Source organism: Talpa europaea, assembly GCF_964194135.1.
Source record: "Talpa europaea genome assembly, chromosome: 4".
NCBI classification, from domain to species: Eukaryota; Metazoa; Chordata; class Mammalia; order Eulipotyphla; family Talpidae; genus Talpa; species Talpa europaea.
In genome coordinates, this window is record NC_140070.1 from 102,092,745 (window position 1) to 102,222,651 (window position 129,907).

Sequence of the window (129,907 nt, forward strand, 5' to 3'; positions counted from 1 at the left end):
GAATGGTAGAAAATATTTACACAATATATACATGACAAGGGATTAATGTCCAAGATTTAAAAGCTCATACAATTCAACAATAAAAAAATTAACAACCCAATTAATAAGTAGGCAGCAAATAGGACAGTTCACCAAAAAGTTTATCCAGATGAGCAAAAGACTATGAAAAAATGTTTATCCTTGCTTCTAATAAAAGAGATGCTAGTTAAAGCCACGAGATTGTATCTCATGCCCATGAGAACGGCATATATAAAAAGACCTCCAACAAGTGCTGGAGAGGAACCAGAGAAAAGGTACTGTTAGTGAGGGATGTAAACTGGTACAACTACTACGACAAGCAATATGGATTTACCTTAAAAACTAAAAATGGAAATACTATACAACTCAGCAATGCCACTCTTGGGCAAATTGCAAAGATATGAAATCATCAACACAAAAACCCATACATTCCACAATTTCATAGCAGCATTATTTACAATAGCTAGGACACAGAAGTAGCCTAAATGCCTAAATATCCATTAACTGATGAGTGGATCAAGAAGATGTGGTATATCCATACCATGTAGTATATATGGTCATATGACAGAATGAAATAGAGCCACTCTCAACAATATGGAGGGAATCTGAGAGAATTGTGTGCAGCAAAGTAAGTCAGATTGATAAAAGCAAATACTCGACGTGTAAGTGGCATGCAATTCAATAATATAAAGCACTCTCAAAAACCAGTGGACATTAATACACATCATTAGTGCTCTGAGGTTAAGAGGGAGGAGGGAAGAAAAGGGACAAGGAATATAAGGGGGACATGGATGTCGAAAAATTTATATATATATAAATAACACACACATATATACATATATAAATGAAAATCATGCAAAACTTTCCTTCTAACTATAATGGAATAAAACTAGAGACCAGAAGAAAAACTGAAAAATTTATAGAATTTGGAAATTAAAAGAGCACACTCTTAAGTGACCAATATATCAAAGGGAAAGTCAGACAGGAAATTCAAAATAATTTGAGACAAATGAAAAGAAAAAGTTAAAAATATGGATTGCACAAAAGAGAAAACCCAGAAAAAAAATCTATAGCATTGTAAATGCCTACATTAAAAGGAGGATCTCAGTGCAATAATCTAAATGTACACCTCATTCACTTGTGGAAAGCAAGTTAAACATAAAGCAGACAGAAGATAATAGAGATTTGAGAGCAGATAAAAACAGACTAGAAAAACGATCAGTAAAACCAAAAGTTGGTTGTTCAGCAAATTGACAAACCCTTACCTGGACTAAAAAAATAGGAGAGAAAACACACAGAGACACATCCATAAATAAAAGTGGGATATTATTATCAACCTTATAGAAATAAAAAGATTACAAGAGAATACTAAGAACAATTGTATGCCACCATTACATAACCTGGATTAAATGGACAAAGTCCTAGATCAAAACAGACTCCAAACCAAAGGGAAAATCAGCAAATAACTATAAAAAATAAAAACATTGCGTCAGTACTCAAAAACCTCCCAACAAAGTCCAGGATGGTGAAAGTGACCAAATATTTAAAGAAGAAATTCCAGTCATTTCAAACGCTTCAAAAAAAAACAACAACAACAACAAAAAAAAAAAACTGTCGTAGTAACATTTCCTAATCCATTTTATGACATAAGCATTACCCCTATTTTGAAGCTAAACAAAGAATACCACAAGAAAATTACAGTCCAACAGGCCTTATGAACATACATGCAAAAATTCTCAATACTATCAAACAAAATTCAATAGCATATTAACAGATTGCATACCAATACCTAATAGAATCTATCCCAGAGATGCAGTGATGGTTCAACATCAGAAAATGAAATATAAAAACCACATTAATAAAATGAAAGGAAAAAATATGATGATCTCAACTGACATAGAAAAAGCATTTGTAAATGCTCTTTTATGATAAAAAGCACTTAGAAAACTAGGAAGAGAAGGGAACTTCCTTGACCTGATAAAGGTATTCATGAAAAACCCATGAACAGCATCCCAATCATCAGTAAAATAGTGAAGGGCCTCCCCTGGTGGCGCAGCAGTTGAGCTCTGGGCTGCGAAGCTGCCCTCAGCCTCTGCAGTGCCGGTTCGATCACCAGCGAGGGTCCCACAGGGCGCACATACCTCTCCTGCCGTGCCCGCTGCTCCTCTCAGCCGCGTATTTCATCAGTCTGCCTGTTCTGTTCCCCGCTCTGGCTCTGGTGAATTTTCTCACCCTCCCATGCTTCTGATCGTACCTAGTGCTTGTATGGATAAATAAATCTTAAAAAAAAAAAAAAAAAAGTAAAAGAGTGAAAACTTTCTTCCTTAAGATTTAGAACAGAGCAAGGATGCCCGTTTTCACCATTTCTTTCGTGTTTTCACCATGTCTATCTCATAATAGAAGTTCTAGCCAGAGAAATTTGGCAAAAAAAAAAAAAAAAAAAGACAACCAAATTCCCATATTGGAAAAATTAAAACTATCACTATTAACAGATGTCATGATAATGTATATGTGTGTATACATGTTTTTTATATATATATATATATATATATAATCCCATAGAATCACAAAGAACAACCAGAGCTAATAAATGCAGCAAATTACAGGGTTTGTGATAAACCTGCAGAAACCACTTGTGTTTCTATAAACCAATGAAATTTTTGTAAAATAATTTTAAATGTCATTTACAAGTATCTGAAAGAATAAAGTACCTAGTAATAAATTTAACTAAATAGGTATAACATTGTACACAGTATATACAAAACATTGCTAAGAGAAATTAAAGATGACCTACATGAATGAAAAGACATGTTCATGGATTGAAAGGCTTAATATTTGTTGTTTCCTGCTTTTTTAATATGTGCATTCTCACTGGTGTAAGGTGGTATCTCATTGTGGTTTTGATTTGAATTTCCCTGATTATAAGGGATGTTGAACACAGAAAAAAAATAATTCAAAAAGATACCTGCACCCCTATGTTTATTGCAGCACTGTTTACAGTAGGTAAGACATGGAAACAACCCAAATGCCCAAAAATAGATGACTGGATCAAGAGATGTGGCATATATACACCATGGAATACTATTCAGCAATCAAAAAAGACAAACTCATGTCATTCACAGCAACATGGACAGAGCAAGAAGGGATCACGTTCAGTGAAATAAGCCAGAAGAAAAAAGAAAAATATCGAATGGTTTCACTAATAGGCGGAATATAGGGGAACCAAATAAGGAATCGGGAAAAAAATAACAATAAAATAAAACTAGCAGGCAACTATAAATAAGAGACATTCTTTGAGGCAGATGGAGGAAAAGGGATCAAAACGGGAGAGAAGAGCACAGGGGACTATGGTAAAGGTTAACGGGTGAACTGGTGGTGGGAATTTTACAGGAAATGCACGATGATGTAAAAGATATAAATAAATTATGAAAATTAAAAAAAAGAAAGGCTTAATATTGTTTAAATAGCAGTATGATCCAAAACAATCTAATAAAGTCATGCAGTCCCCATCAAAATACCAATGCTCTTTTTACACAGAATGGAACACCTCCTTAAATTCATGTGGAAATGTCAAAACGTGAATAGCCTAAATAATATTGAAATTTAAAGAAGTTGGAAGACTCACACTTTCTAATTTCAAAACTTACTGATTTGGACACGTCACTTCCCTCTCCAACCCTCAGTTTCTCAACTACAAAATGAGTAACTTACATGAGTCCTTATGACCCCAATATACCATTGTTTAGACTTACATAAATGTTACTGCCCCAAACAGTATACAGTATGTATTCAATTCATGTTTTCTGTTGGTGTACTTGCAACTCTTAAAGCAAGACTGTCTTGTGTCTAATTGGTTTGTTATCAAATCTCTATTTTCACATCAGCCTTCGTATCTGAAAGATCTCCATTGTTATTGGTGAAATAACCCTCTTTCTGCCAATACATTTGGTCATATTCAGCTCAGCCACATTTAACATTTATAGACGCAAAAAGAATTAAAGAAAAAATGGGTATATGGGACGGATATAGGAATGTGTTTTTATTATACAGGCTACAGGTAGAGATTAGAATGCCAACTTCTTGAAGTCAAAAGAATAGACCAGGGCTCTGCACTTAATACTACTAAATATGCACTAGAATAGCTAAAGTTAAAATTATTGACACAATTAGGTGATGATGGGGTAGCAGAGATCAACTGGAACTCATACTCTGCTGGTGAAAATGCAAAATGTTACTTATTCTAAAGAATGAAATCTGATCTCCATTCAAATATACATATATATATATATAGTTTTTGGCAGCATTAATTTTAATAGCCAAAAATTAGAAACAACCCAAGTGTCCTTCAGATGGTGAATGGTTTAATGAACTGTACATCATACCATGGCATACTATTTAGCGTCAAAAAAGCAATTATGTATGATTAGTGGCATTTCATCAACGATAGACCACATATACAATGGTCCTGCCAAAAGGCTACACAATAGAGTCAGAGCCTCAGTATGTAGCAGGCGATAGCATCTAGGTCTATGTAATTACACTCTATGACATTCACACAATGACAAAAATCACCTGACAATGCATTTCTCAAACTGATCCCCATCAGTAACAATGCCTGACCATATTGATATATAACTTGTATGGATCTCAAGAGAGCTGTGCTGAGGTGGGGGATGTGGGGAAACTGACCTTAAAAATTAATCCGTTTATATTGCAACTTTGAAATAACAAAATTTTGGAGATGTAAATCTGATTAGTGTTTGTCAAAATATGGAACATGTAAGGGGAAGGCAAGGAGTAATATGGTTGAAAAGAGTGATGCTGGAGATACTTGTGGTGATGTAACAGTTCTGCATCTTGATTGCAGTGGTAGTTACCCACACCTCATATATGACAAATTACACAGATCTATATGTACATACACACAAAAGCAAATAAGTCTATCTAAAACTGATAAAATCTGACAAAGCTCTGAATTATACAAATGTCATCTTCTTGGTTTTGACTTTGAATTATAGTTGTAGTTATGCAAGATTTTTCTGGTGGGGAAAGTGGGTGAAAAATACATGAGCTCTGTATACATTTTTAAAATAATGTAACTTAATTTTTTAATGTTTTAGAGCAAGTTTAGGTTTACAGCAAAATTGAGTGGAAAATATAGAGGCTGTATTCCCTCTGGCCCCACACATGCATAGTGTCCCCCACTATTAACAGTCTCCATCAGACTAGTGTACTTGTTATAATTGATGAAACTATATTAAGACATCATTATCAGGCCTCCCCGGTGGCGCAGCGGTTGAGCGCTGGGTTGCGAAGCTGCCTGCAGCCTCTGCAGCGCCGGTTCAATCCCAGCTGCTCCCCAGCCACCGGAGGAGGGTCCCGCATGGCGTGCAGACCTCTCCTGCCGCCTGCTGCTCCCCTCAGCAGTGTACTTCGGTCCTTCTGCCTGCTCTGCTCCCCGCTGTGGCTCTGGTGCTCTCACCCTCCCGCACTTCTGACTGTACCCAGTGCTTGTATAAATAAATAAATAAATCTTAAAAAAAAAAAAAAAGATCATTATCACCCACAATCCATAGTTTATAGGAGGATTCATACTTGGTGTTTTGACATGTATCCACCATTTTAGTTTAATACAGTATAATACAAAACAGTTTTACTGCACTAAAAAAATCTTTGTCAACTTATTCTTCACTCCCTCCCCCTTAATCCCAGCAACCACTAAATTTTTGTTATTTCCATAGTTTGCCTTTTCCAGAATGTCAAATAGTTGGAATTATTTAGTATATTGCCTTATTTAGTATATAGTATATGACTTTTCTTTTTGACCATAAAATATGGATATTTTATCCCAGCTCTGTGAAACATAAAAAGGGAGATGGGTATGATACATCCCTTCCACAAACCATTCTAATTTAGCTGACATTAATTCGGGAAAGCTAAAGCAAATATATGGGTTTAAATGTGTATATATACACATACATATTTTTTCATATTTTAGTTTTACCAGTATGTGTTTACTCTTCTTTTAATAAACACCCTTAAAAGTCATCAGATGAATCCTACTCTACCTCTACTCTACCTCTGCCCTCCCCAGTCATTTAATATTGTTTGAACCATGTTCACAGTTTATGTTTTAATAACTCATGTGGTTGGTCTATACATTAGAAGAGGTAAGGGGAAAACTGGGTTTAAGTTATATGTGTCAGTTACCATTATTGTAACTGTATTATAATCATTATTTGCAACTTTATACATCTTGTAGCTATGCAGACCATTTCAGCTTAGTGTTGTACATATCTACATCTTCTGCCTTGGACTGCCAGAGATCCATGAGTTTGGGATGAGGCATAAACTGTGTTGCATCTGAGGTGGATTCTGATTTGGTCTTTGTTTCAGAGCTGAGTTCCATTGGCCAAGGGCCCTGAGTGTTTCAGGGCATGAGTTGTTTTGCAGGTATTTCTAGTTCAGCAAAGCTTCCTAGTTTTTTTATTTCTTTATGTTCAAGAAGTGACTCTTCTGTGTTATTTTTTATCCACAATTGTTTAACTTCATAAATTTGCTGACTTGTAGCATATGCCTTTTTCCCAGTTACCTTTGTGATAATTACTGACTGAACTGGGTAACAAACAAAAGTGGCCAGTCTAAGAGGATAAGCAGTTTTCTTAAACCTGGAAAGTTTTCTCACTGAAAGATTTATAAAAAGATACAAACTGTCAGCTGTAAGATGAAGACTTGAGGCGCTTGTTGTGTAAAACATGACTATAGTTAACAACAACTGTAATAAAATATAAATTGCTAGAGTAGAACTTAATGCTCTTATAAAAAGATGGGTGTGTTAATTAACTAGATGTTGGAAATCCTTTCACAGAATGTATGTATAGCAAATCACAATATCTACTTTAAATATCTTACAATTATATATATGGATTATACCTCAGTGAAACTTCCATGAATACTATTTATGTAACATTACACAATTTCCTGAAGCCCTTTTTTTGAACTTGAGTTTCCTTGTCTGTAAAAATCAAGCCAATAAAGCACCTACTTTACAGGGTTGTTGCAAATAAATGAGTAATGCATATAAAATGCCTGGCATTAAGTATTCAATAAGTTAATTTTCATCTTTTAAAAAAGAGTAAAACACTAGTGCATTTAAAAGCTGAAACCTAATTCTCATCCTTGTACTTGTTGCAAGGGAATCCAGGAAATGAACAATTTTAAGTTCTCAAACTCTGCAATACAGAAAGGCTATGTATAACATAATAAAGCTAAACTCACAAGCTCTAAAAGAACACTTTGTCTCAGACAAAAGCAGATTCAATACTCAGGAATAAGTGTGACAATTTTTGCCCAGAGTTTACCGCATACCAGCAAGTGTTCTGGCATCTGACACCTATTATCACAAAATATACTATTAAGTAGATAATTTACAGAAGAGGAAACTAAAGCATTAAAACTTCAGTAATTTGTACAAGTAAATGGTAGAACTGGGATTTGAGCCCAGTCTGGCTGCAGAGTTAATAATCTTAAGAACCACTCTCAACTGCACATTAAGATGCTTCCATTCTGTATTTTAAACTTTATGCACTTGAAGTACTCCTAAAACTTATGTAAATAGATGCATAGTTAAATTATCCAAAAGAAAGTTCAACACCATTCATCTATTTCATATTGTCATTAAGTGGTAGAATACAAACTGTTAACTAGTAAAATTTAAAAAATGAATTTTAATATCTTATAAAATTTTTGGCTAACTACTGAAACTGTGACTCTTAAAATAGCAAGGACTTGGCTATCTTCATTTGGTTTGAGCAAAAAGAAATGCTTATTTTTCTTCCTTTATTCTACATTCTTGAATTCACTTATATTAAGATTCAATTGTGATATTTATGCTGCCGTCTTCCTCTTGGTACAGATCATGTAAATGGACACTGCACAAGTCCAACTTCTCAGAGTTGCAGTTCTGGAAAACGTCTTTCTAGTGCTGATGTTTCAAAAGTAAATCGCTGGGGTCCTGGAAGACCACCGTTTCGAAAAGCACAGTCAGCTGCTTGCATGGAAATTTCATTACCAGTTACAACAGAAGGTAGGTTAAAAATACCAATTTTTGTGGATGCAATTAAAACTTGAACAGGGTAACAAGGATAGAGGTCACATGTAAAAGATATAAAAATTCCAGTCAACTCTAGCCAATGAGTAACTGAGGACCTGGTAGGGCTGTTGCCATTACTCAAATTTCATTCATCATCACACCATCTGCTTCATCTCTGAGACCTAAATGTTCTTCTTATTGGTAGGTTCCCACTTCCTCTATAAAAAGGGAGACGTATGCCTTATTCTGTTCTCTACACTCCCAGCAACAGTTTCTTTCCATCTCAGTGGTAAATCCCTTAACATGTCCCTCTGTACATAATTGTTTAATATCTTGCAACTCTATTTCCTGTCAAGTGAAAGTGACCAAGGAAAAGACAAAATATTAAAATATAAAATTCATAACCTTCATCTTCATGCTTTTAAAGAGGAAGGATTATTTGCTTATTTAGGAAAAAGTATGGGTACAAGGAGTAAAACACAAGAGGTAGATGGTCAAAAATTTTTACAAAAGAAATCTTGTAATTTTGCCAATTGGGGAGAGAAATAGGAAGAAATAATCTTAGGAAGATTTGCTATAGTGTCTGTGCTATTAACACTCCTCAAAAAAATGATAGTAATTATCTAAATTATTCTTCAGAAAATGTTTTTCAATAAAATTTGTTTAGTCTGTTTCTTTAATATTATGACATACTATATCTGGTCCATTGACATAAAATGTTACCTCTCCGAGGTGTCTATGAGTCACCTTTGAATGTTGATAAACCATAAATAGAAACATTTTGGTAAATTAATAACTAGGAATGTTTTAACAAAAGCAAAATGTAAAGGTTAAAAGAAGCAGAGCTCAATCATTGGATTGAGAGTTGGTAATTTTGAGTTTTAAACATTTCTGCCTCTAACCTGTCCTGGATTCTAGGAAAACTATTTTAATATATATCAGTCACCAGATCTGTAAAATGCATAGATGATATCCAAGCTCCCTGCCATCTCAAAATTCTGTAGCAATTATTTTTATAAACTTGCTAAGGGATAGAAAGGAAGAAAATGAGGAATACTATATTTCATTTCAATACTATATTTCACCCCAGAAAAAGGATCATCTGAGGAAATTAGCCTCTTTATACAAAAATAGTCACACTTGTACTTATCAAAAGGAAAAGAAGACTAAGAGGAATATGAGGAACTCATGCTCTAGAGTGGCTGATTTTTAAGAATACAACTTTCTTAATATTGTTTAACTGAAGTGGTGAGTTTATACTTGGAGTATACACACGTTCCAGTATTGATGAGTAGGAGAACCTAAAACTACCCTGTTTCCTTTAAGTGGGCTGAAACTCTCTAGCAAGATTACCACTGCTACTAGGATGGCATCTTGTACAACTTCTTATTTGTCCTCTGGCAAAATTAGGACTGGATTAGAATTAAAAATAGGCAGCTTGAAATTAATTCAGGAAGATAACACTTGTTCTTTGGCCTTGGCAAATAGCTCAATTTTTATAACTATAATTACTCCAGATATAGTTAAACCAAAAATTGTGTTAGGGAAATGTATTTGCCACAAAACATGTTACTCTTCCGGTAAGCAGACACAATGTTGTCATTAAGTGGGAATTGCTAAGAAATCTCCTTTCAACAATAGAGAGATGGGAGCCAGGCACAATTAACCTTCACTATTTAGGCTAAAAAAAATTTTTTTCAGATTAGAGATTTCCATTTAACTTGAAAGGTAAGGTAGAGAAAAAATGATGAACTGGAACTCTGGAAACTCCAGTTCTGGTCCATCTCTGCCTAAATTTATGATTTATACTTTTGGACTTCAGTCTTTCCAACTTCAAAATAAGCTGGTAACTGGATCAGCTGCTTTCCAGATCAGTTAATAAAGAGCAAATTCACCTTATCCACAAAATTTTAGTTTTCATATGTTAAATCTGATTTTACTTTTTCTGGAAACACACTAACATGTCATTTTTGTTTTTTAAATTTCCATAGAAAGCCGAGAAAATTCTTATAATCGCTCTAGAAGTTCTAGCATCTCCAGTATTGACAAAGATTCTAAAGAAGCAATTACAGCACTATACTTCATGGAGTCCTTTTCTCGAAAAAATGATTCCACCATCACTCCTTGTTTGTTTGTTGGAACTAGTCTGGGAATGGTGTTAATCCTCTCCCTAAATCTACCTTCAGCAGATGAACAAAGATTTACAGAGCCAGTCATGGTATTGCCAAGTGGTAAGAGTTTTTATTCCCTCATTGCTACTTTTTCAAATTAGACATTAATTTGCAAGGTCTATAAACATTCAGAACAAAGATTATAAATATTGTGTTTAGAACTACCAAGAAGTAAGTCATTTGCTATATTACAACTTATATTTCCTTCAGTATGAAATAATCATCTCTGTGTAACTATTGACCTTCCAACCTAAACACGACATTGGAAAATAAGTGTGTGTTAAGCACTGAGGAAAACCTTAATGCAAAAGTTAATTTTTTTAGAAATAAATTGAAGCATTTCTCCAATGTTCCTTGCTGCATCAGAGCCTCTAAGTACTTATACATCATCTTTAAGGAACTCAGAATGATTAAACAAAGTGGTCTTACTTGAAGTAGCATCACCAGATTGAGTTAGAGCCAGATTGGTGAGATCATAATGAGTTATTAAGTGTTAATGCATTCATTATTTAACTCAGTAAGTTGTTATAGGTCTTAGATGCCTAATATGTGCCAGGCACTCCAAACAAGTTTAAAGGGAAAGTAAAACTTCTGTACACACAGGTTTACAACCATAAGTCAAAGACAACTTTCTAATAAGAGATATTCCAATAAATGTGGTTTTCTGTGTTACAAGCACAGCAAAAAGTAGTCTCTGGAACTAATTTAACAGACCTCTCAATATTTCTGGAAAGTTCTTTGTCATCCTTAGCAAGAAGACTTAGACCAAAAAATGATGGCAAGATTAAAAATAAGTACAGATTTAACTTAACGTTTTGGTAACTGATTTGTAAATATTTGCAAAGTTTTTCTTTTCATTTAAAGAGATATAACAAGAAGTTTCCACATTATTTTCTCATTCTTTTAAGACTTTAGTTAATATCAATCTCAATTCACCTACTATAACAAATGTACCATACTAATGTAAGATGTTGATACTAGATGAAAGCATAAAAGGGGCATTGGAAACTGTTTAATTTTCTGTAAATCTACAATTGTTCTTTAAAAAATGTAACCCCATATTTGAAATTTTAAAAAAGGAAGTATTAATTAAAAGAGATACTCATAAAAGACAAAACTATGAGGCTGGATGCAGATCTGTTTTATAGTTGACCATAATTTAGGACAGTAAAAAAAAAAAAAAAAAAAAAAGGACGATATTGTTTTGTCAGTTCCTCCACCATGGCTAACTCCCAGATTCCCAACTTTTATCCTCTTTCCAATATTTAGTATCTATCCCATATCAGCTCTACTGCTCTGCCCTATTTCTCAGTTATAGAAGACATGAAAACAAGTTTGGTATTGGAGGTGTTTCCCTCTTTCATTTTCGGTGCTGAGGTGGGTAATAGGCTCTAAGGTTCTAAATGCATTTTTTTTCCCTATAAGACTTTGTAAAGTAGCATTTTAGCGGTTGGTCAAGGAAAATACATCCAAGCCTAGTAATTTCCTTAAAGTTGAGTACAATTCATTTTGAAATTTATTCGTCCCTTCAGTCAACAAACATTCACTATATCCACACTACTGAATTAGGCACTGTGAATACAATGGTGATCCTTGTGCTGGGATATTTGTAGGGAAGAACAAAAGTAAGCCAAAAATTACAATAAGGAAAATAAAGACTACTGTGACAGCATGGGAGGATGATTTGGGAAGAATGCTCTAAGAAAGGAGTTATCTGAAGTGGGAGTGCATAGTCCTGCTGCCTTGCAGTTAAGAAAGTGCAGCTAGAGCCTAGAGACAGAATGGTGCTAGATGTGTGGCAAGGAAAAGTGGGCAGGGAGACTAGAGGGCTTTATAAATCATGTTAGGGAGTTGGAAAAGATATCCTATGTTAGTGGATATTTTTTCAGCACAAAAACAATATGTATGCAAACAACAGTATGCAATATGCTTCCCCCCCCACCCACAACAGTTCTTAAAATTTTGATTTTATATTGAAAAAAAGAAAAAAAAGAAAAAAAATCAAGAGCCTCCCTGGTGGCACAAGGGATTAAAACGCAACCTATGAAGCTGTCTGCAGCCTCTGCAGCAGGAGTTTAATCCCCAGCCAGCCAGGGGAACAACCCACAAGGAGTAGCAGACCTCTCCTGACTCGTCCACTGCTCCCCTCAGCAGTGTACTTGGGTCAGTCTGCTGTTCTGCTCCCCACTCTGTCTCTGGTGAATCCTCTCAACCCCCACACCTCTGGCCTGTACCCCAGCTCTTGTATGCATAAATAATCTTAAAAAAAAATCAAAAACAGAGGAAGGAGAATGAAAATTCTGCTTGACAATTCCCCATTTCTGTTAATAGTACAGTGATACTATCTAAACAACTTCTATCACTTCAGTCAAATAAAGACAAATGTAAAAACTAACCCTTGAAAGCTGACTACAGAACTGAAACTTCCAGAGAGGGAGAGGTTGGGGCAGGGGTGAGAACAAAGAGGAAATGGAGAACAATGACAGGTAGTATAATTGCCATTGGCAGTTTGGTAAAGGGTGCAACTCTGGTGGTGATACTGAGGGCAGGGGGTATCCTATACTTCCAAAATACTAACGATAATGTGAGCCAATGCTACCTCAATAAAAAATAAAAGAAAATGTTAATCTCACCAGATTTATATTTACTATATTCTTCGGAATAGCTTTCTAAGCACACAGAACTAAAGACTTTTAGAAAGCCATGACTTGTCCAAATCCCTGCTGCATGTCTATTGTCAAAAAAAAAATCACTATGTATTTACATGTATATATAAATATGAAAAGTAATATAAAAATTGTAAAGAATACTTCAAATAAAAAAGGATATAAAGAAAATGTACAGAAAATTGTGAGGGAGAACTACATGGAAAAATTCAAGACTATGTAAGGAAAGATTTTAAAATGTTCCTTTATATTCACAAGGGTATACAAATTTACAAAGAAAGTAGTTAGTAGGAATCAAAAAATAAACTGAAGATTAAAAAACCCAGTTCTTTTCTGACTTTCTACTCACTGCCTCCATACTGGTATTACTCTAGTATTATTTTCATCACCTAATTTCCATGCCCCATATTCTCTGATATCTTTCAAGCTGTTACTTAATAAATAAATGATCTCTCCAAGGTCAGTCCTTCTCTACCATGTTATTTTCTGCTACTTTTCAGCACCAGCTCCCAGGTCCAGCCAGTCTTATTTCCTCACTTCTCTTTTCTCACTTTCTCATTTGTCAATTAGGTATCACTGGTAAATATAATACAAATTTTTGTTTGTTACTAAATTTAGGAAAACAAGTACCAAGTTTCTTGTGTGAACTGTAAGACTGGGAGAATCTATGGACAAGCTTTTGGTTCCATGCAGTTCAAATTTCCTATCTTGTGTGTTCCACATCATCTACATATTTCTAATGTTGGAACATTATAAGATGACCTCCAGCCCTGCATTTTCATGAGTTCCATCAGGGTCATAGGAATTTTCCAAAGAGCTATTTGTGTACCTGCAAAGCTTGCAATAACCTAGACATGGTGGTGACTAAGAACCACCTATTTATAGATCTCATTAAACCCAAACTAAATGATCCCCATCTCAATTTCCCTTGTCCAGAATTTTTTTCTGTCCAATACAATGTCACCTAGCTGGAGAAAAATTAAAGTGAAAAAGGAAAGCAGTTTTAACTGTAGTTAAAATATTTTAGTTTCACAGATTTAATAAAAAAGCATGAACATATGAACACATTATATGTGAGCTTGGCGTCAATGCCAGTAGTGAAGGCCCTGAAGTTTAAGCTTCATTAGCTTCACAAGAAATCTGTTTCTGCCTCCAGAATGGTGCTGGGCACACCTAAATGACTATGTGTAAGATAGGAAGAAGGCAAATGCAGATTAATAAATTTAGGGAGAGTCAACATGAGAAACGTCCACACAGTTTATACTAATGAAACCTTGGGAAATGAAAAGGAAGTAAAAAGCTATCATCTCCACATTAATTCCATTAAATATTATCAATACCATCAACCACTAACCTGCCAACAAGGTGCTATATTTCTCAACCTAAACAAAGAACAAGTACAGTTGTTTGCAAGGTCTCATTAGCCCAATTGTCTACACTTGGGGCTTGTAGCTTTAAAGCATTGGAGGTAGTAGTAAGTGTGTATGATTTCTGAGTTAAAGTCTGGCAGGGAAAAATTTTAAATGTTAACAGGTAAAGACTATGGAAATGGGTTTATCACATATTCTCTACAGATTTTGCTGCCATTATATATTAAAAATATTTTAATTTACTAATTCAGTTTATTATGTAAACAGACATTTTTATTTTCATATTTTTATGTTCTCAACATTAAATCAGTGCAAAAGTATCCCAAAGATGATCTTCTCCCCTTTATTTACTATTCTTTTTCTTCCAGTATTGTGTTGTCTTTTACATGCTGACAGAAATATCTCCTAGAAATACATCCTCCACTCTAGAATTTTCCAAACCCACTCAGAAGTCACTTATTTGCTACATCCAACCCCTTTCAAGTCCAACTCACTGATAAATAATTTATGCAAATCTGAAAATAGGTTAATATACTGCCACATATTAGTTCACAGATATAATATGAAACTAGTTAGCAGGCTTGCTCTGGCGATCAATCATTTAGTTAAAATGAGAATACAAGTTGTACTCAAATCTCAACCTTGAAGAGAAACTGTTGTATTAAAATATTACAATATAAGATCTATACATTTCAAACATTGTGAGATTCATGCATTACATCTCTTACAAACTGCTATTAAAAATACAAGTAAGAATATAGTTCAAAAAAATCAACATACTCAAAATCAGAAATAAAAGACATTACAACTGATACCACAGAAATAAAAAATATTTTCAAACTGCCATAATACACCAACAAACTGGACAATCAAGAAGGAATAAATTCCTAGAACATACAACCTACCCAGATTGAATCATGAATAGAAGTCTGAAAAGAACTATAGCTAATGAGATTTAATTGGTAATTAAAAACTTTTCAACAAAAAAAAAAAAAGCACATCTGTCTTTTTTAAGGAAACTTTTCACACTAGTTTACCTTGGTTGTCTCGACAACAAATTCTAACCAATGATACAGACATTTAAAGTGCAATGAATCACTGAACTTTAGAGTAGGAAGTCACCTGGAAATTATCCATTCTACCACTCACTCATAATTACCTGGAGGCTTTGTTACAACAGATTATTGGGCCCATTCCCTGGGTAGCGGCTGAGGATTCACTCCCAGGTGATACTGATCTACCCAGTGCAACTTTACTTGCCAGAATGGAAAAAGCCTAAAATCTTCATACCTAGTGGGTAAAATTCAGTCCTTCTTTCTGTATATATCTACTTTCACACAATTGGCACACTCACACTTCTGATACCAAATGTGTGTGCAGATTTTCCACACAACAAGCAATTCTCTGCAACTCCAGCTGAATGTCCTTGCAAGTTAACTGTTCTCTAACTGTGTACTGGGACAGAGCATCAGAACCCACAGCTTAAAGGTTCAGTCCCACAAAACAAACACAAACACACACACACACCCCCCTCAGAGGCCAACTGAAAGTCAACTTTGTTACCAGTACATTTCACCAATTAGTTATAAATCTACTGTTCCCACAACTCCTCCTTAGGTTCAATTTGCTAGAGCAGTGCATAGAACTCAAGAAAATGGTTTACTTACAGTTTAGCAGCTCATTACAATGGATACAGATGAATATCCAGATGGAAGAGATGCGAAGGGCAGAGTCCATGTCCTCTCCAGGCACTCCAGTGTCCCAACAGCTCCACCTGTCCACCGACCAGGAAGCCCTCCAACACCCTCCTTTTGGGGTTTTTAATGGAGGCGTCATTACATATGCATCATGCTTAATTGGTCATTGGCTGTAGAGCTCAATCTCCAGCCCACATCACCCCACCCCCTCTCTGGAAGTTGGGCCTGAAAGTTACTCCTTTAAACTCGTTGGTTCCCATGGCAACCAGTCCATCCTCAGGTGATGCCCATAGTTACCTCATTAACATAACTAAAGACACCTAAGAACCTCTCCTCAGGAAAGAAATGCAAAGGGCTCTGTGCCAGAAATGGAGATAAAGACCAAATATAATGTTTATTATAAATCAGAGTATCACACCTGTTTATTCTGGTTAAATTTAATTCCAGTTTATTTCTATACCTGTGTAACTGAATTTGAATGGAAAAAAATACATGATTGCACTAAATAGACTCACTTTAAAATAAATCATCAAAAACCTCAAAAGGGGTCCTGTGCTGCTGGGTAGTTATACTTTATTTCCCTATTCCTCTTTCCCACCCCCTTGAACAATTGCATGTTCTCTCCACTCTCCTCAACCTCCAATGCTTTTTCTGCTGTTTTCAATCTCAGCTAATGACTGTATCTTTTCACTGAGAAAACTGAAACAAATTTCAACAGCTGCACCACATCTACCAACCTATCAGCCTCTGCCTCCATGGCGTCTACATTTCTCCCATGATTATGACTAAACTGTGTAAGCGTCTAACTTGACCAAATTCTCTACTTGTGTACTATATTCTACCCTCTTTCACCTACTCAAGAAAGTCAATCGAGCAATTTTTCCTATTTCTTTTAGATAACTAAGTTATTATATTTATATACTATATATAATTAGATAAATATTTTTATTATATGAGCATACAAACATGGTGCTATTTATCCAAATAAGAGAAAATCCCTCTTTTTGTTCAATAATTGTCCATTGCACTTTTTTCTTTAATACAAAATTGCTTGAAACATTTGTTATATACTCACTATTTCCAATTTTATTCTTTCATTCTCTCTTGAGCCCATTCTAATCATGCTATCTCCCACACAAATCAACAAAAAGGATCACCACAGACCTCACTGCTAAATCCAGGGGTCAATTCTCACACCGCCACATCTTACTTGACAGGTCAGCAACATGTTTTACAGTTTGCCATTGTCCCTACCTTAAAATGCTTCACTTGGCTTCCAGAACACTTAATTTATCTGGTTTTCTTCCTACCATTCTGCCCATTCCTTTTTGATCCTCTTTACCGTTTCCTCCTTATTTTGTTGCACTTCAAACAGCAAAATGTCCCAAGACTGACTCCTTGAGCCTTTTCTGTTTTCTATTCATATTCAAGCCCTAAGTGAAATCAGCAAGGCTTATGACCTAAATGCCACTTATAATCTGAGGATCTATATCTGTATCCATGGTCTTTTCTTATCCCCAAATTGCTGACATAGATATCCAGTTCTTTGACATCCAGTGAATGTCTTATAAGCATCTCAAAGGTACTAAGTTCAAATCTGAGTGCTTATTAAATTCCTTTCCTTTTTCCCATAGTCTTTGCCACATCAACTAATGGAAATTTCATCCTTCCAGTTTCTCAGGTCAAAAATATAGGAATCAACCATGACTATCATGTTCCTTTTACATTCTAAGTTTAACTTATCAGCAAATTTTGTTTACTTGGTCTTTATGATATACGCAGATTCTGACCATTTCTTACCACCTCTGCTCTTAGAACCTGGTTGGAACAAGCCTGTATTCAATTCTAATCTGGATTATTGCACGAACCTCTTTACTATTCTCCTTTTTCACAACCTTGACCCCCTTTAGGGTGTGCCTTGCAAGAAAAGTGATCCTGTTAAATGCAATTATGTTATATTATAATATAATTGGTTGCCTAGGGGATATGTCTTAGCGCAATGGCGAGTTCGACCCAAGGCCCGGGAGCTAATCCACATATGGCACAGCAGACCTCTCCTGTCTTGCCTGCTGCTCCCCTCAGCTGTGTATTTCAGTAGATCTGCCTGATCTGCTCCCCACTGTCTCTGGTGAATCCTCTCACATACCCCCCACCTCTGGCCTACACCCCAATTCTTCTATGCAAAAATAAATTTTAAATTTTTCTTTAAATTATATTAAGTCAAGATCTGTAAAGAGTTTGAGATTTTGCTCTACTTGCAATCTAATAAAGTTAGGTTGCCATTTTCATGGATTTTCATGGAGGACATGAGCCTTCTGAATCAGAGATGAAGGATAATTTTCTAACCAGAATATCAGTATGTAGTGCTGGTTTCCTGAGCCCTAATTCTCACAGTATGATTCCAAAGAGGCCACCCCTCTAGGCTGCCATAACAAAATATCACAGGCTCAATGTCAGAAATTTATTTTCTCACACTTCTGGAGACTAGAAATTCCACATCAATGTGCCAGCAGGGTTGGGATCTGGTGGTAACTCCCTTCTTGAGTTTAGGCAGTTACCTTCTCACTGTATATTTACATGGCCTTCTTCTGGGGGTTGGAGGTGGGGGAGTTTCCCTCTGGTGTCCCTTTTTATAAGAACACTAATTCTATCAAATCAGGGCCCAACTTTACAATCTCATTTAAAGTTAATCACTTCCTTAGAGGCCCATCTCTAAGTATATCTACACTGGTGGAGGACGGGTGTGGGGTAAGGGCTTCAACTTAGCAAGAGAGGCACAACCATTTATTCTTAAGCTAACACCTCTATTTAAAATTTACACCTTTTTACAAGTGTTTCTATCCCTACCCCCCTTTCTGCTTTATATTTTCCTTAGTAATTATTACTGCCTAATATCTCCTATGTTTTACTTATTTATTATATGTATTGTCTAGATCTAACATAGAAAGTTCTATACAGGCAGGGATCTTTGTCTCCTTTATTTACTGTTATATCACCTGTGCTTGAAACAGAGACCAGAACACACTTAAAGCCCTCAATAAACATTTCTTGATTGAATGAATGAAGGTTGTAGTGGGGATGGCTGGTGATTTGGAAAGCTACAGTAAGGTATGTTTACAGCCAGTAAGACCTCTTTTAAGAGAAAAGACCTAGTTACTTGTGTGGTCAATTTTTTACTATATGTAGATTTTATTATCTATATAAGCCCTTAAATTTAAGTTTTTCTTTTTGTAAGTTGGGAAACACTATAGAAAGACAAAGATCAATAATACATTGTTGGGGAAAGTTAAACCCTGTGTAAGCCTAGTGAGCAGAATGTAATAAAAGCATTTTTTACTATAAAATAGAAAATAAAACAGCTATTTTGGTTAGCACAGCTGAGAAACTATTTTGGCTAACGTAGCTGACAGTATATGAGTAAAAGTAAGATAAAGATATAAGTAAAGTGGTTTCCAAAAGGGAGAATTCTTACCCTTTAAACCCACCTTAGACTATCTCTAAATTGAGGATGCTAAGATATTTATAATCAGAATGTCTTCCCATGGTAGGTAGTAATGCGAGTGCGGTTATATAAAATGAAATAGATGAATTGTAATTAAATTATTCATAGCTTTGGGCATTAATTTTTCTTCATGGCAGGTTGGGAGAGCTGTACTTTTAAATCTGTACCCTCAGAACAAAGTAGGACTTTTTAGTTTTTTTGGTAGGCCTTTTTAGTTTTATAAGCTTAGTTTTAAAGTTGATTTAATAACACAGAGATATTAAATCCTCAAATTGTGTTATTTTCAATTTGAAAATTTTAAGTATTTTAATTTCTAAATAGAGTAACTTTCTAAATGGTATGCATTTTAATACATCACCCTTCCCTTTTCAAGTTTCTGACACATGTACACTCTTGAGGCATATCAATCCAGGTTAAGCCCCTCACATCCCCTCTGTGGTATCAAAGGACAAAGGGGAAACAAAGACTGAATGGGGCATTCTTAGGAGGGAATCTGGAAATGTGCAAAGATAAATCAATCCTTAAATTGTATAGTCCTTCTAAATTTTATAGTCCTCTAGGACTGGTAAAAATCATCCAAAGGTAATAATCTGGCATGGATATTCAGCCTTGGAGAAGTCAGGTGAGTAAACTTTTCTTATAAAGATGAATTATCTAGCTAACAGCCAAAGATAGTTTTCTTTCATACAATCAGAATTTCTAGCATGATGCTAGATGTTGAAATTTTATGGAGTGAATTTTATTCACAGTTTTTATTGAGTGTTCAATTTCAGAAGAAGAAAAACACTTTCTAGTGACAGAATCTACGAAATAAGTGAAGTCCAATGATATAATGATTTTCAGTTGAAGTTATTTCAATAACAAAAATTTTAAGTTTTCTTAAATTTGCTTTTTAAAAAAGAATTTTAAGGGAACTGCATAGTGTAGTAAAAGAATACTGGAGTTAGGAGTCAGAAAACCTGAGCTCTAGTCCAGCCTCACTTGCTATGTGACTTAGTATATGTTTCATTGTCTTTCTGGGCTTCCATTTTATCATTAATATAATAAGAGGATTGGTGTCTTAGGCTCCTTTAGGCCTAACACTATGATTCCAAGTTATTACAATTGAAGAGCTCACAAATCTATTGATTTATATTTATGATAGTAACATTATGACTATAAATTATCATAATATAAAACATGTATTGTTTATGGTTGAATAACAGCTGTTTTAGAAAGAGTCTCACATGCCAGTGACATGAAATTGTTTTTATAGGTACATTCCTCTCATTGAAAGGAGCTGTGCTAACATTCTCCTGCATGGACCGAACTGGCGGATTAATGCAACCGCCATATGAAGTTTGGAGGGATCCAAACAACATAGATGAAAATGAAAAACCTGGGAAACGGAAACTAGTCATGAACTGCCCCTCTCCAGCCCAAGAAATAGGAGATCATCAGTATACAATAATCTGCTCAGAAAAACAAGCCAAAGTCTTCTCACTGCCTTCTCAGACTTGCCTTTATGTTCATAACATCACTGAGACATCTTTTATACTGCAAGCAGATGTGGTGGTCATGTGTAACAGTGCCTGCTTGGCATGCTTTTGTGCCAATGGGCACATCATGATAATGAGGTACTTGCCTTCTTTATAAGTTATCTGATAATACCAACAGTGCCAGCAAGGTACAGTTCTGAAAAGCACATGTGTAATGTGCAAAATGTTATCAAGAGCAACCTAAGATCATTGTTTTATAGTTTGTGGTGTTTTTATTGTTCAGCAATTTGAGGATGCTTTGGGTTTTTTTCTTTTATTATTGCTAAAAATGTTTTGCATTGTAAATTAAATATTTTTAATTGACATCAAGGAATCTAAGGAAAGAGAAATTTTCTAGTCACTTATATTCATCCAACATACACTTATTGATCATATATTATTTCCCAGATGCATTGCTAGACCCTGGAAATATATAAATGAGTAACCTATAAAGAAATGAACAGCTACATTGACTGTGTCCATATAAGAATTCTACATACAGAGTTTTATCCTTATAGCTTCTCTGGGACATAGGAAAATAAAGTATTATTTGCATTCTTTAATTCTATATATTAATAAATTAAAGTTTAAATTTTCCTGAGGTTGCAAGTCCAGGAAAAACTGAGGCCAGCACTGAATAGTGTACTGGAAGTCATCAGATATTTTCTTTTACAGTATTCTTGAGATATAATTAACATATAGCAGTGTCCAAGTCGAAGATGTATAATATGACAATTTGATATATGTATATATTACAAAATGATTACCACATAAGGTTAATTAACACAAACATCACTCACATAGTTACTATTTTTTGTGTGCTATGTGAGAATTGTTAATATCTACTCCCCTAGCACCTTTCAGGCATACAGTGATGTATCGTTAACTCTAGCCACCACACTGTACATTACAACTCAGAACATATTCATCTTATAAGTGGAAGTCTGTACCTTTTGACAAACCTAATAATAAGGTATCAGCTGAGAGATATCATTATGCTCTTAGTGAGTTTCAATAAAATTTGTGAAACACAAAAATAATTACCTAACAATTTTATAAATTCAACAAACTTTTATAGTATACGTGAGTCACTGTTATTTACTTTAAAACCTCACCTAATTCCAAAAATCACTGAGACAGTTAAGTATCATCCTGGGAGATAAGACAAATATGCAAGTTCTACAGTACACAGAACATGTACATTCCAACAGAGGATGTGTAGGGTTGAATCATCTAGTCACAAACTAAGTCCCCAGAGTTGAAAATTATGAGATAGTTGAATCTATAACTGAAATTTGAGGTGCTTATAAGCCATCTGCAGAAGTTTAGCAGGGAATTTCAGGTCTAAAAAAATATGGGAGGCAGATCCAGCTTTGGAAGTCATTTATGTAAATACATTAGTGAAATTTGTGGCAGTAATTGAGATCATCAAGACACACTGAAAATTTGCAAAATCAGGGTAAGTAATCATTTTCAAGCTAAAATCTGAATTGTGGCATTAAAAATGTAATGTCCTTAAAAGAAAAAATTTGAGTGAGTAAATTCAAGTTTAGGGAAGAATGATACACATGCACACATGAAAATACACTCTCTTTTCCCCTCAAAAATAAGGCATGTCTAGGAGTTAATTCATCATTTTCAAGCAAGACTGGAATGACGATCAGTACTCTCTCAAAATCCTATACTTTTTTTCATAGTAAGCCTTTGAAATCTAGTATATGATTTACACTTACAGAACATCTTAATTCAGACAAGCCACATGCCAGCTGCTCAGTAGTCACATGTGACTAGTGGTTACCCTTTTAGACAGCACAGTGCTAGAATCTCATGAAAAGCTTATTCCAGTAGCACAGGTTTTAGGTCCTATTTTATATGGTTAGGTTCTAGAGCTTTGATTGTTAGTTACAAACTCTTTTATAAGAAAAATCTGCCTATGTTTTCAAGGTGCTGGTTTAATGGTCTGGGATAATTTAAAATTGTTGTGCACACTAGAATCAGGCAAAGTCTTTCAAAGCATGAGATTTAATTAAAAGTTTATTTTTCTTCTTTTGGCTAAATGAGAGGTGTGATTTAAAAGCATTATGAGTGGTTTTCTTCAGTGGTTTGTAAAACTGGCTCTACTAACAGTATCCAAAGGAACATTCTGATAAATACTTAAGCAAAATCATTAGCTACAACATCAGAATAAGCATATAGCTAGAAATGGAGTGGTTTGCTCCCCATCCCTTTACTCCCTCTTTACACATAAAATAAAAATTACCTCTGACTGAAGGCATCTGCACTAAAGGCATAATTATGAAGTAAATACTTCACATTTACTTACTGAGAATAAGTTATAAATTATAGATCAGAATTTGCCCATCTGTGTGAATGCCACAGGGACGTGGACCCACTCCACAATCCATCAATGCATAATCTCCTCAGACTTGGGAGTTTGTCCTTAAAAAGAGATAATAGACCAGCATGCAGTCAAACCATGGTGTTCAACCACAACCACAGACAATAACCATATTTTAGGAACCTGTGAAATGCTACAGAAAGTATCCTGAGATTGCTGGCCTTGCATTTAATTCATCCTTCAGGGATATATGCTAAGTATATATAATGAAAAAGATAGAATTGTGCCTGATTGTATATATGATTGTGTGTGCAAGTCTAGTGCCACTCAGACTTCAAGAGGATTGGGAAAAAAACACATAAAATAGTGGCACAAAAATTAATGGTTTTTGTAAGGATTTATACTTTTTTACAGGGAAATTAAAATTTTATGCAGAGAAATTAAAATGTTCTAACAAGTTGAATATGGAATGTGAATTTGCTTTTTTCCATTCAGCCTTCCTAGTCTTCGCCCAATGTTGGATGTTAATTATTTGCCACTGACAGACATGAGGATAGCACGGACATTTTGCTTTACCAATGAAGGACAGGCATTATACCTCGTCTCTCCTACTGAAATTCAACGGTTAACATATAGCCAAGAGATGTGTGATAATCTACAGGTAGGTCAGGCACATTAATGAATAAACATTGGACATGGCTGTGAAAAGAAAGAGAATTAGCAAGATGTCTAAAAGCTACAATATGATTGGATCAGATAATAAATATGACTTCCTTAGAATATGTTTTGAATATGTCCATCAAGTGACCCTGGCAAGCCCCTCTAGTGTGGTTCTAGGTAAAAGCTCTTATTATTACTCAACAGGAAAAAATAGAGTTATGAAGATCATGCATATTAATGCTTAACTTTTGTTATTTATTTGTTATTGTTTTAGTTTTTTATTTTTTTGCCTATGGAGAATTCTCTGCAAGATTATAAACTCTCCCTTCAAGGGGGGGAATATGTTATATACACACAAAAACTCAGGGAGTTCATGTACTTTTGTAAAGAAACCCTAATTTTGATTACGATCCATACAAAATAAATACATATCCTGCAGTTAAAATTGGGCATTTGTCTTTGATCACAGCAGGAAGCAGAGTTTAGTAACAGAGTAAATATAAAACCATATCTAAACTTAGTTAAGTAAAAATGATGACAAAATTTTAAAAGAACATCTTACAGATTTAATAAGTTCAACCCATTCATTTTAGAAGAAAATTAAAACCAATGCATTATAGTAATAGTTTAAGAGTAAAAGCTCTGAGCTATTTAAGTTGTATTTTGTCCTTGTATGACTTTGCTAAAGCTACCTGTATGTTCTATCTTGAAACATTGTTGTGAGAATTAAGAACTCATGTAAAGTACTGAGCAGAGTGACTGGGACATAGGCAGGTTTTTAAATAAATAATAAATGCTATTATTATTACTCAACAAACACATATTGAGCTTTACTATTATGCTGGTAATTGTCCAAGCTCTAGGAATACAATTATAAACAAGAAAGTCCCTACCTGCTAGTGTGGAAAGAGATAAGTAAATAGAAAACACAATACTCTGTGGAAAATGCTAGTATACAAGGTTGTACCAGTGCTGGGGAGACTGTTAGGGGGCTGATGGACCAGAAGGAAGGAGTTGTTAGAGAAGGATTGGAAGAGTGAGTAGGAGTTAGCCATTTGAAAGGATGTCTGGAGGTGGAAAGGTAATAATATTCTCAACAGAAGTAGCAGCAGGCAAGAGTCAAGGGGTCCAGGAAGTTGCCATCAAAGTACAAAGTTAGGAAGTGCAAAGAATGGAGAATGTTGCTGGAGAATCAGTAAAGAACAGATCTTCAAGAAATTTATAACTGCCTTAAGGAAACTGGCATTTATTCAAAGGACAGTGAAATCATTGAAGAGGTTTAGCAAATTTGTTTAAAGCAAATTAAAGCAAAATAAAAGCATCTGGTTATAGTATGTTGACTGGTTTCGAGGAATTAAGATTGAAGGTAGGAAGAACAATCGTGTTTTTTAAATAAGTAAGACCAAAAATAACAATGGCTTAAAGTAAAGCAGTCAACAGTGAGGATGGAGAAAGTTGGCTTAATAGATAAATTAGTTATAATCAGTTGGGTTAGAGGGTTAGTTAATGTAGGAGTGAGGGAAAGGAAGAAATTAATAATTATTCCCAGGTTTCTCTCTTTAAGAACTAAGTAGTGGGTGCTGCCATTTCCAAAAAAACAGAATTCAGGGGGAAAAGAACAGGTCTGGAGAGTAGAGGGGAGAGGGGAAATGAAAACGAAAACGAAATCATGCTGCACCGTCATGACAATGTTATTAGGTGACAGATCTCCTTGCTTTTGTTGATGTTCCAATAAGCCTCAAACTTTGGTCTGTTTTGGAAAAACCCGGAGAGCGAGTTAAAATTCTCAATAACCAAAGCGTCTCTAAGTAGATTCTGATTTATTATGTGTGCAAGAAAGCCTGAGCATCATATTTCTAACAGGCTCTTTCTTCACTCCTTTTAAAGTACATCAAACATTGAGAACACTGCATCTCACCATGAGATCTGCCTATTTTGACTCATTTAAATTATCTTTGGCCGTTTCATAATTTTGTACTTGATAAAAAATTGATCCATGTGCAGCTCAGGAAAGGGAATGAGGATAAGAAAGAGGCTATGATAACTGAAAAAGAATCAGAAGTCTAGATTGTAGCCAATGATCAGGTGGAAATTAATCCTAGGGTGAGTCTATTAGCTTCCCAAGCTTTCTAATTACACAGGGGAGAGGAAAAGATAGAAAAACAAAAATTTTATATCAGTTACTGGAGAAGGTAAGGAAACAGAGAAAAAGAAAATGCCAGAGGTAAGAATTGGGAACAAAGGAAAAATCACTGGAAAAATCACTGGGAGCATATTGTCTTTTCAGATATGCTCTTAACATAACCACAGTATTATCTTTTTATCTGTTTACTTTTAGTGGTGCTAATGCTTTCTTGTTTGAATTTGGAACAGGACATGCTAGGAGATTTGTTTACGCCCATAGAGACTCCAGAAGCTCAAAACAGGGGCTTTCTCAAGGGACTGTTCGGTGGAAGTGGACAAACATTTGACAGGGAAGAGCTCTGTAAGTAAATTCCTGATTATAAAACTGGATCACAAAATAGAAAACACCTCTCTCTTAACTTAATGTAATATGTGATATCAATTTCAACTTCTCCATTAGGTTTTTTTCCCTTCTATAGCATAAAAATCATTTTTGTTAACCAAATATAAAATTGGTCACTTCATATTAGGAAACAATTTAACAAAAATACTGCATGTTATTCATACAAATAAGGAGTAAGCTAATTAATGTATCATTTGCATATACATTACAGTTACAAGTCAGCATGAAGACATTCAGTTACTGAAATTGGGGGGAAATATTTTTTAATCAGCTTGCCTTTAATCATTGAGAAATATTCTTTATTCAGGATGTGAGGCTTATTCATGCTACAGAATAAATTACTTCAAAAATATTCCTGTGACACTTTGATGAACAATAATCAAAAAGCCGTAGAAAGATACTAGGGAATATTTTCAGAGCAAAGAATACATTTTCCAGAATAGCTCATTGCTGTTTGGTCTTGCAGATCAATACTCCTTTTTTCTTGAAATTTTAACTATGCAAAATATCTAGATGCCTCCATACAATGGAAATGTTTGACCATAAAAAGGAATGAAGTTTGATACGTGCTACAGCATGCATGAATCTTGAAAATATCATGCTAAGTTAAAGGAGTCCAAAAGGTCACACATTATATGATTCCATTTACATGAAATGTCCCAAATATGCAAATCCATAAAGACAAATTAGATTAGCAGTTACCAGGATGGAGGCAATAAGGGGTGATTACTAGTAAGTATGGCATTTCTTTTTGGGGTATGAATATGGTCAAAAATTAGTGCTGATAGTTTCTCAACTTGCGAATATGCTAAAAACTACTGAATTGAACTAAACAGTTTAAAAGGGTGCATTCTATAATGTCTGAATTATATATTAATAAGGCTCCTATATTTAAAAAAGTAGATTTCATTCCTAATTTTATATCCATGGGAATACTCACTAAATTTCTACCAAGAAAGCTGTTTGTTCAATAAAAAGAAATCTACTTCATTGAAATGAAATGAAACTGAGCTTTGTAAATTTTTTGGTCTTTTTTACACATTGACAAAATTTCAACATGTGTAAATTAATGTCAATCATGCATATACTCCATTCTCTAATTACAGAGAAAGAGAGACAGAGAAAGAATTTAAAAATAACAACTGAGGCCTACAAGGTTGATAGCAAGAGGCACAGAAAAAGTTGAAGATTTGGGCAGAAATTTAAACAATGAAGCCTGAGATTGGAACAGAAAATAATAGGGCTAAATATGAGGTTACATATATTGTGAGTGTCCCAATTCAACATCAAGAGATGTAATTATGCCATATTGTATGAACACACACACACAAGCCTATGGCAAGAATAGCTCTCAAAGTCTCTTTCTTAGGCATTTCTCTTGGGTGATAGCTAACATCTCCAAATACATTATCTATGACAGGATGTAATGTCTCCCTTAATGAGAAGTATCACAGAAATATCTAATGTAAGTACTTCGTTTTGGTGATAAACTTGAGTATAATTATTTGAATTACTGACAACATGTTTTAAATTGCTGTGGTTTCAACTCAGTTGGAGAAGCTTCTGCAGGAAAAGCATCCCGCAGCCTCGCACAGCACATTCCGGGCCCGGGGGGCATAGAAGGGATGAAAGGAGCCGCTGGCGGGGTCATGGGAGAGCTGACCCGGGCGCGAATCGCACTTGATGAGAGAGGACAGAGGCTGGGAGAACTGGAAGAGAAAACTGCAGGCATGATGACCAGTGCAGAGGCATTTTCCAAACATGCACATGAGGTAAACTGCCTAAGTAACAGGCCTCTTCGGATAGCAAGAATTTTAAACATGTAGGTCCCACACAAGTAATTTTAAGCTTATACTGAAAGGAATACAGTGTGAGAGCCACAGGAAACTGGATCTCATTTTAAGTATTATAATCTCCCAATATGGTGGAGATAAAAGGTAATACTTCTTTATTTTAGGTGGTAATTTCAAAGAAAATTAGCCATTGTTCTGATACTTGGAGTTTATATTATACATCAGCTCCTAGAAAGATACTTACATAGATTACATCATCCCAAGAAGGCTTGAGGGGCAATAGAGGCTAGGACCTACTACATATGCCTTTTTGTCTCAATCATTAAAAAATTTTAAAGCTTGATTTAAAAAAAAATATATATGCACTTTACTCACAAAAGAAAGTTTTGTAAGTTTTGAGACTGAATTGGCTCACTATGAGCTTGCTTTGATTAGCACTTTTAAAGATTTTTTTTAAAACATGGTGATTTTTTTTTTCTTTGCAGTTAATGCTGAAATATAAGGATAAGAAATGGTACCAATTCTAAAGCTGTAAAGAAGCTGTGACTGCTTTATGAAACATTATTCAGGGAAACCAAATTTATTCCCAGCATCACTTTTCAACTGTTAGAAGCCAGTTTCTTCTACAAAATGTTCCATTACAGTTCATCTGAAGATATCATAAGGGAGATTTATCAGAGACACTGTACAACCCAAAGGCTGGGACCCTGGTTAAAAACCCACGAAATGGTTGAATTTGCCTCTTCCCGTGTGGAATGGAGCTATCATCTTGGCATGTCATTTGCTAAGGATTTACACTTAGGAACTTCGGGGAGTCCTTCTGATTTGAAAAAATCCTGTATAAACAAAAGCATTAATGCACATAATGAAAAAAAAAAACCTTTGCATGATAAATTAACATCTTAAGAGGAAAAGAAAACAAGCATGTTGTGACAGAAGAGAAAAAGATTTATGGTAAACTATTTTTATAAATTGGGCCACACCTGACAATCTAAAAAATCTGCATTAGAAGCTATCAGTGCATTTCAAGTATATTTGCCATACCCAACTGAAAGAGAAAACTAAACAAAGCCAGAGTTTTCTTCTCATCTATGACTCATTATACTAGGACTTTATTGAATTCTTATGGCAAGAGTCCAATTAACATTCCTTTCTCTCCATAATATGTACATCATTCACAATTCTCAGTCATAATCAAGCATTGCCAGTACAGTAAATTATTTCTAATGCAATTATTTCCATTTTTTAAGACCTTTAGAACAGGTCGCTACTTTTAGCCACAACCATGCAGGATTGGGTCATCTCAAAGCGTTTGTTTCAGCCTTGCTTGTATTCTGCAGGGGAGTTGAAGATAGGCTTGGGGAGACTAACTATAGGAACCATGCAGTTAGCTTTGAGAGCTGATTTCACACACTCTGGTTTCAGTTTCTAAAGTGATATATTTTTAATGCTCCATTTGTATCCTTATCTGCCAATTACACAGTATATTACTGTTCGAACCCAGTGGGGTCTTCAATGCAAAGGTGCTCTTGCAGCCTGACACTCACAGACCAAACTGGTCATTCTCTTTAATATGATTCAGTAAAACCTCAGTTAACATTTTGGGAAAGGAATTCTGATTTATTACATTTCTTATTACAAGGGCTTTCATTAGGAAATACTTTGGTTCAATACTTATTATTGAAAATCTTTATAAAACATAATGGTATTTTGCTATCTTAGCCACAGCCATCATTAGACAACAGAAAAACAGTTTAATGATACAAAATCAATCATTTTATCACTCATTAGTTTTAATAATATATACCACAGGATTATAACAATAGATAACCAAACACCTATTCCTTCTTAAAAATTTCCTTTAAAATGGAGTAAAGAGTATCTTTAACATGGTAAAAAGTATCTATCATAACTCTACGGAGAACAGCCAGAGGCAAAATAAAATAGACACCTGCTATCATTATTTAATGTGATTCTGGAAGTCAATTCAAAGGAATGAATATATAGATTCCATGACCCATCCTTAATAAGTTGTTCCTTCAAAAAGCATCTTTTAAAAATGAATGAATTTGGTTATTGAATTTTGATTAATCGTGATCTTATTAGAGTCAAATGTGTTTCTTAAGAATTCACCATTTCCCTGAAGCCCAGGTTATTTTAACAGCCAAAAATAGTATTTGCTTATTTTTTTAAGATTTTTTTTTATTTTTAGTGAATTTTATGAAGTGGCACTTCCTTTACAATATTCTTGGTAATTTTGATAAAAGATGTTGGAAAGAGCCATAAAATATCTACCAGGATAGCATTTTCTGTGTCCTTGAAATCTCATTTGTTAAAAAAAAAACAAAAAACCTCTCCATGAATCTTCCCAGAGTCCTGTGAACAGCCTTAGGATCTCAGAAGATGACTTAGAAATATAAACATGACACATAAAATTATAAAGTATCCATAAGACTATTAAAGAAACTTGACATGAGGATTTAAAAAATGTTAGTAGCCAAATTGCAGTGCACTGTTTATACCATCAACGAGGACCCTATTTTCTGATTTTCTGAAAAAAAATTTGTCCATTTTTCTATATTTAAAAATAACTAAAGACTAAAATATTCATTTATTTTATGAATAATGGAATTCAACAAGTATCTCTGAAGTCCCCGCTAAGATTTTATTTACTTGCTACATCAGGGTTTCTCAATAGTGGGACTATTAATAGAAACTTCTATGTTGTGGAGATTGTCCTTTGCACTGTAGGATGTTTAGTAATATCTCTGACCTCTGTCTACCAGATGCCAGTAGCAACTCCTGAGTAAAAGACAATTAAAGTCTCCAGTCATTGCCAAAATTGCTCTAAGTTGAGGGTCACTGTTCTCCATGATTAATGACAAATTAAGTGTGAATATGTAATATATGTCTTGTATAAGTTGTACATCATAAGTACACAGTCCTAACAAGATAAACTGTTATACCCAAACTTACATGTGTGGTTCATATGCAATAAAATGCTATTTTGGAGAAAACTTATATGAATTGGTGAAAAAAATTACAGAATATTTTAAAGCATACAGAGAAAATATCAAAAAGGACAACACTGCATTTCACAATGAAGTGCTTAAAACTCTGGCTTAAATAAATCCATCAACAGTTCATAGTTAGCACATCAATCGAAAGTAAACAGGTGCTTCTGAAATGTTTGAAAAGGTTTTCTTAAGTAGTTTAAATGTGTCTTTTAATATTGCTTTTATAAACCCTTTCTTAATGTAAGGGTAACTTCATCCCATTAACTGATTCATGAAATATAAATTAATGAGGTTTTACTGTATCAAAATTATTTTTATAATTCAAAGAGATAGCAATAACAAGAATCTAATGTGGATGTGATTTTTCTCTTTGAACATTTCCGTTCTGTTGCACTGACCTTAGCTTACACACACCTCACTACCACCACCTTCTTATCATCATCATCTTTGGAAAAAGAGTACTGTTAATCCATGTAGTTCTTTACATCTTTTTTCGCTACTACTTAAATATCTTTCCTCTATCTTGCGACATAAGAAAAATATTCCTAGTAACTTAGACAATGACAGTGAAAATGACTCTGCACCTTAGTTGCCATCAAAATATCTGATAAGACGGCATCAGAAGATAAGCTTATAATCGAGTATCAACAAGTTCACTTTATCTCCCTATGCGTCCTTCAAGAGATGAACCCTTCTTAGTGTCCCAGGAGAAAACAGGCCTTTCTGTTCTATTCATCAGTGACAAGGTAGAAATATTCGTTTTTCTGGTTCTCATAATGTGAGCAATAATCCCTGTCATGAAATAATTCAATAATATTAGACTTGGAGGAAAGCATGATTAATTTACCATTTATTTTAATCCCCAAAAAGTAGTACAACTGACTTTGCTGCCTACATTTTGCTGAGATCCAAACTTAGTACCCCAATCACCATCAGGGTTGTTTGTTGTCTGATTCATGCAGGAGGACACTGACTGAACTGAATGAAATGTTTTCTGGTAATTCAGCCATAACAATAGTTTTTCAAATATTTTATATAATCTTTGAGTGTCTCTCAAGTTAGTAAGTTAAAATCCAGGTCTCTATTCTTCAAAGATTTTAAGAGATCTTAAAGGAAAAAATTTATTGTTGAAATCCCTTTTTATGTAACCCCTAAGTCCAGTTTAAAAGCTACAATCATCTGTTTTCTGCTTTAGAGATTCGCCATGCTTTGAGAAAGCAAGAAAAAAAAAAGAAAGAAAAAAAAAACATACATATATGCCAAGGTTGGTTAAAGGAGATTAATTGGTTGAGATGCATTTGGCAGAAGGGAAGAATGAAGTGGGTCTACAAAATAAACTATAAATCTCCTCAGTTTAGAATCATTGGGACACTTGGAGAGCATATCTGCACGAATGTAGCTTGCTCCTGTGGGAAGATATGGACATTTGATCAATTAGGTTCAAAGAGGGCAATGCCAAAAAGGGTAAGACATTGCTTGTTTGCATCAAGAGAAACATGGTAGCCTTCACAGCTGCTTAACCATTTAAGCCAGCCCCATTTTCATCTAGGTGTTTTGCCTACATACTGCCACAAGGTTAGAAATCCTTGCCAGTAAGTCCTGTACTTGGATTGAGCATTATCTCTAATATACACTGTCCTAAGAAGCATGATTGTCAGCATAGCAAGGTTAGGTAGCCCTGGAAGGACAAAATGCAGAATAGGTTAAGGTCTAACTTGGGAAAGGAAGAGGAAGTGCCAATTTATTGTGAGAGGATTTTTGGTGGGGAGGGACATGAGAACCAGAGTGAAATAGAAGGGAATTTGATGAGGAACCATAATTAATGGTTGTTTTAATTTACATATTTATGTAGGGAAGTGATTTTCAACCTTGGCTATAAATAAGAATCACCTAAGGGAGCTTTTAAATTTCCCAACTATATGAAAATCTCTCAAATAGATACCAAATATCAGTATTTTTGAAAGCCCCCAGAGTTGTTCCAATATTTAGCCAAGGTTGATAACCAGTGTTTTATGGCCAACTAAGGGAGACATGTTTGTGTATGTTGGACTGATATCCAAGTTCCTTCTGAGGGGTCACAGAAGGCAAAAAGTAGGAAATACATTGTTGACTGGATTGATACTTATTCTGTATCACAACCCAAAAGTTTAGTACAAATTTCTGAAACAGCAGTTTCCCATTAACTCTTAATAAGTATGTAATTGTGATTTTTCTCTATGTGACTTGGTCATTAATTGTTCCAATTCAGACATCTCAGGTTTTGACTGTCTGTTGCACTTAGATTGCACTTAGCAAATGTCACATCACAAAACACCAGACATAGCTCAAGAAATTCAACAGCATGGAAAGCCTAATCTCAATAGGAGGATAGTGGAAATTCTGAAATCAGTCATTCACTTAACAGGTCCAAATTAATTATTCATTCTTCATTTGAAGGAGACATAGGTACCAGGTACCTATTCTGCAATAGGTCTGTTTTAGTGGACTTTATCTTAGCAAGAAGGGAGAACTTTATGATTGTTGTCTTAGCTCTGAGGGCCACTTGGATTTATTTTTTTAGTTATTAGACATGTGTTAAAAGGGAGAAGAATGCCAAAATTGACTATTTGGTCTCTAGTACCCTGAAAGAGTGCTTTCACCTTCAAAAAGAAGTCTGCCTACCTAAGGCAATAAATTCAGTGAAAAAACTTGAGTTCTCACCTCCAATACTGTTGCCCTCTGGTATTGGCCCACCCTTCTCAACTGCAAAGTCAGAAAATAATAAATTAGGTGGTGGTTATGGACAAGTAGACACAGGATCAAAATCTCTAATAACCTATAGTTTTTAGTACTTAATTATGTGATGTTTTATTCTAGGAAATAAGAAATGACATCATTGATGTATCTTTCTTTCATCTTCAGAATTTTTGCATCTTTTCAGAAAATGACAAATTACTATTTTTCTGTTGCACTTAGCAATTGTGACTATACTTAACAAAATTCTTGTAGTCTGTAGAGATATCAATAAAATTGTATATGTTTGTACATAGATGCTCTCTTATGTCATGATGTCATGCACTACTAATTTTTCCCAAGATTCAATATGGACAATATGTAAAATCCTTATTTTGTAATACTGTAAACCATGATTGTGCAAAGTACAATATAATTATCTTAAAAGGGCAGAGGCAGGGAAGGGTTCAAAATACAAAATATTTATAAACTAAAAAAGAACAACTAAATACAAGTTCTGAAAACTCATACTTTACTAGGTTTTATTAAGCCAGAAGAATAAAAATAGCCATTTAAAAATTTCCTTCAAATATAGATGTGTAACTAATTACTGGAAGATTTTGAAGGTGTTCACTGATTTCACCTTTGGTGAAGTACAAATAAAACTAAATTTAGTGAGCGTGCAATACACACAGACACACAAGGCTTAATAAAATGTACTTACAAACTTATTCAGCTCTAACGCTGAAATTCAGGCTTCAATACCCATGCAGGCAGAAAAAAATAAGCTTTTATGGTGTTATACCACCACCTAGTGGCCACAATGAACATTCACGATCCAGCGACTCCAAGTCTCCCAGAAAGAGAGCGCGCTCCAGCTTTCATCTGCACAGCTCGCACTTTGGGTACTTTTTTTCACATTTACCTTACATTGTAACTTTATGCTACCAATCTTGTCCTTCCAAATGCTGTCTATCTCAGGAAAGACACTACTACAATTTCCTTGCTAATTTTGGTTTCATATAAAATTGGAAAAACCGGGCCTCCCTCGTGGGGCAAGGGGTTGAACACAGCTCTGTGAGGCTGTCTGCAGCCTGTGCAGCACAAGTTCGATCCCGGTGGGCCAGGAACTGACCTATATGGCACCCCAGACTTCTCCAGCTGACTGACTCACCCGCTACTCCCCTCAGCAGTGTATTTCAGTCAGTCTGCCTGTTCTGTTCCCTACTCTGTCTCTGGTGAATCCTCTCAGCCCCCGCACCCCAGTTCTTGTATGCATAAATAAATGAATTTTTTAAAAAATCTTTAAAAAAATAAATTAAATTAGAAAAACCAACAACCCTAGGCTAAAAAATGCTTTTCAATCGAAAGTACAAATATAAACACAGTCCCTTTAAAATCCAAATACCCAGTCACCTTTGAATTACAATCAGGTGCCACACATCAACATTCGATATTTAAAATACTGATTTGATTTTCTTTCCTTTCTTCCTCCCTCTCTCGCTTCCACTCTCCTTTAATTTCTTCCATTCATTCAGTCCAAAAGTCAACCAATTTGAGTGAGTTGATGATGACAGCTCCACGCAAAAGGACTGCATTGGTGCAGGGCAAGAAGGACAACCCACAGGAGGACAGAGTTGGAGTGTGGGGGCAGGTCAGCCCTCAAGGGGTCAATAGTGGTGAACCTTGTGAGGCAGGCACTGAAGCAAGGCAGGAGATGACCCAGAAGGTCAGGAGATTGAGGACTGAGCAATTAAGTAAATATATTGAGGATACAGGAGCCAGGAAATCTTCATTAATGAAGAATAAAGGATAGGCAGGAACAAATCTATCATATTGGCTTAGAATTGGAACTATCAGCATGAAATGTCTATATATCTATATACCTCTGTATCAGTGAGAAAATTGGCTCCTGTATATAGATATGTGTATATATATTTTAATGTATATATATATGAAGTAAAGGAGTGTGTGTGTGTGTGCACATACGTGAGTGTGTGAGACATATATCTCCTAATTCTGAATACTGAGGAGACTGGAAGCAACATCCCAGAAGCAATGAGCACAGCTAATGCCTTGGGTTTTGATTTCTAAACTCTATTTTCTACTAAAAGGGGCTGGAGCTCCTTGAAGAAATGGCTGATTTCAAGGTGGGACATATTTTTATACTATGCAATAATGTATTCAAAAAACAATGGGGAAAGTGTCAGGAGGACACGGGAGTCAGCTTGAAAGGGCGCACATGGGCCAAATCAGGGATAATTTGAGCATTAAAAGTAATGATAATTGAATAAAAGGTACCAACAAGTCCACAATGATGATATGAATTAAGAGACGGGAAAGCATAAATGTGGATGGAATTTAAAACTACAATTTGGCAATCATTGTAGAAATAATAAGGGCAACAAATACCAGCAGATGTTAAAAACAGTGGGTTAAAGTGGGCCCCTCCAGCCCACTTTAGGATAGTTTCAAAGTATCTTCACAAAACATACTTGCTAGTTATAAACAAAAAATAAAATTTTACCCTAGAGAAACCTGGCAGGCACTATTTAATCAAGTTATCGAAGTTACTATTACCAGCAAGGGGACAAATCATGTGCCACTGGGCATGATGTACTAAGAGCAGCACACTGTGTTAGTTCTGCCAAAAACACATAACTCATGAAGAAATACTGTATAAAATGAAATTGATAGGCATTCTATACAATGACTGCTCTGTGCGCAAGTTTCAAGGTCATAAAGGTCAAGGAAAGACGGAAGTTCCAGAGTTAAGGAGACTAAAGAGACATGACAACTGGGTGAAACACGGGACCTGGATTGGACCATTTTGCTATAAAAGACGTAATTGGAGCAATTCACAAAACTTAAGTGTCACTTCCCATTTGAGTGTGATTCTTTCTACTATTCTAAAAACTTTAAGTTTGAAATTAATTTCAAAATAAAATTATAAAAATAAACATTTTTGATTTTGTTGGGTTTCTTGCAGTTCAGTGACCTCAAACAGTTGGTTTTTTCCTGCGAGGTATTTATTTGTGGGCTTTTTTTCATTCTAGTACCTTTTTCTTACATTGTTAATTTTTGGACGATATATGATTTTTCCCCTCAGGTGCATTCACTGTAGTTTTCCTATCACCAAAGCAGCCACAGTCCACAGTGTTCTCCCTCCACTGTTTTCACCACTCCCTTCCCTCTTGGATGTGTCATGGGTTAAAGTGTAGCTTTGTGAGTTGGCTTGGAAATCCAATCATTATTTAAAGCCTTTAAAAAATATTTTAATTATACAAATACATGAATGCATATTTATAATCCCAATAATAAATTTAGGCAAGATTAAGTACAAGTTTCTTGTCACCTTAGTCACCTCCTACCCTTATCTATACTAGTTATTAGTCTGCTGTTTCCTTCCAAACATTTTTCTATACTATAACTTGCTTATTCATGTACCTGCTGGGTCTGAGGAACACTTCCATGTCAATACTTACGAATATATCCTTCTCTCTTTTTAACTCATATCATAGTGTCTACAAACTTTGTTGTCTATGTAATTGGACACCCTATCCCAAATTTGGTTTGGATGTTGAGACGGATGATGCCCACCCCCAAGAGGCTTTTTTTTTTTTCAAATCTAGGATGTATTTTTTTTCATTTTTAAATTTTTTTATATCACTGTTCATTTTTAAACAATATTTGCTTCCCCACCCCCTCAGGTGTAGTCCCCATAGTTTCCTTCACCAATGCACCCGTGCACCATCACCTCAGTCCCCTGTGCTCCTCCCTCCCTCTCTCTGATCCCTCTCTGGCCTCCTCCCCTGCAGGATGTCTCTGATTTATAATGGTCTGTTTTTGCTTTGTTGTGTTTTGTACTGTTATTATTTTTTTACACTGATGTCTTATTTGGTTTCCCTATATTCCTGCTATAAGTGAAACCATCCGATATGGTTTCATCCATGTTGCTGCGAATGGCAAGAGTCTTTCTGAAGAAAACAGGGAAGCTTCCAAACTGGCCCCAAAATGGCTTGAGAGAACAAGAAGTTTGTATTGGGCTGAAGGGTAGGCCAGGAAGTGGCATGCAAGGCCACTGAGCCTTTCCTTAGCTTACCCAGATGTGGGGCAGAATGAAAAGAGAAAACGTGAGACTTAAAATTTGCTAGTCAACATCATAAGATGGAATCAGACTCTGTTATTTTAACTCTGTAGATTAAGGCAGCTTATTTGTTGTGATTATAAAGATGCATTCATGTATTTTCTATAACTGATTTTTCCTTATTTTTTGAATCTTCAGAAAGGTCAGATGGGCTCTCCCTTTTCCTTTTTGCAAGACTGGTTTATTGTTGAAAGGAAAGTGTATACATCTCATGGAAAGTGGTGCTAGACCTTGCGTTTTCCTGAGTCCTCTGATCCCCTCTGTAACAGTAGCTGTCTGTTCTAGACCCCTGGCAGGCTTTCACCAATTTGTGCTGAAATGTAATTGGTAACTATATGGCTTGCTCTCTTGTTTGGGATAGACCCTGCAGTCCTGACAGGGCGATGGTCTCTTTCAGGTTCTCTAGCATGCTCTGGCTCCTGGATTAGACTGTTCATTACCTTGATAATGTCACTACTCATATTGAACATTTCTTTAATACAATCAAATTTTATAATTTTTATGACTTTTGAACTGTTTTATAGGCCTTTACTTCTCTTCTGCAAGGTCATAAACACCCTCATATCTTCTTCCTTACTATCAATTTTTATATTTAGACTATTTGTCCAAATGGAATTTTTAGACTATTTGAGGATAGGGACATAACCTGGTATTTTGACAAATGGGTAACACCACTGCCCTCCTATTTTTAATGACTCATCCTTTCACTACTAATTTGAAATGACATTTTCATCATTTCCCATCTAAATGTAAATCTGTTTTGAAATTCTTTAGTCTGTCTACCTAGTCTATTTCTCCATATCGTGTAAAATTATATCTTTATAATATGCCCTAATATCTAAAAGATATCTTTAATCTTATTCAAATTACATAATTTTTTTTCTCAAGGTAAATTTTAGGATATCAACTATCAAAAAAAATCCTGTTGTGACTTTGAAATCATAGTACATTTATAGATTAATAAATAATGAAGGTTTTGCTGGCATCACTGCCTCTGATACATCTTTATTCTTTTTGTCACAACCATTTTTCTCATTTATGTTGATAATTAGCTTTCACTAAGTTTTACAAATCGCATATCCAGAGTATCTCAAGTGGCATCAGTGTATTTCCAGTCAGCTGTTTTGCTATAACTCCATTTATGTCCAATTTGAATTTCACTTCCAGTGTTGTCATTTTTCAATTCTCTGGTGTATGGACTTGCATCTTTATCAGCCAGCTTCTTTTTATTACCCATGGCCTTAACACTGGGAGATAATGTGTCAACGCTGCCACACATTTACTGTGTGTTAAGTGAGTGACAGATGTGCAGTGATCAGTCATGGATAGATGTTGAAAGAAGTGATGTCACTGGTAACTCATCATAATGAGTGTATTACTTTTCTATTAATGCTACAAGAAACTACAAACTTACTCATTTAAAACAAAACAAATTAAGAAGTGACATTACCAAGATGGTGACATAGTTGTTCCTCATTTTGCATTGCCCCCTAAGAAGAAAACCTAGCAATTCATGAACAAGACATAGGGTAAGGCTGAAGCACCCCGTGCACCAAGGTGATGAAGCAGGATGGCATTAGAAAGCTTAGAGGAGCCACTACCCATTGGCCACATGCCCTTGCCCCCATGCTGACCACAGCAGAAGTCTCTTTTGAGCCTCTGGTTCCTCCAGTGGGGAAAAAAAGAGCTGAATGGACATCCAGTTCTCCCAGCATTATGGCTCACTTCTTGGGAGTTTTTCCCATGGCTCAAATAAAGAACTTTGTCAGTCCTAGACCTTGGTCTGTCCCCCACCCCTGGTCTGTCCTCCTCCCTCTGGGAGGAGCTGAGCCATAGCTCCAGCCAGAGATGAGCATAGCTTCTGGTCCCACCCAACCAGAAAAACTAGCCAGAGTTACACAGCACAGTCAGGCTTAAGTGGAGAGTCCAGCTGGAAGAGCTTGTCATCTGTAGAGCAAAGCCAGTAGCATGGTTCTGCCAAGGCACCTAGGCCCCAGGTCAGCTTGAGTCAAGACTAGTAATAAAAAACCTCACCAGCCTTGGGAGTGCAAACTGGTCCAACCACTGTGGAAAGCTGTGTGGAGATTTCTGGACCTACTAAACATAGAGCTTCCATATGATCCAGCAATTCCACTCCTAGGTATTTACCCAAAGGACACAGAAACATCAATTCCAAAGAACACCTGCACCCCTATGTTTATAGCAGCACTGTTTACAATAGCTAAGCTTTGGAAACAACCCAAATGCCCAAAAATAGATGACTGGATCAAGAAGATGTGGTACATATATACCATGGAATATTACTCAGCATTCAAAAAAGATAAACACATGCAATTTGCAGCAACATGGATGGCGCTGGAAGGGATCATGCTCAGCGAAATAAGCCAAAAAGAAAAAGAAAAATACCGGATGGTCTCACTCATAGCAGGAATCTAGAAAACTTAAATAAGGGACCAGGAAAATGAATAACTATAAGAAAGTGAAAATCAAAATCAACAAAAAACTATGAACCAGAGACACTTTTAGGGGGGCGGGGGCGGGAGGGGAGGGATTGGGGTCAGAATGGGGGGGCTGCAATTGTATGGGGAATATAACAATAAAATTTATTAAAAAAATAAATAAATAGAAGAAAAATAAAATAAAATATGTAAAAAAAAAAAAAAAAAAAAAAAAAACCTCACCAGTCTTGGAGCTAGTTCTCCAGCTCCACCCAGCAGGGAATTCATTACCTCACCCACTGCGTAGCATGACTCTAGTCCTTACCCTTTACCCCGCTCCCCACCTCAACCACGAAACCTGGCCTAATCACCTGGGAAACTGCATACCCCAGCAACACTCAAGAAGAGAACGTGGCAGACAGCACTGCCCATGAACAGAGCAAAGCAGGGGATCCCATTTAGCCAGAGAACTTAGGATGTGTTTCTATCAATACTTAAATCAAGATGCCAAACAGAGTTTTGCTGCCCTTGAAGATGTTCTATAATTCCACCAAGACAGAGGAGCTAATTCCTGGCTCTACCAGGTGCTGAGAATAATGTATGCTCCCACCCAACTAGGAAGCCTGGCCTGCACACCTGGGAAGTGGCTTGGTCCAGAAGCTCCAGCAAAGACACAGCCAGTGGTTCTACCTGTCTGCTGGGAAAAGCCAGGAACTCTGCCTAACCAGAGCTTAGTGCACAGGTCTCCCTGATTATCTTCCCAACAAAAATATCAGACATGGGATCTGTCTTGTGCCACTGCCCCAGCCAAGAAAGTTAATCCATAGCTTTGTCCATAGCTGAATATAGCCTCCAACCCCACTAACCAGGAAACCTAACCGGAGCCCCAGCAGCCCCAACCTGCAACCCCTATTACATCAGCACCTAAAGCAAGAACCTACCAAAAGCTCTTGTGTCTACAGAACCAACAGTGGTGAACCCACCTGTCCAAGGAACTTAGCAAGCACATCTATCTGATTTGATGCCCACACAAAGGCCAAACTAGCCTGGAGGCCTATACAGGGCTCTACCTGGGCACTAAACAAATCCAAGCTCCAGCCACAGCTAAATACAAGCTTCAGCCAGTCCAGCTGGGCACCCAACCAGAACACAGAATGCTGCATAGGCCATCCTACAGCTCTACTTACAGGAGCACTTTTAAAGAGAGTGTGGCCCGCGGCTTTCCCTATCTACAGAACAAAAGCAGTGACCCCAGCTGGCTAGGAAATCCAGTGCACAGTCTAGCCTGATTTAGGTCCCTAAATATGAACAGTGCAGGCCTTGGGGCCCCTTCTGTTGCCCCAGGATAGTGAACCTAATTCCTAGCCCCACCTATTGTGAATACAAAACCCAGTTCCAAATCAGGATCCTTCACAGAGAACCCTTGCAACCACAGTGTAGGGGCAGGTCTGGACACGGTGCAGGTTTTCTGATCCAGCAAACCAGGTAAAGGAGGCGTCAGAGTCCTCAGTGGCTTTTGCAGGCTTTATTGGGATTTACCCGGTACACAACAGGCAAGGGTGCTGGGGGGCCGGGAGGCTGGCAGTCCTCATTCTATCTGGGCTCTCTGGCGTTCTCTCTGCTTCTCTGCTTCTTTCTCAGCTTCTCTTTCACCTTCTACTGGTGTCCCCGTGACGCCACCCTTAAAAGCAGTCTTAGCCCAGGTGAATCCCATCTACCTAGGCCCACACCCTATTCCAGGTGCCCGCCTTCAGGCATGCATTCAGGACCACAAGGATCCATCATCTATCCTGATGGCGGGAGGGCAGAAAAGCCTGACATTTTTCCTTACCCTACCCATGGGCATCCATCCTATGACTTGCTGGGGCAGAGAACCAAGCAACCACTATTCAACTGTTCTCAGCCAGCAGGTACACACACCCCTTGGCCCCAAAGTCTCAAATAAGCCCTAAGAGCAAGCCCCACTAATCCAATGACATTCCAGCTAACATCCAGAACACCAAGCAAAGCAGACTGGTGAAGCACTGTCTCTGCCAAAGCAAACATGTAAAGTCTGGAAAAGGAAGTTGCTTACTCAAAGGTACAGAGAGCAACATAAGCAAGGAAGCAAGTGTAAGGGCAGGAATGGACCAGTGCAGGTTTTCTATGATCCAGCAGACCAGGTAATGGAGGAGTCAGAGTCCTCAGTGGTTTTTGCAGGTTTTTTATTGGGGTTCACCAGGCATATGGCAGACAGGGGTGCCGGGGGGCCGGGAGGCTGGCAATCCTCCCAGCCCCCAGCAAATCCTCACTCTCTCTGGGCTCTCCAGTGATCTCTGCTTTTGCTTCTCGGCTTCTCTCTCGGCTTTGACTGGCGTCCCCGTGACGCCGCCCTTAAAAGCCCAGTCTTAGCCCAGGTGAATCCCATCTACCTGTGCCCACACCCTATTCCAGGTGCCCTCCATCAGGCATGCATTCAGGACCGCAAGGATCCATCATCTATCCTGATGTCGGGAGGGCAGAAAAGCCTGACATTTTTCCTTACCCTACACAAGGCTCCCAAAAATCAGGTTGAACACAGGCAAAGTAATAAATGTGACACCTCACCTTAGCAATGAAAGAAAAAAATCAATAACCATTAGGCACAGAGAAGGCATTTGACAAAATTCAGCATCTTTTCATGATAAAAATTAATAAATTAAGTATATAATGAGTGTACCTTAACAGGATAAAGGCCATATATATATAACAGGCCATAAATATAACAATATATATAACAATATGTAACAATGCGAAAGCTATCCTAATCAACCATGGTGAGTGGTTGAAAGCCTGTTCCTCTTGTTTGCCTGCCTTAACTGCAGTAAAAACAATATATTTTTTAAAAGTTAGAAATTTTTTTCTCTAAGTCAGGAACACTAGGGTGCCTACTCTCACCACTATTACTCAACATAGTCTTGGGAGTCCTAGCCAGAGAAATCAGCCACGAAAAAAAGTAAAGTGATCAGAATTGAAAAGGAATTAAAAGGAAGTAAAATTGTCTCTACATGCAGATGACATAGAAATATGTATGCAGAAATTTCTAAAGACTCCACCAAAACACTGTTAGTACTATGTAGGTGTAGGGTAAGGTAAAAAGTATCAGGCTTTTCTGCCCTCCCGCCATTAGGATAGATGACGGAACCCTGCGGTCCTGAATGCATGCCTGATGGCGGGCACCTGGAGTAGGGTGTGGGCATACGTAGATGGGATTCACCTGGGCTAAGACTAGGCTTTTAAGGGCAGCGTCACGGGGACGCCAGCGGAAGCAGAGAAGCAGAAGCAGTACGAGAGAGAAGAAGCAGAGAGGCCACCAGAGAAGGCCGGAGAACCCAGATAGAGTGAAGACTTGCTGGGGGCTGGGAGGCCTGCCAGCCTCCCGGCCCCCCAGCACCCCTGCCTGCTGTGTACCTAGTAAATCCCAATAAAAGCCTGCAAAAGCCACCGAGGACTCCAGGACCCTCTCCTCCTTTACCCCATCTGCTGGATTAGAAAACCTGCCCTGTGTCCTTACTGTCCCTACAGTAGGGTAAATGGAAGTTATCCGAATTTTTCCACTCTCCCTCTATTAGCATCCATGATCAACACCTGTGGTCTCATGTGCCTGCCTGATGGCGGCACCCGGAGTGTGGCGTGGGCATGCAGAGGTGGGCACAGCTGAACCAAGAGACTGAGCATATCGGCACGGTAGCGGAGCACGGGATGGCAGCAGAGCCATGAGGAGGAGTGCAGTGGAAAGATGTTGGAGCCACTGCTACCTGAGAGCCTAGAAAGAGTGAAAATTCGCTTGCAGGTCTGTCAGCCGCCTGGCCCCCGACACACCTGCCTGCCCTGCACCTGGTTGCCTCAAATCTCAAACCTAATGCCTGTACCATTAAAAGCCTGAAAAAGCCAGTGAGGGCTCCGGGACTCCTCCTTTACCCGCCTGCCTGGATCCATGAAGAACCTACTCTGTGCCTTGCTGGTACTACAAAAATAACCAATATTGGGCATCCCTGGTGGTGCAAGGGGTTAAAGTCTCAGCACTATGAAGCTATCATCAGTCACTGCAGTATGAGTTCAATCCCCAGCCAGGGAGCTACCCACATGGTGCAGCAGACCTCCTGCCTTGCCCGCTGCTCCCCTCAGCAGTGTATTTCAGTAGATCTGCCTGTTTTGCTCCCCACTCTGTTTCTGGTGAATCCTCTCACACCCACACACACTTCTGGCCTGTACCCCAGCTCTTGTATGCATAAAGAAATAAAATAAATCTTTAAAAAAAAGAGTTTTTTAATGGTTCTAGGAAATCTGGATATTCAAATGTAAAAGAGTGAAACTATATCCCCATACAAAAATTAACTCAATGCATTAACGACAGATGTTAAATCCTAAAACTACAAAAAAAACCTTGTATATATGTATATATATGCTTACATATAAATAAAAACATGTATATACATGTATGTGTGCACTTACATATATAAATATATATATAAAGAGAGAGACAAAAAGAAAAAGATACACACTGCCAATAGTTATTGGAAATGATCTAATGATTATTTGGATATGACACCTAAAGCACAAGCAACAAAACAAAGCAAAAAAAAAAAAAAAGTAGGACTACATTAAACTAGGAAGCTTCTACACAGCAAAAGGAACCAATAACAAAATGAAAAGGAATGAGAAACAACGTTTTCAAATCAAGCACCTGACCAGAGGCTAATATACAAAATATTGCCAAAATATAAAGAACTCACACAATTCAATAGCCAAAACATGGACAAGAGGTCCCAGATAGACATTTTTTCAAAGAAAATATAGAACAGCCAACAGCTACATGATGCTCAACATAACTAATCATCAGGAAACTGCACATCAAAATGAAAATGAGATAAATACTTCACACCTGTTAGAATCCTATCATCAATAAGACAAGTGTTAACAGATGCTGCTGCCTTTATAAAATAAACAGTGAGGATGTAATGTACAACATGAAGGCAATAGTTAATAAGACGGGATGGTGTTAAAGCTATTGAGAGAACAAATTCCAAAACCAATTCATTATAAGGAATAAATTATTTTCTTTTTCCATATCTATATGAGATGGTGGATGTTAACTTACTGTGGCAATCATTTCATAACACATATGTCACTATTCTATACAACTTAAACTTGTCCAATGCTATATGTCATTTATATTTCAGTAAAACTGAAAAACAAACATACAAACAAAACAGAAATTGTTACCTTACAGTTCTGGAGGTCTGGAGTCTGATATCGTCTTCCTGGGCTAAAATCAAAGTGTTAGGCACAGCAGACCTTCCTGTCTCACCAGCTGCTCCCCTCAGCAGTGTATTTCAGTCAATCTGCCTATTCTGCTCCCAACTCTGCCTCTGGTGAATCCTCTCACCCTCCTGTACCTCGGCCTAGACCCCAGCTCTTGTATGCATAAATAAATAAATCTTAAAAAAAAGTAAAATCAAGGTGTTGGCAGGACTTCGTTCCTTCTGGCACCTGGAGGGAAGAATCCATTTCCATTCCTTGCCTTTTCCCACTTCTAGAGGCATCTCTTGGCTCATGGCTCCTTCATTCAACTTTAAAATCAGCAGGCAGCATCTTCAAATCTCAAGTTTCCACCATATCTCCTCCTTTCACTCTGACACCCTGCCTTTCTCTTATAAAGACCCTGTGTGTTTAAGCTGGAACCACCCATGTAATAATCCAGGAGAATTCCTCCATCTCAAGATTTCTAACTCATTCACAGCAGTAATCTCCCTTCTGCCATATAATAAACATGTTCACAGGTTCTCAGGAATTAGGATGTGGGTATTTTGGAAGAGGTCATTATTCTGCCTACCATAATGTGCATCTGTTGTTTACATGGTGTTTGTGGGTGTAAAGGCAGGAACTGGACCACAGAGCAGGTTTCCTGATCCCATGCAGACCGGGTAAAGGAGTCAGAGTCCTCAGTGGTTTTGCAGGTCTTTTATTTGGGGTTCACCAGGCATATGGCAGGCAGGGGTGCTGGCTGGGGGGCTGGGGGGCTGGGAGGCTGGCAGACCTCCCAGCCCCTAGCAAGTCTTCACTCTATCTGGGCTCTCTGGCGTTCTCTGCTTCTGCTTCGGCTTCTCCTTCAGGTTCTGCTGCTGCTGCTATTGCTATTGCTGCTGCTGCTGGCTGGGGCTGCTGGCGTCCCCCCGTGACGCCGCCCTTAAAAGCACAGTCTTAACTCAGCTGAATCCCATCTACCTATGCCCACACCCTATTCCAGGTGCCCGCCATCAGGCATGCATTCAGGACAAGGATCCATCATCTATCCTGATGGCGGAAGGGCAGAAAAGCCTGACATTTTCTTTACCCTACAGTGGGCTAAAGAGCTACCAGTGAAGTTTGAACTTTATCCTACTGCTCAATTCATACACCATGGTTACTGAAATTTGAATTGTGTTATAGGGAGACTAATATTATTTAAGAAAACTGTGGTAACTTGAATTTTGCATAACTGAATCATGTAAAGCAAAGTCAGCCTGTTTTAAGTACAGCTTAAAACAGTTGGCCTGTTTTAAGTGCACACATGCAGGGCAGGGCTGCAGAGAACAAGGAGACTATTATCTGCAATTGCCCTCATGTGTAGCACATACACGCAATTAAAGAGCTGGCGTTTTCTTTTGTGCTGGATCTCAAGCCCACTGGTACAGTATTACAGCTTTTCTGAGAAATACAGTGCAGGTGAGTACAGAAAAAAACTTAAATAATGATGTAACTTCCCTCTAATTTGTGCCACCTTCTGTCCACACCGCCCCTTCAAACCCACCCAAAAAAACAAACAAAAAAAATATGCTAATATCTAACTACTGATGGTATGTAATACTGTTTATAGAGCAACTAGCTTTTTTCCTTTATTCTGATTAATAAACATAAAAGAGCTGTTGTGATAACTAATTAAAAATTAATAATAAACATTTCCCATGTGTACATTGCTAAGCAACAGACTAAAAGGGGACATAATTTTCTGATGGTCTTAGACCAAATACAATTTTAAAAACCAGACTACTGATATAAAGTATATCATAAATTCATTTTATTCCAACAGTAAAAAGGTCAGTTATATGCCTCTGCCAAGTATGATAAGACACAATCTTTTCAGCATGGTTATTCTCATCATGCCACAAATAGAAAGAGGCAATAAGGGACCACTAAAGGGGTATCTCCCTTCTCTGGAAGTATTTTATCAAACTATAACCTGATCTCACAGAACAGAATACTTCTTAAAGAGGTGTAGTTTATTTTTTAATACATAAATATTGCAAATACATTCACTACATGAATAAGAGAGAAGAGGAAGAAAAAACAACATTCAATGAAAATTTACTTACACAACATCCACACCACATCTTATCACTTTATATAGTCCATAATGAAGCTAACACTATTTTAAAATACTACTTTAGTAGTCTTAAATTGATAAGGAAGAAAAATCATACACAATGCCTAACCCTGTTGGCCTGTGAGACCAAACCTTTACCTGCCTATGGCTCCTTTTGAGGTCTATAGCACAAGCATATGAATACTAGACAGGGCTGAACACACCCCTGAGCCAGCAGTTCCATGTCCTCCAAGCTCAAGCCAGACAGAAGAGGACCAAAGTGCTAAGTGCATACTTCAAGCATGTGGTATAAAACTGTTGCAAGCCACAGTAAATTATAAAAGGCACCATAGATACTCTTTGAGAGTAAATATTATGATTAAATTTAGTATTGCCCCTCAAAAAAAGGGTTTTCTATTGCTACAGAGAATAAATAAAAGATGATATATGTTTTGAAGTTATTAAATTACTAACAGAGTTCATCAAGACCTGAGGGGTTTGTTTCCATGAAGTTGGTTGAAGGGTAATTTCTGTTCTTTCCACGTGATCACACTCTGCTAGGACTTAACCAACTATACATTTATACATCAAAGTCCTTCAGATCTCCCCAGCTGGCACCTATTTTCACTTTTACTTTCAGGTTCACAGAAAGTTTTATGGCACTTTCCATTTCATTCTTCACAATCTGAGCTACCTACCAAAAAAAAAAAAAAAAAAGATTAACAAACTCTTTGCCCAATCAAAGAATGTTTCCCAACACATCTACTGAGGTGATAACAGAGTCCCACTCTTCACCTCATGGTATTTAAAGTGCTCAAGCACCCCAAAACTGGTCTATACTGAAAAGGAGCAGTCTGCCAAATGGCATATGCAGTTTTGAAACCCTCAGAGCGAGAGAAAGTTTCATTTAACTTCTCCATACAAAAACATCCCTGCATCAGGAATTTCTTCAAGAATCAGTATGAAATCAAGCCTCTTAGCTCTTTTTCTACACTTAAAGACTACATTTGCTTAGCCATCCTGGAGCTAGCGAAGGGTTCCATAAATATCACACATAGGGGAAAAAGCTGGCACCCTGACATACACCATCTTAGCTCCCAACAGAATGGCAACTGCAAAATATACCTGAACAACATCCTCTTCTGCCACTTCATATAAGAGTTCATCATGGAGTTGAAGGATGAAGAAGCCTCCTCTTATTGGGCAGAACATCCCCTGTAGTTTGTTCTTTGGTAACAATCCTACAACCCATGAAAAAAGCAGCAAACTTCATCAGCATGTCACTGTGCCACAATGGGAGGATTTTTTTTAGAGATTTTGAATAACTGGGGAATTTTAAAAGAAGGCTATTAGGAAAATAACAACTTACAGGATGTTACCTACTCCACCTATCAGTTACCTATCAGGTGACTCAAATCCCCCACCAACTTTCCTCCAGAAAGAAACCTAAAAAAGAAGTCAATAAATTGAGCTTGAAGAACTCTACTCCAAACTCTAGTCTAACTTATTTCTCATTAAAAAAAATCTTCTCTTTCCATGGAGTCCCCACATCAGGGTCTCTGAACAGCAGTCTATTCTCTCCTAAGGGCACAGCAATGGGACCAACCATCCTGGTTTGAGCAATGAAAGTCTCACATCTTGGGAAATCCCACACTGTCCCACAAACTGGACAGGACGTGCGATATTATAACAGACTGGATGCAGAAGTAGGTAAAATCTCACTGTCTTTTCTTAAGCCAGAGATTTGTAGAAATATAAAGTTTCCTATCACCAATTTTCTTCGGTTGTGAAAAATGTATTTTCCTAGCAATGTGTTATTTCCTAGCAATGTGTATTTCCTAGCAATGTGTTAATATGAGTTGCTTATTTTTGTTGTTATTATTATTACATGTTAACAAAAGTTTTAAAATCCCTGTTTTAATTTCTAGCATAGTAACTATGAGTAGATATAAACCACATAAACAAAAGCTCTTTGGAGCCTAAGGTTGTGAAAATATCACAAAACTAAGACATATGAGGACTGCTGAGAAACAATATATAAAACACTTCCCTCTGTTCTACAATTATTCTCACCACATAATAGCAATCTATGAACAAACCTGTTCTGTCACTTTGGAGCATCCTCTCCCGATGACCATGTGACTTGAAGGTTGAGTGGAAGGTCTCTAACTGCTTCTGAATGTTAATTGTGGCTACCTTGACAATATCAGCTGCCGATCCTTGGACTGTTGTGTTGATAGCCTGACGCTCAGCCTATGAAAAACAGTAACAGGTGCTGCATCAGATACAGCAACACAGCTTCATAACCACTGTCCACAGACCATGGTCACATCTGCAAACGCAAGTGGAAATCTGAACCAAGACGGAGCCAGGACATCAAATATTAAGCTGCATCCTAAAAAGTACTAGAATTAGAATGATCCAGGTCTTTAGATTCTTGGCTATTTTCTACATGAGGATAGACTAAATAAATATTCAGGAATATTTTGGTTTAGAAATCTTTAAAATTCAGCTAACTAAAAACCGCTTTATGCTTAAAATATTTAGTAGATGAAAATTATTTTATTTGGTAGACTTACATTACTGGTATTCCAGCAGTTTCAGATTTCACTCTTAAGGATTTACTCCTCAAAATGTACTCCCCTTGGGCCTCCCTGGTGGCACAGGGATTAAAGTCTCAGCACTATCAAGCTAGCACCAGCCACTGTAGCACGAGTTCAATCCCCGGCCAGGTTGATACAGCCAACATTTACTGTCTTGCCCACTGCTCCCCTCAGCAGTGTATTTCAGTAGATCTGCCTGTTCTGCTCCCCCTCTGTCTCTGGTGAATCCTTTCATCCCACCCCCTGCACCTCTGGCCTGTACCCCCATTCTTATATACATAAATAAATCTTTTTTTTAAAAAAAGGTACCTCCCCTTAATCCTAAATAGTTAAAAGTAGAATATCAGTCTCTATAATGTGGATTGGAATATTCCAAGCATATCCCTCTTCTCAGTGGCCTTTTGGTCCTACATAGAATTTAGTTCCAGAAAGTCTGGAGCCCCCTTTATGGGCTGCTATGGCTAATTAATGGTTGCTAGTGAAACTGCAGATCCTAGATTCCTAGTTAGAGTCCCTGAAACTATTGCTGCCATGGGCTTTGCAGCAACTACATTTACTTAAAGTGATCATGTTAGGGCAGTAGGCATGGGGGTCTGGACAAACACCCAAGGGGTAACCTAGCCATGAAGATCACTCCCGGTATTCCAAAACATCTCAGGAAATGGGAAGGGTCTACTAACAGGAGGGTTCTATCTATCATGAGAAAGTCTAACATTATCCGTTGCTATCACCTGGCCTACCTCCAACTTCCAGCACAAAAAAGAACTTTCTTTTTAATTAAATGTTGTTTTGTCAGATGCTATTGAATTCATTCTAAACACTACTGGGATAAAAGTAGGACATTAATCAGACTATGGCCTATAACTAAACTTTAATTATATTACAAAATAATGATAATATATTCAGGAATATAAAAGACAATAAAATAAGAACAAAATGGCAAGTCTAGAACTGAAAAATAAACAGAACAGAATTTAAGGCACTTAAACAGTGCTTTCTTTGTAGTTTGGTGTGTGTGCATGGTGGGGGTGGGGAGGATAGCAATGACTTGGAGGAAGCCATAAAGAAGTCTGGAGTGGGCCTCCCTGGTGGAGCAAGGGGTTAAGCACCGCACTATGAAGCAATCCACAGCCTCTGCAGCACAAGTTTGATCCCCCGGCCGGCCAGGGGGATGGCGCAGCAGACCCACATGGCGCAGCAGACCTCTCTTGTCTCACCAGCTGCTTCCCTCAGCAGTGTACTTTGGTCAATCTACCTGTTCTGTTCCCCACTCTGTCTCTGGTGAATCCTCTCACCCCCTGCATCTATGGCCTGTACCCTAGCTCTTGTATGCATAAATAAATAAATCTTTAAAAAAAAAAAAAGTCTGGAGTACTAGAAACGTTCTATATTATTTAAAATAGTTGGGCTCAACAGTGAACTGAAGAGCAAGCTAGGAAGCTGAAATAAAATGCAGAACCATGCAAGATGAAATCTAGACATGGAAAATACTAAAGAAGAAATATGAAACATGAGAAATAAGAAGATTTTAAGTTTATAAAAGGAGTTCCTGGAGAGAGGGGAGAATGTAATGCAGCAATAATTGAAGAAGAGATGTTTAGTAATTTCCCAATCAATAAAAGCTATCAAGTTGTAGATTCAGGAAGTCCTAACACCCTCAAAGCAGCATGAATTAAAATTATGTTCCCATGTATAGGCATATGAGTTAAACACACACAGAGGCATCATAGAAAATCTGCTAGAAAACAGATAAGAAAAAAAAAAAACCATATCAAGAGCAACCTAGAGTAAAACAGGCAGAGTATATTCAAAGAAAGATCAGTTAGGGGGCCTCCCTGGCAGTGTATATGTTAAGTCTCAGCACTTTCATGCTATCACCACTGTGGCCTGAGTTTATTCCCCCAGTTCTTGTATACATAAATAAATAAATCTTTTTTAAAAAAGGACCAGTTAGACCAGGGGGTGGGCAAACTGCAGGTCAAATCTGGCCCATCTCCTGTTTTTGTACATAATGTTTTATTGGAACACAACCACATTCACTTGTTTATGACTGTTTATACTACAACAATGGAGTTGAGAAGTTGCGACAGAAACTCTGACCTACGCAAATATATATAGAGAACTTAACTTTATCTGATATAGACACTATTAAAACCTTTAAAATAAAGTTCTATTTATTGGTGAAATGTTTAAAATTTTCCTCTGATATCCAAAAAAAGGCAAAGAAGCTCAGTGAAAATTTGTAGGTACAAAGTAAATGTTTATATGTTTAAGCAGGCTTTATGCAAAGTGGTTGTATCTCTTTTACCTGATTGCATTATGGGGAGTGCACTGTAACTGACTGGAAACATTTCTCCTATCTAGTATAGTAAAACAGAAGGCATATAAATCTTCAAGCAGTGTTAGCTGGATATGCTAAATGGGAAACAGTAAGACGGCCTGAGTCTACACAGTATAGAAAAGAAACTGGAGTGGTAGTGGGGAAAAATTCTCTGCAATAGTCTTCTGTGGAATGTAGACTGAGGCTTATGATTAGAGCCTATGGATGCCTCCTACCACCCATTTGAGGGGGCACCTATTAACATGCTATCAGATATTATTAATTGAAGTTATCTCTATGGCCATGATTTCTTGGTTAATGTTGGAGAAACATTTTAGTGAGGATGGCATTGCCCAGAAGTTACATAATTAAATGGAAATGGTTTATACAATATGTTACCAGTGGAATGCAAGAAGACACCCACCATAAGCATAGGCAGATCTCCTCTTTTCCTCTAGTAGCGACTTTGGATCCACCTGAGGAGCTGCCAGAACTGATGGCCATGTGGGCCATTTCCTAAGCTCATTTCTCAACTGAACAACAGAGTTTACAGATGGCAGGTAGCATTAGTGCTCTGAAGGCGTTTAGCTCCTAGCATAAGGTACTTAGCAGTTTGGGGGCTGGTATTTTTCATGACATACAATGTGTAGTGGGCACTGACACCCAAAAGTGTGGGGGAAGGACAAATATGATACCAGACAAAATTGAAGATTTTGACTATAACAGATCTTAAATGACAAGATATATAGAAAACTTTTATAAATCCCAATGATCTCAGAAAGAAATCTGAATTATAATGTAATTAAATACCATCAATAATTTTTTTTTAAGATTTATTATTTATTTATACAAGCACTGGGTACAGTCAGAGGCACGGGAGGGTGAGAATTCACCAGAGCCAGAGTGGGGAACAGAACAGGCAGACTGACGAAGTACACTGCTGAGGGGTGCAGCAGGCAAGGCAGGAGGGGTCTGCCACACCATGTGGGATTCTCCTTGGCCGGCTGGGAATCGAACCCGCGCTGCAGAGACTGGGGGCAGCTTCGCAACCCAGCGCTCAACCGCTGCACCACTGGGGAGGCCCCATCTATAAATCTTTTAAGTGTTGTTAAGTATAGCCTCGGGCCTCCCTAGTGGTGCAAGGGGTTAAGCACAGCACTATGAAGCAATCTGCAGCCTCTGCAGCACAAGTTGGATTCCCAGCAGGCCAGCAAGAAACCCGCATGGCACAGTAGACCTCTCCTGTCTTGCCCGCTGCACCCCTCTGCTGTGTATTTCACTCAGTCTGCCTGTTCTGTTCCCCACTCTGTCTCTGGTGAATCCTCTCATTACCCCTGCATCTCTGGCCTTTAGCCCAGTTCTTGTATGCATAAATAAATAAATCTTTAAAAAAAAAAAGAGAATGATCTCCACCAATATTGTGGGCATTCTAATAATCTTTGATGAAAAGAGGTTTTAAAATAAAAAAGTAGAATGAAACAAAAAATACCACAATTCAGTGAGTGGCTAATCTCCAAAGACACTGGCAAATTGGTGTAATCGGGCCTCCCCTGGTGCACAGCGGTTGAGCGCTGGGCTGCACAGCTGCCCACAGCCTCTGCAGCGCCAGTTCAATCCCTGGCCACCGGCGAGGGTCCCACATGGCACGACAGACCCCTCTTGCCGGGCCTGCTGCTCCCCTCAGCAATGTATTTCAGTCAGTCTGCCCGTTCTGTTCCCTGTTCTGGCTCCAGTGAATTCTCTCACCCTCCTGTGCTTCTGACTACCCAGTGCTTATATAAACAGATAGATAAATCTTAAAAAAAAAAAAAAATTGGTATAATCTGCTTAATTAGTACATGGTATCTGAAACAAAAAACAATTAGGAAATGTAAGAATTAAGTTCACTTACAACTAATCACCATAGCTAATACATAATTGCTTTACTGAAACAGAATCTTAAGGAAGCCATAAAGAAGTCAACCCCCTTCACTCCAGGATCTTAAGACCATGCTATTTCTCCTGTTTCAGTTCTTTGAACATGTTAGTCATCTTTTGCTCTTTAATCATATTTCCAGGATTACAAAACAGAACATCTTTAAGTGAAGTATTATTAAGTGAACCTATATTTACAATAGTCTCCTGAAGACCGTTCAGCAAATATTGGCATATGCCATCACTTCAGAGGTCCTAATGAAACAACTGGTAGGCCTTATATAAGGAGAAGATACATCTAATATGACACTGATCCTTAAAAGGGACATTACCAATATTTTTGTGAGAAAAGCACAAGTTATTTTGAAAACTAAAGTTAAAAATCCAAAAAAATTTTAACATACATGAGCTTTATGATAAGGATTATTGTCTTTGATTCCTGGTAAATATCTACGCCTTCCCAAAATGGTCTGAACAAATCCATCTCTTCTACAATTCTTCACTGTATCTCTCATGAAATAAGTGATACCTACAAAGAAAATATAGCAGTAGTTACAGCCAAAGTTATCCTTATTCTCATTCACTAGTTTTAATATAGTGAGCTATAACAACCCCCTTCCATGAGTTTTAATAGTAATAATATATCATCAAAATTTTGCATATAAACTTTTGTTTGCTTTTTAGTATCAGAAAGTTGAAATAAAATGGACTTTATAAATGATATAATTACAATAAAATAAAATAAAATATATTAATGACATCATTCAACTCTATTTTTAATCAAATGCAGCAACAAAAATATGATACTAAACTCCAGAACAGCAGGGCAGTACTAAACCCTAAGTGGTTTCACTTCAGGATCTTAAGACCATGCTATTTCTCCTGTTTCAGTTCTTTGAACATGTTAGTGATCTTTTGCTCTTTAATCATATTTCCAGGATTATAAAATTTCAACAGCTCGTTGTAACCATTGATGTTATGATCCAAACAGGACCTGACTGAAATTAACAATAAATAAATACCTCACTAGGAACATCTGCATCCTACTTCTTAAAATTCAAAAAGACTATGTATAGTGTATTGTTCAAGCACATTCATATTCCCTATACCAGCATTCATCCTTGTACTAAAGATCCACTAAGTCTCAGGGAGCTCAGAGATAGTTCATAGAACTATCCACCTGAAAAATGGATTCTATTAATATATAAATTATACCTTCATATACTGCCAAAAGAGATAATTTAAACAAAACAATGATTCTAAAATTGCTCTATAATAACCGTTCTCTCACCATTTCTGATACCTTTAAACAATAATTTACTGTTAGAAATTAAAGTTATCTAAACCTCAGGCACGGAACAATTTCAAGATTTTATAAGATACGTGCACTAACATAATAGCATATATATCAACTGCATTTTGCTATTCCACTTCAGTCCCTAGTTTATGGGGGAAAAAAAATCTTAGTAAATACTTGTAAGCAAGTAAGGTTAATATTTTTCAATTAGTAATGTCTGATGAAAACTTGTTAAATTGAAAATCCTGAACACAGGGGCCTCCCTGGTGGTGCAAGGGGTTAAGCACCACACTATGAAACAATCCGCAGCCACTGTAGCACGAGTTCAATCCCTGGCCAGGGAGAAACAAACATGGCAAGACAGACCTCTCCTGCCTTGCCCACTGCTCCCCTCAGCAGTGTATTTCAGTCAGTCTGCCTGTTCTGTTCCCCACTCTGTCTCTGGTGAATCCTCTCACCCCCCTGCATCTCTGGCCTGCATCTCTGGCCCAGCTCTTGTATGCATAAATAAATAAATCCTTTAAATAAATAAATAAATAAAGTCTGGGAGTGTGATGACTCCATTCTTAAAAAACAAAAAACAAAAAACAAAAAGAAAATCCTGAACACAAATTTTAAAAAATTAATATAATGTGGACATACAATTGAAAAAAAAATAGCACAGTATCTAGAAGATAATTAACCCCAAGGTTTCTGTACCTGTGTATCTGGACTTGAAGGAATCAATGTAGCAAGCAGCATCATTTTCTTTAACACCCATCTGTTCTCCCAAAGATTTAGTGCCCATTCCATAAATGATTCCATAACAAATCTGAAAAGGAGTCATCATACTCAGTAAACTAAAGGTAAGTAAATCATAGATCATAACAACAAAAGACACAAGTATTAAAATTACCTTATAATTAAAATTTGGTAAATATTTTATTTCATAGTGATTTAAAGAAATGATTAGATCTGCTTTGGGTGGATTAAATACTGGGTTATAAGAAAAGTCATGACATAGTCTTTGAAAAAATGGGTTATGACTTTTCCAATAGCCCATATATAGGGGCTGATACTTTTCTGCTTTTTAGCAATACTTTTTTGAGGGGAGGAGGGGCGGATAGATGAAGGGCAACAGTATGAAGAATATAACCCTAGTGATTTTTTTTTAATTTATTTTATTTTTTTATTTTTATTAAATAATAAATTTTATTTTTATATTCCCCCATACAACTGCACATGCCCCATTCTGACCCCAATCCCTCGCCTCCCGGCCCCCACCCCCCAAAAAGTGTCTCTGGTTCTAACCCTAGTGATTTAAAAGGGAAGATTTACTTCTGACTCTGTCATTTATTCAGCAGTCCTCATAGCAGCTTTCTATTTCTCACAGTTAATTTCTCCTTAAAGAATTACCTAGGAGTCAGGAAGAGAAGCACTAAAAACATCACTCTCCTTGCCCCTGGAGAGGACTAATGAAAAGGAAGAATAGGCTTCATGGATTGATAACAGGGAAGACTTCACAGAAAATAAGTATCCTCTTTCCCTCACAGCAGCCACCTGAAATTCCACAATTACAGAATTTATTTGGGTTAAACACAAACTCCTAAGGAAATTTTTTGGAGAGTGGAATGAAATGGTCAAATGTATTAATAAAGAAACTCTGGGGCCTCCCTGGTGGCTCAAGCGGTTAAGTCTCAGCACTATCCAGCTATTAGTAGCCATTGCAGCACCAGTTCGATTCCCAGTCAGGGAGCTAACCCACATGGCACAGTAGACCTCTCCTGTCTTGCCTGCTGCTTCCTTCAGTAGTGTATTTCATTAGTTCTGCTCCCCACTCTGTCTATGGTGAATCCTCCCACCCTCCAACCCTCTGGCCTACACACAAGCGCTTGTATGCATAAATAAGTAAATCTTTTAAAAAATAATAAAATAAAATTGGGACAGTAAAAGCACCTATTTCATGTGTCATTACAAAGATTAAATATTAAAATATCCACTATTTTTTATATATTTTACCTAGGGTTTGATTCTTGCTAAGTCCAGAACCTCAGAGGGTATTAGAGAAAACAGAGCTGGCTTTCTAAACAGAGGGAAAAATAAGTGTTGTTGCTAAATAAGCAGTGGTGGTGAGAGCCAATCAAGAATCACAGCTGTAACTGGAAAGGTAAATACGTAAAACAGGATCTTAGAGATGAGAGTGGTGCTTTAGCTCAACCAACAACACTGATCTCTTGAAAATGGCATCAGATTTCCCACAGGTCATGTGGTAAGAAAGCATGAGTGCTAATTCAGGCCAAGAAATAATATAAATGTAGCTTTTGACTTTCTATGTTCTTTGCGCCTGTCAGTCATCCAGTAGTAGGAACTAACAGAAAACTGTTTGAAAGGTGCAAGGACAGCATGAAGTTTCCCAGGTGGATTAGCCAAGCAATTGCCTCAAAAATTTAAAAAACAATCAGTTATTAATTATAATCCACACTTCAGCAATATTTACTTTTCAACAAATATTTAGAAAGCATCTTTCTATAAAAAGCAACAATGTTCAATAATGTGTAAAAATAGAAAGATGAAAATACAGACAAAAAGGAGATTTAAAATGCAAACACACACACACAAACAACTGCCACTACCACAGTAACAACCACTAAGGCATACAGTTTTCCGACCCTAATCAGCCCCAGTCCAAGTCAGTCTGATCTTCCTACTGACTCTGCAAAGGAACATATAAATAATACCATGAGATAGGCTCAGATGAATGTAATTTGAAAGATCCAAAGATGGCGAAATCATTCCTCAACAAGTGATCAAAATATTTACCTCTTTTGAATTATTAAAACTCTCACTTATGCTAAAAAAATGTTCGTTATGATCACCTGCTTTAGTGATAGTGAAAGCTAAGATAAACAGCTGGGACTACATCAAATTAAAGAGCTTCTGCACAGCAAAAGAGACGATAACAAAAACAAAGAGAAACCCCACCGACTGGGAGAACATTTTTGCACACAACACTAATGATAAAGGACTGATCACAAAAATCTATAAAGAGCTGATGAGACTTAACAAAAACAAAGAAAATAATCCAGTCAAAAAATGGGCAGAAGAGCTAAAAAGAAACTTCTCTGAAGAAGAAATGCAAATGGCCAACAGGCATATGAAAAAATGTTCAACATCACTTGTAATCAGGGAAATGCAAATCAAAACTACCATGAGATACCATCTTACACCAGTGAGGATGGCACATATTAAAAAAAACTAGCAACAACAAATGTTGGCGAGGGTGTGGAGAAAAAGGAACTATCCTGCACTGTTGGTGGGAGTGCAAACTGGTCCAACCACTATGCAGAGCTGTGTGGAGATTTCTGGACCTACTAAACATAGAGCTTCCATATGATCCAGCAATTCCACTCCTAGATATTTACCCAAAAGACACAGAAACATCAATTCCAAAGAGCACCTGCACCCCTATGTTTATAGCAGCACTGTTTACAATAGTTAAGCTTTGGAAACAACCCAAATGCCCAAAAATAGATGACTGGATCAAGAAGATGTGGTACATATACACCGTGGACTATTACTCAGCATTCAAAAAAGATAAACACATGCAATTTGCAGCAACATGGATGGCGCTGGAAGGGATCATGCTCAGCTAAATAAGCCAGAAAGAGAAAGAAAAATACCGGATGGTCTCACTCATAGCAGGAATCTAGAAAATTTAAATAAGGGACCAGGAAAAAGAATAACTACAAGAAAGTAAAAATCAAAAGCAACAAACAACTATGAACCAGAGACACTCTATTGGGGGTGGAGGGCGGGGAGGGGAGGGATTGGGGTCAAAATAAGGGGGTCACAATTGTATAGAATATAAAAATAAAATTTATAATAAATAAATAAATAAATATATATATATATATATATATAAATAACAACAACCAAGATCACCTGCTTTGCTTGTTGTCTCAGATCATCCCCAACAGACTCTGGCTCAATCATCTTCCATTCAGCTGCAATACTCCTGAAAACATCCATTCCAGTGTTTAATACTTGAATGAGACGTCGATCCTGAGATAAATGAGCTAAGATCCTCAGTTCAAGTTGAGAGTAATCAGCAGCTAATATTAAACCACCTAAAGTAGAAATGATTGCAGCAAAGTTGATACAAGAGACAAATTTAAGTTTTATACAATTGAGCAGGATGACAGAAATATAGTTTAACGTGAAACTATGGGGTCATGTATCCCAAAGTTAAAATCTTGTTCTTATAATGATGCAATTCAGGTCTATAATTTATATCATTTTGTTCCATTTAGGGTTCAAGTTCATAAAATATGCATAAAGCTACTCCTGACCTCTGTTCCTTAACCACCATGGCAGTGCTTTCCTCCATGTTCCCACACACCTGACACATAATCTAAAATGGCTCCTTCACACCTCTCCAGCATAGTTCTAAGCCATCTGAAATTAAAGACTAAATTTCCCTTTGCATTCTACATATTGAAACCCTTGCAGAAGTCCTGTTATATAATAGGCCTTAACAAATGGTTGTTGAATTAATTAACTACAAGGAACAAAGAATGCCAAAAGTGATAAAAAAGAAAATGGATAGAAAAGACACTTTTTTGGTTTTTTGATTGCTCTGAAAGTTGTTTAAAGCAAAAACACTAACTACATAGCAGAGTTTATAATAGTTATATTAGCAGAAGTTAAGTTTATTATAAGAAAGGAGAAATGAAAAAATGACTTATATTAAGAAGTTGTATAAAATTATTTGAAAATAAGCTGCTGTAATATATCTTGCAAACTCTAAAGTACCTAAATATAGTTAATAAGTAGAAAAATGCAGATAAGAACTGCTTTAAATAAAGAGGTAGAATTACAAAAAAAAAGATAATAAATTTAAATCGATTACATCAATAATTACATGTCAATAGACTACACACTACATCTAACACTAGAAATTTTCAGACTGAATCCATACAATTAAATTTATTTTAAAATTTTAAACAAAAGCAGTATAAAACATTGTTGTGTTAATACAACATTATTGTTTAGGTAAGAATAAAAAGTTGATGGCTAAACAAAATGAGATATGTGAATTCAGAATATTACTAAGTCTTAAAAGGAAGGAAATCCTCACACTAGTACTACAACATGAATGAACCTTAAGATATTAAACGGAATAATAAGCCAGCACAAAAGAAAAATTGTGTCATTCCATTTATATGAGGTTCCGAGAGGTAGTCAGATTCAAAGAAAGAAAGGAGAATGGTGGTTGTCAAAGGTGGGTTGAAGGGTGGGGAGTTAGGTACAAGGTTTCAGTTGTGGAAGATGGAAAAGTTGTGGAAATGAATGGTGGTAATGGTTGTACCACAATGCAAATGTGCTTAATGCCAAAGAACTGAATAGAACTGAATATAAAAATGGTTACAAAGGTAAAATGCTCATAGTTCATACTTAAAAAGCAAAACTGAAAATTGCGAAGCAGGTTATTCTATCATAGCCCTGAATTCCACCCTTTGAAATATAAGTTTCTGATAGAATTCTAATAAATTCATACGGTTAACTGCACTTATTCAGACCAAAGAAAAGAAAGCAAATAAGTATACTAAGAGCAGGGATAATCTGGGAGTTAGATCATGACTTGTCATGTTTTCATGACACACTGTCAATTTCTTTTCTAAAGGTTGAAGTATATTTATTTATTTGGGTTTTTTTTTAAGATTTTATTTATTTATACAAGAGCTGGGGTACAGGCCAGAGGCGCAGGAGGGTGAGAGGATTCACCAGAGATAGAGCAGGGAGCAGAACAGGTAGATGGACTGAAGGCACTGCGGAGGGGAGCAGCAGGCGAGACAGGAGAGGTCTGCCGTGCCATGTGGGTATCTCCCTGGCCAGCCAGGAATCGAACTGGTGCTGCAGAGGCTGTGGACATCGTCACAGCGCTGCGCTTAACATGCTGAGCCACAGGGAGGCCCACATTGTTGATTTTTTTATGACAAAAATGGTTTATGACTAGCGAGTACTGAAGGGAGGTCAGGCAGAAGGATAGTCTTGGGGGGCTACCCCATGTAACAAGAAGCAGCAGTGGGGAGCAGAGAAGAAGCAAAGGAGCAAACCAAGTCAGAAATAGAGACCAAGGAATATTGCGTCCATGGAGGTAAAGGAAAAGTTGATCGGCATGGGTTGATTAACAGTGACAAATGCTGTACAGCAACCAAAGGGGGGGAGGGGGACTAACAAAATCCACTGGATTTTGCAAAAGGTTTACAATGACCATGGATAACATGGTTTCAGGAGACTGCCAAGCATACACCAAAAAAGTTTCCTACCAAGCAGATCTTGAAAACAATAATGCATCACAAAGGAGAAAAACAAGCTCCACTGAACAAAAGATGGTAGGATCAGTGTGTACTTCTAGTCTTATTCATAATTCAGATTTTATCAATGCTTTGAAAGCTATGAGAAACTCAAAATCCATTTCCACCTTACCTGCAAAAGGAACAAAGGCATGTCGCATGCTAACAGAAAATGGCATTCCTCTGTCTGAGGCTTTCTCCTCCTTCTGTGCTGGGTGTCCAGGGTTAAGGCCACAATCCTTCCTAAAATTTCTTCCTCTGTCATAGAAACAACATCATCAGCTGGATATGAAACAATCTCAAATATGCAAAAAAGGTCTGTGGTTTGTTTTTTTTTTCTTTCAGGAAAGTCATTTTTCAAGAAACAAATACCTTATTATATGAATTCACTTTTAAACTTAACAAAGTTTTTAGACCTATTTTAGCAAATATTCAATGAAAGCCTTTCCCACAGGCCTCCCTGGTGGCCCAGGGGTTAAAGTCTCAGTGCTATCAAGCTATCGCCAGCACTGCTAACTTACATGGTGCACCAGTTCTCTGCTGTCTTACCCACTGCTCCCCTCAGCAGTGCATTCCAATAGATCTGCTGTTCTGCTCCTCACTCTGTCTCTGGTGAATCCTCTCACCCCCCACACCTCTGGCCTACACCCCAGTTCTTCTATGCATAAATAAATAAATCTTTTTTAGAATTTAAAAAAAAAAAGCCTTTCCCACAAACTGCTTCGACTTCACTGATGTTTAGCTCAACTCAACAAATTTCTTTGACCATATAGAACACAAAATTATCCATGATTTTTCGTTGTGTATATATAGTGAAGGCAGGTGGGGGATGTTCCTGATGCTGTCAAACTCCTCTCTTCAATATCTGATTGACATAAGCTTATAGTGCAGGTTGTTAAAATTAGTCACCCAGGTTTTCAGCATTTCACCATCAACTACCTTCTTTAGAGACTAAAGATGTAAGATGAGTAGTATGTAGAATAGAAATGTGTATGTCTGGAACAGAAATTTTCATTTTTTGTCCAAAAGTCTATTTTTACACTTTCATACTCAGAAAAGCATATTAACATAAAATAAAGAAAAAGAATTTACCTCCCCATTCGAAGAAGACCTTTGCCCAGGGCTTGGGAAGGTGGGCTTTCCCCTACTAGTGTTGGCATTTTGATCTCAAAATCTTTTGGCACGTTCTGAATATTTGGTTCTGTGAAAGTTATTCTTCCTAAAATCAAGAAACATTAAGACAAAAAATTAGGAGGGAAAAAGGTTGACATTCATTTTAATAGTAATTATATTTTTGAATTTAAAAATGCCTGCCATGGGGCCTCCCTGGTGGCATAAGGGGTTAAGCATCAGCATTATGAAGCAATCTGCTGCTACTGCAACATGAGTTCAATCCTGGCCAGAGAAGTAACCCTCATGGTGCAGCAGACCTCTCCTGTCTCACCCACTGCTCCCCTTAACAGTGTATTTTCAGTTGATCCACCTGTTCTGCTTCCGACTCTGTCTCTGGTGAATCCTCTCACCCCCCCACCTCTGGCCTACACCCCAGATGTTGTATGCATAAATAAATAAACTTTAAAAAAAAAAGTCTGTCATATTATTGTTAAGCTAAAATAAATTTACATTTATATATCTTTTTCATCATGCTCATATATCTAACAACCATAAAGTACAAGACCAGCCCCAATGTAAAGGAATTAAGTAATAAGTTACAATGTTTTACATTAACTTAGCTCTCTAGAAAACAGTCTTATAATTAGAAAAAATTTAACTATCCCTATGTTAAATGAGCACCAGATGTCAATACTATATAAAACATTACCAGTCATATTAGCAAATGGATCTTAAAGAAATGACTTTCTTTCATCTTTAAAAGTCAGAAATGCACAAGATAGAAGATACTGAAGCAGAACTGAGTGCTGAAGCAGGACACCCAGAGCTAGAGGGACTAGCAACCTGGGAGATGGAGTTAGTAGTGAGAGATGGTGATATCTAGAGATGGTGATATCTAGAGATGGTGATATCTAGATGGTGACTTCTAGATACCACTTGGCCTGGTTTTTTTGTTTTGTTTTGTCTTTTGTTTTTGTTTTTGTTTTCACTTGGCCTGTTTTTTTCATCATCATAAACACGCATCAGGAGTGATGGTGGCACTGAAATGGCTGAAGACTAGAATCAGGTGATTAATGAATTTTGTTTTCATGTTTATTACCTTTATTTCCCCAAAAGTATTTTATATGTTCAGTTGTTGGTTTTAATTTTTCTAAACCACATTAGTGTTGTTTAAAAAAAAGTTTAGGGGGCCTTCCTGGTGGCTCTGGGGTTAATGTCTCAGCATTATCAAGCTATTGCCAGCCACTGCCGCATGAGTTTGATCCCTGGCCAGGGAGCTACCCACAGGGTGCAGCAGACCTCTCCTGTCTCATCTGCTGCTCCTCTCAGCAGTGTATTTCAGAGGATCCACCTGTTCTGCTCCCCACTCTGTCTCTGGTGAATCCTTTCACCCCCCACACCTCTGGCCTACACACCAGTTCTTGCATGCATAAATAAAATATTTTAATAAATAAATAAAAACAAAAAAAGTTTAGGCCATTGATTTTGTTACTGCAGTTTTTAGAATACATACAAAGCAACACAGAATTCTGTTTTAGGGACAAAACAGAAACAAACTTAGATATAAAGGACAGACTGGTAGTTAACAGAGGGAAAAGGGTAGGGATGGGGAAATGGCTAGGGGTCCATTGGCTGGTGGTAGATGGAAACTATACTTTCACTGGTGAGATGCATGGATGTATGTAAGTGCAGACATACAGGTGATGATTTACAATGATGTATACCTCAAACTTATAGCCTAATGTTACTTCAATAAAAACTTTATTTAAAAAAAATCCTATTTTATGAAATACTCTTCATTGTAACAGGTTCTCTACTACAATATATATATATATATACATATATAAAATTTAATTTCCTTTTGATGAATCAGGCATTTTAGATATCAGATATTGTTCTGAATAAACCCGATATTGCGTCCTTGTTACTTAGCTCTTAGCACAAAATAAATGCTCAATTAATGACAAATACTAATATCCTTATTACAAAGCTAACAAATAGCAGAGGAAAGTATCTAAGCCCCTTCCTGACTCAGCATATCATCTTCTTTTCTATAATGCTACTTAATATTTAAGTCACCTGTTTGAATTAATGAAGTAACACTGGAAGACAAACAAGATGACAAAAACAAATTATAAATGTGGCTTCATGGAAATGAATCCTAGTAATGGACTGACTTAGGTAAGCTTATATTTCTAAAATATTCTTTATTATATAAGCATAATATGACAAAAACCCAGCAGGGATAAAAAGGAATTGACTACTTTATGCTTTATAAGCAACAAATAAATGTGCAACATCTTTGAAATTCTAGATTGATTGTGTTTTTTCACCAACAAGGATTTATTTTACTTAAATTTAGAGCATTAATATATGTTTCAAAATGATTTTAAAAACCTACAGGGCAAGAAATGTCTAGGGAGAATGAAGAGGTTAGCTAAATCGGTAAGAAGGAAAAATGTTTATAATAGGATTCATGGTTATCTCCATTCTTAATAACAGCAACAACTGATAATGAGCCACACACTAATTGCCATGTACAATTCAAAAGATTACATGGGGCCTCCCCGGTGGCGCAGTGGTTGAGCGCTGGGTTGCGAAGTTGCCCACAGCCTCTGCAGCACCGGTTCGATCCCTGGCTGCTCCCCGGCCACCGGAGGAGGGTCCCACATGGCATGGCAGACCTCTCCTGCCGTGCCCGCTGCTCCCCTCAGCAGTGTATTTCATCACTCTGCCTGTTCTGTTCCCCGCTCTGGCTCTGGTGAATTCTCTCACCCTCCTGCACTTCTGACTGTACCCAGTGCTTGTATAAATAAATAAATAAATAAATCTTTAAAAAAAAAAAAAAGATTATATGTACTAAATTATTTAATCCTCAGGTTGACCTGGTAAGGTAGAAATATTACCCTGCCTTTCACATGAGGGAACTTACACACTGAGAGGTAAAGGCACTGAAGAGTCACAACAACAAAATTTAAATCTTGCAAAAATCTGGTGTCAAAGTTGACATTCTGTATCACCAACTTAAACTGCCCCCCACCATAGAATCAACACTGCTCTTTCTTCAATGCAATTTGCATTTGGAAAATATTTAGAGTTTACACTGCCTAGAGAAAGAATGCTTTTTGTCCTTACCTTGGACAACTCTAGGTTGACTTTGTCATACCTATCCCAAGAGGGTCATGAGACATCCAAAGAACTCTAGAGCTTTCTTTTCTGATTGAATGGACAAATGACACAGAGACCTCACAGGCCTACTTAAATGCAACTTGGAGAGAAGTTTAAGAGGCTCAGGAGAAAACAAGGTCTGAATTTAAATAATATCACTCACTCAAATAAATATTTAATTTCTGTGTCTATTCTCATCTAAGACACTGTCTTAGGCATCCCAGCTACTCTACCTGGTACTTACAAAGCAGGAATTACCTTATAAAAACTTATGCCCAGGCAATATTCATGCTTTGGATATATGTAGTATGTGTTTAATAAATGTTTATGAAACTTCACTAAATCCCTGATCAAAATGTGATTTTCTAGGTCATCATAAGCAAATATATCTAAGATTTCTCAGTACCTGTAGCGGTATGTGATTGTGATACAGGATAGATCCTTTCCATTCCAAGAAAAGGATTCAGGCGCTTTTCCCGTTGCAGGGGAAAAACCACCTTTGTGACAGCATTTGTAATTCTTCTCCACTCTAATATCAAGCCTGGTAAAGGATGCAGTGCTTTTAATTTATTCAAAACATCCTGCCGAAGAAATATAATAAAGTAATTAAGATTCTTGTCCAAATTCTGTAACAACAACAAAAAAATCATAACAAGCTAGTAAGCCAGAGTCATTTTTAGGTAACTAATAAAATCCCAAAATTAAATTTTCTAACTCCTATATCTAAAACTCAAAATTACCATTTGGGTTTTCTTCTTTAACCATCATAATGATAAAGCTGTGATAACTACAAATTATAAAACTCAAACATAACACTGTAATACCAATTTAGATTTACCTTTTAAAAATAAAATCAATGAAATGTTAATTAGCAAAGTAACTTCCCCCCCACATTCCACAAACCAAGAATTTACATCATTTCTTTTCTTTCTCTGTGTATTTTCCTCCTCCATTCCTCATGAGACTGGAAACTTTCCAGTTTCCCCTGTTTGTCCTAGTACTTTCCACATCAAGGAAATCACAAAACATTTATTTTTATTGTACAACTTTGAATTTCCTATCCTACAGACTTTTGATGAATCACTATAGAACAGAAACTTATGACATAAAAGTGCTAATGAGATTTTTATAGAATGGAGCTGTGGAAACTTTCCAAGAGCAGGCAAATCATAGTTAATGATATTAGCAGCACAATTCCACAGAATGTCAACTTGGACAGTTCTCTGAGACTGCTGTGGACATACTTTCTATTAAAAAAAAAAAAAAAAGAATCCATGAAAAAATGAAAAAAAAAATAAAATAAAATATAAAATTAAGCCCCTGATTTTCAATAAAATTGTAAAATTAAGCCATTTTCTTTTCCCCATGCACATACTTTGCATGAATTCTGATAAGCAATTTTGCTTTGAAATTAGCAGATCAGATTCTTAAAGCAAACTCACACAAAACTTACTATGACCTAAAAAACTTACCTAGAACAAAAAAAAAAGGTTTTATTTGTATTAGCTGACTTTTTTCTTTTTAATTCTTCCATGCCTTTGTTTATGTTCCTATAACTATACAAATTATATTAAAGTAGAAGTCCAAGACTGGTGGATATCAATGATTAAATAATGTCTACAGGTTGAGTTTACAAACTTTACTGTTTTAATGATAGGAAAAACACAATTGCTAACTCAGATTAGGGTCCAGATTTTCCATGCTGGAATGTCTCCAGGTTTTTTTGACAGTTGAAATTATTTATTTGTTTGTTTGTTTATTTATAAAAGCAAACAAATTTGTTTTTAGCCAGATAAGTTCAAATAGTGAGTTATGCATTAGATCCTGAGTTCATCAGCATTCTTTCAAGACATCAAAATACAAAGTGTACTTCAGATTCTGCCCCGTCACTGCCCCAAAGAGCACCTTACTAGTGCTGAACTGTTTTCCCAGCCTTAGCTTCCGTCTACCGTCATTCATTCTTCTTGTAGAACCCAAAGTTTTCTTGCTGCCCTGGTTTTTTATGTCTCCATTTGGTGGCAACTTCAATTCCAAAAATAAAACCTGCAAGAAATTAAAGTTTCTTTAGTCTAGAATCAAATTGTCCTGTACCTTATCAGGCAACTCTTATACAGATATCAAAGATTATATGAATAGCAAGAGAGAAGACAGCAGGAAAAACAAAGTATTACTAGAGTAACAATAATTGAACAATCCCACAAACGGAGCCCTATCATGATTAAGACAATTCAAAAATACCAAGTTATATATTTAAAAGTTCTTTAAGTTTCTATTTTTGGTAAATCCTTCAGAACTGTGAAAACTTCATATGTAAATTACGTTTTCCATTGTCAGTCAATAAATCTGTAACATGATGGGGCTAAATCAGATGGGGTAAACATTAATATTTATTTAGCACTTACTATGGGCCAGTCTTTATGCTAGGTGCTTTACATGTGTCATCACATGTTACCTTTAATACAGTCATAACAAATTTATGACAGATTTGAAAGAATTTGACAGAAAAACTTGCTCAGAGTTACATGGCAACAAAATAATTAGAACTTGTTCTAACCCTAAAGTCCTGTTTCTTTCCACCAACCCTAGCTTTCTTCTAAAGCAGGGGTTAGCAAACTGGCCCAACATCCTTACATAAAGATTCAGCTTTCTTTCAACTCGGCAAATTTTATTCTTTGGCACTAAGCAAATCTGAACTGTGCAATTACAAAGTGAAAGCAGTCACAGACAATAAGTAAATGAATAAGTGTGGTTATGTTCCAATAAAATTTATTTATAAAAACAAGTGGCAGGTTGGATCTAATCCTCAAGCCATTGTGTACTGATGACAATTCTAGACCATTATCATCCAAAAATACTTTTCTGCAATAACAGAAATGTTCTCTATTACACTGTCTAATATAGCAGCCAGTAGCCACATATGATCACTGATCATATGACATATGACTTGTATAACTAGGGAACTGAATCAATATATTCTATTTAAATTTAATTAATTTAGGGTCTCCCTGTGGCCTAGAGGTTAAGTTTTAAAACTATCCTTGCAACAGCCCACCACGATGACCTAAGTTCAATCCAGGCCAGGGAGAAAACCCACATATGACACAGCAGACTTCTCCTATCTCACCACTGCTCCTCTCAGCAGTGTATTTCAGTAGATACGCCTGTTCTGCTCCCCACTTTTGTCTCTGGTGAATCCTCTCACCCTTTGCACCTCTGGCCTATGCCCCAGCTCTCCTACACAAAAATAAATAAAAATCTTGAAGAAAAAAAAAAAGACATGAAAAATGAACTCATTTAAAAAAAAAAATGACTTTAATTAATTTAAACAGCCACAAGTCACTCGTGGCTCCTATACTGCGCAATGCAATCCTAGATGATTAATAATGTCATTCCCAATTCAAAGATTCAACCCCAAATCACCAAGGATTAGTCAATGTGTGAAACTATTAGATTACCTTAAACATAACTCCCATTCTAATATGAAGACCTAAGAACAAGCCAACAAGCTACTCTAGCTTGGAATTTATTTATTTATTTATTTATTTATTTATTTATTTATTTATTTATTTATTTTTTGTGGGGCGCTCGCCAGTGGCTGGGGATTGAACTGGCGCCTCAGAGGCTGCGGGCAGCCTCGCAACCCAGCGCTCAACCACTGCGCCACCAGGGGAGGCCCTCTAGCTTGGAATTTGGTCTAGGCCTATGGCTCATATGCCATACTCATCTGAATCACAAGGACATTGATTCATTCCTTTGCCCTACCTGTGCTTAAATCTAGAGATTCTATATTTTTGATAATTTCCCTATGTAATTTTATGTGCAGTGAGCTAGATAGGGGCGTCAGGACATAAAGACTAAATAATTCAAATGCATACACACACACCCCTCAAAAAAAAACCATCATTGGATTCAACACAAATAGACCACATGATTAGGAGAAATAACTCTGTGGGTTGAAAAAAGGGTATTTCTATGAGTATACGTAACATTAATTGAGCATTTACTATAAGGTGAGCACTAGTCTAACATTTGTCATTTATTCCTCCCAATAAGTCTATGAGGTTTTTTATCATAATCCATCTTACTAATGAAGAAAGTGAGCTCTAAAGAGTTGATGTACTGGTCCAACATCATGAAGTCAGTCAATAAATGAAGGTGGTAGGATTAAAATCCAAGAAGTGTGGCTCTAAAGCCTATGATACTTACCAATATGCTATATTACTGAATCACATCTAGAAGACACTAGAGGTTCAATGTCATCAAGTATAAGTACCCATCCTGTACATGTAAACTCTCTACAGGAACTTAACCACCCTTGTGGAGTGTGAAGAGAAGAAATAAAATCAATAGCCATGTAAGGTGATAAAAATCTTAATTAGGTTTAAAAAAGAAAACAATTGTAAAATTGCTTTTTTATTAAAATCTGAGAAAAATAATTTTGTATTCTAAAATATGATTCTGGGGTGAGAAAGGAATGAGAGTTGATGAAACCACCAACTTCATAGAGAAGCAGGCTTCACCAAGATGCTCAGATAACCTCCCTAAGACTTGTCACTTGGCATGTGGATTACTTTGAGCTAAGGTCAATTGAAACCCTGCAGACTCAAGAGAAACTTTCTATCACTTCCTTAACTAACTAGAAGAATGAAAACTGGAGATATTACCCAGATTTAGTGCTATCTCAAGAAAACATCTATCAGAGAAACCCATCTACACAGCGGGGTAAAAATGTAATTTCACAGCATCTGATCCTTTTATCATGTTAGTCCTGCTCCTTTCTCCTTAAAGTTCCAAGTCCCTATCCCTTTCCTTAGCTCAGGATAAACATCCCTGTTTTGACCCCACTTACTTTAGAAGTTACAGCAATAAAAGTTCCCCATACATATATTATTAAATTTGTTCTTTTCTCCTAATTTGTCTAATGTTAATTTGATAGCCCAACCAGACAAGACTCCAAAGAGGCAGGGAGAAATTCCCTTTTCACCCCTGTAACTGTTGTGCTACTACTTTGATGGATCATTCGTTCAACAAATATTTACTGACTACTGCCTCTGTTCCAGGGAAACCTCCTCATGGAGCATACGTTTTAGTATCCAAAATTATGGGCATAACATTTAATGAGATGCTAGATACTCTATCTCAAAAGTATTCTGATTTGTCTTATTTTATTGATCTTTGTTGTTTAGATAAACATGTTGAGGAAATATATCCAATCATTTTCAAATATAAAGTGTTTTTCTAAATTTTCCATTCCCATGATACAACCTCAGCAATGTCATCTGAACTGGTGAAGGAAAAAGTGTGGCCAGCCAGTTGATAGGCCTGAGTCTCAATTGAATCCAGCTTGGCTTGCATTATGTGTTTCTGACTTTCACATTCTGCAGTACTAAAGCCAATTCCATTTAGTTCTAACAAGGCCAAGCAGTACTGGGAAGGCATTTCCACCTTACAGAAAACATCTGGAAGAAAAGAAATAAATTCAAAACATTAATTCACCAATGAAGTAACTAGATCAGCATCATTACCTAACCATACATAGAATTTTTCCAGGAAAATCCAGAGATTCTACCCATGCTATCCCTCAAGATCTAGTTTCCTGAACAATGTTATCAAACCAATAATGAAAGAAAAAAGTACTCTTCACTTTCTACCTAAGCATTAAACTACTATCTTTGTCTATGCAGAAGGTAGAAATGGCAATCTTGTGAACAGTCTGCTTTACAAGAGACTGAATTTCTCCCAAGTCAATGTTTCTGCTTCTGCTCTTAGCAAGGTAAGAGAGCCAATCTCATTTGGTAGGCTGACAATAAAGGGTTAATTCCCTGAAATTATTGTCAATATTCCTGGTCCATGGAACATACACTTGCACAATGAACTATTTGGAGGCATATTTATTTTCCAGTGCTCTTCCAAAGAATAAAATATGAGGGCCTCCCACAAAGGGTTAAGAAGCAACCTATGAAGCTATCAGCAGCCACTGCAGCAGGAGTTAGATCCCTGGCCTGGGAGGTGGCCCACATGGCACATCAGACCTCTCCTGACTCGCCCGCTGCTCCCCTCAGCAGTGTATTTCAGTCAATCTGCCTGTTCTGTTCCCCACTCTGTCTCTGGTGGATCCTTTCACTCCCCTCACCCCCCACACACCTCTGGCCCTGTATTCTTGTATGCATAAATAAATAAATCTTAAAAAAAAAAACACAAAGAATAAAATATGAAAGAATGAAGTAAGAAACAGGAATTTTCTATCTGATGCCATTTCTCAGTGGAACAGTCATTCTAAGTCAGTTTTCCAGGCATGTTCATTAGATTATTAGTCTCAAAGCTACACTAAGAAAGAATGGTGTAGGAAGACTTTAGACTATGAGTTTCAGCATTTATTTATTGCTCTTGGATTTTATTGGTGCCTGTTAATTATATTAAAATTTCTGAGAAGATCTAATGCAAAGACATTAAATTTTAACTGAAAATCCAAAATTATTTAATCATAAAACCCTTTATTTTATGTCTGGTATCATTACTAAATTTAAAAACTAAGCCCTCATTCCTTGTCCAGCAGGCAAGTCAGGAGGCTTGAATGGATAAAGGGAGTAGATGAGACTGCCATAGCAACCTGGGCATTAAGCTAATGATCCTAAGAGCTGATGATCTGTTATGCTAATTTAGATTACCATCAGGACACACCCACGACTAGTCACCCTAACCAATCAATAATGCCTGGAGTATAAATAGTCTTGGGACCCTCACTATATACAGTAGAGCCTTTTGGCTCTATTCCTATTTCCCAATGTCCTGGTAGTTTTCTCATTTTTGTGTCTCTAGTCTACCCTGACAGTACCTGGTTCTCAGGTTAGGTAGGTTAAAAGCATGGGCAAGAGGCCTCCCCAGTGGTACAGGCAATGCCACTTTGATCCCTGGTTATCAGAAGAGGGTCCCACATGGTGCACAGACCTCTCCTGCTGCCAGCTGCTCCCCTCAGCAGTGTACTTTGGTCCTTCTGCCTGCTCTGCTCCCCACTCTGGCTCTGGGGGGTTCTTTCACCCTCCCATGCTTCTGACTGTACTCAGTGCTAATATTTATAAACTAATTAATTAAAAAAATGTATGAGGCAACAATTAATCAAAAGAACATTGATGCTGCCATATGTTCCTATCTGCTGGGACATCAGGCTTCCATGGACCTTCTGTACAGGTGGGTGTCCTGCCTGGTTCTGTCTGGTCTTTTTCCACATTCTTTGAAATTAAAGGAATGTTCCATAAGCCCCTACTGGTCATGTGGCCATGTCCAGGTTCTCATGGCAACTCTATTAATTTCCCTTTTTAATTGACTTTGTCTCCCAACATTGTTCAGCTAAGTGAAGTGCTGAGACGAAGTTTTAACACTATTAAATGATATCTTGACAATATCCATCCCTGAAACAATGAAATGGTCTCTAAATACTTAAAATTGACCAAACAGGGAAAATTAGATGTAGAAGACTTAAACAACCCCAACTTAACAGATATTCAAAAAATTCTGCACCTATAAGAAGAGTACACATTCTCTTATGTTCATATAGAAAGAACATTTACATAATATTTTAGGCTTTAGGTCATAAAACAACTAAAAAATTTCAAAGAATGTGTTTATTTAGCCATGTTTTCTAATCACAATGTAATTAAGTTTGACAATAATAAAAAAATACAAAATGTTCCAAATATTTGGGAAATAAAAACCAATCTTCAAAATTCATGAATCAAAAAGTGTCATATCAAAAACTTTTAAATATTCAGAATAAAATGTAAACAGCACATGACAAAAATTTGTGAAACTGTAACAGGGTGGTCCCCAGGAAAGGGGGAGGTTCCAGGTTTCTTGCCCCACCCAAAAGGAGAAGGAGCTGAGCAGAGAGAAGCTGCAGAGGAGACTGGGGAAGGAAGGAAGCAGGATGGAGAGCCAGGAGACCTGGAGGAGGCACATGGAGCAGACAGACGCGTGAAGAAACTGCGCTTGCTTTTTGGTCGTGTGCTTGCCTTTTGGTCGTGTGACACAGATGTGAGTGAGAGACCTGTGGGGAGGTGACAATGGCGGTTTTTGTCTTGATTTTGGTTTTGCTCTTTCCCCTCCAGACTTGTCTGGTTGTTTCTGATGCTTTTCTGTGGGTCCCCACTGGAAGATGCTTTAGACTTGTGGCAGGCTTTGGGGCCTCGCTAGGCCAATCCCATTTGGATGGAGTTTTACCCACGAGGGAACTTTGGGTGCTTGATTTAGAAACTAGATTGTTTGCCTTTCCTGTATTGTTTCCTAGTTGTATTAAAGTTCCTTCCCATTAAAGTATCATATGTTTTTGTGTTGATGTGGTGGATGGCAGAACCCATTTAAAATAGGTAGGTTTGTGGGGTTTGGGGTGCACCTCTCCCTGCCCTGTAACAAAATAAAAGTAGAGCTTTGAGGGAAATATAAGCTTAAATGCCTAAATTACAAAAGAAATGATTTTAAGAATATTGTGTTTCATGTCAAACTTACAAATTTAGAAAAAGGACTATAAAATAAAGTGGAGGGAACAAGAAGAATATCAACTTCGATAGAAATCAAGGAAATAAATATGAAAAACCGAAAGTGTTAAAAAGAAAATGACAGGTGCAAAATGGAAGCTCTTGTGCTAAGTTCGCCAAGTCTTTATACAGAACATAACCCTAGTTTTAAGGCCCCTGCAGTTTCAATCTCCCCTAGGAATGTATAATTTTCTGCTCTACACTAATAAGGTAAACGTTTCCATTCCTCAAAGGAAAATTAGATAATCTGTTACAAAATCTTTATTCATACCCCACGGTTAAGATACCTGAGCCTGCAACAGTCCCTCTTTCCTTAGCTTGTCCTTTTGTCTGTAAGACTCTCCTTTTAAATGCTTTTCCCAGTACCTTCTTGCTAGCATGGATGCTGTCCATTTTAATAAAACCAATTAGATCTTTGTTTTAATTTAGTTAGATTTTTGTTATTTAACAAAGGTAAAATTTGGTTCTTTAAAAAGACTGAAAATTGGATACTTTTAGTGAGATTAATAAATATTATGGAAGAGAACAGATCAGAGACGTAAGAGAAAAAAAATCAGCAATACCTTTATCTAAAAGCATTTACATATCTAAAAGTATGTAAAAATATACATAAGAGATTGTGATACTGTGATTATAATAAGTAAATTCGGTCATTCAGATGGCCAAAATACATTTCTCACATATGCTTCTTCATGCACAGTTCTTGATTTAGCCCCCAAAGTCCTTCCAAAACCCTTAGTGAGAAGAGCAAAGGAGGCATCTCCTGACCTAAAGTTTGGTCTCCATTCTCAGTTCCTGAAAGCCCTTCAGGGTCATAAAAGCAAAGTGGTTATCTTGTTATTCAAAGCAAGTCCCTTTACACCACAACTGGGTTTATGTTAATGAAGATGACTTTGGAAAGCACCTAAGGCTGGGCTGGTTGCCAGGGGATTAGAGGCTTGAATGAGGCTGGGACCTTCTGCCCCACCCCTTGATTTCTAGGGAGGAGAGGGGCTAGAGGTTGAACCAATCACCACTGGCCAAGCAGTCAGTCAATCTGCTACTGTGTTGTACCCAAGCTTCAGGTGGACAGAGCTCCTTTGATCAGGGTGTTTCTCTGTGCATCTCTTCTACTTGCTGTTGATTTGTCCTTTAGTATTCTTTATACTAAATCGGCAATCTAGTGAGTAAATGAGTTTCCTGAATTCTGTGAGCCATTCCAGCAAATTCATAGAACTCATGGAAGGGGTCAAGGGCATTTCTGGTTTATAGCCAGTCAGTCAGAAATGCAAGTCACAATCCAGACTTGCTATTGGTACCCAGAATTGGAGGGGATCTATCGATCCTCCAGTTTGTTCAACAAAAGTACAGGTAATAATCTGGGTTTCCACTGTCATGTGAAGTGGAAGGACTGAGCTGTTACCTGTGGAATATGATGCGACTTCTTGGTGCAGAGTCAAAATTAAGTTGCAGGACACCCACCAAGTATTTGGAGAACTACTTATTGTATGTGGGGTAACCCCCCCAACATACATACTGTAATTTGGTCTCAGAACACTAATAAAGTTGATATGAAAACAGTGTTATTTCCTACAATGGCTCCGGCTCACAGAAATGTATGCCTGGGGAAAAGAGGGTAACGGTGAGAAATGTTTTATTTCTGGGTAGTCATATTGTTAGGGGGAAAGGATGTCCTGAGCTAATTCCATACAGGCTTTGTGGACACCACCCCCACTCCAAACCAAAGCCATCAAGACACTGGGAAAGACAAATCCCATCACCACCAAAGGGAAGGATGCTGGGACCTGAGGGTGGAGTTAAGCAATCAGGTTTGGTATAAAAACCAAACATGTGGGTCTTGGGGTCTCTCTCTCTCTCTCTCTCTTGCCTCCTGGTTTCACGGCTGGTGGCTCACGGCCAGCGGCTCACGACCAGCTCTCAGATTGCCATTTGCCATTCCAGATCGGTGGATCGGGTAAGACACATTTAAGACTTTATCTCCCACTTTTCTCCCTGAGCTGTACATTTCCTCATTTGCCCTTCCCTTGTAAATAAACCTTTTATTAACCTTTTGTGTGTGCCTGCAGTAGAGTATTAAGTCCCTTTAAGCGCGCAGGTGAGGACCCACAGTCAGGCAACCCGTTTGTATCGGGGCTGCTCCATAACAATATTGTCACCCATGATAGGGAGCAGTAATCCATTGACATCACTAGCAGCAAAAGCAAGGGGCACAGCCTATAAGAATGTTACGGCCCTTCACACTTAAGTAGGTTCTCTGAGGGCACTTATAATTTATGTAGATGTACCATGATTCCTCTGCCAGAGTAGTTTGAAATAAAACATGTCCTATTCTGCAGTTAGTAGGAATAGCAACTATTTTAAATTGTATTTAGGAGGGAGATGGGCCTTTCTACAACACATAATAGAAAGCAGTCTCAGCAGAAGCCTCTGAGATGAGGCAGAGTGATCGCCTTTATTCCCAGTTAACTTGGAATCCAGAAATAACCTTAGCATGTCCAATAGTAACGATCTCCTAGTCCTTTTTTTTTTTAATTTTTTAAAAGATTTATTTATTTGTTTATTTATACATGCATTGGGTGCAGTCAGAAGTACGGAAGGGTGAGAGAATTCACCAAAGCCAGAGTGGGGAACAGAACAGGCAGACCGACGAAGTACACTGCTGAGGGGAGCAGCGGGCGGCAGGAGAGGTCTGCGCGCCATGTGGGACCCTCGCCCGGCAGCCAGGGATCGAACCGGTGCTGCAGAGGCTGTGGGCAGCTTCGCAATCCAGCACTCAATCGCTGAGCCACCGGGGAGGCCTGATCCCCTAGTCCTTAATAACTGACTCATTTGCTCTATAAAGTCATTACAAACATATTAACATTATTTCACTAGTTTAATTCCTCTTTCCCTGCTTCATCAACCGCTACTTGTGCATTATAATAAATTTGTGTAAAGCTCAATTAGCTACTGAGCAGCTAGATTCAGTTCCTCAGGCCAGTCATTTTCCACAGATGTTAACATAGTGAGGTTTTAATTTAATCTTCCAGTACACTTGATCATCAATATCAGTATTTTCATTAGACTTATTCACATGAGGTAACTGAACCTTACCAGCAAGGTCCATATTACACCATTATCACAATTTTGTCTTGGTATAATTCAGTTTCATTGCAGAAAAAACCAGTAAGAAGTCTGTAATTCCAACAGAATCTGCCCTTGCCCATATGCCAGTTGTTAAGGACTAGGGGGTCATTACTCTTGGAAATGCTTCAGTTATTTCTGGATTCCAAGTTAACTGAATTGATGAAGTAGGGAAAGGAATTAAATTAGCAAAAGAATATTAATGTTTGTAATGGCTTTATAGAGCAAATGAGTTTCTTTAAATCTATACCTGTAAGGAACTGTGAGGAGCAACCTCCCAGCCAGTGGGTGGCAATCACACCCAATGTGATGGCAGAAGGTGGGGCTTTCTAGACTGGAGCCCCTAATATCAACTCCATGGTGTAGAATGTGGAGCTTATAACCCTCTACCTCCATGAGCAGGGGTTGATGGGAAATAAGCGCGGAGCTGAATCTTCTGTAGGGCTGCTAGGCTTTTGGAGCAGTTGCACTGCTGGGGACTTTGACCAGGTAAATTGATGAATTTTTAACTATATAAGCTCCTGGGGGGTTGGCAGTTAAATCTGGTGAGGAGGATTGTCTGGAGAAGCTGCCAGTTTGCCACATATTGCTTGGACCTTGTTTGGTCCATCTTTGCTCAGCAGACGCTGTCTGGGATAGGACAGATGGTATCTGGCCATGTCCCAGCATATAATTTCTATTTCTCACTTCTTGTGTAAATAAAATTACAGTTTTACACTGTGCCTGCTTTTGGGTCATCTACTACAGGCGTAAGCTCATCAGTGAGGATATGCCAATTGGATCATCCTCTTCCATTCCCCTCCTGGAGTTTTACCCCTACTGCACACAAGCTTCTCCAAGTAACAGCCACGTATATATTTCTCAAATGACCAAAATACATTTCTCATAAATACTTCTTCATCCACAGTTCTTGACTCACAGCCCCCAAAACCCTTCCAACATCCTTAGTGAGAAGAGCAAAGGAGAGTTCTCCTGACCTAAAGTTTGGTCTCCATCCCCAGTTCCAGAAAGCCCTTCAGGGCCATAAAAGTGGTTATCTTGTTATTCAAAGCACAACTGGGTTTATGCTAATGAAGATGACTTTTAGAAAGCACCTAAGGTTGGGCTGGTTGCCAGGGGAACCAAACTTGAATAGAGGTTGGAACCTTCAGTCCTGCCTCCTGATTTCTAGGGAGGAGAGGGGCTAGAGGTTGAACCAATCACCAATGGCCAAGCCATCAGTCATTCTGCTACTGTGTTGTACCCAGGCTTCAAGAGGACAGAGCTCCTTTGATCAGGATGTTGCTCTTTGCATCTTTTCACCTTGCTGTTGATTTGTATCTTTTAATATTCTTTGTACTGAATCAGCAAACTAGTGAGTAAATGAGTTTCCTGAGTTCTGAGAGCCATTTCAGCAAATCTGGTTTATAGCCAGTCAGTCAGAAGTACAGGTAATAATAACCTGGGCTTGCAACTAGCATGTGAAGTGGGACTGAACCTTTACCTGTAGAACCTTTGCTGAAAACAGTGTCAGAATTGAGCTGAATTTTCAAATGCCCTGCTGCTGTATGAGAAAATAGGGAGGGGGCAGGAAAGCTCCCTCCTCCTCTCCACACATTGGAATTGATAGTTAGAATCTGGATCATCAAACACGTTCAAAACTAAGTTATTTAAAAGCACATAACTCATCTAGGCATAATTTAAAAGGTACACTTGAATAGGGCCTTCCCTGGTGGCGCAGCGGTTGAGCTCTGGGCTACAAGGCTGCCCGCAGCCTCTGTGGTGTTGGTTCGTTCCCCAGCCACTGGCGAGGGTCCCACAAAAAAAAAAAAAAAAAAATACACTTGAACACTTTTATAGTTATTAAAGAAATAAAAGTAGGATTTAAAAATATTCCCAAAGTTTATAGGCTAATTCTACATCATTTAGCAAAACAAGAAAAAAAGACTAGAAATAACCCAAATGCCTGCAGCAGAAAACAGATAAAAAGTATTTTGGCATACGCAGAGTGATGTGTTACCCCTCAGTAAAAGAATAAACTATAGATACCTACAAAAATAGACACAACTTCACTAACACGATGCTGAGCAAGAAAAGCAAATCCTAGTGTGACAAGGGTTCTGATTAAAAAAAACAAGCAAAACTCAAAATATCATTTGGAATTAAAAGAAAATATAGCAAACATATTTTTAAGTTAAAAAATTCAACTTAGGGCCTCCCCTGGTGGCGCAGGCAGTTAAGCTCAGTGCTGTGAAGCTGTCGGCAGCCTCTGCAGTGTTGGTTCGATCTCCGCCGGCTGGTGAGGGTCAGTCCCACATGGCGACGCAGACCTCTCCTGTCGCGCCCGCTGCTCCCCTCAGCAGTGTATTTCTGTTGATCTGCCTGCTCTGTTCCCCGCTCTGTCTCTGGTGAATCCTCTCACCCTCCCGCGAATCTGGCCTGTACCCCCGGTTCTTGTATACATAAATAAATCTTTTTAAAAAATTCAAATTAAAATGGAAGTAATAAAATTTTAGATGTACAATAAAGTAGAAACACATAGGTAGCTACTAGTGTATTTACAGTTATCGATGTGTTGATGTATGTAAGATTTTATTTTTGTGTAGAAGAACTGGGGTGTAGGCCACAGGTGTGAGGGGTGTGTGTGAGAGGATTCACCAGAGACAGAGAAGGGAGCAGCAGGCAAGAAAGGAACGGTCTGCTGCACCATATGTAGTTTGCTCCCTAGCCTGGATCAAACTCGGGCTGTCAAGGTGGGCCTTTATGGTGGTAGCACTGAGACTTAACACCCAGGCCATCATGGAGGCCCCACAGTTGGTAGATTTAAGTAATGAATAAAAAGAGGACCATACATGGACCTATGATGACAGTGTCCATGAAGGAAAGATCATAACTTAATATAAATCTGTGAAGCTGAGGTACTTTTAAAAATGGAAGTCAACTTACTCCATACCTAGAAAATCATCTCATTATGTTCAAACACTTTAGAAAAGATTTAGTTAATCCATGAGAAAAGAACAGGATACTACGTATTAGGTTATTTTAAGCAAAGTCACATTGTTACATTAACACCTAAATAAAAATGAGTTCTCTACTGGGAGAAAATCATCTGCCAGAATACCCACCCAGCAGGAAAGAACACAAGGGGAAAATAAAGGTGAAAAAATGGAGACCATTAAGATAAACACATCCCGAAATAATTATTTCCAAATAAAACTTAGGGCTATCCGCTTTTTCCCCCCCAAACCTCCCTTATATCATGTACTTTCATTCCACTGATTCTCTGAATAAGACTTAGCACTGTACAAGAATGCATTTAACATCTCATCACCTATTTTTGAAAATTTTCAATGCACACTGAAATTATGAAAGTAAAAAGTAATAAATCCAGATAATTTCCTGTGCTTTTCTGGAAAGGAAAAACTATTGTTTTATTATATCTGTAACAGCCTGTCTTTAGTTAATAGTCCCCCAAAGGAACTGAAAGCTTATAATTCTAATAATATGCGATAAATTTCTAAAATTTCTAAAATTTGTAAAAGACATATCACTATCATCAACTAGCAGTTGCCACAAATTACATTATCATCAATTAGTAGTTGCCACAAACTACACTGACTATCTGTGATACGTATTCTAGATACAAAACAGACCAGATAGACTGAGGGGAAAAAGCTGTGTCCATTCAGCAATACAGCCCATGATTGCAGCAGTCCTGGGGCATGTGTGCCATGGACTACCATACTTGGGCATGCGTAGGTTTAACTTGGAGAGGATGAAATTAAAATACTATAGAATCTATATTCCAAAGCTGCTAATTAATATCACTTAAGCAAGTAACATTTGAACAAATAAATTATTCTGGTCTGTGTATTATTCTACCTCAGTGATGCTGGGAGAAACTTACCACAAGTACAGAGGACTCCAGTTAGCAATAAAAATAATAGAAATGCAAAAGTGAGCACCTACTCTGGCAGATTGGCCCTTGATTATCTCATTTAATATTTAACATTTCATGAACCAGATTTAGAGATTCAGGAGCCTGTCAATTATTAGCCTCATTAATAATTCAAACAGTCTAGGTTCATAGATTCAAATCCTAGTGAATTCACCAGAATGTCATTTTTAATATTTATTAATCAGCAATAAATTCATAGTTTATACCTCACACTGAAGTCAAGTTCTACATCACTTCTGCCATAAGCATTAGTTATGTTCTCTGAAGTCAAGATACTCAATCTGGATCAACAGACTATCCAATAAATTCATGTTATTATTCAGGAGGGGAAAAATGATCTGTATGAATATCATCTGTTGAAAAAATAACAGTTCCAAAAAGAAAATAACTTACTTTTTTAAGAAAGATAAGCTTTTAAGTACAAATAAAAATCATTTGATAAAGTTCAAATATGAAATTAGCAATAAATAATGGTACTAAAATTCTCTTCATTACAGTAGATGTTCAGGTAGGCAAATTATTGCAAGCTAGACAGAAGCCTGTTTTTTATAAATAAAGCTTTACTGGCACACTTGTTTTTACATTGCCTATGGCTACTTTCTTTTTTAAGTTTATTTTTATTATTTTTTCAAGATTTATTTATGCATACAAGAGCTGGGGTACAGGCCAGAGATGCAGGGGGTGAGAGGCTTCACCAGAGACAGAGTAGGGAAAAGAACAGGCAGATCTACTGAAATACACTGCTAAGGGGAGTTGCCTCACCATTTGGGTTGCTCCCTGGCCGGCCGGGAATCGAACTCAGTGCTGCAGAGGTTGCGGACACCTTCATAGTACGGTGCTTAACCCCTTGCACCACCAGGGAGGCCCCCTCTTTTTTTTTTTTTTTTAAAGACTTATTTATTTATGCATACAAGAGCTGGGGTACATGCCAGAGATGCGGGGGTGAGAGGATTCACCAAAAAACAGAGTAGGAAACAGAACAGGCAGATTGACCAAGGTACACTGCTGAGGGGAGCATTGGGCAAGTCAGGAGAGGTCCACTGCGCCATATGGGTTGCTCCCTGGTGGGCCGGTGTTCGAACTCATGCTGCAGAGGCTGCGGATTGCTTCATAGTGCAGTGCTTAACCCCTTGCGCCACCAGGGAGGCCTGCCTATGGCTACTTTCATGATCTAATGTCAGAGTTTAGCATCTGTGATAGAAAAATGTCTGGGTCACAAAGCCAAAAAGATTTACTACCTGACCTGGTACCAAAAAAAGTTTGCTGACCACTTGCACTAGAGAAGCCAAAAGTAGAGCTGTAGCTAAATACAGAAATATTCTCAGTTTATAACATAAAAATGTCCAGGAACTTTAACTTTACCTTGAAGGTTTTCCTTCTTCAACAAATAATTGAGTTGATTCATAGCATTAAAGATGAGAATAGCCTCAACAGATGCTCTGTATCGCCCAGAATGTTCAGTGCTCACATTCAGTCCCAGGCTTTGAATTCCTTGGCCAGTCTCTATCCCCTCTAGGAGTGGAAGCTCATTGGGAATAAAACTGGTAACTATGCTGTGAAGAGTAGGCTCTGTAGAATCTGGATCTAGTAACCAGCATGCCACCTGAATGGAAGAACAAGTAAGATATTTTCTTGTTTTTCAAGACATTTCTGCATTCTTATTATTTTTTAAAGATTTATTTATTTATTTGTTGCACAGAAGAACTGGGGTATAGGCCAGAGGTATGGGGGTGGGGGTAAGAAGATTCTTGAAAACCAAGTGCCTCTCAACTAACTGAAATCATGTTTCTGAAAACACAGATGACCTCTTCTGCACTGGAGTTAATTTTGGCTAGATAACTATAATAGAATCTATACAGTCTTAGATTTATTTAATTCTTTCAACAACAGAAGAAGTAAGACATAAATGTTTATCATTAAAATTTCAAATCCAGAGTTGATATCTCCTGAGGATGAGAAGCTATAACTAGCACCATCCAACTGGTCACTTGATGGCTATTTTTAGCTGTCCCATGAGACCAGAAAGCTGTGGTTCTAATACTAGATATAAGAAACCAACACTGGATTTAGTTCTACTCTAAATTCTAACAATTACTATATGACTTATTTATTTTGTAGGTTAAGAATGCAGTTTTATAGGGCGATATTGAATTAAGACAGTCTGATCTAAAAATCAGCAAATGTTTTTATAAAAGTTAAATTTTATAAGTAGTCTGTCTTCTTCAAAAATACTATATTATCAATTATGGAATAATTCAAGTAGTTTATGCAAAAGGGTAGTATATAAATCTGAGGTACTTTGTACCCGTATTTTCATTTTGGACTCTGGAACATCAAAATTATGTGACAACCTTTATTACCAGTAATGGTCAGTTTAGAGGCTACATGTTATTCAAACGTAAAACAAGCCTGGGTTGATAGCTAGGATAGGATAATTTATCTGATACTGCCTTTGAAAATCTTTGCATAAAAAAGCTAAAGGAACTAAAATAAAAATGATACTACAAACAAATAGTATCATTCCTTAATTATAAGTTAATATTCCATACGTGATATGTATCCTGTATCAATGAAGAGGAAGGGAAATGGTCTCTCTTTGAGGGTTATGATACTGTACATAAATGCCTTCTGAAAATGTATTATACTGTTAAGTATATATTGTAACAAATCCTTAATAACTCAGAGTCATCACTTTGATGTACCTTACTCTGTTATTATCTAGAAAAGTTCTTACAGGCTAATAAGGTAAATCTATCCCTCGCTAACTACTATTATTTGTCCCAACTACTATTTTTTGCCTTGTGTCTACACATTTTTCCTATTTCTGCCTCTATCTTCATGGATATTTGAAACACCTGATATTAGATATCATAAATACATCATAAATCTGATAATTCTCCTTTTAAGTCTAATTTACTATGAGATAGAAAATGTAGAACTTATGACCAAAATAATTATTTTTATTTTCTGAAGAATGATATGAAATGAACATTCGTGCTTAGAATTAATGATTTTTTTTAATCTACAGAGACATCTGGTATATAATATTCTGTTCTGGATAGAATGACATTACTGCATAAGGAAATAACTACTTTTAAACAGTTAAGCTGAAAAAACTTACTTGTTGGAGATAAACAGCAAGTCATTAATTAACCTTAACATTAAAAATTTTTTTTTAAATACATAAAATATAAACAAGACATGGAACCTTAGGATCTTCATAACTTTGTTCCAGGGAGATACCACAAGACAGAAGGAGAATTTTATAGTTCTGGATGAAGTCATAGATGATAACAGAACTTTCTTTATCAGATTCCTTTTGAAAACAGGATTGAAGGTGCCACAGTCTGTCTTTCACAGTCAGGCTTGGATCCAGAGGAGGAGGGACCAAACTGGCACTAATTTCTTTAACAACAACAAAAATTACATGTATTAATTTGAAGCAGCAATTTTTAGTGGAAAGACTGAACAGGACTCAGAAGCCTAAGGGTCTAGTTCTATGTAACAATAACTCAACATGTTCTAATTCAGGTCATATTGGCTATGTAGATAAAGCACGTCATAATTTAAAAATCATGATTCGGCATAGGTGATTTACAATGTTCTAATTAATTATTAGGGAGAAAATTCTAAATCTTAAGATGCCTAAAAATAAAATTACAATCCTCCAAATAAGGAGTTAAAGATACAAAAGGCGGGCCTCCCCGGTGGCGCAGCGGTTGAGTGCTGGGTTGCGAAGCTGCCCGCAGCCTCTGCAGCTCCAGTTCGATCCCCGGCTGCTCCCCGGCCACCAGAGGAGGGTCCTGCATGTCCTGCTGCCCGCTGCTCCCCTCAGCAGTGTACTGCGGTCCTTCTGCCTGCTCTGCTCCCTGCTCTGGCTCTGGTGAATTCTCTCACCCTCCCGTGCTTCTGACTGTACCCAGTGCTTATATAAATAAATACATACATAAATAAATAAATGAATAAATCTTTAAAAAAAAGATACAAAAGGAATTTTGAAATGAATTTTAAGAAATTCCTTTTAAAAGAAGATTTAAATTAACATATAATTTTACATCCAAAAAGAAATATAAGTTAAAGTAACTTACCACAAGACATATTCCTGAAAAACAACTGAAAATATTTAAAGCGTACTGAGGAACAAATATTATATGGCATCCTTTAAAATGTTTCCAAACTAATTCTGTTTCTGTCTAAAACCAATCAACCAGGTTAAATACCCAGTAACCATAAAACGATAGTAAGTTATTTCGAAACCATTCCATTCAATTCCAAAGACTTATCCAAAGGTTATGTGATTGAACTACTACAGATGTCTAGCTCATCACTGCCTCTAGATGAGTTTCAGAACCAGTCAACTGTAGAAAAAAATTTCTAAAAAAAAAAGTGAGGATCTAATCTGCAATAGGCAACCCTGAAGGCAGCCAGGAAATCCTGAGGATCCACTAGCCCAAGAAAAAGCAAGGCATTAATAGCCCAAATGTGACAAGTGGAAGAGAGTTAAAAGTGGTGCTTCTAAAAACATTCCTTTTAGTTAACATATGAAATAATGTATACACTTGCCACTATGCAAAAAGAAAAATTACTTTAATCCTAAAAAAAATTCTAGATAATTACCAGGAAATCCTCAAATAAGTCTTTAGGGCGTACATTAAGAGAGTACATTATGGTGACTTGGTAATATAGAAATTACTTACCAGAATGCTTTTGCTCTGTTTCCAGTGAAAGATAATAGGCATCTCTTCCACCCCAGCATATTGCTAGCCCAACCACCAAGAGGTCATCACAACCATTAACAGGAAATCCATCATTTCTAACAGGGGTTTTCTGAGATGAATCAACTAAGTAAATCAAAAGTGAAATACATTTAAAAAGTATAAGTTCAGTACAATGAACATTAAAAAGATAATAAAAATCTGTCTGACAAAATTTCCAGATTCCTAAAATATACATTATTTGGATAATATTTTTGAGCTGTACAAAGATTATTCCAGGCTTCCCATCAATTAACTGTCATTATGAATGATCTACCAAAGATTTCTTAAAATACAAAAGATTTATAATAATGACTAAAATGGAAATTAAATTTAAAAACTACTTTGAATTTCTGTATCTCAAACAGAAGACCTTTTGTACACTACAAAAATTTTATAGCAAATTCAGTAATTTTTAAAGCTAAGAAACTCTAGAAAAATCAAGAATCTTACTTCTTAGTGAAGAACTAAGTATGGGTTTGTATTTGAAGTCAACATTTTTTCTAAAATAATATATCACTGATTTTACAAAGACATCAAGAACCAGATTTTCTTATTTATAATTATATTCCCAATACCTGGAACATATCTAGTGCATATTTGTTAAAGTTAAGTGAACGTTTTTATCCCTCTAAACTCTAGCACAGAAAATGCGCAGGAATTTTGTTTGTTGAATGAAAAATTATAAAACAGTAGTCAACACCAAAAGTCTAATCAACACATAAACTTTGATATTAACGTGTTCATGAATTAAAAAACCTTTATGAACAAATACGGAAATTTAAGTAAGCTGATCAAATTTCTGATTTCCACAACAAGTTGTCAAGCTGACCACTGCTGTTTCTCATGATACAGAATCCTTACTGTCATGAAGGCTGAACTATTTATGGCATTTGACCAAAAGATTCAATTCTGGGCTCTTGGGCCTACTTGGAAGGAGGCAGGCAGGTCTAATAGACACCCCAGGTACAATACTGAATCAGCCAGAGGAAGAGCAGTGCTCTGATGGTTTGCATTTTTTTTTTTTTTTTTTGTGGGTCCCTCACTGGTGGCCGGGGATCGAACTGGCGCTGCAGAGGCTGCAGGCAGCCTCACCACCCAAGCGCTGCGCCACCAGGGGAGGCCCTGATGGTCTGCATTTTTTCAGTATTCCCAGTCTCTGTGCTCAAGCTCTCCCACCTACGCAGGCAAGCAATTATTAGTCTAGTAGGACCGAATAACAAAGTTGCTCTATATGTAAACCCATGTAGAATAAATGTACTAAATTTTGAATAAATTTATTACATTTAATATGCAGTACTAAAAAGTCTAGTCCCATCTAAGTGCACTGTTTTACATAGAAATGAAAAAACTGAAAGTTAAGTCTTACCTTGTTTAAATCTACCGCCAATAGAACTTTTAGAAGATGTCAAATTACTGATCTTTTCACAAGCTAGTGAGATGGAAAATCGCTTCTTGCACTGCCATTCCTTAATGAATGTTTGAAAGAGAGTTTGGTTACTTGCTACATCAATTATAGTCAAACTTTCTGAACTGCATGAGGATGGCATTAACTGTGATCCATCCTGTGACAGATGCCACGAAAAACTTCTATCTCTAGCAGGACTGTCAGCTTTGAAGATATTTCTTCTCTCTGGACTTATATCATGGGTTTTAATATCTGAGCCACATGAAAAATTTTTTTCACCAAGTTGTAAAATGCTACTAGATTTTTTAGGTTTTAAGGAAGATGTTCCAAGAATACCTGGAAATACCAGCTTAGAAGCAGACGCTGGAGTAGGTGTGGGAGGAATGAGACCATTTTCATCAATGACACCATTTTCTTTACAAGGCAACAGAAATGAGGATTCACTGTGAATGGGATTGGTCTGGATTGCCTCAGTCTTGCTTTTTACTTCAATATTAGGGGAAAATGAAATTCCATGCACTTGATTTGGCTCCAAATTTGAAATCACTTCTTGTTTGTCATTTAGCTCCACATTTTTTCCATTCAAATTAGACAAGTTTATAGTGGCTAATTTTAGCTTTTCATTTCCTAGAGGACTGGACACTTTATCTAAAATCCTTTGTAGTCCTGGACTTAAGTCAATTGATGTCCCTGACCATATCAATGAATTATTTTGCCTTATCCCAGTAAACTTGTGTTTTTGAGAACTTCCATCTTTCTCTCCAATTACTTCTCTTTGGGAATAATCATTTTCTAGAATTGTTGGGTCACTGAATTCTACTGCTGGAAGAGATACTGCAGTATTATGTTTCTCTTGGACAGGAAATATAGCTACATTGTCCAAAACTTCAACCATCTGAGTAGAATCCATTTCTGAAAATATAAGAGACTCATCACTGTGGTAAGTTAACTGTTGATGATCATCTTGATTCTCGTTCATATTTGATTGTTTTATTGGGTCTTCTGGTTGTATGCACAAAGAATCATTGTAATAGGTTGATTTTATTTCAGAAGGAAGAGGTTTTATTGCTTGTACATCAAGTGGTTGTTCTTTTACTGGGCAGTTGTCACTGAAACTATCAAATAGTAAACTATCACTCAAATTCAAACTTGTTTCAGGAACTGGCAAACATTCTACTTCTATACCATTGGGGGTACTCTCTTGAGGAACTGGAGGTATAATTGGTTTCACAGCTTCTTGTGTTTGATAACCTTGAAGAAAACTATTTAATTGGGAGTCAGTAACAGAAAGTTCATTCCCTTTGAAACAAGAACCATTTTCTCCCAATAGTATTGGAGAAAGAAAAATGGGGCTTTTTGGAGTCCGGATATCAACCTCATGTGAATTAGTACTTGGTTCCATATTACCTATATTGTTAACTTTCAAATGATCTATATTCCTCATTCCTGGAAACAGTTGTTGACCAGGAAAAGTATTGTGAATTCCATTCTGTAAAGAGTTCATTGAATTCTGTTGGCCTAAGCTTTTTTGCATCACCCCTATTGACAGGTTGGTGTCCTTAGTTAATTCTTTGATATTTTCAGTTGTTATCTGTTGTATTATTTTCTCTGACTGAGTATCCAGATAGAAACTATCTTCAAAATCACAGAGAACTAAACTTAAGTCAGAAGCATGATTATTTTTAGCTTTGTTTGCTGCACAAGTATCTGTTTTTTCTTGTATTCTGCAGATATTTAGAGAATTTTCATGCTGGCCTCCTGATTTGCCAAATGCTCCAGAGGATAGAAGCAATCCATTGGTTATCTCAGTGCTGCTTATTTTATCTTCTAGTACCTGGAAAATATTTGACTTATTTTCCTCAGCATTAAATTTTATACTTTCATATTTGCTATCATTTGAGTCTCTATTTTCATAATTACTCACAAGTGTCTTATAGGGCATTTGTCTCTCTGGTATTTTTTTCTCTTTGGTGCATGTGTTTATCTGTTTATCAGAATGCTTTCCCGGGCACTGGTTAATGGGATTGAAGTCATGGTCTTTCATACAAACATACTGGTTTCTTGAATCATTTTGTTTTAGTGCTTTGCTTATTTTTTCTGTCTCTACAACAGCTAATTCTCTTCCACTTTCACTAACCATATTAGTGGCTTGACAAGTCACTGATTTTTTCTGGGGTTCTATGATAAAATGTTCCACAAGAATATTATTGGTTGTTTTTTTATTTTGTGAAAAACTTTGCTCTGCTTGTGATGGAAAAGATGTTTTGCTATATTTTTCCTCAGCACAGAAAGATAAATTTTTAACAAATGGCTCTGGACTTCTAAAGTTCACAGTCTTTTCATCTTTGGTAAATGAATTTTCATAACAAATAATATTAGACATGCTCTGTTCTTGTAAACCAATTCTATACAATCCAGTGTCTTTCTCAGGGCTATTGTTTCTGGATGGTTTCAGATGATTTTTCTGTTTCAGGAATTGAAAGGTTGTACTCATCTTTTGTGAACTAAAATTCAAAGTTTCATTTTTTGTTTTTTCAGATGAGAGAGTCTGACCAACTTTTTTACTGCTTGTTTTTCTCTCATTCACAGAGGTTCCTAGCTTCTCTTTATTTACACCCAAAGAAGTCCTTTTTCTTGCTCTGGAAATGGAATATACCTGATGTTCTTGATCCCCATCTTGGAACTTATAACAAAAGGAATTTGTGTGCTCTCTACTTTTATCCAAATCTTGCACTGTATTTAATGAATGCTTAACAGAAGAATCATGAACTAGGCTGTGACTGTTTTTCTTTGATATTAATTTTTTACAAGAACGCTTAGTTTGGGGCATAACTGTTTGTTCCTTTTCTTCTGACTCACTGCTAAGCATTGACTGTGTATTAGATTTTAAAAGGGAATGTATATTCCATTGTACTCCCATTTCAACTAAGTCCTGCTGCAGAATCACATTGGCTTCTTCCACTATTAGAGCTGCCGCTTCCCTTTCAGTTAACCCTTTTCTGCCAGTCACCCAAATCGTTCGCATGTTCCGTCGTTCTTCAGCTGCTTCCTCTTCCTCATCCACTGCCTTTCGGGCACTGTAAAAAATAAAACAGGAAAAGAAATAGATTCATTCTTTCATACAACTGGGGTGTAGGCCAAGGTGGGGGGCAGTGAGAGGATTCACAAGAGAGAGAGTGGGGAGCAGAATAGGCAGATCCACTGAAATACACTGCTGAGGGGAGCAGCAGGCGAGACAGGAGAGATCTGCTGTGCCATGTGGGTTATCTCTCTGGAAAGAAGCCAACTCATGCCCTAGAGGCTGGTGATAGATTTGATAGCACTGAGACTGTAACCCCTGTGCCACCAGGGAGGCCCCAGTGCTAGTTTTCTAACACTTATATACCAAATACTAAAAGGAAAGGTGGCCAGTTGCCAAATATACCAGTTTCAATTCAGAAAATGGAAAATATTATTACAATACTACATATAATCTATATACCTTACTCCAGTTTTACCAATCATTCTGCTTATGTTCTTTCTCTAATCCAATCTAGAATCAGGTGGTACATTTAGTTGTCATATCTCTTTAGCCTCCTTTAATTAGAAGCAGCTCCTGTCTTTTTTATGTCATTGATGTTTGAAGAATACTATCCAATTATTTTGAGGAATGTATCCCAATTTAGGTTTGCTTGGTGTTTATTCATGATTGACTTCATGTTACATTTTTGATAAGAAAACTCCAGAAGTAATAGTGTATCTCAGTACGCCAAATGAGGAGGCACATAATCAACAAAGGTTCTGGAATTTCAGAAGTGGCATAGTTACGGCAATCACAGCCTTAGCATAATACAGACGAGATTCCAAAATGTGCTAATACTTTTCTTCCAATTAAGTTCTTAAAAACATGCACTGCCTTCAGAAGACTCCCTGGAAGAGTTAAGTATGATATGTGTATGCAGTTACCATAGAGATACTCCCACACCTGAATTTTTTCACCTCCAGAACCTGTTATCAGTATATTTCTCTGAGAAAGAATGAATTTATCCAAAGATTCTGTGAAAAAAAATTGGAGGCTCTAGAGGAGATCAACACCTTTAGAGTGGGTTTAAAGCATCCTGTAGGTAGACTCTAGCCAGAGGCACAACCCAAGGTAAAAAAAAACTAGACCCAGTTGCTCTTCTGGTCTTGGGTCACAGAGGTGGCCAAATCAATGGGGATACCTCAGAAACCTCCTATGCAGGAGTCCTCTGCTTGGGTTGCATACCTAAGGCTCTAGGTGATTCCATCCTTCAAAATCTAGACAGGGGTTGTAGCTATGCCCCAACAGTATGCTGGCTAAAGTGCATGTTCCACCAGAGGCTGATGGAGCTGTATATGCTGGAATGCAGGAAGCAGAGCCCATAGTGTAAGGTGGTTCTGGCTTTTAACTATGCCCCCCTTCCCTCTCATGTACATTATAAGTTTCACAGTCTATGTTAGGCCTAAACTGAGAGAAAAGGAAGACTCATTGAACTAGAAATTATAGGAATGCTTTAACTTAGACAAAATTTTAATACCTGAAAATAAAAGTGTTAATACCTAAAAGTACCTAAACAGTTACAGGATCAGGATGACATTTCTTGTAAGAGTGAGTTAAAAGAACAGTGGCTGAGAAAATAACTATTCTTTGATAATATGCTGAGTCAGGCCCATTCAATGAATTTGTCACACAGACACACACACTAGTCAAGGAATCCTGTTTCCACAAACTGTTTTTGAGGGATTAGTGTTCCAGAGAATATTCTAAATGGGTACATAGTAAAGTGTTCTTGCCTATGAAAGTTTAAGTTGAGCCCTGGGTGTTTAATGAAAATCAAAATCCAACAAAACAGAGAGCATTGGTAACTTTCCTTTACTCAATCTTTCTAGTAAAAAACTATGATACTTTTAGAAAAGCCTGTTAGGTAATGAAATTTTTAAAATACACAAAATAAAAAGTAATCCTTAAGAGGGAAAAAGTAGCCACAGCTCTTCCATTTACACAAGGTATATCAAAGTATTACCTAAGAGAAAATTATTTTAATACAATAATCTATCTATTTACAGACATGATTTTTCATTTACTAACCCCATGTGGACAGAAGTTTCTTACCTTTTAAAAGGCACAGCATTTTTCAGAACAGTCTCTACTTCAGCAATATTTGCTCTGGCAAGATCTGCCACCGTAAGAAAACCAGATGCGTATAGGACCCTGGCTCGTTGTGCATTAAGTAAGGACACCCGGATCAGGTCACATAGCTCCCTTTGAATACCAAATGTAAGACGCTTCTGAAATTGGGAAAGTAGTAGTTCCATGTTGTGCCAGCCCAGGCGGTTGGAAAATACTGTAATCATGCCTAAAATATTCATAGAATATTTATTGAATTAACATTTCCTTATAGACAGTTTTCCCATTTTTATTTGATATACTTTTGTTTCATTGTTTCTTTTTCTCCCTAAAGAACTATAAAGTTTAACAGGTCTGAGGATGTAAGTTAACAGGAAAGCAGACCATATTAAGGGTCAATTTGGCCAGTTAATGTATAAACACATTAAATGTCACCTCACTTATTCTTAATCATGAACTTAACATTCAAAAAAAATTGAGGCAGAGTACATAAACATCATACAAACAAAAAGTCCTCACCCTAGTTCATTCCTCTCTCTTACTCTCTCAGTTCCTTTAATTTTTAAGCAAGAAAGAACTATTAAAAACAGGCAAGGAATTCTTTTCACCTAAAGGAAAATAAGAGAGCTAATTTAAATATTTAAATGTTAAGCAAACTACAAAGGGTGACGCTTCTATTGATAATTTCTTCTATGTGTTTTTTTTTTAAATTAAGTATCATTAATATGTAACATTACATAGTACAGACTTCCCAACTCAACAGCTATATCCTCTGAACTAAACAGGCCAGAGCAGCCAAGTGGCAAGACATTAAGAAAAGCATTTCTCTGTGAGAACATTAACTCTAGAGGCAATCTGAGCTCTTTGGTGCTAATAAGTTGAAGGGTAAGTCTCTCCCATCTTACCATCCACTACTCCCATCTTTCCCTCCATACTCTTATTTGCACACACAATTACAAAGAAACCTCCTTCACATATAACCTGAGAGCCCAAAGTTTTTTTTTCTCAGGACTTACAAGGATTTCTTGGTAAAATCCAACCCTGCCTGCCTAAGCTTAAAGGACATGGGTTTAATTTTAATGAAGAGACCAGTGTTTCCTTAAAGAAGAGATAGTATTTAGAACAGTAGAAATACCTATCCATTTGTATCCTTCTCCTCAATAACAAGTACTAATCAATAATCTGATTAGAAAAAGTGAGACCTTGTCTAATCAAAAGTCTGTGTCCATTTCTTCTTGTGACAGACAAGAGGGAAAACAAGAATAAAAACAAAAAAGAACCACTGTTTTAGATGTTCTGATGATGACATGGACTATACAAAATTATCACTTGACAGGATCCCTTCACTTTAAGGAGTCTACAATAGTGTTATTTGAAAAAAATAAATTTTAATTTGAACTCAAACCAGGGTCTGAAATAAATGTGGAAACCCTTGCTTAACTGACCTGCATAAATAGCAGCTGACTGTTGTAAAGACTGAATCTGTCCACGATTGCATCCATATTTCCGATTAATTTCCTTTAAGGGAACTTCACTGATTAAATCTAATAGCACAAGACTGGTGAAAAACCTGGAAAGTAAATCACCAAAAGTATGGTTAGTGACCACTCATATCTACTATGGAAGTTACAAAGCATATTATGAAACAACTAAAAACCAAAAAGGCAAAAGAGGAAATTTATAAACTCTGGAAAGAGTACCAATGGGATACAGAAATAGTGGGCAAAGACTGGGCTTAAGGCTTATAAAGTAAATTCTGATATACATCGGTAAGTACTACAGCAGAAACTAATATCTGTATAACAAAAATTATTCCTCCATTTTTAGTACTAATTTCAAGAAATAACACTTGGTTCAAGTAAAGTAATAACACAAAATTTTAAAGAACATTTAGTACACACTTAGATGATCATCTAATCATACTTTGATAAAATGAAAGAATTATTAAAACTAGTTTTGATTTGAAGAGTACAGTCACAAATAATCCAAGTAAATAAATCCTTAAAAATATATCTACTTGATTATGTTGCAATATAATAGACTAAAGCTTTAATAAAAATAATTTCATTATGTTTCTTTAAAGACGTAAAAGCTGTGCAATTTCCCCATCTGAATCTCTTAATTGCTCTTCCTTATTGTTAATGAATCACTTCTAAGGATGATACAAAGCATATCTTTGAATGAAGCCACAAAAAGTTGGCAGCTCTGATTTACATCTTACATAAGGAAATGAAGTAATTAAATGCTGAGGTCTTCATACATAACGGCTTCTAAACTGTAAGTTGCAAGGAAAAACTAAAATATCAATAAATTCAGTAAATACAGGAAATTGAGAATTTTTACTATTCTCAGCCAAAACTTTGATCTTAATAACAAAGTGACAATATACTGAACATCGAGGCTAGTCCAGGCTCCACGATCTTTACCTTTTATGAATAGCCATTTGTCGGTGCTGTCTCTCAGTTCTGGCTACTACTTTTCCTTTCACACAGTGGGCCAAGAACCTTTCTTCAACTCCCACTAGCTCTGCCACCCGTTTCATAGATGTTGGCAACTTCTCCCATAAACAGAAATATTGATACCAATCAATAGTAAGCCAATCCTCAAACATAGGTGTAACCTAAAGGGAAGAAAGGTCAAAAGTCAGTTAAAACTACTACCAAACGTAAACTTCATAGTGAAAACAAAAGCCCTATTATTTAGAAAATTTTCAAAATGTGGTAATACCTGATTTACATGGAAACTTCAAAAGAAATAACAGGGTTATGTTAGTGCCAAGAGAATAAACAACAAATTTAATAGGGGGACCATGATCAGAATGAAGAGATCAGTATACAGAAAGGTGATAAGAAAAAAAAAACAGACTGAGACAAGAGTCAGAGCAGCAGCAAGAGGAAGGTCTGGACTGGCTGAACATCACCTATAGGACAACTACACTCTCTGGTACTCCAGGAGAAGCACTGGCAGTCTCAACCACTCACATAACTATGAACAGATGGGCACCTTTGCCTCCTGGGACCAGTCCTGAAGGCTTTACAGCCCCATATGTTCCATGGGAGCTAGCAGGCCAGTGATGTCCATTTCTTCAAAGAAGGGATTAAACCAAGTGTGAGGATGATCAAATGGGAGGATCATCCCATTGATAGGAGAATCTCATCCTGGCCATGTTGGGGAGACAGTTCATGGTAGAGGTGGTGATCTATGGGGCTGTGGTCTCTGTCAGATTTGAGGACATTCTTTCAATAGGGAATAAAACAACCAAGCAACCAAAGCATGAATCTGCTTCAGGAAGTGCTTAACTTACCTCCCAACACCATATGGAATACAAAACTCACACCAACGACATCAAAGACAATTCCAAGTTTTGAAACTCAAAGATAATACTGTGAAAGAATACAAGCTGGCAATAATCCTTTTCTGTATGTCTATGCTTGTCCAAAATGGATGAGAGGTCTTTAGCATGTTCCTCTATCTGCTCACTGAAGGGACATCCCTGAACTATATGTTCTCCTTCTGCACTCATTCTTAGAAGAGGGATTACACTAGATAACCCTCAAGCATTGATGACTATCAAATGGAAAATGTGACTTTGTAATAAGCAAATTCTTCTTTTTAAAGGGGGTTCTGTGGGGGGAGTTCAATCTTTTGTTTTGCTATATGCTGCTCAGATACATCTTGGCAGTGCTGTTGTACTCTTCTCTGACATAAAGAGGATATGATGAGCACATACATAAGCCAGACCTACCAACTGAGAATTATGAGTATTATGAATGTCTGTGCATACAAAAAAAAAAAATAGCTTTTTTTGTTGGATAGTAGCTGTATTGATTTCTTCTTCCTCGGCCACTAAATTATTGGAATATTTTGTTAAAAAAAAAAAAAAAAAAAAAAAAAAACCTCACAGCCAGGACAAAATGAAGAGACCACTAAAATTACAAAACTGATTTACAAAATCCAAGAACTTTAACCATAGATACTTCAGTATCAATATTCTGACATTCATTATAATCTTAAGTATTTTATATGATTTCCAGGAAAAACACCAGAAAAATAGGAGAGGAAGGAAGGAGGAATCAATATTTGTATTTGCCACATTATCTAAATGTCCAGGATTTAAGCTGTAGTTGCTAGAAAGCCCAGAATAAAGTTAATCATAGCAACTACACATGACTTAATGATGTACATGTTATGCAGCAGCCTTTGTTTTAAGTTTTACATATGCTCTTAGCTTTAATTTCCTGATATATCATTGTCCTTTGTTATTGTCTTATATGTAATAAAATATATGCTTTTCTATAAGTCACCTCAAATCTTTGAAAGGAGGTTGAAGAAAACAGGCAGGCAAATAGATTAAAAGGTGACTACACATTTAGGTCATTACTTTTTAAAAAAACCTGTTTTAGCTTTATTCCCCCATGACAACCCTTGTCAAGGGAAATAGACAAGATGTTCCTTTAAAGTATCTTTGATGATGAAATTTCTATAAATGTAATTTTTCCCTGTTTTCACAAATACAATAACAAAGAAAACAGCTTACCAGATAGACAATATGTAGATCATTCTCTAAAACAAAGCCCTTCATTGCTCTTTGGAGGTCAGCAAAAATGTCTAAAGTATCAGTTGGAGACAATGAGGAAGAAAGAGTTGCTGAACCAAGATGTGTTGGATGGTACATTCTTCCTGGTTTGGGAGTGGTGTGGGTAAATAAAGGAACAAATGTTAAAAATTAAAAAAAACAACAACACTGTCTATATTTTGTAATTAACCTTTTAGTGTGTAATAAATTTTGCAAAGAGAATCTTGCCCAATGTATGGGATTTGTGAGCACACTACTAATTGTCTAATGTTGCTTAACACCACACTAACTTACCAAAAATAAGCTGATAGACTGCTTGAAAAATCAGTTTCTTTTTACACTATTTGAAAAGTTAATTTTCATTTTACTAAGCAGTCTTAAAAATGAAAAAGGGAGTAAATTGTAACAAAGAAGTAAATAATTACCTTCTTTTCCATCACTAACTTCAGTAATCTGGATGAATTCATTTTCTAGCAGCCACATTACACAGGCCTCGATTGTTCCAAGTTGATTTGCATCTTGATTTTTTTTAATCTCCTGCTTCCCTTCTTTCATACTTGCAGCCAAAAATGTGCAAGAAGCATAAGTTTGCATATCTTGTGATGTATTTGCCACTCCACCAACTATTATCTGACAGAAAAAGTTTGAAATTTCCTGTAACTTTAATAAAGCCATGCAGGGGCTCATGATAGAAAAGAAATGATTTGGTTTTCTTAAAATATTTTCAGTATCTTAATGTACAGACTCTTTATTAATTCTTCCATCATCACTCATAGACACAATGTTTTCTCATAAATGAAATCAATGAATATTTATCTGAAATGCAGAAACTAACAACATACATAAGGGAGGTACTGATGGCTAATGACCATGAACCAAATCAAATCTTATCATCCTTCTCAAATATGTGGGCACTCAGAAGTGCTAGTATGGACTACACTTCCCACCCAAGCATGGGGTAGGAGTAGGTGTAGAAAAAGTGAATGTGTCTTGTAAATATCATATCCCTACAGCTGGCCTATTATATTTATTACTAATTTGTCTCTTGCCATCATTAATGTATTATGTATTAAAAACAAACTAAGCCGGGCCTCCCGGGTGGCGCAGCGGTTGAGCGCTGCGTTGCGAAGCTGCCCGCAGACTCTGCAGCGCCGGTTCGATCCCCGGCTGCTCCCTGGCCACCGAAGGAGGGTCCCACATGGCACGCAGACCTCTCCTGCCGCCCGCTGCTCCCCTCAGCAGTGTACTTCGGTCCTTCTGCCTGCTCTGCTCCATGCTCTGGCTCTGGTGAATTCTCTCACCCTCCCGCGCTTCTGACTGTACCCAGTGCTTGTATAAATAAATAAAAATAAATCTTAAAAAAAAAAAAAAAAAAACAAACTAAGCCACCCTGAATAGAGCCACCTCATTTGTTTTACTAAGCACAAAGCATAGTTTTACAAAGATTTACTTAATCTTAATGTATTTTGATTATTTCCAGTTTATTATATTAACAATGCTATAAAAAACCTTCTTGCATATTTAATTTGATATAACTTCAGGAATATAGCCACAGATAAAATCCTACATGTAAATCTGCTGGATAAATGTCTATGTACATTCTGCTTTTTATCTTAGTAGGTAACCAAAAAAATCTGATTTAGTAGGAAATCAAAAAATAGTTTCACAGTCTGTTGAGAGCGACAAATTTTTTTTTAAAAGATTTATTTATTTATGCATCATACAAGAACTGTGGTAGAGGCCAGAGGTAGGGTTGGGAGGGTGAGAGGATTCACCAGAGACAGAGTGGGGAAAAGAACAGGCAGATTGATTGAAATACACTGCTGAGGGGAGCAGCAGGCGAGACAGAAGAGGTCTGCTGCACCATGTGGGTCATCTCCCTGGCAGGGGATAGAACTCATGCTGCAGTGGCTGCAGATAGCTTCATAATGCTTTGTCTTAACCCCCTGCACCACCAGAGGTTCCTTAATTCAGGATATAATTTCTATATCGTTACTATTCCTATATAGTCAATTATTTACTCTTTTTCCAAAATGAGACTAAAGGGAAACAAATTAAGAATGTTAAGTACAGGTACCAGTATTCCCTGCATCAATACTGAAACTAGTATCAAGGCATGCATGTATATGAATAGAAAACTTTTCTAGATAAGTACATGAACCATTTAAAGGAGTTACCTTGAGGATCTGAGCAAAAGTTTTCATTTTCACTTTATCTGAAAATGAGCTTTCCCTGTTATCTGAAACTTCTAATCTTATATATTTGTAATTTGAGTTTTATGTCAACAGGTAATATCTGAAGTGAGGAACTAGGGTTCATTTTTATTACCAGTTTCAAATATTCAGAAAATAAAAAATAGCTAAAAATAAAAAGAACTATCTGGCATTTGGGTTTTAATCCACTTTTGAAATTAATACAGCACTAGTTTTAAAACTCTAGGAAATAACTATATAAAACAAAGAAAGATACAGATGTACGAAGCTATATAATCTCATAAAGAAACACAAAACTAAGACTTTTCATATACAAAAATTTTACCATTGTATTATAGATACAAGAGAACAAATGGTAATTTAAGGAACCCTCTCTTACCTCCAGAATAGCTCGAATCATGCTAGCAGTGACTTCGTCTCCTTCTTGTCTTCTTAGACAGCTGTGAACAGGTTTTAGAGATCCCTGAAGTAGAGCTATGCCTTTTGATTTCTCAGAGTTCTTACAAATTAAGATGCTCTCACCTACAAACAAAAACAAAAACAAAAACATCACTAGCAAAAACCCCAACACATTTCCAAAAGATATGGCTAAATAGAATTTAAATTATCAGATTTATCTAAAAGGAGATAACAGTGACAGTGATTGCTATGGTCATAGATTATCACTAACATTTTTATTTTCTGAATTTTGGGTTGAAGGAAATCAGTGAGGAGAAATACTATGCACAACTTCTGAGATGTGCCCTTGAAAGGAAATATACTCTTTGCTTTTCCATCTTCTCTTCCTAAGAGCTGAAATGTGGATGTGATGACAAAGACTGGAGTAGATATCATATATCACAGCATAGAAATGATATTGCTGAATGTGGAAAACCAAACTAGAAGACTAGGTCCCTGTCATAGGAGTCACTGTATCAGCTCCAGATTACTCACAATTTCATAGTTACAGAAGAAGTAATTAACTTCTACTTTGTTAAAGCACCTATTGTGTTGACTCCTGCAGAAAAAGTTTGAAATTTCCCGTAACTTTAATAAAGTCATGCAAGGGCTCATGATAGAAAAGAAATGATTTGGTTTTAGCAGTGAGCTTATAGTCTAACTAATCCAGTCACCAATAATGTAGTTGATTCTAATTATTTGCAGTAGTTATGTTCTATAAAATCACCATAAACACTGAATTAAGGAACAATGAACCACTGATACAAAGGAAATACACGGTTAACTTTCCGCAAACCTTTAGTCACTACATTTTTATTAATCAGTCAATAGGAAAATCTTATTTTATATGTGTTTCTATTTAAAGACACCTTATTTAATATTTACCAACATTGAATTCACAGCCAAAGGTGCTATATTTGATGGCTGAACAAAACTTACCTAGGACATGTATTTTCTCAATAGGGCACATCATTTATAAACACTATTTAAATAGCACTTCAGCACTATGCTCGAGATTGACCGACTGATTGATTGATTTAGAACTGGGGTCTAAGCCAGAGGTGCAGGGGGTGAGAGGATTCACCAGAGGCAGAGTGGGGAGCAAAACAGGCAGATCTACTGAAATACACTGCTGAGGGGAGCAGTGGTGAGACAGGAGAGGTCTGCTGTGCCATATGTGGGTTAGCTCCCTGGCCAGGGATTGAATTCAGGCCTTAGTGATAGCGCTGAGACTTAACCCCTAGGCCACCAGAGAGGCCCCCTAAAGTATTTTAATATTAGAAGACTCAGCAATTTAGTCACACTGAGAATGAGGTAGCAGGTTAAAAATAGTATTTGCTATTATCTTGATATTTAATTCATATAAGCCTCTTCCTTATTCCTTTAGATGAAACTTTTGTTTGGATTACTGGTAATATTAGCCATTACTTGAGACAAAATAGGAAAATAAAGATATTTTCATAGCCAATATCAATTAAGATATAGTATATGAAAGGTAGTATGTGAAGTTCCTATTTCCAAAGTGTGAGTGCTTCCCAGCTGACAGCATCTCTGAACTGAGACCAGTCACTTAAGCAGAACTAATACCCATGAAAATATTCCTTTCATTAGCACTAAACAGGCTATGTACTGGAAATTAAAAATCATCTTTTAGCTATTGTGATAAATCAGCTCGATTAGCATAATACTGATACCATTATGTATATATAATAAGCATCATATATAATTTCAGTACATATAAGAAAATCTTAATTCTACATAAGCAGGAAATCAATGATTGACAATGTGAAGATTAAGTTATACTCATTATAAATAATAAGTAAATCTAAAAGGATGACATAGTGCATTGGATAACAAAGAAATACAGCATGATAAGAAATGGATTGCCAGGAATAGTCAAATTTTAAGTACATTGATGCAGTCCTTAGCAATACCATCATAATTAAACTCACCTAGTGTGTCCACACCTTTCCTGCCAGCACGACCAACCATCTGCTTATAAGTAAGAATATCAAGAGGTCGACCACTGAAAATAGGAGTCCGAATAATTACACGACGTGCAGGTAAGTTCACCCCAGATGAAAGAGTAGAAGTTGCTGTCAAGACCCGAATCTGACCTTGACGGAAGGCTCCTTCAATGATATCCCTCTCCTCAAAAGTAAGACCTAAAAAAAAAGGGGTGGGGGGATCAAAATCAACAAACAACTATGAACCAGAGATACACTTTGGGGGTGGGGGTGGGGAAAGGAGGGATTGGGGTCAAAATCAGGGGGTTGCAATTGTATGGTGAATATAAAAATAAAAAATAAATTTAAAAAAAGGGGGAAGATTCAGTGACATGTATTTATCAACACATAATATAAATACTGTGCTTGATCACTTAAAAATGGATCTGAGAATCTGCTACAGGCTAAAGTTGTTTAATTCAGCAACTATCATAATCCTGGTAATTTTGACAACCTATTTGTTTTTAAAAAACTTCTAGCACTCTCAAAATACAATATGGTAATTCTAGAATTAATTTGATTTTGATATATTGGTGAGAATATTTCAACACATGTTGAGATAAAATGAGACACTCAGAGTGGCATAAAATTAGGTTAGAAAGTACCATTCCACCCTAAATTTTAAGGAAATACAGAACAGAAAGGAAACAGTTTTAGAATATACTTCCCCAAAGGTATAAAAAAGCCTATTATCTTGGGCCTCCCCTGGTGGTGCAGCGGTTGAGCGCTGGGTTGCGAGGCTGCCCTCAGCCTCTGAAGTGCCAGTTCAATCCCCGGCCACCGGCGAGGGTCCCACAAAAAAAAAAAAAAAAAAGCCTATATCTTATACTACACAGATAAGTAAACACATTTGTCTTACTTTTGTTTAATCTTACACAATTTCTTAAAATGTAAGAGTATGAAGTGTGGATTACAAGAAATCAAATGCACTCAAATATTATATAAATTATGAGGATTTTTGACAGATTATTAATATGGATACCTGCATGATGAAATGCTACTCCCCATGGTACAGTTTTTTGCAAAACAGAATCCAGTCCTGAAGGCAAATGTTTTAATTGATCCATTACTTCTGAGAGACCTTTTTGCTCCAGAATCACTGGTGGAAGTTCAGATGATCTTATCGGTCCTGTCACACACACACACAAACAAAATGATTAACACTGCTTACCTGTGGCTGGACTCCTTTAAAGTGATGTCTATGTCATGACAGAGGTAAATACTAGAGCAAGAGTTCTGAAATTACTACACACAATAATCACCTAGACACCTTTAAAACTATTGATGTAGGCCCTAATCCCTGTACATTGTAATGCAGTAGGGAGCAAACTGGAAATAAGGAATTATAAATCTTTCCAGTGAATTCTAAGGTACACCAAAGTTTAGTAAACAATGTACTGGGGTGAGACCAAGTACACAGGGGGATCAAAGGAACCAGTTGAATGACTGGGTGGGAAGATTACAGACACTACTCACTCAGAGTATCTGTAACATTCAGAGCCTAAAAACCAAAAGTCAGAAGATATATAAAAATCAGAAGTCTTGCTCAATGTGTATGTCTTCTCAATATCAGCAGTATCAGAATCACATAAGAACTTAGTTCTCTGTGACAAATTTTTTAGATTCCTTGGTACTAATGTGATAATTAATCACCCATTACCTCTGTTTTTTTTCCTATCTATGTAACCAACTCCCCGAGTAATAACTTTCTTAAATATAGATACTACATTTTCTTAAATAATTTCCCAAAGTTTTGGATTCTAACTAGTAAAACTTTTTATAATAGTGGCGGTTTTTTGGTGCTTTGTTGAGGGGCATGGTGTGGTAACATACATCTAAAGAGGTGTGAATCTGTACCTCTAAATAATCATACACAGGGCCTCCCTGGTGGCACAGGGGGTTAAGATGCAATCTGTGAGGCTTCCACAGCCACTGCAGCATGAGTTCGATCCCCGGCCAGGGAGCTACCCACATGGCGCAGCAGACCTCTCCTGACTCACCCGCTGCTCCCCTCAGAGGTGTATTTCGGTCAATCTGCCTGTTCTGCTCCCCACTTGGTCTCTGGTGAATCCTCTCACCCCCCCCCCACACCTCTGGCCTGTACCCCAGTTCTTGTATGCATAAATAAATCAATCTTTTAAAAAAATTATATACATTGTAAACCAATGATACCTCAGTAAAAAATAGTACAATTAAAAATATATACACTTGACATATTGTATATTTTATCTTATCTATTTTTTTAACTTTTTAAAGTAAATTTTCCTTCAAATTTTGAGAACCCAAAGAGGGTTGCCAATGTTTTATTATATTACGTACAACTATGATATTTTAAATTACCATTTACCAACATCTTTATTTCAAAAGAAAAGTTATCATGACATAAAAAATTAGTGGGGATAATTTCAAAATTTAAATTTTAGCCTTATGAAAAATGTGCTGCCTTGACTTTACTTTTCTGGTGAAAATTTCATCATAGACTAGAATTTGGGAACCACTGCTATAAATCAAAGTAAACAGAACCTGAAACGAAGAAAATATATAATTACAATGATTCTGGTTAATGAGGGATACAAATTCTCATGGTACAACATGAGAAACACAAGTTGGCAGTGCAGAAATATCAATTAAGAGGGATTTAGAAGAGATATTATAACCTTGCAACAGAATTTATCCAATATAAAATTCCGGTAAAGTTTTTTTGTTGAAGTTAGACTTAAAAAAAAATATATTACCTGTCCTCATGATGCCACTTACATAAAGAAGTAATAAAACATCCCAATATTTTGTAATAGAACTGGTCTCTGTCCTTCCTACATTTATCTTGGACCCCAAGGAACCACAAGTTAGTAAAAGTGATAAAGGAATAGTGTTCATCCTAGAGTCGTAAAAAATATATACTTGTGCTTATAGCCATACTGTAGATCACTATTCAGCAATAAAAGATAACCAACTGAAAAATATGACCTGGATGAATCTTAAAAATATCATGCTGAGGGCCTCCCCTGATGGTGCAGCGGTTGAGCGCTGGGCTGCGAAGCTGCCCGCAGCCTCTGCAGCACCGGTTCGATCCCTGGCTGCCGACGAGGGTCCCACATAGTGCGACAGACATCTCCTGCAGGGCCCACTGCTCCCCTCAGCAGAGTATTTTGTCAGTCTGCCTGTTCTGCTCCCTGCTCTGGCTCTGGTGAATTCTCTCACCCTCCCGCGCTTCTGACTGTACCCAGTGCTTATATAAATAAATAAATAAATCTTTAAAAAAAAACAAACAAACCATGCTGAATGAAAGAAGCCAGAACAAAAAACACATATGTAATACATGATTTGATTTACATGAAATTCTTGAAAAATAACAACTAATCTATAATGTCAGGTAAGTGGATGCCTGAAACTGGGGAGAGAAGGAGGAAACTGATAACAAAAGTATGGGGAATATAAAAATAAAATTTATTAATTAAAAAAAAAAGGACAGAAGAGAACATTTTAGAGTGATGATCTATGTGTTTATTATAGCGGAGATTAATCAGGTGTATACATTTGTTTAAATTCATTAAATTATACTTAAAATGTTACATTATTGTAGGTAAATTGTATCTAAACAAAGCTGATTTCAAAATATATTTGCATATATCTATAGGTATATTTACATGTGATTCTTTTTATAGTTAGAGTTTAAAAATATAAAGAAAGATAAGGTGTTTTTACCAGAAAAATGTGTGTTTGAAGTTTTATATGCAATTTAGGGGCCTCAAATATTCACTTCTCAAAGTCCATGGATTATAGATGAAGAACTTTACATAAATTTGCATAAACCCAGTATTCTAACAATGTGAAGAATAGCCTGAATCTGTGTACACACTGTCTAAAATGAAAATAAGGAAAGAATCAGTCAACAAAGCAGAGTGTTATAAAGGAATACATAGTGGGCAGATTGAGGCCAACATAAGAAAAGTCAATAAAATCATTAAAATTACTTCCAAGTAAATGTACTAAATATACAAACTTCCATTTTCATCCATAACTTACCCTCAGTTTGATGGTGTAAATTGTAAAACTCACGGGCAATGATCTCTGCCAGTTTCTCACACCATTTCTTTGATGGACAGAAAAGTAATACTGAATAGTTATCACGAATGGTCTCATAACATAAACTAACAACATGGTCCTCATCTCCCTAAAAATAACAAAGAGAAATAGCCACTCAGGTGGAACTTTCAAAACATTTTCATATTAATTTAAAGTCATTTATTTTGCTTCATGGGGAAGGCTTTATGAAAGCCTAACAGAAAAGTATAATAAAAGTCAAGTACAAAATCAGTAACAAAGAAAAAAATAAAACAAGAAGAAAAAAAAAAAGAAATAAATCTTATATAAAGTGAGACGAATATATTTTCTATTCATTCTACTTTTTTTTAAAGATTTTTTTTTAATATTTTATTCTTTCTTTCTTTTTTTTTTTTTTAAGATTTTTTTATTTATTTATACAAGCACTGGGTACAGTCAGAAGCGCAGGAGGGTGAGAGAATTCACCAGAGCCAGAGCGGGGAGCAGAGCAGGCAGAAGGACCGAAGTACACTGCTGAGGGGAGCAGCGGGCGGCAGGAGAGGTCTGCGCGCCATGTGGGACCCTCCCCTCTATTCATTCTACTTTTACGGCTCTTCAACCCCTGGGCAGTGGAGATACCGTGGTGAGCAAAAGAAAACCAGGGCTCACTGGGGAAACATATTTAAGCACTAAACAAATAAATGTAAAATATAACCATATTTTGTAAAACAACTGTATGGTATTTTGAGGCCTCTTATTTGACAGAAATTTAACAGAAATCTGAAAGAAAGGTTTCCCTGAGAAAATGATGTTTTAACTGATATATGAAGGAGGCAGACATTATCTCAATGAAAGGTTAAGGGGGGGAGGGGGACAAAAAAAAACATCAGGCAGAACAAAGAACACATATGAATATTCAGTAGTAGCCCAGTGAGTTCTCAAAACTAGAAGGTCAGTATGTGTAAATGAATTAATTCACCCATCTACTTATTCATTAAAACAAATACTTACTATGTGTCAGATACTGTTCTAAATACTGGGGGTGGAGAACAAATTAGAAAAAAAAAGATTTGCCTTCAGAGTGTTTCTACTCCATTAAGAAGAGGTAGATAATAACAAAAACAAGGTAGGTACACTTAACTCCTAGTATGTTCCCTTTTGAAAAGTATTCAGGAGGAAAATAAGACAGGAAAAATAGGGACCAAGAGTATAAGGGCAGTATTATCTAGATAAAGGTGGCCAAGGATGGTCTGAGAAAGTGACACTGCAACAATATTAAAGATAAGTATTCAGTTTTACAGAAGATACTACATTCAGAAAGGTTTTGGATTTAACTAATATCACAGCCATATCAAGTATCATCATTAGATATCAGATAGGTCTCCACGACTCCAAAATGGTATTCCTTACACTCTACACTATACCTACCATTTAACAAAAGACTGATTTGCACATTAGAATACCTTTTCCCAATTAAAAAGAAAAATCTACAAAATTATTTATATTTATATGTAATTTAAAGCACAGCTACATTTCTTCTCACCATCACTACCAATTATTTAATATCAAACACACTAGCTTAATATTAATACTCTTTCTTTTTTCTTTTTTAAAAAGATTTACTTATTTATGCATACAAGAACTGGGGTACAGGCCAGAGGTGTGGGGGGTGAGAGGATTCACCAGAGACACAGCGAGGAGCAGAACAGGCAGACGGACTGAAATACACTGCTGAGGGGAGCAGCACGCAAGACAGGAGCGATCTGCTGCGCCATGTGGGTTAGCTCCCTGGCCAGGGATTGAACTCGTGCTGCAGTGGCTGGGGATAGCTTCATAGTGTGGGACCTAACCCCCTGCACCACCAGGCCCTTAATATTAATATTCTTTCTAATGGTATGTAATGCATATTTAATTACTTTGCCATCCCTAATTTATACAACTCCAAAACTGTTACCTGTTAGAAAATACAACCAAACACAGTGACTATGGTATAAAAATAGTAACTTACCTTCACTTGTAGCACAGGATGAAATTCCCTCAAAAGCTTCATTGAAGAATCATATATGGAATTTCCAATTTTAACTGATTCCAACAGTGGTACAGGACGAAAGTCAGTGTGGTAGAGTTCAGCATTCAACCAGGAAGCCACAAGCTCCAAATTAGGAAGAGTTGCACTCATGCCAACAATCTGTATGGCATTAGACAGGGGATTGGCTAAATCTGTGTAGCTATGAAAAACAAATGAAAAATGATAGTGAAAGATATAGAATATTAATTACAAAGAGTGCTGCCAACAACATTTTAGATACTGTCCCTTGGTACTTACAAACATACATTCTTTAGGGTATATACCTAGCAGTAAAATTACTGGGTCACAGCTTTAATTTTATTGAATAGTCTTTTGAAGAGACTGCCAAAGTAACACTCCCATAGTTGGTGGTTTATTGTTCCATATCCTTGTCACTAGTATTTCCAATCTTTTTAATGCTAGCCATTATAGAGAATGTGGTAATATGTTTGAAGAAATAATTTATGTATCCTTGATTACTAATGAGATTAAGCATCATATTATATTTATGGACCATTTGGATACCATCTTCTAAACGTCTGTTCAGGTTCCTTGCCCACTGACATATAGGGTTGTGGGGTTTTGGGGTTGGTTTATACAATTTTTTTAATGTTCTGGATAATTACTTTCATCTTTCATTAAGAGTTGCTTTGTCTTCATCATTTCTTTCCTTCTGCTTTCTGCAGCATTATATTTTTTTTAATAATTTTATTTTTATATTCCCCATACAATTGCAATCCCCTTATTTTGACCCCAATCCCTCCCCTCCCGCCCCCTACCCCCCTTAGAGTGTCTCTGGTTCATAGCTTTTTGTTGATTTTGATTTTCACTTTCTTATAGTTATTCATTTTCCTGGTCCCTTATTTAAGTTTTCTAGATTCTTGCTATGAGTGAGACCATCCGGTATTTTTCTTTTTCTTTCTGGCTTATTTAGCTGAGCATGATCCCTTCCAGCACCATCCATGTTGCTGCAAATTTCATGTGTTTATCTTTTTTGAATGCTGAGTAATATTCCATGGTGTATATGTACCACATCTTCTTGATCCAGTCATCTATTTTTGGGCATTTGAGTTGTTTCCAAAGCTTAGCTATTGTAAACAGTGTGCAGCATTACTATTTTTTTCTCAGTTCTTAAGATTAATAACACATTACTTTTTCAATTTCCCTTTCACAACACATTACTTTTTCAATTAACAACAACACATTATAATAATTCACAACACATTACTTTTTCAATTTCCCTTTCACAACAAGTTTAACTTCGATTCACAAGTTTTGATAGGATATATTTTTATTGTATTTTCAACTCAAACTGTCTTTCAATTTCTATTGTAATTGCTTTTTTGACCCAAAAATGGGGCAATATGTATTTCTTAATTTCCCAAAGTGGGAATTTTCTAGTTATTTTTTTATACGTACTTCTAGCTTAATTACACTATTGCAGAGAATATATTTTAAATGACAGTCCTTTAAAATATGTTGCTCAGTATGTGGTAAATACTTTTTTAAATGTTCCATGTGTTACTGTATGTTACATACATACAGTATGCTGCCATTTGGTAGTTATTCTACATACATCCCTTATGACTAGCACAGTTTGAACTGACTAGTACAGTTTGTACTAGTCATATCTTCCATATGTCTACTGATTTGGAATGTACAAGAATTATCTGGATGTTGTCTCACATACTGGGAAAGATATGTTGAAATAACCTTGAACTGTTGAGTACCAGCACAATAAATATAAACAGAGTAACATCAAGATCTCAGGGTGAAATTTCACACTGAAGAAGAAACAGAGCTCTAAAAAAAGCTCCCAGAGAGAATAACATAATCTTACACAAAAGATGAAGCAGCAGCATGCTACTGGGTTTCTCAAAAATAATAAGAAAATGAAGTAATGTCTTCAAACTCTCAAGGAAAAATATTTAAAATCTTGGCTTTTATACCAGGGCAATCTATAAAATAATTACAAGGCATTTTCAGACACGCAAGTTTTCAAAAAAATTATGCTCATACTGAAATAAAAGAAAACTTCCTGAAAACTACCTCCATCCAAAAGAGGAAGTAAACTCATTTGAGTTTTAAGAGAAACTTTCCAGAGAAAGACATGTAATCCTAAAAAGGGGGCTCTGATTCAAGCAATTGGCAATAGGAATGATAACATAAAGAGAGATTTGAAGATAACTGTTGTGCAGCTCACATAGTTACACAGACTAGAACAACTAAGAAGTGTTTAGGAGAAACTTCAATAAGACGAATTTGTTAGAATAACGAATATGTTGAAATTATTAGGTAGAAATTTACACCAGTGGGGAAAAGATAAGGGATAATTCAGTGATAAGTCCATAGAACACCAAACCAATAAACAAAAAAAACCTTATGAATTATGAAGCTAACAAAGAGTAATTTAGAAAGTAAAAGTCATCATGCTCCATGGCTCAGCTGACAAATGGTATTTATATAGTCATAATAGTGTAACACTAAATACTGATCTAAGCAAAATTATAACTATAATTTGGAGAATGGAAAGAGAATAAAGAGGTGGGGGTTGCTGGTGGGCAGAGATTAGGTAAAGAACATAAAAAGGAGATCGCTATGGATTTCTTTTATAGTATAATGTTTAAAGCTCAAAACTCAAGTAGATGCATTTAGAGACACCAATGTAAAGAAATTTTTTTAAAAACTCTGAGTTGCAAATAACTTCTTTGGGAGATAAAGAAATGCTATTTTTCAAAATTAGCTTTGACTACTTAAAGATATGTGTATAACTGATAAATGGGAAAACTGAATTTTAAATTTTCTATCGCAAAAGTAGTGAGCAGTCAGAAATTCAAGAATGTTTTCTTGAAATGGGTATAAAACCACTTCAGTGCTTTTAGTTCTTTCTTTGGAACAAAAATGAACTGCTGTAAATGAATTTCTTCTAAATTATTACTACTCTCCTTTAATTTATTTACTTATATAATTTTGCAGACACATTCTCAACACTGTTTGGAATCTAAGGAATTCAGTTATTTCAGGGACTCACCAAGATGATGATTTCTGAGTAATATAGCAAATCTTCGTCAGTAAAAGTTCCAGCAGATACCCTCGGTGACAGTCTCCCAGCATATGTAATTCATCCACAACCACCATCCCTAGAGATTTTCCAAATACTAGGTTTACAGAGTTTCACAAGAGAATTTTAAGACTCAGTATCTTATATAGTAAACAGTAAGTAGCTAGTGTTACAAAATATTACAAGTAATGTAATTGTTTTTTTAAGATTTTGTTTATTTATTTTTACATAGAAGAATTCGGATGTAGGCCAGAGGGGGTGTGGGTTTATGTGAGAGAGGATTCAACCAGAGACACAGTGAGGAGCAAAAGAGGCAGATCTACTGAAACACACTGCTAAGGGGAGCAGTGGGCAAAACAAGAGAGGTCTGCTGTCCCATGTGGGTTTACCTCCCTCACCTGGGATCAAACTCAGGCCGGCAGATGGTAGCACTGAGAGGCCCAAAGGAAATTCCTAACCATAGAACAAAAAATTAAGACTCCACATAATGGTCAATTTTTTTCTAATATATTTCAGATAGCATAAGTGATGCTAATACAATATATTCTGAATCTTAAAAAAAAAATTACTGACTAACCTACCCAAGGATAACTGCCTCCCTTTAGGCACTTCTAATTGGCAACCTTGTAGAAATATATGTACTATGAGATATCTAAGACTTCTATGACTGTTATTCAGTATATTGAATATTGACTTTTCTACAGGGCAAACAGCCAGAGCAACCGTAGTCATATTAGAAAGTTGCTCATAAAAATAGAATCAGAGCAAAACCAAATGATTTTTGTTTTTTTTAAATTTAAAGGACAGGTTTATTAGGGAAAGGGACAGAAGAATAAAGGACACTTGTATAGACACAAGCAGGAAGAGCTGCCCTGAAAGAGACAGGTTTGCTGAAAGAGGCCTGCGTGGTTGCAGGTGGGCGGCATGGAGGAGAGCGGCCTTCATTGAGGGAGGTCAGTGAAGAGAAGTCCCGGCATGGCACAGTCACGGGCAGGCAAGAAGGCTGCTGCCCTGCAGAGGGAGAGAGTTGGTGAAAAGAAGTACCTGCATAGTCACAGGTGGACAGATGGAGTGCTGTCAAAACCAAATGATTTTTTTTTAAAGATTTATTTATACAAGAAATGGGGTACAGGCCAGATGCGCAGGAGGGTGAGAAGACTCAGCAGAGACAGAGTGGGGAACAGAACAGGCAGACCGATGAAATACACTACTGAGGGGAGCAGCAGGTGCGACAGGAGAGGTCTGCTGCACCATGTGGGACCCTCGCCCACAGGCCAGGATTGAACCAGCACTGCAGAGGCTGCGGACAGCTTCACAGCGCGGCGCTCAACCGCCTGCGCCACCAGGGGAGGCTCCCAAATGATTTTTAAGGGATGTTTCTGTTTGATCATGGTAAACTAATAAGTCACCACAAAATAAAAATATGATTGTAACCCCTTATATACTATTTGGAAAATCAAACCAGTCAATACACTTGGAATAATGCTCCAGAATTATTGAAAATTCATTATCAACCAACACCTTCTTTAAACATTTTGATAACATCAGTTTACACTGTTGTCACCCCACAAATTCTCCCAACCAAAATCAAGACCTTTCAGACTATTTCCTAATGATATAAAATGTTCCTTTCCTCATCAGTCACCTATCTCCAAATCATACTGAAAATGAGTTATTTCAGCATTCATTCATTCATCTATCCAAAAATAGTAATCTACCTAGAATGCCAGGAATTGTGCTAGGTATATTGGATATAACATTTAATAAAATCATATTGTAGTGCTCCAGATATTTAAAGTCCAGTGGGGCCACCACAAGACAATTCTTACAAAATGATGAATGTGATTTCTCTCCAAGCTTTATAAAGCAGTGTCCATGTCTTATTAATCTTTGATTTCACTGCCCACCCTATCAACTCCACCTTTACTATTTAAGTTCACCAAGTTATCAACGAGTAGCTAACTGATACACTTGCTGCTTCTGTTGCTGTTACAGACATTCTCTTCTTGTTGCTACTTCTACATAGTAGGCTTTCCTAAACAGCAATAAACAAACAAACAAACAAACAAATAAAAATAAAAAGATTAAGGTAGAAAATCTTCCTTAAGTCCCAAGCTCAAATACAGTGTCAGTATCTGTACCTCCCTACCATTACCCTGCTAAACAGCAGCTTCTGGATCCAGGCCGAATCTAGATATGACAATACCAAAATATGACAATGACACATACACACTAATTGCAGAGACGGCAGATCCAGCTCTAGTATATTTCCTCCTATTTCTGGTCAAGTTTAGATAGGAAGAAGCAATGAGAAGTGACTCTGGAGTTCGAGGATATCCTCCCTATTTTCTAAAACATAAAAATACCAGAAGTACAGTCAAGAATATCAGCAGGATACAAAACTCCCTTTCCTCCCTCCCCTGAGTATCTAACATTACAGATGCTGATTCTTATCTCCAAAATTAAATGAGACAACAACAAAAAAAATTGAACATCCAGAATCACAATAGTGCCACTCCATTCCATCAAAAAAAATGCAATAGAAAGTATTTGTTGGGCCTCCCCTGGTGGTGCAGTGGGAGGTTGCCCACAGCCTCTGCAGCACCAATTTGATCCCTGGCCACTGGTGAGGGTCCCACATGGCGCAACAGACCTCTCCTGCCATGCCCGCTGCTCCCCTCAGCAGTGTATTTCGTTGGTCTGCCTATTCTGTTCCCTGCTCTGGCTCTGGTGAATCCTCTCACCCTCCCGCACTTCTGACTGTACCCAGTGCTTGTGTAAATAAATAAATAAATCTTTAAAAAAAAAAAAAAAAGAAAGTATTTGTTCATTTCCTAGTTTTCTTACCTAGCAGATCCATCTTCTTTTCCTCTATGAGGCGGTTGATCAGACCATTGGCTCTCTCAATTGTGCAGACAGCAATATCCATGGAAGAGAAGTGTACTGTGGGAGAGCTACTGCCCATATAACCATCTACTTTTATTCCTACTTCCTGAAACAGACTCTGAATTGAGTAGAAAAGAACAACACAGGTTAAATTGTTTTAAATTCTTGAGTTATAGATTGAGTCTATCTCAGAACACAGACTAAGTACATAGAGACACATATCAGGTTACTCTTACTTATTCCTGGCCAAAAACCAACTGGTTCTTTTTAGAATCATATATTAAAAAGATTAGAATTGACAACTCAGTACAGAGATTTTTTTTTTTTTTTTAGAGGCATGTTTTATTTATTTTATTTATTTGTTTGTTTGTTTTTTGTTTATACATGCACTGGGAACAGTCAGAAGTGCAGGAGGGTGAGAGAATTCACCAGAGCCAGAGCGGGGAGCAGAGCAGGCAGAAGGACCGAAGTACACTGCTGAGGGGAGCAGCGGGCGGCAGGAGAGGTCTGCGCGCCATGTGGGACCCTCCTCTGGTGGCCGGGAGCAGCCGGGGATCGAACCGGCGCTGCAGATGTCGCCAGCAGCTTTGCAACCCAGCGCTCAACCGCTGCGCCACCGGGGAGGCCCTCAGTACAGAGATTTTCTGTTAAGACATAGTCAAATAAAATTAAGTATGCCATTTTAATGATACCATTCAATAAAACAGTTCTAAGAACTATTTGTAGAAATTAAAATTGGAGACTACCTTAAGTGCTAACATTTTTAATCTATAAGCAAGAAACTAGTTCTTTTTTTTAACACTGATGTAATACTTTAAGAAACAAATGTATACTTCATGAAGAAAATATTTTCATTATCATACTATAGATTAGTTTTTTTCATATAATGGGAGAAAAGTTTTCAAAAGTTACATGCAGTGGGGCTTTCATGTTGTTTCTCAGTTTAACTTTAACATACCTTCTCAATAAAAAGGATCCTTTCATCATTTTGTTACTTTGGTCTAACTTGAGAGGATGTTACCATGTAGGATCAGCTTTCTTGGCTATTCGGCCTGTGAAATAACTTGAAAGATTTCTAGGACCACAGATCTTACAACTATTCATTCATTAAATGTTTCGGAGTGTTTACTGAGTTAGCCCATAATACTATGGTTAACATGTTCATTTTACCAATGAAAAAACTGAGGCCCATCAGATAATGTGTCTGACTAAAGACATAGTGGCAAACTGAGATTTTGGAGACTAAGAGCACAGTAATCTTGCCATTCCAACAGCACCTTTTTTCACTGCAAAAATCACAATAATAAATCTATTCTCTTAAACGGAGCATTGTATTTGTAAAAATGCCTTAAAAAGGCCTCCCTGGTGCAAAAGGGTTAAAGTCTCAGCACTCAATCTGTCACCAGCCACTGTGCCATCAGTTCAATCCCTAGTCAGGGAGATAACCCACATGGCTGAGTAGACTTCTCCTGTCTTGCCCGCTGCTCCCCTCAGCAGTGTATTTCAGTAGATATGCAGAACAGACTAACAGACCATAGCCCTAGAGTTTTATCTAAGTACTAATGGATCTTGTTCTTCATCCCCCTATTTCCAAATGGCTCTCAATTAGGGTGGGGTACTTCTTTAAACTATTTCCTTTTCAGGCTTCAATCCAGTCCTATACCACTCAGTATAATGCCACTACTGTGAAGGTAGCGAACTTCCCTGAGCCTCATTTTGCTCCCAAATAGTTGGATATAGAATACAATAGTAATGCCGCTAATAGTTTTAGAGGAACATTATCTCCCTTAGAATTCCAGTTCTGCCAAGTGTAGGTTGTGAAAAGTATTGTCTTCTTAAAATGCACCTTTCACATCTGTTTATAGGTTGTGATGAAAGGATTATACCCTGTATAAGTCAGCATTCAGTTGCACATTTACATGCCAATTTAAGTATTCTATTTACTTCCCAAGAAAAAGTTTATAAATTTTAACACAATTTCCACCAATGCCTCTTTTAATCTGATGACCAACTTTTCTCTTTATGCAATGTTTTCCTTCACAAATGCTCAACTTTTAAAGTTATACTGGGACGCAATAAATCATCTTTCACTTATTTTTATAAACTTATTTCAATAATAGCTTCTAGTAACCACAGTTTTGAACTCCGCACAAGAACATTACCTGGAGATAGTATTTCTTCTCTTTAGCCACAGAGACAAAGGGCAGAATAAACAAAGCTTTCTTCCTCATTTCCAAAACCCTCTTCAAAATAAGTAATTCAGCAACAAGAGTCTTCCCAGCACTTGTAGGAGCTAAAACATGTTATTCCACAAAGTTATCACAAAAAGAAGCAATATTTGATAAACTGCATAATGTTTTACACCATATCTAGTAACTCCAGAGCCTAAGACTAACCTATCAAAAAGGCCCCAACTAGCATTTAAAGACTTTATTTGCCCCTGACTTGAAACCAGTTTTCTAAATAACTTTTCTCATACTGAAAAAATTATTAAACAAATTATCAATAGCAACCAATAATGAATATCACTGAGTACATATCTTGTGCCTAAGACCCTTTCCTTTAAAAACTGAATGGTTGAAGGCACTGCTTTGAGGAAGGTGAACAACTTTATATATTATCAATGTAGTTATGATACAAGTTGAGAAAGAGAAGTTAAGAGTTGCTGGTATGGAAAGGAAACAAAAGTTATGAGACAGGAAGAAGAAAAAAGCCAATGCCAACCAGAAAAAAAGAGCATGTGCAAAGGCCTGGAGGGAAGTCTCGTTTGTTTGCATGATAGTAATTTAGTAGGTCTGAAATATAAAACACAAGTTGGGGAATGAAAGAAGAGATAAAACTGCCACATGAAAAAAGCCTTATAATTCTATCATATAAGGAATTTAGAATTTATCCTGAAAGCAAAGCAGAGTGACTAGTGAGTTGAATGAAAAAGGAGTAACAAGATCATGTTTGTATTTTATAAATATCGATTTAGCTGCAGGTGCAGAGCAAGAACAGAGAGAAAAAAATAAACTAGGCTATTGCAAATTCAGAAGATGATAGTAAACTAGGTAATGGACTATGAGCGGAGATGTAGAATCAAGATATCTGACAACAGACACTGGACTTGTTCAATGATGTAAGCTGGTGACCAGAGTTATGAATGACATCCAAATTGTAGTTTATGCAAGTGAATGGTCAAGTCATTCTACCATTGCCACTAACTGTCATTATTTAGCATTTACTGAGTACTTTTATGTGTCAGAAACTGTTCTGACCACTCTCCCACATTCTAATAATTGCATAATACTATGCAAGGCTGCATAGTAAGTAGTACAGACAGTTTCAAGACTGCCAGTCTGACGCCACAGCCTAAACTTTTATCTACTGATAAGTTGTCTGTTTTTTGCAGTCATAATGAAATATCTGAATAGCCAACAATTTCAGAGAAAATTGATTCTAAGAACAAATGATTAGTTTCTAAAATCAGTAGAGTAAGCTCAGAAATTGCTTTGGAATGCCCATGTAAATTTCCTATAAAGTGTACTATATGTGGTTTTGGGTAGACCACTCCGTACAAGCAGGTCAATTCATAAATATTATAAATTAATTGTGTGAACATTAGAAGTGTATTAGAGTATAATGTTCACACAATGAAAGGCAAGTAAGATCAGGGGGAAGATCAGATTTACATCTTCATTGTCTCTCTGGGACGTTTGCTTGTTGAGAGAAATGGCAGGCCAAATAACCGATTAATTTGTTGTTTTTCTTGCTTCTCCCTACCCCAGCTACATATACCGCAGCTTTCTCTAGTTTTAAAGCACTCTCATCCACCTTAAAATCATAACTACCTCAATAGAGTATCCTGTACATTCTATAATTTCTATAAAATAGCAAAGACATAAACTTGCACAAATCTGAATACCTGAATAGACTAAATTCTTTCCTTCCAGGACTTGTCCAAGCAAAAGGCACTCTGCCTGCCATTCAAACATACTTTTTACACCAAAGCTGTGATATTTCTCCAGAACCGCTGTGGGAAGTCCCCAATTTGCCAACAGCAGCTTGTCTGTCTGGTCGTCAGGAACTGTCTGCTTGCTTTCCCCTTTCAGAAAAAAAGAAATCAGTTAACAGTAGAATTTGATCCTAACATAGGGTTTTAGTAGTTAGTCCTCCACTGCGTTTGGGAATTCCTAAGTGGTGTAAAAGTCTATTTCAAGCACATCCAACATAAGGACCTGTCAGGAGTGCTGGGCACTACAGGGAGTAAGATTTGGCCAACCAGCAGGTTGCTTCTGTAAGGTAAAAAGACCCGGAAACCACTTGGATGTTAGTAGCGGAGGCTGCTGGATGTGGGCTGAAACCACGTCCGCGTCTGGACAGACAGTGACCTGCCGCACCAGGTCGGAGCCGCAAACCCACCTGGGGACGGCGCGAAATCAGGGGGAACAAGCAAGCTCCACTGCGCTAGTGCGGCCGCCTCCCGACACGAGGCCGGGCTGGCGGCCCCCCTCGCCCGCAGACCCCAAGAGCCGGCGAGTACCTGCTGCCGCGCCCGGCGGGCGGCCGCGCGTCTTCAGGCCGCGTCCCAGCCCCGGGGGCGGGCTCAGCACCGGCCCGGAGGGGAGCAGGCGGCTGTCATGGCTGTCACCGCCGCTGCCCGAGAAGGAATCGGAGTCCGAGGCCGAGCGCCGCCGTTTCCCACTGCATCGCGGAAGATTCATAGCAAACTCTGCTCGGCCGTTCAGGACAAGGCCCAGCCCCAGCCGGGACTTTGTCCTCCCACCCGGGACAAAGCGGACCCCACCGCAGACGCCGCCATATTCCCGCCAAGGTTTTCAAACTCAACCCTCTTAGCCCGCCCGGAGCCATAGAGTTCTCAGCGGCAAGAGTAACCTGAGAACCATAGAGTCGGGGGACAGAGCGGCTCTCGCTAGTGGTTAAGACTTCCGGCTTCAGCCGCAGCTGTTTGCTCTAGTCAGAGAACCAGAGGACGACCTGTGTTAGGAAAAAAATGGTCTGCATGTGTGATTTCCATTTGTTATCAGAGCGGCCAAAAGTTTCTTTTTTCTCCATTTCTGGTTTGAATAGTAAGGTGATTGTAGCTTCATTAAATAAGAGGGCCATAATAGATTGGAGAAGTAACTTAAAAAAATTATTAGAGACTATGGTATTTTAAAAAATCGTATTACAGATTATGTGCGCAAAACATACAAGTAAAATTTAGGATTTCCCATGGAGCATAGTTTGCCGCTTCTAGTGTATGGTCGTGGGGGCAGAAGCTACTTCTGTACACAATTTTTAGCTAATATACACTGGGGAATAGTGGAGAATTGGGGACATATTGGGGAAATAGATCCCTTATAGAGTATGAATGCTGGATGTATCTGAGTGATTAACTGAGACAACAGCTTATCAATGGATCTTTGCTCTACCTTCTGCAAGTAGAATCAAAGATGTGACACAAACGGTTGCTCGTTAATTATCTGTTAATAGTGTTAATTACACGATTCGTTTCACCAAGCAAATCTAACAGGCGAAAGACCTACAGTTAAGAGGCTGTGCTATTCTTTAACTCTAAAATCTTAACTGAGCCAGTTCAATTTATCAAAAAATCTAATACAAATCTGGGAAATGGCACTTCAGTATCAATCCCGTGAAAACCTGATGTTATAAACATTTTTGAAAGACAATACTCTAAAATTACGCTAGATGGAGACAATGCTCCACGAAGAAAACATTTTTCTTCAATACCTTTTAAGAATCTGTTCAACTAATTGTTGAGCACTATTATGTGCTAGGTACTGGGTGTGCTATTCTTTAACTCTAAAATCTTAACTGAGCCAGCTCAATTTATCAAAAAATCTAATACAAATCTGGGAAATGGCACTTCAGTATCAATCCTGTGAAAACCTCATGTTATAAACATTTTTGAAAGACAATACTCTAAAATTACGCTAGATGGAGACAATGCTCCACGAAGAAAACATTTTTCTTCAATACCTTTTATGCATCTGTTCAATTGTTGAGCACCATTATGTGCTAGGTACTGGGTGTATGTGGCAGGCAGATGGCATGAAACCGTTGCTGCTCTCAAAGAGAAAGCACTTAGAGAAGGAGACAAACAAAATTTAAATTTAAATTATTCTAACAACCAGGCAAAAATGGGCAGAGAAACAAAAAAGATTCTAATTTATAGTGAGGGAAAAGTTCCGAAATGCAGTATAACATAGAGTTCAAGAGTGCTACTCTGAAGCCAATCAGTCTAGGTGTCAAGATATACTAGTAGTGTGATTTTATATGCTTAACCCCTTTCTGTCTCCTTTTCCTCATTGTACGACAATAATAATGGTAACAACCTATTGTATTTGGTTATTATGAGCACTAAGTCCATACAAGCAAAACACCTGGAACAGTGGCTACCCCATAATAAGTACTATTCAGAGAAAGTGATATTTAAATTTCTAAGCAGCTCTCATATATCTAGCATTTGTATGGGAAAAGAACAAACCAAAGAAACCACTAAGTTATTAGACTTGTGTTAGGTGAACTATGGTGAAATGAAGAATATAATTAAGTAGGAATTTAAAGGAATAATTTGTCATCCTACTAAAAAGTCTAAAAAATATTTTAAAATTCATAATTTATTTCAAACATTCAACATATATTTCTAATTGCTCAAAAACTCTTAGAAAACACAGATGAGAAAAAAAATAAAAATGCTAATAATTACCATAATAGGGCCTCCCTGGTGGCACAAGGGGTTAAGACTGCACTATGAAGCCATCCGCAGCCTCTGCAGCACAAGTTCGATCCCCAGCCAGGGAGGTGACCCATGACGCAGAGGACATCTGACTTGCTCGCTGCTCCCCTCTGCAGTGTATTTCAGTCAGTCTGCCTGTTCTGCTCCCCACTGTCTCCAGTTGAATTCTCTCACCTCCCCACACAGACACACACACCTCTGGCCTTATATGAATAAATAAACAAATCTTAAAAAAAACAATTACCATAATAATTAATGTTTAAAACTGGAAATATTTCCCATCTGTCTCTTGTCTGAGTGTGTGTTTCTTGGAATTTTACCTATAGTACTTCAAGGCCTGAGGTAAAACCACAAGAGCAAAAATTTGCACTTATTTTTTCTACTTACCTTGGGAAGCACACCAATTCTGGACTGTGGGTCTGCTAAATGTAGCTGACCAGACCCTACAAAGCTCCTCTCAAGTTAAACAAGAGCAGGACACTTAACCCACCATGTGACAATGGGTATACATCACAAGGTATGACCAGGAATGGGAGGGTAGGGGGACTGCAGGTTGACTGATGTAGTTTGCTTCCCAGCGACTTATTAGTGGTATGCCTTTTTAATAAGTTCGGAGCCACGGGTGGGAGTCAAGATTATGATTTACCTGGTCAGCTAACTCACCTCCCCACCCCCTGCTAAAGCCTTAAATAACATAATCATATTTCCAGTTCGACCTACCCTATTTTCTTTGTTCTCCTATCAATAAGATGGCCAGGATCTTGCTCTTCTAGAGCATCCTGCATCATACAGCCCACTCCACGACTCTCCCTTTTCTTTATCAATGCGGTGTTACTGATACAACACTGGGCCACTTTAAACTTTAATCTCTGGATTAGTTTTGTTGTTGTTGTTTTTATATTTAAAGAGCAGGTTTATTAGGGAAAGGGACAGAGGAATGAAGGACACTTGCATAGAGACAAGTGGGCAGGAAGAGCTGCCCCGAAAGGGACAGGTTTGCTGAGAGAGGCCTGCATGGTTGCAGGAGGGCGACCTTGGGGAGAGCTGCCACTGCTGAGGGAGGTCAGTGAAGAGAAGTCCCGGCATGGTCACTGGCAGGCAGGAAGGCTGCTGCCCTGCAAAGGAGAGAGTTGGTGAAAAGAAGCACCTGCATAGTCACAGGTGGACACAAGGACTGCTGCTGTTGTTTTGTTTTTTTAAGATACAAAATGTTTAAGATACACTGAGAGCTAGATTTGTACTTTTCCATCCTCACCATCTCAGTCTACACAACAGACATTTCTCTGCTTCACTTACTGATGTCAGATGTTTTTTAACATGGAAAAATAAAATTTACACAAACCACATTTGTAAATTGACTAAACGAGAATCATCTGAATAGACTGAATAAGCTGTGCTTTTCACATGAGTGGAATGACTTGCAAAAAATAAAGATAGAAAATATCCAAGATCTAAAATATGGGATGAGAGTGGTGCTAATTTTGTCTAACGTGCTCAGAATAAAAGGATTTTGTGTTTGAAGTTTAGTGGTTCTCACCTGGAGCAAGTCCAGTGACTGCATGTTATAATCCCCTGAAGAACTTTTAAAAATATTACCTTACTCCTAGAGATTGTCATGTAATTGGTCTGGATGGACTCCAGGCACTGGTATGTCTTTAAAGTTTCCCAGATTTTGCTAATATGCTGCTGGAATTGAAAACCTCTGGTGTAATCTGAATTCAAGTAGACTTGAATTCAGGTGACTTGAGTGACAAAGTTTTAACAAGAGACTAAAATTAACAAGGAATTCTGAAAAGGATCTAGTCTTCACAATGACCCAAAGGACTAGTAGAGATAGTTTACTTATGAATGGGAATGGAAGCAAAATTGAAATAGCTTCAAAGGTCGAGGTCAAAACATCAGAAAGCCAGCTTAAGGTGGTAAAACTAAGCAGTACATTTCTGAAAGAGATTAAACTGAGCTAAATGTACCTGTAACCTCCAAATTCATGTAAAGGCTGTGTTCCCATTTCTCTCAAATGGTAATACTGCTGACTCCTTATCTAGGAGTCACCAGGCAGACACTCTGGGGGAGAGCAATAAGCAATGACTGGGACTGCTATGGATGTGATTTTTAGAGTAGAAACTGCCTTTGATTTGATGAGAAACGGATAAGTAGTTTGCCGGGGAAAAGATGTCCAAAAGTGCAGCCTCCTGCTTGGTTTTGGGGGTGTGTAGGAAGACAGAGCACAGCTAAGCAAGCTCTCCAGGCTGCCATTGGGAATTGGATGTATACTATTAGATCAGAGCTTATGGGTTCTCAGAATTTAGAGCTTATGGGTTCTCAGAATTTCTCTATATGTTATAATCTAGATTTCTTTCATCCATGTTTCTTAAGTTTCTGCTCATATTTTCCCCCATGCTATTTTCTCTCTGTTGTTGAGATAGAGAGGGTTCTATTATTCAGATTCACTTATTCTTTCCTTTGTCTTCTTCATTTTGCTAATAAGCTTTTCCATTGAGTTTGGTTTGTTTGATGGATTTTTGGTTATTGTAGCTTCTAGCTTTTAATTTTTAATTTGGTTCTTTCTTTTTTGACATTCTACTCCCTCACTGAGACTTTGTATTTTGCCTTGTTTTTATCAAGAGTATTTGTAATTGCTTGCTGAAGAAACTTTATGATGGCTAGCTTAGAAATTCTTGTCAGATAATTTGACATCTGTGTCATCTCAACCTTGGCAATCGTTGATGTCTCACTTGGTATGAGATCTCTCTGGTTCCTGGTAATGTTAGGGGGAAAAGGATGTCTTAAAGCTAATTCCATACAGGCTTTTTGGGCTCCACCCCCACTCCAGACCAAAGCCAAAAGACGTTGGGAGAGACAAATCCCATCACCACCAAAGGGAAGGTGGCTGGAAACTGAGGGTGGGGTTAAGCAGCCAGGTTTGGTATAAAACCAGACACGTGGGCTTTGGGGGATTCCCTTTTTGGCTCTCTGCCAGCTCGCAGCGCTAGGCCAGCTCTGGGAGTGCTTTTGGGTTTCCAGGTCGGCGGTCCGGGTAGGACACATTAAAGACTTTATTTCCCTATTTTCTCCCTGAGTTGTACATTTCCTCAATTCCCTTTCCCTTGTAAATAAACCTTTTATTAACCTTTTGTGTGTGCCTGTAGTGGAGTATTCATAAGTCCCTCTTAAGTGTGCGGGGGAGGACCCACAGCCAGGCAACTCATTTTATATCGGGGCTGCTCAGTAACAATAAGACAAGTGATTTTCAGTTGAAATATGGGCATTTTACATTTTACTTGTCTCGAAAATCTTATTTAATTCTTGTGTTTTAGCAGATCTCCTCTGATATCAATCTGGTGGCTGGAAGAGGCAAAGGTGGAGTTGGAAGTCCAGGTTCTCTGCTCCATCTTCCTTGACACTGGGCTGGGGAGAAGTGTCTTATTACAACAAAGGGGTGGGGGTAGAAGCTGAGGTTCCCCACTAGGCCTTTATCTATTCCACCCTGGTAGGAAGGGGAGGAACACCTCACTACTTCCCTCATGGCCCCCACTGACACCTTTTGGATGGGAGGCTATTAAGAAACCATAAAAGTTCTCCCTACAAGCCTCATCTGACAATCCTGGCAGATGTGGAGAAAGACCTTTTTACCACCAGCTGGGCTCCCCAATTGTTCTCAGTTGGCACCTATGGGAGAAGAGGTGCTCATTACCACCTGCCAGAAATGAAAGTTCTGGTTCTCTGCTTGGTCTATAACACCTCCAGGTGGACAGAAGTTGGGGAGAGGGTGCTATGTCACAGTGTGACAAAAGTGGAAGTCAAAGCTTTTCACTCAGTCTTTGCTAGTCAAGGCAGAGATAGATCTGTAGTTCTGCTGTAGAGTCATGCTGCCTAGAAGTCTTCTGTCTTGCCTGGCTGACCCTCCCCTGGTCCTTTGATAGGAGAAAGCATACTTTTCATGGGGCATTTTTGTTTTCTGTGCCCATTGGCATTTCCAGATTTTTGATGTTGCTTGCTTTTCCACTGTCCAGTTTGAGATATAGAAGGCAAAATAAAAATAACAACAAAATAGGAAACTCACAATAGTGAATTTGGGAGTGGGAGGCAGGCTCTTAAGTGGTCTGTCTTCTCCCTACCTTCCAGAAGCTTATATTTGTTTTTATGTAATATTTAGGGCTTTTAGTTCTACTTAGCAAGAGAGATAGGGGAAAATTCATCGAGTTTATCTTCCCAGGAGCACGTCTCAGTTTACACTCTTTTTTTTTTTTTAAAGATTTGTTTATTTATGAATACAAGAGCTGGGGTACAGGCCAGAGTTGTGGGGGTGAGAGGATTCTGTTCTGTGGGAAACAGAACAGGCAGATTGACTGAAGTGCACTGTTGAGGGGAGCAGCGGGTGAGTCAGGAGAGGTCTGCTGCACCACGTGGGTAGCTCCCTGGCTGGGGATCAAACTTGTGCTGCAGTGGCTGTGGAGAGCTTCATAGATTGTGTCTTAACCCCTTGCACCACCAGGGAGGCCCTCAGTTTGCACTCTTAGCAACATTTCTACACACACAGTTGTGTTTTTAAATGTGTTTTTGTGTTTGTAAATATGTAAATATGTTGATGCCCTGCCCAGAGGCCTTTTGCAGGGTGGTTTGTCCAATGTCCAGCAGCTCTAAGTATTGGCTGGTAACTCACAGTTGCTCCCTTCTCAGGGGACTTGCCATGGGCAGACAGGAGTTATCTTAATCTATACTGTGAGCCATCTGCTCCCCCAGCACACACACACTTCTTACAGGGTCAGACATCTGCCAAGGCTACAAATAGGAAAAGTAACAAAAAATTTCTAATTATCTTTACTCTGTCAAATAGACTATGTTTCTTGTCCTTTCTTATAGTTAAGTATGGCATGAAACCAAGAGCAATAGTTAAGAGCATTTTGGGGTTCATGATATATCTAGATGAGGATTTTTTGGTAACTTCTGAGTTGTTTTTTTTAAAAAAGATTTATTTATTTATGCATACAAGAACTGGAGTATAAGTCAGGGGTGCAGGGAATGAGAGGATTCACCAGAGAGAATGGGGAGCAGAACAGGCGGATGCACTGAAATATACTGCTGAGGGGAGCACTGCTGGACAAGACAGGAGAGGTCTGCTGTGCCGTGTGGGTTGCTCCCTGGCCAGCAGGGTGGATTGAACTCATGCTGCCACTGGAGGAAGGGGTGAGGGGGACTGAACTCATGCTGCAGTGGCTGGCAATAGCCTGACAGCACTGTCTTTAACCCCTGCACCACCAGGGAGGCCCTTCATATATTTTCAGAATCTAAGTATTAGTTTAAGTCACTTCTGGAAAATTCTTAGGTCTATATTGAAGCATTCTGTCTCCTCCATATCTTTAACGAGAAGTTACACTTTTCTATTCTGTTCTCCCTGTTTCTTAATCTCTCTCTCCTTGGGAAAGGATTTGTCAGCAAATGGGATGACACAACAGATTTTGGAATTTCCTCTTCCCTTGGATTATCTTGTGTCCTTCAAGAAAGATTTTCATGAAACTGTTTGAAATGGAAATTTTTTAGGTCATTCAGTTATACAGGGTCATTTTTAAACCCTAGTTTAGGGTTTTCCTTAAATATTTTACCATCTTCAAAATTTTGGTTGATGAAGTCCCACTCATCTCTTTCATAACTGGAAGAGAAAAAATCACATTAATCCTTGCAATTATTCAATAAATCTGCTTTAAGAGTTACCTTCTTAGAAAGGCATTCTTTGACCATCCTTTCTCAAAAATCCTCCATTTGTTTACTCCTCTTTTCCCTTGCTCTGTTTTATGTTCTTCATAGCATTTACAACTCTCTGAAGGAGAGCAGCAGGTGAGACAGGAGAGATCTGCTGTGCCATGTGGGTTGCTCCATTGCTGGCTGGGGATCGAACTCATGCTGCAGAGGCTGCGGATTGCTTCATAGTGCGGTGCTTACTGAAATCCTTACCAGAGTGTAAGCTCTGAGAGGAAAGGAACTTTGTCTTTTCTGTTTTACCTCCTGTTCATAGTACAATGTGAGACATGTAGTAGACACTCAAGTTGTGGAATGAAGGAACTCTGACAACTCTCTCAGTCATTTTGCTGGGCTCTGGAATACAGTGATGAATGAAAGAGACACAGTCTTCTTTCTTGTGGAATTTAATTTCAAATAACCCCAAAGCACCACCTTTATAGACTGGTTTGTATTTGCTGGGGAGGAATCCACATTTCAAACCTAGAAAGGAAGCAGGCAGAGGAAAGGAAGCAGGAGCTGCCTGAAGGTTGAGCAGGGATGGTCCCTGCTCTGGGTTCACTCAAGATAAAATCCAGAGTGAACCAGGCAGATTGAAAATGGGAGAGACAGGAAGAAAGAGTTCAGTAAATCCAATTTTTATAATTTTCATTTTTTCTCATCATTGTAAAAAAATGAGAGCCACTTCACAAATTGAGGACAAGGAAGTGAGGTGTGCTGGCAGGAAACTGGTCCTGCCTTTTTGTAGGGAGGTGCCCTCTGTGCTTTGATTTGGGGACCTCTATGGGTAGTAGGAGAACAAAGCTTTATTTTCAAGCTGGAGAACTTATATGTGGGGCAAAGTTTATCACCATGTTTGGAACACAAAGTGTGTCTCATTCGAGAAGAGTGGCAAACACCTGACAGTATCTGCTCTGGTGGGACAGGCAGGAGAAAATTGAATGAGTTTATGTTCAGATTTGGGGAGTGGGCTGGAATAAGGGTAGACATAGAGACGTAGACATAAACAGATGCAGAAAGACCAATGAGGAACCATTTAAGATCATCTAGGAAAAAAAAAAAAAACATAGCTTGAATCTGCCTGCTTCTAACTTTTGTATTACAAATACTTTGGCTTTGAGATTCTGTAATGAATATATCAATATATTACCTTCATACTTTTAAGACTTTATCTCTTTTGTGAGAGACAAAAAAGGGAAATTTTGAAAAAGAATTAGAAGGAGCCATTTTGAAAAAACATTTCAGAGAAAACTTGAGAAAGTTTGAGGGATTGACAAAACGGAGACATTAAGAGAAAAACACCAAAAGAAATACAGGAATACTAAGAATCAAGCAGAGTATGTGTATGACAGAGAGAAAAAACTATTTAGTCCGATGAGTGAGAAAGATGAAAATGATTAAGAATGACAAATACAAACAAAAATTGAACTGAAGAAAAATGTTGAAAAATAGAGATTTTGGAGACTGAGATGTCAGAAGTTGAGAGTGAGAACGTCAAGTAAGAGAGAAATTGAGAAAATGATAAATCAATATGAGAGAAAAAGTGAGTTTTGAAAAACATTAGAGAGTGGAAGAAAAAAGAGGAGGAATCAAGGAGAGGGAAGAAGGAAGGAAGAATTTGTCCTCAGACGTCTCAAATTAATGAGTTCCATATGCACCTAATTTATTATGCAATATTAACAATGTAATAAGTATATTTTCAGGAAAAGAAAGTTTGAAAGGGTTTACAATTAATTGGCTATCACTAAAAGAACTGCTAATGATTCTACTTCAGAAGAATAAAACTGCCCAAGAGGAAAACAGAGGATGAAAAAAACAATGATCAAAGAATTTTATAAACATATGCCTAAATCTAAATATATATTTGTGAGAAAAGGATTACTTTTTGTACATAAAAACAAAATCTAAAATTAAATGAAAGATTAAGGATAGGGAATTCATTGCTAAAAATCCAAAGAATATTGTTTGGGAGATATATAGGGAAACTGATTAATTTTTGAATTTTTAAATTGCAACCATTCTTACAGAAGGCAGGAGAAATGAGGGTAGAGGTGGGAAGCGCAAAAAGATAAAGTAGGAATCAGTCCAAATATATTATCATTCACTATCCTATCAAACGTAAGTGGATTTAATCCAGTTAAAACTCTCAGATTGCATTTCTGTTTAAAAGAGGCACACCTGTAACTTTCAATAAATAAGTATAAAAGTAAAGTTTAAGTTGGAAGTATCAAAAAGGACAGAGGTAAAGAATAAGAGGACTAAAGAATAAGAATAGGACTAAAGTAAAGAATAAGAGGACTCTATTTCTAGCAACAGTTATATTCATCTCTAAGTGTATATTTATTGAATGACTAAATGACTGACTGAAGGAATAGGTCACAAGGGGTATGTCTGGGTGGTGTCTGATCATATAAAAAATTGCATTTAAATACATGTTCTTTCACCGTGAGGACAAAGTAAAGAAACTATTTCCAG

At 37.3% G+C, this 129,907-nt stretch overlaps 2 protein-coding genes across 2 annotated transcripts in view; one reads left to right on the forward strand and one right to left on the reverse strand.

Annotated features, from left to right (window-relative positions):
- STXBP5L (syntaxin binding protein 5L) overlaps positions 1–28,878 on the forward strand; it is a gene marked incomplete at both ends in the record, with an annotated part of 193,095 nt that extends 164,217 nt beyond the window's left edge. Inside the window, 7 exons of the mRNA XM_084232675.1 lie at positions 7,934–8,104; positions 10,102–10,341; positions 20,772–21,132; positions 23,867–24,032; positions 26,405–26,516; positions 28,110–28,330; positions 28,837–28,878. Coding sequence (XP_084088801.1) covers positions 7,934–8,104; positions 10,102–10,341; positions 20,772–21,132; positions 23,867–24,032; positions 26,405–26,516; positions 28,110–28,330; positions 28,837–28,878 — 1,313 coding nt within the window. The remainder of the gene's footprint in view (positions 1–7,933; positions 8,105–10,101; positions 10,342–20,771; positions 21,133–23,866; positions 24,033–26,404; positions 26,517–28,109; positions 28,331–28,836) is intronic.
- Positions 28,879–48,608: 19,730 nt separating this feature from the next.
- POLQ (DNA polymerase theta) lies at positions 48,609–119,657 on the reverse strand (the record flags this gene model as incomplete). Its single annotated transcript, XM_084231648.1, has 30 exons — positions 48,609–48,722; positions 49,154–49,269; positions 50,128–50,281; positions 55,270–55,394; positions 56,862–56,973; positions 60,084–60,268; positions 62,631–62,755; positions 63,590–63,716; positions 67,185–67,359; positions 68,684–68,821; positions 72,044–72,237; positions 83,732–83,972; positions 85,578–85,774; positions 87,067–87,210; positions 88,493–91,608; positions 93,645–93,888; positions 95,105–95,229; positions 96,086–96,279; positions 98,197–98,339; positions 98,661–98,865; positions 100,828–100,970; positions 102,839–103,051; positions 103,875–104,021; positions 106,919–107,066; positions 108,945–109,164; positions 112,036–112,144; positions 114,913–115,069; positions 117,114–117,244; positions 118,859–119,038; positions 119,477–119,657. 30 exons carry the CDS (start codon positions 119,655–119,657, stop codon positions 48,609–48,611), a joined length of 7,803 nt encoding a protein of 2,600 aa, XP_084087774.1.
- Between the last annotated feature and the right edge of the window lie 10,250 nt (positions 119,658–129,907).